Source organism: Drosophila erecta, unplaced genomic scaffold (assembly GCF_003286155.1).
Source record: "Drosophila erecta strain 14021-0224.00,06,07 unplaced genomic scaffold, DereRS2 tig00000000-arrow-pilon, whole genome shotgun sequence".
Taxonomy (NCBI): Eukaryota; Metazoa; Arthropoda; class Insecta; order Diptera; family Drosophilidae; genus Drosophila; species Drosophila erecta.
In genome coordinates this window covers 25017852-25159676 of record NW_020825194.1, presented here as the reverse complement: position 1 = coordinate 25159676, position 141825 = coordinate 25017852, and the positions used below count along the sequence as shown (strand labels likewise).

Here is a 141825-nt window from a genome sequence, read left to right as displayed (position 1 = left end):
TAAGTATATATTCCTCATTTAAATATTCTCGTTTGTTTGCGAACACAAGACGTACTGAAATTTAAATATAACTGTGGATAAAAATTATTTTTTACTTAGAGCTGAACGATGGATATTGGTACTTGCTCGGTTACCGCTCGGAATTTTAAAGGGAACAATACTGATAAGTGTACAAATAATTAACTGATTTGAAAAGGTCTTTGTGTATCGAAACTTACATATTTTGTTGTATGCAAAATAAGTTACCATACAAATTAAAAAAATCGAATTTGTTTGTCATTTGTTTTACCAACAATTAAGCTAAACTTAAGCTGTCTAGGCATTGCCACAACCTGTATGTTGAATTATAACTACATTGATCCTTTAGTACCCTTGGCGATCATACGGAGAAGGACTTGGCTAGTGCTCCTGGTGAAGCATATACATATGTAAAAAGTCGGAAAAGACCCAACTCTTTTAGTCATAAAGACAGATGAGTGGTAAGTACCAGTTCCTTCCTTCATCTCAATAACAGTAAAAAGAGCTAAATAAAATGGTCTTTCCAAAAACTAGGTTAATTTCCAAAAAACGGCACCAGGTAAATTGTAAACGGAAGTTTTTCCAGCTTTAATTCAGAACTCGCATGCTTGTCAGCCAACACTGTAACTGGGAAAGTTTGAAAACTTCCGCACGTGACTTCCGCGACTATTGTCGATCGGGGTGATGATCGCAGTGGCAATTGAAGGGGCTCTTGTCCAACTGGGCTGTCAGCCTGAAGAGTTAACGATTGCAGCGGTAATTGGAGCCAAGTCAGCCCGTCGAGGCGTAGGCGATTAAAAGGCGATTATTTCAGTTTTAGCCCGAGAAATAATGATGCCAGTAGACGGATGGATGGAAGATGCTGGCCAGGTAGGTCTGGTGCTCCAAGAAAAAGCCCCACCTGTCAACGAATTCGACGTAGCTGTTATGTTAATGCGCCAAAACCGTTGACATTTATTGGCAGTTATTTATGGCGGACACTTCGCGCGGACTCTTGGCGGACACCATTTTGGGAGCTGGCCATTTTGGTGGCCAGCACTGCCCGACTATGGAAAATTCTATAATTGTGCAGGTGACAACGCGAGTGGCACGCGCTGCTGACGCTGATTAGAGGCAGTTGCACCTGCAGCTGCACTCGCCGCTGTGCCAGATACTTCATCTCGAGTCACGCTCGATTGCGCTGGCATATGGCCATAAAGATGTTATTAATTATGACAATATTGGAGTACAAGTGTAAGCTCCGAGCTCGGTCCTGAAAAGGAAGCCGCGACACTCCCTCGAGGATTTCCCATTGTGGCGCGACCGAACTCAAACTACATGTCGTGGTAAGCAGTCAGGGAAAATGCAAATTGTGTAAATATAATATAATAATAAATCAATTGGTAAAGTTTCAATCATTGTTAAAGTTTTAAGATATAAAACGAGAAATCGGATCAAAAAAAGTGTGCCCAGTATTTATGCTTATTTGTTACGTTTCAATATGATTTCCTATCTCGGAATCGTAATGATACATTTCGTTAATATTATAGGTTTGAAAAATATACAAAATTGTGATGTTTCCACTTCACTGTACTAACTTCACTGTACTGTTCTTGTATTGGTATTTTGCACCTGTGATATTTGCTTGTGAGATGCTTGACTAATGAGTTTATTAGTGTTTATATGGTCTGATGCAGAGCAGTCGGCAAGGCATATTCAAATGAAATCGACTTTCCTGTTCTGGATCGCTGCGGTCTTCCTAGAAATATCGATATCGAGGCACGTGTCATCTCCTGACTATCTGATGAGGTGCCCATATATGATGGGTGTTCGATTTGTCACAGCGACCAAAATGGGGCATTCAATGCTGGCCTAGTCGGTAATGGGCTTGTGAAAATATTTCACGTCATAGTCGGGAGTCGCTTTGTGTTTTTTCAAGATAAATGCATTACTTTTATTGCACATGTATGCAGAGCCTGATTAACACTTTTCTAATATTGTATCTTAAAAAAAACTCCTCAAATCAGTTCTATTTGTGCCTCGAACATATCTTTATCTTTGTCTGTCATTTAAAAACCTGCCTGAAACTGAGTGATCAAGTGATTACATCTAACCATGTTTAAGGATTAAGCTACATAGGGATAATATTATAACTCGTCTCTGGTGCGGTTGACCAAAGTGTAACGGTGCTTGGATGGCTTGAGGTCCTTAAACTTTGACTCGTGGACGATCGGCGGGTCTTCAGCGAAATCGGTTATGGACTCCGAATTTTCCTTAGCCTCGAGTGCCATGTGGAAATTGATATGCAGTGTACCGTTGAACAGGTCATCAATGAACTTTTTGAGGGCACCTGGCTTGCCAATGTCCTTGAAGTGTGGAAATAGGTACATGTGCGTGAAGGAATCGATTGCGATCACTGGCAAGTCACTCAGGGACTTGCCCAAATGGAATAGTGGGTGCTTAAAGATTTCTCCTTCTGCAGTCAGGAAATTAACCCTCTTCTCGTTTTCCAGCTGGCTTTGAATTGCGTTCTTAAATTCCTGAACGGGACTTACATCGTCTTTGTTGTAAAACAGGATTACAAAAGGTAATCCTTCCTCGGATAGCTCTTCTGCATTATCGAAGGTGAGCTCTCGCACCAGAGGCACACACCTCTTATCGATCCAAAAGGTTAGTTCCTTAAAGCTGGTCATGTTGCCCAAGTACTCACTGTACTGGTACTTGTGATTCGGAATCGAGGGATCGCCGCGGAAGATCAACGCATTTTTTCCTGGCGGGCGGAGGGCCTTAGTCAAGTCCCCAAAGCCCACAAGAAACCTTTAATTTTTAAAATAATTTAATTTGAAAATATGTTAATATAATTGTCATATTAACAGAAGCTGCTTGCTTGAGTTGTTCAGTGGATATAATAAACTCACCTACAATCGTTGCGCATGAGGCTCGCTACCCTGCGATAGTTATCATACTCAACATGATCCTTGGAGATGAAATAACCAATAACTATACCATAGCCAACTTCCACATTTTTGAGTTCATCAATGCTGTGGAACTCTTTGATTGGATCTGATAGCTCCCTCTCCACAAACTGGAAGAAGGCCTCCACAGATCTCTGGCCACGGTATTCCTGCTTGCCAACCAACCCATTTCTGATGATCTTTAGCGTTGGGTACTTAAGTATCTCAAAGTGATCTGCCAATATATCTTCAGTGTCGCAGTTTACTCTTCCCAGAATCACACGGCCGTTTTCAGGGAATTTCTGAAGAACCTTCGCCGCCGCCTCCTCAAAAATGGGCTGCAAAATCTGGCTAAAACGGCACCAATCCGTGTAAAAACTGAGCAGAACCAGCTCATTAGAATCGATTATTTGTTGCAGGTTTTCGTGGGTCACATCCACCACCGAAGAGTTTCCCGCGACGAGAGAAAGTTGGGCTACCAGGATCGCCAGCAAATAGAGGATATCCAAGCTGCCGACCACCTTCATCTTCACAGTACTTACGACATTGGTGAACTTTTTTGAAAACGCCTGATTTCGACACGCAAAGCTCTTAAGTAATATGCATACAAATCAGATTTTCGCACCCAAACACCCAAAGCACTAGAACGCTACAAACGAGTTCCTCGACTATCAGATACCTTTTTCTCAGCGAGTAGAAGTGCACAGGAAATAGAAATCGGCGGAAAAAATATTATAATAAAAATAATCGAAACATTTTGGAAAACTGTGGCCGTGAGTGTGCAAATGAAAATGTTGTTGGCATTTCGATAAAAATAGGCAAAATTATATATCAATTTTGTGGGAAGAATATGTATATTCTTCTTACTATCTTACTACCTAGTAGAAGAATCTAATACAATAGATTTTGTCCTTCGCTTATGTAAAAATAAGATTCAGCATTATATTAATTTGTGGATCCCTTCAGTCTGTGTACTGTGATGGGAAATTCACATAGATTCATAGTTTTTAAACCTCTTTTAAATATATTTTAAAAATTTGCATTCGTTTTTTAATGCCATTTCCTGTAACAAATGAAAAATATAAGGAAATTAATTAATCAAACTAGTAGGCAGATCTACTGAATTACATTGCTTAAGGATTTGATTAGATTAAATGTAATTCTTGGTTTTAAGAGTAAATAGTGTTATTTTACAATTCTATTTTTGTATACGTAAACTGTGAAATTGAGAAAAACTAATTCGATACGATATTTTTTTAAGTATAATGCTGCCTAATTGATTTGTTGTGCAAGCGTTAAAAAATAAATCATAAAGTACCTAGGAAACTAAACTATGCACTTAAGTGTTTTGTAAGAGCATCGGTTTTGCATCCTAAATATTAAAATAGTAATTTCACCAAAATATTTGGTATACAGAAAATCGAGTACATATAAAATGTATATCAGCACTTTTATTATGTTTGGAATATTTGGTGCTACAAGCCCTATTCTGATACCTCCATTCTGTGAGATTATTACCCTTTATTTATATTGATACCAAATAAATACAAAAAATTGCAGGTGACCTTTTAGTAGTGGATGCACCTTTGAGTAGGTATTTCTTGTTAAATAGTTGCCTCGAATATAATTTTTAAAATTGCAGAATGCTATAATGCCACGGATTGTGAATGTAAGTAGAACAAGATACTAAAAGTTCAAGCACTAACCTGAAATGATGTTTAAGCTTATAGGGAGTGCCTACGTCATAAATAAAAATATTAGGAAGTACCAATTTATAAATCGATATAAAGATCTATGATATTTCGAAGAGCTCCCAAATAAAATATGTTTGTCAGATACATTATAGTATAGATAAGAATCTGGGAGACTTGGATGCTAATGGTGCATAATGGTCATGGGACGATGTCTGCAGCTCAAGACGAGTTTTCAGCAGACAATTTGGCAAGCTGTCAACGCCACTCACAGTCGAAGGGGGCGTGGCAGTTTGGGGATTTCAAGGGGGAGGGAGAATCGACAACTCGCAGCTAATGATTGTCTGCAAAAGGACATCAATCAATCCGAAGTTAAAGCGAAACCACCCTAAGGGTAGAACTCTCCCTCGTTTATGTGGTTCCCACATTAAATAAATAAACAAACTTATAAACTCATTCAAATCATATTTAAAAATCATCGCAGAGCAGCAGGAGCGGTAGCAACAGCTGTCCATTCATGAATTATTAGTTCAAGCTTATCAAACGTGACCAAAATCGGAGCGGAAAAGTTAATAATAAAAAAGAGGGCCAGCTGTTGCTGTTGAAGGGCCAAACAAGTGTGAAAAATCAGCAAAACGAAGGCTCGGGAAATATGGCTCCCACCCCAACGAAGACTGGAAAGTCCTGGCAGGACAACTGGCTCACATGTGCTGCGTTATTATCTTTTGAACTGACCACAAGACGTGTCAACTTGCGGTTCCATCTTCTGGCGAAAGTATTTCACATATAAATCATGCTAAGAAAAACCCCCTAGACACGTGAGCTTCCAAACTTTCTTTTCCTGCCAGCAAGCCGCTTATGAATTGTTGAACAATATCTTCTATCAGATGTTGCAGTGCACGAAAAATGTTTTAAGATATCATAATATCTTCTATATTAAGTTAGCTCGTTTTATATATGATTAAAATAGTTAAAAACCGGTAAGAACATCGGGGTTAGTTTCAATGAAAAAACAAACAACAAATACATTTCAACTTATTTATGCCTAAAGACCGTATCTTAAGGAGAATCTAGATCTTTTCCGTCCTGTGTAAGAAATCAGCTTATAGCCAGGACATGTGGGTGGCTTAAACGTCCTCAGTTGTGGTCAATACAGCAGGACTTGCCCTAAGCAGCAGACGTCTTAAAGGCGAGGCCTTAAAGGTTTTGAGCAGGTCGGGCACCGCCCAAGTTCTTGGCCCATGACTGCCACGCCAAGGTGACGTAATTATAGATGTACTGGTAAGTCGCCAGCCTTCGAGCCAAAGTGCAATGGACGCCAGACAAAGCCACCCTTGCATGCAGCGGACGGCCAACAAACAAATTCGCAACGGGAGCCAGTGTAGCTGCGAAATGTTGAATGTTGAATGCTAAATGGAAAATGGTAACTGGCAAGAGGCAAGGAAAACAAAGTCAAGGTACGAGCCTCGCAAAAGGGTTGACACGGCCAAAAACCGGGCATCCAAGTGGGCGTAAACCAGCGCCGTGCGGTTTTCCAGCAATTGATAATGGTATGGGTCAACTGCAGTGCTGAAAACTTTAGACGATAGTCTCATATGGCTGGAAAATAATTACGGCATGTTTAAAACTAAAATTAAAACATTTCTATTGGTTTCAAAAATATATATTAATTACAAATTTATTGATATCGGATTGTAATTTTTTAAATTTAAAGTGCTAAGTGTGCCTATGTCACATTTCACATTAATAATTGTGAAAAATAAAACATCTTTAGCTGGTTGCAAGTAACTAATAAAGTATCATATTACTTTATTATAATATAAATATTATATTTAGAAAACATATATTTTTTTGTATTAATAAGAGGCAAAATTATTAATATTGACGTACGCTTTCATCTTTGTGGAGACCCTAGAAGAAAAACATTTTATGTAATGCTTATTCCAAATGACTTAAAAATAGCTATTATGGTGGCCCTGCTCGAGTGTATCTAAGGGATACCCGTTCGAGTTGGCAAGAGTTGAGTTGTCGCAGCTCGGTATCTTGTAATCTGGCAGCTACAAGACGCTGCGACACATTAGCATAAAATCATGATTAAGATACGAAACTTCTCCTGGCAGTGCGTATCCGTATCTATGCTTTAATGAGCATAAGTATCTTATGGGTAATTAACGCACAGAAGACAAACGTAAATCAAGGTTATCTTACGCTCGGGGTGCAGATTCTGGATCAAATCCAAATCCGTTGCTAAAAAATTGCAGTGCGGACATGAATCCGCTTAAAATGCAATTTGTAGAATTGTAGCACGGACATCCTTTTTATTTCTTTTTTCGGCTAGACACTTCCGTTTGACGCAGTTTCTGGATGGTTGCAGCTAGTGGGAAAGTGTCATTAGCATTGATTAATTCGTCCTGCGATTTACATGGAAAAACAATCAATCAACACGTCCTGCTCGTCCTCCATTAGTCAATCTCGAGATTGAGATTGAGATGCACAGCGCCACTTGAACTGCTAGCGAGTGTCAACCGGGCAAAGCCATTCCAAGCTGTCCATCTGCGCTCTCTTCCGCGGATGCCATCCATCCCATCCAACCCTCCATTTCAGGGACATTAGCAATCGCAATCGCCTGCCGTGGGGCACATCATTAACGGCTTTCTGGGGCGGCTCATCAGCCAGGCCAACATTTTTATGGAGCTGCTCTTGCTAGCTTTGGTTTTAATGAATTACCACGCTCCCACAGCGTGTGAGGCTAAAAGTTTCCACTCAGTTTCAATGAACCAAAGTTAAAGCTTCTTTATAGTTTGGATGGGCGGAAGCAGAAGCGCTTTCTGGTTGTCGGTGTATCTCAAAAAACTTTTAAGAGAGGATAAATTTATCATTATCATAAAACCTGTAGATGTATTAAAGCCCGCCTAAAGATTCTACAATGCGTTTATGTACTTTATAACATTTTTCAAAACTAAATCAGTTGTGGCTAAGCTTTGTATGCTCATGGTAATACCAAATTAAGCACCTCGTCGCATTAAAGTAAACAAAGTTTAAGGATTGCTCTTGATTCATGTTCGCAACGTACAACTTTTTTGACATCTCCACCCCCTAAAATCCCTCTTTCTCTGCCTCAGCAGATCATCGTAGGCATAATTAAGCCACATCAATGTTGTGTTAAGTAGCTGGCCGACTAATGGTAGCAACATTCGCAACAAAAGCCAATTGTTGAGGGGCAGGAACTTGGGAAGAAGTGGGGGTTCTGGACATGTCGGAAAACGGAAGCCCATCCCAAGCATTGGGGCTTTAATTTTTATGCGTGAAAACACAGGCCCACAAAGGCCCATAAAAAATAAAACAAAACAGCAAGCAGCGACTACGAGCGGCACTTAAAATGCGAGACATTCATTTTTCTAGGACTGAAACAGACAGAAGGACGCAGCCTGTGGGGGCGGAAGGTCATGGGGAAATTCAATTAGCCTGAGAACGTCGGGTTGGTTTCACCGTTTGGGCAACGTTTGCTTAGGTAATGTTTCAATTAATTCGGTCCCGGAGCTCAGATGCTTGGTCCATCCTTGCTAATGATGCTTAGAGAGCGGGTGGTCCTTGCAGGGGCGATAACATTAGATGATCTTTAAGGATGCATGGGATTTGAATCAAATCAATTGCCCGCAATTAATAACACCAATTCGGGCCCATTGATCCAGACTGCGACAGCATTTCATTATTTGTTATATATTTCAAAGATATTTATTTGATAAACGCCGCCGACGTCGCCGTCAGACGCCAAAAATCTCATCGCTTTAAGTGGCTCATTCCGCCAGGAGAGTCCTATGGGCAGGGGCATGGGCATGGGTCCTTTGCAGCCACAACCGCAGGCAACAAACCAACACCAAGCTGGAAAAAAACGAGCGGGGCTCCACGGCTACCGGGTAACATATCAAAACGCCGCAAATGGGCAGGAAAAAATAAAATCATATGAGCACAAAGTGCCAAAAAAAAGAAAAAAACCAAAAAAAGGCAAACATGCAACGTCGTCTAAGGGATTTGCCCCATGGCAGGCAACGCCAAAGACAAAGTAGCTGTGGAGCCGGCAGAAAAACCAAAGAACTGAAAAGACCCAGACCCAAAAATGTGCTGAGCCAAGCCACGCTGTGGATATTCGTATATTCGTATATTCGGGAATTTATGCCTCGATTTTTAAATGAAAAAAGTTCGGGAAAAAACCCGAAAAATAAAAGTGAAATAAAGCCAAGGAGGAATCGCATTTGCAGCGACAGAAGTCAGCGGAGGATCGCGAATTCGGTAGCCCGCAAATGTCAACCACACAAATATGAGGACCTCATTTGGGTAACGCCCTGGCGAACTAGGGATACCCTGTGCGTGGTGAAGTCCTTCTGCACGAAGCTTGTCTTAAACGTATGCTCTTATTCAGATGAGATTATAACTATACTCATTATTAAATTATATTGTATTTATTTATTTCTTAGATTAGGGTATCTTAAAACATACATTTTATAATTATTATAAATATTTTTAAAATAAATTTCTCCCCTAGCTGAATAATAAGGAGCAATTAAGCACTAAATCATTTAAAAATTTCTTGCCCTACAAAAACTGGGAATGCGATATTACGAGAGGCACTTGTAACGGAAATCACAGATCCAAATCGTTTTAATGGCTTACTTGAAAGTCGCCAAGTTAAATTCATGAAATCGGTTACATTATTTCTTCAGAACAAACGTGAAAAATGCATGCTTTGAATACCTGGCATTATCTGTAGAAAGCCCAATCAACTCTATCTTGATTTATTTTATTATCTATCTATGTATCTATCTATTTATTTTAAAGGAGAGTGAGCATGTTGTCGACCTCAAGACCATTTTTGGGTAAGCTGCTGGAATTAAAGTCTCTTTTCTACGCTCACTTCCCGAGGAAGGGTATTCCACATTTCCGACCCAAAGCTGCAGTTGGAGCTCACACTAGGCAGCGGTAATCCAATATGTGATTACGAGTGTTCTGACTGTAAGCATCTGTTAAATTGGCTTAATCCCGTCGCAGTGTGCGTGTGAGCCAGCGCCGGAGTTGGCCTTTGCCACTTTGTAACTGTTGTCATTTTTATTGCCCTGGGAATGTTTTTGTCCAGTGGCTCTGCACACGCCCCGCAAAAAGTTATTTTTTCTGTCCCCTTGATTCCATCTCCTTGACTGGGCGACTGGGTGTCCTTTGTGCCCGGATAAACAAAAGTTTTGTCGATGATTTTATTGACCAATTTTTGGTGCGTAAGTTCCGTATTTTGTCGTGTTCCTTCGCTTAGCAATGTTTTTGCATGCCTTCATCGCAGAAGCCCATGACAGACAATCAGGAATCGAATTCGCTTAATTCCGAGTTTCTTTCTTGGATGTTTTTATGGTTTTATTCCTCTGTCTGCGGGGATTTAAAGTTTTATTGTGATTTAAACACTTGTTAATCGTGTGTGCATACATATGTCAGTTCGCTGCCGCCTTGTTTGTATTTGTTTGTTGGGGTCAGACTCGATTCTTGTGAGTTTGGAGACAAAGTTGATATGGTACGGGTATATTATGCCAGCCAGGGAAATGGGAAAGTATACGAGCTTAGACAAATGCTATTAAATTACACATTGCTGCAGTTAAAGGTGCCACTTTAGTGCAAGAAATGAATTTGGTGCTGGCTACATTATGGTATTTAAAATATTATTAAGCTTACTAAATAATGAAGTTCGATATCTGGAAGTAATCCAGCTCGTTCGACCCTCCGATTGACTGATTCTGTCTCTGCGTTTTATCCAATTTGTAGTTGAGTGGTTCTGTATCTAAGTCCAAATCTACATCCGCGTAATTCGTGGCACTAGCATCTGCAATCCATCGTTTCATTGATAAATTGTCCAGTGCGAGGCGATCTGGGCCAGTTTGCTGGACAGGTTCAAGCCACTCAGCTGGCGGAGGCAATCACTTCGCCTCCATCTGCGGGTGACGAGCTCCTGGCCAGCTCGAACTCCAGCTCCAGCTCCAGCTACAGCTCCACTGCCACATCTGCTCGACTTCGGCCCGACGAACGATTGTAATCAAAATACAACAAATTAAGGGGAGAGGAGTGAGGAGCGTGTGCGTGAGAGCGGGCCGGGTACCTTTTTTAAAATATTTATTTATGCAATTATTTTGCAAGTAGCTCAAAATAAATAAATGAAATGAAATAAAATAGCAGACCCGGCTAACCGCGTACCTGGGACGGGTTCCAAGTGCCCGGACACGACTTCAATTGACGAGGCAGTAAATTAAAATTTAAATTTATGCTATTCGCCGGTGGAAACTGCTGCCAGAGCCAACTTGGTGTCCCGAAAACGGAGCGACAGGGCACAATTAGGTGCAGCTCAAGGTGCTTTCAGCCCCAGAAGGCTTTCAGGTGGTGAGTAGACGTGCCCGAATGGCCAGTGTCCGGAGAGGAGGAGGGGATGCGGTATCGGCCATGTCATCACTTCTATTGTCATCATCTCGCGTCATCTTTCTGTCAAAAATGTATTTATTTATTTGTGCATTGCAAATGCCCTCCGAGCCCTGAGTGAATCGTCAGTGCTCACTTGCCAACAGGTGTTGTTTTCAGCCCTCGCGTACGCGTTTTGACCCAATTAGTTGTGGCCGGTTACAAAGTAAGCGCAAAGTTTATGGCTCGTAAATGTCTTCTGTGCCCTGTTATTGCATGAAGCATTTAAAGCGGTCGACACTGCGTCGTATACGTAATGCATTGGACCACATAGCAAGAATGATTTTGAAGCTAATAATTTACTATTTTTGGACCCAGATTTTGAGCTCTCAAAATGCTTTCAGCTATGTTTTCAAATCAAGGTACTTTATTTTGTGCGTGGCGGTGATCATTTACTTTTTGCTAGGCGTAAAAGCTGGTAGAATGACTATTGACTATAGACATGTTTTTTTTCAGTGCAATTTCCTGTTAATGTGTGAACCCGCCACTCGTTTCACACAATCGCAACCGCAAATTACAGGGCGATCTTCGTGCACAATTGGAGATTCCGCAGTTCTACAGTAATTAGTCCAATCATAACTGTGAAGTTGTAAACCCGCCAAAACCAAGAAAGCCAGCGGAAACCACCCAGATCCGCTTGCGATACAAAGACATCCTCGACCGCCAAAAGGGGGCCATAAATGGCAATCAACAGACAATCAATGGGTTAAACCCTTTTTGCTTTATGATCCGAAAACAATTTAAGCTTTTATTTGTTTTTGATGCCACCACAACAAGTAATCAGGAGCCGACAACCTGTCTTCCAAATGGTACCAAATCAAATTGGCCAACAAGAAAACCAGGCTTACCACCGCGCACCGACCTGGAGCACGGAGCCAAGTGCAATGAGCATACATCATGGTCAGAAGTTGCATTTGGACACTGCCCGAGTACGAGTGCAATTGATGGATCACCGAAAACCGACTGCCCGCAATCGTTGCTGCAGCAGTTGCGCTTTCTGTCTCTGCTGCGGCGGCAACTGCAGCAGTTGCAGCAGTTGCAGTAGGAGCAGTGGGAGCAGTGGGACCAGCGCCAAATGAGCTGAGAAGCAGTTGCGTAAAACGAAACCAGCGATAATGATCATGCCAAGCGCAGAACGCGTTAAAGATTTCAACGTCGTCATCTGCGGCAAACAGAAGCGGCTTGCTACAGTGGGCACTCGCTTGAAGCATCCTTCACCAGAAATTACCAAATTGGTTATTGGAGTAAATTCCTAGTCCCATAAGACTTCAGATACGTTGAAAAATTACATTTATTTTAACTAGGTGCTGGCAAAATAAAAACTCAAAGCTATTTTCGGAGAAATCAAACCCTCCGAACCTGAAAGTATCTTAAGTATGTTTTTATATATTTTTGTCAAAATAATAAACATTAAATGGAGGTATTGTTTTGAATATCAGCAGGGCTTGCACTATTACTAGCTTTCACTATAGCTCACATCTGGAGTCTTCTTCAGCTCCTGGCCCATCCGCCGACCGGACGTAGTCGCTGCCAAGTGCGATTGCAAATGCACGGAATTCTCATTGAGCCCCCATCCATGGTGGTGCTCCCCCCAAAGCAGCTGCCCCCTTGTCGCAGTTGGCCCGGCCATTAACGCGGCTTGGCGAGCGGCTACCGTTGCTACCGGTTGCTTCTTGGCCATCTCCCTCTCCAGCGGCCGGCACTTCTTCCTCAGAATACTGATGGAAGGGGTACTTCCATCGCTTCCTCCGCTGATGAGTTTAGTGCCGCTCACTCGTCAATGATTTGTACTTTTTCCCGGTGGCCAAAGCCCTCTGTCCGCCGCCTGACGAAAATCATAATAATCATAATAAAATGCAGCTATATCCATTTTAACACCAAAAATACGAGTATGTCTTGCTCCTCCGCTCCGCCGAGGCCGCTCCATGGAATATTGGCGGTCCGGAGGAGCGGAGGACATTGAAGTATTGCCGTTGCCATGTCAATTTTGGCCCTCCGCACCTAGACAGAGTGGCCTGTCGCATTAAACTCGCTGATTTGTGTTAGGCATCGACGGTAGCCGCTTCTGGGTGGCTCTGGTAATTAAGTGTGCTTAAGGTGCTGAAATTGTGTTTTGTTGGCTAAGGTGCGCTTCCTATTTGGCTTGAGTTGTATGCTCACAATGGCGACCCCTGAATAGCAGTCTAGATGTGAGATAAGTATATAACTCTTTATTGCAAATCTCCAAATATATTTAGTCGTGTTACTCAGTGGAAATAAATGTTAACTTTCTTGCAGTGTAAGCGTGGTAGTTTTGGGCGGCTTTTAGATGTCAGAGTGGGCGTGGCGCCATTTTGACGAACAGGCGGACCAAGAATATAAATCCTTTATAGGGTCGGAAGCACTAAAAGCAAGCGTTCTATACTTCAACGACTCTGGATATCTCTTTTCTCAACGAGTAAATGGAAAGGTAGCGATACTTTGGCATATAAGATACTTGTGCCTACGATCGCTATGCACAATTTCAGATACCTAGCCTAGGCCTATATATATTTATAGTGAACGAAATAAACCGAAAATAACTCGGTTATTGTTATGGTTACTACTACTATACTGAAAATAACTCCAACATTTCCAATATTTGTTTCATAACCTACATGGAGCTCAGTTGACAAAGCAGATAAATAAGCCAACAAACAAACGAATAAACACTTGCCGAATAAACGCCGCCGAACAAAACAAATTTAGTCACATCAATGACTGTCGCTGCAGCAGTAGCGGTTGTGTATCTGCATCTGCATCTGCATCTGCACCGCATCTGAACTTGTGCCTGCATCTGCATATTGATCTGGCAACTTTTCGCTGCCCCGTTGCAGCGATTGATGTTGTCAATCAGAGCAGATTTAAGCGAAGGTTGAGAGTTGCATACGTTTAATCGGGCAGATCGGACTTGCAACAGAAATACGAGCTGGGGTGCAGCGACCACAAGCAAGTCATTGAAGCGCGTAAAACGCGCCAACTCCAGGATGCTGCAACGAACCCAATCCAAATCGTCGGTAATGATGCAAGATGCCCCACGATGCAAGAAGCCATGTGATAGAGATGCGGCGCCGCTGATTGCGATCGCCGAGCGTTTACTGTTTACTGTTCGCTGTTCGCTGTTTGCATTTGTGTTGCAAATTTACAGCTCCATCAGCGGCTGCATCATTAGCCCCACCAAGGTCACGGCAGATCGATGGGGCAATCAGTTCGCGGGGCCAACGGCAAATGGCAACAAATTAGCCAAAGTGATGATGCGTTAAGTGGCAAAGTGGTGAAATCGCCGACGAGGAAATTAGTTTTGGCGGTTTGCGTCGCAAACACACAGGGCGTTAGGACTTTCAAGGGAACGGTACTCGTCACATTGCTGTGACAGCTGCCCACACTCCTGGGCACTTTGACTTTGGCCAATTAAAATCAAATTTCACAATTTCAAAATGCTCCAAATTTTGTGCAACTGATGACAGTTTAATTGCCGTCCTGACAGCTGCTTTCACTTAGGCACGAGTATCATCATCCGAGATCTGGAGCGGCTGATATGGGTGTGCGATAGATGTCCCCGTCGATGAGGTCGCACTTCGCCAATTTTGACATTAATTACTCATCAAATGTGGCCACTTTAAAGGCGCTGCCTTTTTTGAAAGTCATTGCCACTCGGGCTTCCAAAATTGTCGTTAAGGGCGGCTCAATTATACATAATTGCTGAAGCTCGCACAGCAGGGAGAGTATTTATAAGATATTTGTTTTAGAGCTCATATTTGTGCTGAAAGTTCTCAAGTTCTTGACAGTGTAGGGACTGATGTATTTATATAAAGATATGAAGATGTATTTATAGGATATACCTTTTCAGATTATTCCTCCGAGCTTTTGCCATTATGGTGTGCTGGTCAGCGAATTATTATAAGCCCAAATCAAACTAGCCCGGTCAACGATTAGCCTTGGGAACGTCTTCGCGATATCATGTCCAGTCATCCCAATTTATGTGGTATATGCAAATGGGCCAGACAGATAAACACACAGTTGCAGCTATCAACGAGCCGACTCCGTGGACTTGGCCCAAACGCAGTACCGTTAGAAGCGCCTAATTGCCAAAAGGGCAGCTCAATTTGCATGTGATAGCGCCGCGGGCAAAAGCCAGTAGCTCCAATAACTTCAAATTACAAATCATAATGCGGCAGGCAGCGCAGGGAAATTAGAATATGAAAATATTTTTTGTCTGCCGATCGGCGGCTACCGCAATTTGTTGGCGATAATCGAAATTGGCCCCAATCACGAAGGCCCCCAAATTGCCGGCGATCGTCGCGAGTTCGGGAAACTAACTGTTCATCGTCGACTTTGCATAATCGCTGCGAATTGTCTGCTGCGCCGCTCCTGCAGATCCGACCGATTGCATTCAATAGCAATTAACCCTAATTGATTGCGCGATTATCGCCAAATACACACACAGCCGCCGACTGCCCCCCTCAAATTTCACTTTCGGGCCTTCTGCAATTGCGCGACTTCCGAATTGGATTACAGCCAGCCCATAGAACTGGCCCGCTCGCCTATCATTAGCATCAGAAAGCTATCATCATCATTATCCGAGCACGAGCTCCAGCTCCCAGCTACCAGCTCCCAGCTAACACCTTGCACGCGATGAGGCCGGATTCGATGGTGTTAGATACGAGGCGGGCAATAATCATAGGCCAATCAAGGGGCACGGAGGTGTTGCTTTGTGAAGTGCGGCGTAATCAGTGGGCCGCATGCAACAACTACTTTGAGTTCTAGGAAGAGGCACATGGCTGCGTCCTCTTTCACGCAATGTAATTCCACGGCTGATGAAACCATTAAGCAGGCATTACTGCATATTGGGCGAGTTATATATAGGCAATCCAGGAGAGGATTTCAATTATATTCTTTATATTAATCCAAATCATTCTGTTAAATAATTAGAAGCCATTGCAGCATAGGCTCGCATTTCTAGCCGTTTCTTAAGTCTGAACACCAGAATCTGATAATACTTATTTTAAGCTACATAGCTGCTGACGATTTTTGAAGGTAAGCTGATGAGTTCCACTTAAGTGCACTACAGGTGAGTTATCCCCTTTCCGATTGAAGGCTTTCAGCCGGCTGACATAAGTTGACAAACTTTTCCAGCCCAGGCAGCCTGATTCGCTCAATCGAGCGGCAACAAAGTTGGGCTCCAAATAGATATATCAGCAGCTTTAAATATAAATCAATAAGCGAGCAAATGGCAAACGCCGCATGTAAGCACTAAATCAAAGTGTCAATACGGGTAACTGATACACTGGAGCGGAGCGGAGTCGAGTTGGCCAGCGGAAATTGAATTATGCCCCATTGGACTGCCAGACTTCAGGCTGGACATGCATGAATGAGCGTTTGACTGAATGGCTGCTGTTGCCGCAGTTGCTGCTGCTGCTGCTGCTGCTGATGTGGCTGCTGCAAATGCTGCCGCTGAGTGACAGACGGCGGACAAGTGGGGCCCGAATCGGGTGCAACCACTTTCGTTGGCCAACGGACATCGCCGACCGGCAGCGGCGACTGTGTGAATCTGGAGTCGGCCAAATCTAATGTCCACGTCTGAGCGATTTCCTTTGCAAACCCGTTTCGGCGGGCATTAGATACGATACGCATATGCGATACTATGGTTTATGGTCTACAATTAAAATGGTGAGACTGAGTGCGCATACAGGGAAGTGGCTGTGGAGGGGTAGATTTCCCCTTAAGACATCGTGTATCCTATATATTAAGTAATTATTATAGTGTATATAACTAATAGAAATAGGTACAACAGGTTTTCTTGTAGATACACACTTTTAAAGTCACAATATTGGGTAATAAATCTATAAAAATTAAAGTAAAATAGGTACATTGTACTCGAAAAAGAGTAACAATAAAAAAAACTCTTGTTTATATATTTTTCTGGTTACCAAAACGCGGTTCCACTACTTGGCCAAGCCCCCTTGACTACGCCTCTGTGGCCAAGTGCACGACAAACGCATTAAATGAAAATTAGTTGCAATAACATGAAAATTCATAGCTTAATATGAGGCACACACACAAACACACGCGGTAACGAGAAGTAGTTGGCTGACAAAAAACTTTTACTTATACATTCGCCGATTGTGGCAGATTGACATGGGAAAATGGTTATAAAAGGACTGTGCGAAGTGTTGAGTTATGATCTGAGTTTTTGCGCAGTTCGGAACAATAAATAAGCTGATTGATTGTTGGCGCAATTTAATTGAGATGATACGTGGGTCCGACGTGGACAAATCCAATTAACTGACTTCCCATGATTTCCCATGATCCAATGTCGCCATGTGGAATGAAAGCGAAAGTGTCGCTCATTTGAATATCGGCCTGTCTATCCGCTAGACTGACCACTTTCAATTACCTGGCACGTTGGACAAAAGTGTTTTCCGAAACGGAAGTGCAAAGTGTTGCAATTACACAGCCCAAGCGGCTGGAGGGGCATGAAGTTAGCCAAGCAGCAACCGCCGAACAATTCGATTTAATAAATCATAATGCGTTTAGCCCGATCTAAAAAGGTCCAATTAGGGCCAAATAGGGCAAATCCAAGGTCTCTTATTATAACTCAGATGCCAAGCATATTTGCCCGACGATTCCAGACAAATATTTACCAGATACTTGCCCCATAGATTAGCAAAGGCTTGCGCTTGCTAACGGCATTTTGGGGCATCCTGAGGAATCCATCAGGGGATCATCAATTCGCGGTGACGTATTGCGTTTTCGGAGGCCCAGACTGCTGAGCTCTGGAATGTGCGGACCCAGAGCCCAAAAAATACTGCCTAACTAAAGGAACGAAGAGGAGATGTGGAAAAAAGCCAATAAAACATCAACACGAGCAGAATGATAACAACTAAGTAAACGTCTGTCACTCAGTCGACCTGGCCAGAATTTTGATCAGCCGAAAAGCGGAGATCACAGCAGATGCACAGGAAGAAACACTAACATCAAGATCCCAGTAACAGGAAAGATATCAAATGTTGGATTGTATCTTCTGTTTCAGTTGTACAGTTTCAGCAACAGTATCTCAGTTTTTAGCAGTGCAAACAAACACACAGATCACATGGCTCAAGGATCGGGGGTCTTCGCTTGATGCCAACGGCAGCTGATCAAAGGCCCCAAACTTGATTGAAGTCTGAGGGCCACTGACGATTGCAGTGCAAATGATAATTTATTAGATTGCGATCTCTGGCATGGCACAAAAATGTGCCAGACGCGAATAGAAGCTCCGGGCTCCTTTGGCATTTTTATTGAATTAATTTAACTCGTCATTGTCTGCATTTCTAATTAAGCCGAATTAATCATGAGCAGCCGAGCCGGTCGCAGTGCACTAATTATGCGTAGACCAAACTGGGCTAAGCGATCTGGATAGACCTTCCATCCTCCAACTCGAGTTGGTTTTCTGGGCCTCGGCAGCAGCTGCTGGCGGCAGTTTTGAAAGCGTTTTGCCAGCGCGACGCTCGCGATGATGAGGTCCGCGATTATGATCAAACACTTGATACCGCAATCGCAATGGGAACTGGAACTTGCAACATGGTCGAGCTTTGAACCGGGCTCGATCGGGCTTTGATGTCTTCCGACACGCACGACACTCTCGTTGTCATTGCCTACCCTTTGGACCCAGAAGACGGCCTTGATGGGCAGCCCGCCGCGGTATTTGGCCAAAAATGCCCAAACAGTTAGTAATCATTTGGGGCAGACTGCGAGCGGCTTAAGCCGATGGGAAACCAGGAACTTTTTAATACTTGTTTCGGCCATGAACCACAACCTCTTGGACCCAGCGCATCTTCAACCAAAGTTCTTCACTCCAAAAACCATTTTATAGAAATAGTTTAGCTTAGCTGCTTAAATCAGTAGTAATCTAAAGCATTTTTGGCATTAAATAAAAAACTGTTAAATATGCCTCGCTGTTCCCTTATAATCCAATTCAGTTGGCATATTTTATAAAATTTGTCTAATTTTTTATTTCTATCTAATCCAGTCGGTAGTGTTGCAGCAACCGGCTTTTACCGATGGGAAACCAGGAACTTTTTTTAATACTTGTTTCGGCCATGAACCATAACCTCTTGGACCCAGCGCATCTTCAACCAAAGTTCTGTACTCTAAAAACTATTTTATAGAAATAGTTTAGCTTAGCTGCTTAAATCAGTAGTAATCAAAAGCATTTTTGACATTAAATAAACAACTATTAAATATGCCTCGCTGTTGCCTTATAATCCAATTCAGTTGGCATATTTTATAAAATGTGTCTAATGCTGCTCGGAAAATAGTAAATTTTTTATTTCTATCCAATCCAGTCGGTAGTGCTGCAGCAAGCGGCTTTTATATTTGGCTAAGAGGGCCTTCGGCAGACTCATGCCAAGCTTTCTGGCCGTTATGTGTCTGTGTAACCTGCCCCTTTTTAAACCGCTTAATAAAGTCACTTAAGTCGACCTTTTGACTACGTTACAATTGACACCCGGTACAAACACACGCACACACAGGCGGGCGGGGTGTTTGTGTGTTGACAAAAGTTGTTTTGGACCCCGGGGTGCTGCCATTGTTGCTTCTCTTACAAGACGTGTATACACAAAGGGACGGCGAGGGGGTGGACCGAGGGGGCAGCGTGACAGGCTGTCTTTTGTTGCGGTCAACCGGAAAACTGCAAAACATGTCGCCCGGGCCGCTTCCTCCCTTGTCCTTGTCATAACGACGGCGGGCTAAAAAAAGGATCAGAAACAAGTCTGTCAAGTTTTTAGCTTACAAAATACCTGTCGCCGCTGGATGTTCGCCGTGTGTGTGTTTGCAAGCTACTCAAATGTGATAAATACGTGCAACATGAAATTGTGAATCATTAATAAAAATGGGGGTTGCAACCCCCATTCTCACTGGCCTAAGCAAACAGGATAGCTTCGTCCTGGAAGTCCATTCCGTTTGGTGAAAACATTTCGCCGTAGTTGCGGTTGAAGTAATTTGTACAATTTTTCAGCCACATCATGTGTGGCTCCATCTCCGCCCTTCCTGCTTTGTGGCAATCTGCGCATCATCATCAGAAGCATCATCATCATCAGCAGCAGCAGCAGCAGCAGCAGAGGAGTCCTGCGATGTGCTGGCCCACATGATGTCCTTCTTGTTGGTCATTATGGTCATTAAGCCCCTTGCCACTCGCATCTTAATCCCCGGCACACAGACAACCGAGCTGCAAGTCCTTTATGACGAATTGCCGGAATTTTACCTTTAATTTGATCAGATTTTGTGAGTTGGAAAAATGAGTGACGCATTAATCCTACGACTGTCTGGAATATGTAGGTCAACTTTGAGGAGGTGAAGCTGCAAAGCGCATCCTTTAAACTCTGAAAGCTTAAGCGTGCCTGGGAATAATTAAAATGTTAATGCTACTCTACTCCACGCTTAACCTCATTTACAGAAAGTGCCCTCAGTTAATCCTACGTACTTATTTTAATTTATTTTCCGCTGGCCTCAAAAATGTTCCCCTCCCTGCGCCTTATAATTTATGAGGCATATGTTACCAGACAAAAGTTACTATGACACAAGGTGAATGTAATCTGCATAAAAACGACGGGAAATCCAAACAATGCTGTAGAAATGCCACTTCCAGCTTTTACAAGCAAAGGAATTTCACGCTGATTTATTCGCCTTCAAAGGTATGACAAATGTAGGATGGAAATACAAAGAATTCGCATTAAAAGGCTAGATTGTAGATTTACCCACAGAGTTGGACATTAAAGCTGGTGTCCACCGTCGGAGTTCATTGACATTCCGCTCAGATGATTCACAGGGCACTTGACAAATGAATTAGCTCAATTCACTCACAATGCGATACAATGCATGTCTTTCAATGGCAAAGTCAAAGTGTCGGGCTAAAGTCAAAATAACAGTAGACAGAACCCACAAACAGTAGACAAGCAGCGAAGTCACACAAACAATCAAGGACTTCCTGCTCAAACATTGCAAACTTCCGACAGGCCAAGAACATGGAAACATATGCCGGCAGTGTGGGCAGCGACCCCATCATCAATACTCCGATCCGCCAACCCAGCCAGATGCACTAAAAAATATACCATAAGTTATTAGCAATTTTTAAATTGATTATATATTACTCATGCCATTATCCAATCAATATTGCTTGAGATGTATAGCACGTTTGCCTTCTTCTTGAAAATATTAAAAGTTTATTTACTATTTACCGCACCCTTTCATTTCGCTCAGTGCACCTTCTAAGGAGCTGGTGTAGTTGAAATATTTTTGGTGATTTATTTGAAGCGCGTAGTTTGTGGCATGTTCGCTGCCGACAAAAGACGAGCCAGCGCCCATAAACAAATTGCCGACGCATTTTGTCAGCCCTTACGGGGCCAGGATTATGTTAAACAGTTCGCAGGGCCCCAAGAACCCAGGACTGCCAGTCTGTCTGTCGAGACCCTCGACTCCAGTCTTTGGGGGTCTCATTGTCAGCGGAGGACGAGTTGGGCGAGTGATTTAAATGAGCGTCTCTGGAGCGCCACTTAATGTGTCATTGAATTTAAATCAATTTGCCGTTGTGTGGTGTTTCAATTACTTTGAAGGACTCCCAACATTTTGCTGGGGCTCACACTAAAAACAAAATTGGGTGAACTATTAGTGATACTGCATGGAATTTGCAACTATTGAATTGCCAGAGAAAATTGGTTTGGAGTGGCTTCATGGACATCTGTTCAGCCGAGATCGCGCATACGCCCCATGTGTTTGTTGCACGCACAATCCGCTACAAAGACCTGCAGCCGCAGGAATCGTAGACAAGGCAATCCATTCACGTTATTGCCGCCCGTCCCTGGCCAACTTTTGGACGACAGTAGCGCCTCCAGTGAAATAAATCACAGAAATATGTCTTTCATCTCGGCGCCTGCAGTTTGCAGTTGCGAGTTGGCAGTCTTCTGGTTTCTTTGCTTGGTAGCAATCACTGCCGAAGCGCCTAAATGCAGGCCATACATCATCGCACATGCCAGATGGCCGACCACGCCCCGTTCTGACTCTTTGTCGCCTTAATTACTAGCCAGCGCCTCGCAATATTTGTACAGCAGCTGCAGAGAAAGGAATTTCAGATATGGATGTGGGGACATGAAAAGAAACTGCTATTGATTTCAAAAATAAATTTACTGATCCAGTTTTTCAAATAAGCTTTAACTATTTGTCTAATTTTGATGTAATATTATAAACCGAAACCAAGTGAACTTATATCTTGAGCATTTTTTCCTGTGTGCACTGTAAAACTTGCAGTTCGGCTGAGATTCTTGATGAATGAAAGGCGCCCGAGATTTAGAGGGACTTTGAGGGGCCTTGAGGAGGGAATTCTGGGCCCCTATGATTGGTAGCTAGACCATTTGTCAAGGAACTGCATAGAATGCACAACCTGCGGTCACAGCGGAAGCTGTAATGAGTTATTTGAGGCAATTAACTGGCAACGTTTCCCCAGGGTTTCAGATGTCTTCTTTTCCTCCCTATACAACGCCATTTTCTCCCACATAAGTTTGGGATAAACGCTTTCACAGACACAATGTACCTTGACTTGATAAACCACTAAAAATAATTTACGACTTTCTTAGGAATTTAAATTTCAACGCCATTGCCCGCTCTCTCTCTCTCACTCTCTTACCTCTCTTTCTCCCTTAATATCCCCCTCTCTTTTTGGCCACCCCATGCTGGTGCTCAAATACTTTAGATACTTTTTTAACCGCAACGCGAAAATTTATGCGCTGCATATGTGTTTGAGTAGGGCTCACAACAACCTGTTCCGAACGCCTCACCCACTGGATACAAGCTCTACACTGGTAGAAAATACACATAATCCCAGAGCACTTGTTCCAAAATACTTTAGATAGCATAATTGCCCTAGAGCTCCCTATTAAGCCATATGGACACAAATTACATTGATTTAATCCAACTTAGTTTATTTCTAATAAAGTATTTTAGTTGGCTTGGCTCAAAGTTCTGACAGTGCAGTACAAAATACACTGTGAGCCTCTTTATTTCCGCTTAGATAAGTTCACTTCAGCGACACTAAATTATATGCCAAGAATGAGTTCGCTGGTCGCCGTAGACATCTTGTTCATTGTTGTTTGCCTCTTGTTCTGCCACTGCTATAGTAATTTATGCAAAAATATCTTCGTCTGAAAAATACTCTCACTGGTGCATGTACTTTCCGGTGGTCTCCATTACCGGCAGCCTTGGCTGCTTCTCCAGATGGCGGAGATGAGGCCGCCTCCGCCACATCCATATCTGCTGGGAGCAGGGCACGTACACAAAGTAGTTTTGATAAATGTTTAACTTGGCCAAAAGCCAGGGAAAGGGTGCGGCGAGATAATAAAATACACGTATCCGGGTCTTGGCTTTAGGGTATTGGAAGTCTGTTTGTGACGACATTTATAGATCCAAGTGTTGGCACAACTACATGTAAAACTGTAAAATGTTTTAAGCAAATGAAAGCAAAATAATAAGGAATTACACTAAATATTCACCTAATTGAAATTAGTCGCGTTTTAACATATGGCTAAGCCCAATGAAGCCAAGGAAACCACGCTTGGCTAACAAAATAAATGCTCCCAACTTGCTGGCAAAGAGTCCTTGGTATCTCCGCAGGACAAAAACCCCCTTGCAGCCAGTGCAATCCCAGAATGCAATTTCTCACATAAATCGCAGTTCAACCCCCGAAACAAGGCAACACGAACGATTTGTGGCCGGTGGGCGTTGCCCAGAGCGAAAGTTTCGATGACGAGTGTCCTTGCAGCGTCTGCAAATCTGCATAGACGTCACCTCCCTGATGGAGGAGAAGTTTTCGGCTGCGCAAGTCTCTAAAAAGGGGAGCCACGCCCCTCGCAGCGGTGCAACAAAAACAGCAAGTTCAAGTTGAACGGGGTGATTTAATAAACGGACTGGCGAAAAAGCACGGACTCGGAAAATGTGCAATGTAAATAGCAAGCAACAAAGTTGACATTGATATCGTGCGAGGGGAAAAACATAAATGCACGTTTGTGAGCGGGAAAGTTGGCTAAATATAATTATTGCTGAGATACTTTGTAATCACATTATCATTTCATTTTTTCCCCATATCCTTGGGCCCTTTTGGTCGCATTCTGGGAAGTGTCAAAGGCATGTACGCCTGGATCAGTAGACCTTCTGAGAATAGCTTAGCCGGACCAAAAAGGAATTCTAATCCAAGATCCATTCAAGCCAAATTTCGTGACTTTGTAATGATATCATAACCAAGCTGGTCCTTATGCCCTTACAGAGGGTGTGGTTGCTTTTAAAGTGGGGACCGCGCTACTTTTAAAACAAATTACTGAATGTCCTAATCGGTTAATAATATAAATATAAAGCATTAGCGGCGAACTTATCCATCCAAAAAAATCCGTCAACTTAATAGAACTTCTTTCAGCTGAACTTTTGTACATTACATTTCAACTTTAGTCATTGTAAATATATTTAAAGTAGTGCCGAAAGTCTCAGCAACTTTCATAAATCATTAAGGCATGTAGTGTTTGCCTTTAACTGTTGGTAATAGTATTCAACTTATTATTAAATAATAAGTACTTTTGCTAAGCACATGTAATAATCCTTCAATGTTGTATTAACAGGTAGTCTTACCTTGTTTTAAGTCTATTGGTTCACCAATAAAAAGAACTCGAATGTTGTAAATAATATTTATCGAAAACCCCATACATAAATGTATTCCTAAGGATAAATGTTTATGCAAGTTCCAACTTAAATTTTGCAAAGTCTTCGGAATAGACTTGTAGTTTATTTAATTGTGGAGATACATTTTTCATTTGTTTGCCGTCTGTATTTATAGGAATATGCCAACATTACGGTTTTTAAGTAAGTTTATCACTTTTAAGCTGTTTAATGGGCGATAAAATGATTCTATCTTAATTCTATAGATATAGTAAGAAGTCCTGGAAATGGAAGTGACCATAGGGTATCAGCGATCTCGGCCACTGGTTCTCCAGCCAGCCGAGCAGCCCACCTAGACATCGGTGGCCGTTCCGCCGTTGTGACTAATATGGCACCGACGCGGCGATGCCTTGGACTCACAGTACTCCTACTGGCCAGCCAGCACTATAATCAAGCCGTGCACTTTGCAGCTATTAAGCCATAAAATCCGCGGGGAGTGAGGAGCGGGGAGCCCCGGTGTCTCCGCATGCGGCACCGGCTGCAGAGTCTTCATCGGCCTGGCTTTTAATTATTGTTTACATTAAATGGTCATGAGTCCAGCGCGCTGCAGAAGTCGAGGCATTGGGCGTAATTCGCGTTTAAGCCGAGACCACTACCGTGTACTTAAACTGCGATTAGGCCTGGTCAGACTCTCTTCTCGTAATTAACGTGCGGCGGGGGGTCGAGGGCGATCGGTGGGAATTACTGTGAGAACTTCTGCGTTTTGTGGGGCAACAGGTCACAACGCAGATTTGCCAAAAAAAAGAACTTAACGGGGAAAATGGAAATGGAACTTCCTGTGCTCCTTTAATTTGTTTTTAAAAGTGGCAAACTTTTTAATTAGGCACTCAAGTGTGGGGCTCTGTGCCGCATCATCATCCTGTGAAATTTTGCACACGTCATTTCCCGCTCTGCGTGAATTTGCATTTTCCGAGCTCACCAGCTCATTTCAATATCCTTTCGCTTGTTTTCCCTGGGTAAACGATGTGGGGTTGGCTGCCAGCGAACTTTCTAGCTAGACGAACGGAAGTCATTTGTTTAATATGCGCCGACATTATCCTTTATTATGGCGGTTTGCGTTTCTGTGGCTTATGAACTGGCACAGCCTCGGTAAGGAATGAGGTAGTGCTGAGTGGTCGGGGTCGATTGGGTCTGCTGTGCAAATTTAAATTCGGTAATGGTCCTGCCACTTTTTGCCAGAGACTGCTAGGCAAATAAGTGCTTTACTTCCTGGAATTCTAAGGTTCGGAATGCCTACCGATTGAATTACGCTTTATTTATTGAACGCGAAATACGAAATACTCCTGAAAATCATGACTCAACCCCTTAGCCCTTGTGGCTCTGAAACTTGGTACAAAATATCTTCTGTCCTTAAAGGGTCCATATCTGTAAATCGTTTTATTGCTGTGTTATTGCCAATTTCACACCCGGAGGCGAAAGTTTTCCTAACTTGGAAGCAAACTTGGCCCAGTACTGAACAGAAAGAAAACTATTGGAAGTTGGCAAGTTACTCGCCAAAAGAATTGCAGTATATAGGTTGCAAATTATAACTAAATAAATTGTTATTTACCAGGATTTATGACTCTTCCAGTCAAATAATTAAAGAAATTCTCTTGTCTATGAGAAAATATTGTTTTATTTGCCTCGCTGTCTAGCAAATTATATTCGCATTTGTCGCGCTTTTCCAACTCCAAGCACACACTTTAGCATATCTCCAGATTTTCATATGCCTTGGATACACCCATTCCCCAGTTGCCATCCCCGAAATGCTCGAGTCCTGGGCTTCCTTTCGCAGAATCAGGAGCTTTCCTTTTCGACTCGGCGCCCATAAATCATTATTGTCGCTGCGTTTATTTTTGACTTTGACAGGACTACCACTTATGTGTTTATGTTGGCGTTGAGCAGGAGAAACCGAGCAGGAAAATGGGATGGGACTCACAAACAGCATGGGGAATAGTAGTAGACGTCTACCAAATGATTCTCATTCGCAGCAGTAATATTTTTCAAGTTTTTCAAGGGATTGCGATCCCTTTAAATTAGAAACAAGTCTTTTTTATCGCGCAACAATTGAGTTAGTTTCGATTTATCGTACCTAATTGCAGTAGATTTGAGTCCCTAAAACACTTAAAAATGTTATATATTCTAGTTTCATGTGGCGTTTGCTTGCATAGCCCATTTAACTCAGCATTACCTCTCCGGACTCTGCCACTAATTTCTACAATCTCGACCTGGGACAGTTTAATTAATACATTTTATAAATCACAGGCGGGCCATCTTCAGCCACGATAAGGGAGCGGACTTACTTGGAGCCCCAGCCGCATAAAGACACATACAAATTTGCATGCCGGACATCGCCGGACATTTGCTAAATGACCACAACACTTAGGGCGAGATTTATTTGCTCTGGCTGACTGGGGTTTCATTGTAGCCAAGTTGGTGTTTACTTTTGAGCCAGCGCACACAGAAATAGAGATATAATTGAAAGGGGTCTGCGCTCGAATTTTACACACTTCATTTAGCCGCTGGCCATTGCCTCATCCCGGCAACGACCTTCCGGATTGCAAATTGTGGGCGTTGATTAGTTTGCTGGGCTAAAAAATCAGCCCAACTGGGAAGCATAAAGTGTGCCCTGACAAAAGTTATGAGGGGAAAGAGTTATTTGCAATAAATTTAAGTGCTGGCTGGCCCGCTGCAAAAAGCCAGCACTGGAAGTTACAGTTTCTAATTTATGACAAATGCACATGCCCGTCTTGAAGTTTTTGGCCTGGCCAGAAACTGAGCTGAAATCCGAAACTGGACTGGACCGAGCTCAGGTCCCGCCCACCTCCATTTGTGTATCGTCACTCGAGGAAACTTATTGGGCGATGGGTTTTGCGGTTTCGCAATGCGGCAACTCGATTTCCAATTACTAAATTTGCATGCTCGAGTGTTGCGTAAAACGTGGGTTATAGTTTCTAAAATTTTGCGGCCATTTGCTATGATAAATGGCACAGCAAGCGGTGCCTCAGAATGGAATGCCAAGTTAAAATTTGAAACTCAAATCTGCGGAGTAGGAAAGGAACCACTTGAGTTGTCCGACGACATTATTTTGTCTTTATAATTAGTAAAATCTATTAAATCAGTTAGCTGTGGTGACAACCAAATTTTTAAATAATTATAAATATTACTATTTCGGAAATATATATTATTTAATTTGTCCAGTCGTTGAAACGTATTTAAAAGATAGAAAAAGGCGTTTTCGACCTTATAAACCATGAATATTCTTGACCAGGATCACCAATCCGCCTGGTTGCATGGACGGAAACTGTAAGGGTTTCTAGATTCTTTTGCTAGTTTTTCAGAACGTTGCCACGCCCACGGTAGCACACACTTTTACAAAATATATCTTGTGTATATCATTATTTATCTTTATAATTATCTTTATTATTTATCAATACAGCATTATTATTCGAAACATCTGCTATGCACTCGCCATAGCTGAGTAACGGGTATCTGATAGTCGAGGAGCTCGTCCAAAGCGTGCTGCCTTGTTTTTTTCAAAACTTTTAGATAATATTACTTCAGGTCCCTTCCGTCTCTAAAACTCGAAAACTTGAATTATCAGTTACAATCTCAGTCACGCCTCTCGACAAAGTTGGGCACTCTCATCAGTGCCAAGAACTATTTTCAATTACAGGACTAGCTCCTGAAGAAGTGACTTGGGGCAGAAGGAGCTGGCATCCACAATTTAATCACAGCATGTGGTCGGAATATGAAATTTTAGTATCGAAATCGAATAACTCAGCAGCCGAAATGGTAGAAGTCAGCAATTATCTAAAAAGCGAGCAGCGGCGACATCCTGCGAAAGGATAATAGTGCTGAGGCCAGCAATTTGCACGGACCAATTTGGAATGTGTCCCGCTGCTGGCATATTTACACAGAAACATTTCCAAACATGGCAGAAAGAAGAGCAGGCCATAAATCACTCCGCTGGGCACAAAGGCCACATTCCAAAAGGATGTGAATTATATACAAATGATTTGACATGGCCAGCAAATCGGGGGTGGCATAGACAAAATATACATATATTTCAGTAGCCGCGGAGACGATGCCAAAGTTCAAGATAAACGCGCCTGACAGATACGAAAATCTGGGTGCGCCAAGAAGCTTAGAAATCTCTTTTCTTTTAAAATTACTACTGGCAGAGGTCCTTGGCGAAGCTAGGTGTTTATTTCTAAATACCATTTCTAAATTTAATCTGGATAATGCCTAAAGCTGGAACATTTTTTCATTTATATACATTGTCTTTTAAATTGAAGTTAACAATAAAAACACATGTTGTATTGGCAAATGTTATTGATTAGGATTGAAAGGTACCGTGAATATTTTATGAAGAGTTAATAGCTAAAAAAGTCTAAAATTTAAATGCGATTTCTTCTCATTGAGATTGATTTAACCAGCGCTCCAACTTATTTAGCCATATTCGATGCGATTCAGCCTTAATTACCATTAACATTCTGGGCTGGCCAGCATCTGAATTTCCGATTCGGCAAGAAACAAGCTTTCTTTGTGCGCATTTTAATTGCATCGCAGACTCCTGGGTAATGAAATGCTTTTTAAATTATGTCATTAACATTGCAGTCTGTGCCGTCTAGGACTGGTTTATCTCGTTCAAAGCCTGGGCTCTGGATAATTATGGCATATTTTTATTGGCTGGCCATCGAATCGGAATTAGATGCTTGTAAATAGCTCACAACAATTATTTCATTAGGTTCTGCGCCTGCCGGCCAAGTGCAGCCCCAGTTCTGGAGCCCCAGGATGATAAACTGCTGGAATGGAAGGACGTGGCCATACTGGCCCTATTATAAATGACTGGATGTGAACCGCCTGTCATGTTTTATCTTTATTCCCGTGCATTTTCGGCGGCAGGCGGCAGGCGGCGTGTCTGCACATTTTCCGATTCATATTTTTTCGGCAGCCAGCTCGATGACGATAATGGCGCTTGCAGGCCCACTGACGTTTCTAACAAAGTGACTCGCATTAAGGATAATAGAGGCAACTAAAAGCAAGCCACCACAACATGAAACAAAGCAGCCAGATCCGAGCGGAATCGGAGGATGAGCCTGCGATGACTGCCAGCGATTTGCGCATCATTATCCCTGCGAGGAGGGGAGGACTTTCGGCAAAGGTCCCTGGCCCCAAGATGTCCATCATCAGCCAAAAAGAAGAGCTGCAATGCCTTTTGGCCGCATGTCCTGGCACTTCCTGCCTCTGACGGTTTCGTCGTCATCCAGCACGGAAAGAAATGGTACAAACCCCATCTGTTTTACCTTTTGTACGATATTTTCTAGATAAAGAACTAGTTATTTTCGCTATTTTGTGAGTATTTTAGCCGAGCGACAATGGAATTGAAATAATTTTAGAATTCCCCTAGTAAATGGTTTAAAAGCCGTGATTTATGATCCTGATTCTTGCAGTGTGACGTTCATGGAATGATTTATCGTTGCCCAGAGGTCTCAAGTGTAGCACCCCCAAAAGCCCAAGAATGTCCTGCAATTGACAATTGTCCATTGTGTTTAAGGAGAAGACCCCGCCCTCCTCTGGCCACTTTCAACCTCCACTGACTAAACCTGGGCACGCCGAGAAACTAAGAAAATATTTATTAAGCGAATTAAAGTCGCGTCTCACAAATTGCCGGCAAAGCCCCCGATACAAATGACTGGAGATTTCTCATGGCGAAACATTTGATGCAGGTCATTTCGACACCGAAACGCTTGCCCCATGACTCGGCAGCTTCCACTAACGAATTATGCGCTCTAGCGCCTCATGTTCTCCGGCCAAATCTTCTGTCATCATTAGTCAAAGCTTTAAGCCGATTTAATCAATAGCAATTGCCAGCCGAAGTAGGGAAGCTCTCCTGGCTGGAGTGTTAACACAAACCGAGTTGCGTGTCCTGCAGGGCTGGCCCAAAATTATGAAAATTAAATAGAGCCTCACGTGCCACATGCCAGACTTTTCCCCGAGTGGCCAGCTGGTCCTGTCGCTGCAAATTTTGGCCAACATATTGCAGAAATGGAATTCAAAAGGGCGGTCGACACTGCCACTCATTAAACAATTACCGCTTGCTCCTCCTTACATGTTTCATTTTATTCTGCGTTTTTGTTTGCCGCTGCAGTTGCGGTCTTAAATCACACCACTTTTCGATGGGATAATAAGAACACTTTGGATTGGCCATTATGTATTCTCTCAAGACTCCTTTGCACGGACAAGCTGGGTGAAAGTAACTTCGGCAAAGCAGGACATAATGCATTACCGAAAACCATTTAAGTGATACGTTTTTGAAGAATAACCCAACCATAAGCCATTCAATGTATTCTATGTGTGGTGGTGTTGCTACTAAAACGATTTTAAAATTTTGAAATGTTTCTTAAACGTATTTTCCATAATTGTGACTCAGACGATAAAGCAATTATTTTACAAATATGTTTATGATTGTGTAAATTGCACGACTTCGTTGTATTTTGTATGTTCATCAACCTTAACTTTGCCAAGGAAATGAATCTCTATATATACTTTCGGGGTTTTCACTTGCGAACATGAATGTATAAGCGTGTTAATGAGCGTTTAATGTGCCGCAGAAATATAAATTAAAGCGAGTAATAAACATACGCCATTCGACAAATTTCGTTCACTTCCCCAAAGCAGCTGTGTACATATTTGCCAAGTCGAAACAACATTCTTAGCCAGCGACCAAGTGAGTCCACCAAGACGTTATTGCGATCAGTTAACGTCTGAACGCCGATTTATCCGAATATACTTGACGATTCAATTATCTAGCCATGGCTAATCGCAATCTGGTTAAAGTGCTATTATTGGTGGCATTGCTCGGCTTGAGTCTCATGCCACTTTGTCAGGCGCATCCAAAACGTGGTCGCAAGCGAGCCTTTGGTATGTGATTAAGTTGACAGACGGTAATGTAGATTTTCTGAAACATTTGCTAAGTGGCCATAACTGGACTGTATGAAGTCAAGTCAAGCGGAAATCATTGCTGTTACATATTACCTAATACCTATAATATTGCATTTAATTGATTTACATAGATTCCTAAATTTGCCACATTTTTCTATTCAACTCGCCGTAGGAGTGGGTCTCTTGGGTGGAGCTCTGGCTGGCGCTGTCATAGGCAATGTTGTGGCCAAGTCCCGTCAGGCACCCGCTGCAGCTCCTGCTGCTCCGGTAGCCGTAGTGCATCACCACTATCCAGCTGCTCCAGCAGCCCCTGCTCCGGCATCCCAGCCAGCTCCCCAAAAGATGACTGTCATCGAAACCGGCACACCCGCCGCCAACGGATGCTACACGCAAACTATTCGCGAACCCGATTCCAGCAATCCAAAGTCCTACACGGAGACGCAGCACCTGATATGTCCCACGCTGCAGCAGGCCAGCCAGCCTGTACCAGCAATCGCTCCAAGTGTTGCCCAGGTTCCCGTGATGCCGCAGCCCTCGCCAGTTTTCCCAGCTCCAGCTCCAGCTCCTCCTGTTGCTCCAGCTGCCCCTGTGGTTGCTGTTGCTCCAGCTGCTCCCGCTGCTCCAGCTGCTCCAGCTGCTGCTGCTGTTCCTGCTGCTCCCGGCGGCCCTGTAGCGGTTCAGCCTGCTGTCCCCGTGGTCGTCCATCCTGCTGCAGTTCCAGTGGCTGCCCCGGGTCCGGCTCCGATTGCTCCCGCAGTTCAGCACAATCCTGGTCAGCCGCAGGTCATCCTGCTCTCAAAGAAAACCGTGTACTATCCCAAAAAGCGATCATCTGCGCCCACACTCAATATTCCGCAGGTTCTGCTAGCCATGCTGGTAATTTTCTACTCTATCAAGGCTTTTACATTTTAAATCCTAAAATGGTTCTAGAAATTAATAAATTTTAAATCCCAAAACCCTTTTTATTGACGGTCTTTTTTGCACCTAATACAACTTTTTAAATGTTAGGGAAACGATTGTCTTCGTAATAGAGTGGTAATCTATTTAAAAGATTTATATTTCTTAGGCATTAGATCAGGTCATTAGATCATTAAATAACTACGTAGGTATTTTTTGAGTGTTGACAGTAAGAGTGCATCCCAAAATCCTGTATACTATTATATTTAAATTATATCGCATAAATGATATAATATAAATCATAAATACCAAAACGGTATTCCAGAATATTAATAGGAATACAGGAACTTTTGCAATATGATATAACATATGTAGAGTTTTTCATGGACTGCGTTTCAAAAGTATGACCAATATTACAACAATCAAAATACTCAAATTGCAGAACTGTGTTTTCACTCGAAAATCGTTTTTACGCTTTATCTACGTGAAGCGCCATCTACCGAGTGGTAGCAGAACGTACGCTGTACACGTTGTTCATATTTTAACATTTTTTGACGCCATGTAAACTTACGATACTTTAAGCTAGCCGGCAATAATAGGTGGCGCTTCGAGTTTCCAACATGAGACATAGAGTCTATATTTAAATCTATTTAAATCCATTTAGAACTATTTAATCTATTAAAAATACGTAAATATAAAATAAAATACCTATCATAAAATGAACATTGTACCAAAGTAACCATTGCAATTTTCTGACATTTGTGTTACTTTTTATATTCAAAAATGTTTGCTACATCTCGAAATAACTTCACCGAAGGTCCACTTTGCCACTCCACTCCGAGATCCGAGAAAGGCGAGTCCCAACTTGATTCCAGATGTGTTGCGAAGCTGCCCGTGAGTATCTATGGATCATATATATCACGGATCGTCGGGAGACATTTAATCGAGTGCTGCGCCGTATTCGCAGGATTCTGACCCCCTTGAAGATAAATTCTTGGAGATTATAAGCACTCAGGCGCTTTGTGGCACCGTGGATGGGTGGGTAATCGGGTCTGGTTGAAGGTCAGTGACAGAATGCCCAGGGTCTGGATTAACCCATTCTTGAGGCTGTGGTTGACAATAGTGCTATGTGATAGGTACAATCCTTTGGAGGTGACTTCTGCGACCTCGCACGGTGGTCGGGATTGCGGGGAGGGAAGTGCCGGAGCTGGAGCGTCTCATTTTGGATAGCAATTACCTGACCAATCTGTGGCCCTTCAGACAAGTGGAGCGGCGCTTTCCCCGACTTCAGAAACACAAGGATATGGAGAACGTCGATTCATTGCGGGGCTTACAGTTTCTTCCTCTAACGGAGCTGAACCTGCAGAACAATCCTTTGCCCGCCGTTTACGAAAAGGAAGTGCGAGATATTTGGCCAAGTTTACAACTGACTCCTGACCCGGAAATGATGTGATTAGTAGTAAGAGTTTTGCAACATACCGACATTAATAGAAGGATTCTGAGGCTAAACGAAGTCGATTTTATCCGAGCTGTTTCATGTATAATGGAGCTCAAGCAATTCCCCTTGAGTTCAAAGATCTCTGTATGGGTTTAAGATTTTGACTTGCTTATATGTTGTGATTTCGGTGAATTCATCTGTTGCCCTAGCATAAATTGGATCGTTTAACTAGTGTGGATATAAATACATTGCCACATGTTGAATACAAGTTAATCCACGACAAATAAGATTCAAACAGCATTCCCTTTTGACATGTGGGGACTTTTGCAAAAACATTTTAATGGAAAAAGCGCGTACAAATATGAAGAGAGCCCTACGGGGTCTTCGCATTTTCACACACTTGAGCGCCAGTTTCTTAGGCCACTTCAATTACGTAATTTGCCTGTTAACCCAAATGTAATGTCCTCACTCAAAACCAAGAAAAGTTTCCTTTTTCGGCGACTTTTTGGCATAGAACTTTGTACTTGTTACTTTTCACTTTGTGTTTTATCCATGGCCGAAGCGAAAAGCTCAAAAGGTGAAACGCTTGCCACGACCGTTGCCGTGCAGTTGTTGTCGTTATTTTGTTTCCCGAGTGCAAAATGAGTTACAAATTATTAAAAGAGACGTGGACACAACGCCTACGCACTGGCAGCAATTTCCCACGCCGACCGCAGACCGAGATGCACTGAGAGAAAAAGCTTGAATCAAATTCGCATTTCAAAAACTCTGTAACATGAGATTTCTGAGCTTATACAGGATTTTTAACGGATAATGGCACGCAGCTTGTACGTGTGTCAGAAATTGATCAAATTTATCCTACAAATAATAGTTTCTGTGCAAGGCTAAGAGCGAGAATGAGAATGGAAAAAGTAATGGAAACAAGAAGTGGTTGCAGCGGTGCGGTGTTGGCCCAAACGGAAGTTGCTGCTGATGGCCGGGCTTTGGCTTTGGCCAACTTCAAGATGCTGCTCCCAGGGCATGGGCCACTCGCTTTTCACTTTCTTGGCACTTTATTTTAATTTCTGAGGCGTTCCGAAGTTTCCTCTCCGCGTTTTTTCCAACACTTCCACGCTGCCCGTAGTTAGTTGGGACTAAGTAGAAATTACTTCAACTTGCGGCTTGGCCGCTCACTTTTTCAGGTCAGCCAGGGAAGAATCTCTCACTCGCATCCTAATGTAAAATTATATCAAAGGGTTTCAATCGGAAACTATTTTATAATCTAATGTCGTGTTCAAACAATATCTTCGTCAAAGACTCTTACTTATACGCTTTTTGGAAAATGACTTTTCAGTAAACCAGTTAAACAATCAATTTGGAAAGCTTTATTTAAAAGGTACATTAAATGTACTTATATAAGGACAGTTTGCTTTAAGTGAATTTAAGGCACTCTGCCTCCATATTGGTATTGACTCGTTTCTCAATAAGTCTAGTCGCCTCTTTGTATTCCTTGGCATCCTTGAGATCTTCATTGAAGTCTAGAAATTTTTGAATGGTAGCTTGCAGATTCTCAAGCTTGCGTTGAGTTTCATTTTGTAGGCTCTGAATAAAGGAGAGAAATCATAGGTCGAGTTAAGCTAAGTCAAATCTTAAATACAATATTTGTTAAAAAAAAATGAACGAAAATAATTGCATTGCATCATTTTTTAGGCTTTTAATTTAATTACTTACCTGAAAGCCCCACATATTTTGCAAGTGCTCTAATTTCTTGTGGACCACTTCTCCGTTAAGATTACTTTTAAATAGTCGCGTATCTTCATACTTGATCTGCTGCCTATGAAACTTATTGCTCTGATTCAAGGAGATAAATAAATTTAACAACTTCCTAAGGTCTCGTTTACGCGGGTCTTCCATATTAATTTAAGTTATTACAAATATTCTATGTGCTATAATTTTTTTACTGAATGATGTCATAAGCTTGGGTTGCTAGAATGTGGGATTGTTTGCACTTCTAAAAACAGGTAAGTTTTGATATGGAAAAAAAACTCCTAAGAAATCTATAAAATTTGAATTGGCTCGTGTGGAAAGACGTTTTCTGAAAAATAAATTTTTAGCTTAACAACAAAATGACACAAACAAATATTGTTGTTATGCAGGCAGTCATATGCTAAATGGTGTAATAGGTATATGATGCCTACAAAAATGAGGAAAATAATTGTAGCTTACCTTTGAAATACAAGAATGGCACTCAACATTCCACAACGTTACTACTCGTATTCAACAAACTTTGCTTTTATGTGGAATGTATTGATTTAAAGCTTTCTCCTCGCATTCTTTGAAAGCCCCATAAAAACGGCGAAATCGGGAAATAGCTGAATGCAGAGTGTGGAGTGTGGAGTGCGGAGTGCATAAATACAATTTATGTACGCAAGTTTTATATTTTCCCCTTCCGTTCCTTGTTCCTTTTCCCGATCATCCGTTCCTGGTTTTGGGGACGACAACTGGGGGCGTGGCGCGAGCCATAAAGCTAACAAATTGCTGACACAACATATGAATGACAATATATCAGTGGCGGAACCAGCCAGCTGAGTGGCTGCTGCTGAATAACGTATGATTTACGAATAGAAAACTCAATGTAAATGATGCTCACTAAAACGTAACCCCTGAATAAACAATCGCTTTTAAATGCCCAGCTCACCTTTGGCGAAATTAGTTTGCGTACTTTAGGCACTTCAGTATTCATCAACCACTTAGCACCGCCACCTTTATAAGCATAAATTATCTCTTCATTTTGAAGAGCTCACTCAATTGAGATGCAACAGAAAACGCCAGGCGGGCAAACTTAAAGCTTAAATAAACACAAGCAGGAAAATACATTCATATACGCAAGAGAATTGGGTCAAGCGGAAAAAATCATTTCCGTTTTAGCCAACCGAAAAGGGTGCCCAAAACAGATGGCACAAAATTATGCACCTTTTTATTGAGTTTTTTGGCCACCGCAACCATTCAGAAGATATATGTTCTTCTTGCTTTAAGGAACATTTTCCCAGGATCAGGGAAAGCATCTTGGCCAAAACCGCTTCGACGACCCAGCAAGCTTTTCAATTAATCAAATTGACACTTGTAACTTCGACAGATCGTGGCCATCTTAATATTTCTGGCAATGAAATGGTATTTGTCATTTGACAGCCGTTCCTCGTGTAGGCACATTTCCAAGGAATGGGAACTCGGTGTTATATACGGCGTTATATACCTTCCAAGTTGGTAAGAAGGCTGGGTCAAGCACATATAGCGCTTTCGATTGGCCCTTTTGGCCGCCGGACTTCTGACAGACAAATGTTGTTCAATATGCGACGTTTGGCTTTGTGGCCTACGGAAACAAAAAACAGGAAGTGCCTGTGGCATTGTGGGTGTGATATTTTGGTTCGGCGATTGTTCCATGTGTGTTGGGCTGCAGTTGACAGGTGGGTTTCCCCTCCTTGCGGAGCTCCAGTAGGTTCTTCATTACCTGAAGCTATTACATCGGTAACTAAGAAAAAGACTTCAAGATCTGCTACCTGTACACCTACATGTAATTGGATGTTCTCCTTAATCATCCTTATATTACTTTTAAGTTATTGTCAGGTTTTATTTAAAAGCGTATTCTATTAGATTAATAGAAATAGTATCAAAAAAACAAAATCTGAGACCAGCAACTATAATAGCAATCGACTGGCCATCTGGCCAAATAATAATCAAGAACGATTACACTGATTGTCAGGAGCACTCTTAAGAGCCGTAAAAGTTTGTGGATACTAAGCCCACTAACAAATTTGTAATTGATGGCAAGGAACTTGTGTGGAGCTTGCAAGCAAAATAAATGCAGCTTAGCATAGAAAGTAACCAGCTATTTAAGCAGCAACGATATTCACACACTAAATTGATAAGCATTCCACTGATTTTCGATTGAATGGGAACTGGGCCTACGATTCAATTTGTTCAGCTTTAATCTGCTCCTCATTCATCAGAAGTTGGAAAAATCAAACGAATTTGCTTTCCTACTCACACAAAAGTACAAAAGTTCGGATGAGAAGTGCAAACACTGCCATAATCAGCCTTCAGGCATTAAGTACTAAAGCGTATACGTAATACGCCAGTCGATTTGAGCTTATAGCTCGGATTGCCAAGGAAATGATGGCCTGCTTCGTGGGAGGAAGTAAGGTAAACAATTTACACCTAGCTCTTAAAATAGACACTGTCGATGTGGAAATACATGGAATTGCGCATTAATGACGAAACACAAAAAAGTTGCTGCCTTTTGAAGATCGAAAACAATTTAAATGAGGCCTTAACTAATTACTTCGAACAGATTTCACAAGACAGGGAAAACATCACCTTTTTTATACCTTTGCATGTGACACTCGCCCGTCTGTCCGCCTAGCAACTGAAAATGAGTGCCATAAGCTTACACCCATGTGTGTGTGCCGCCGGAAGTCCTTGGAAAAAAGGCAGCAAAGCATTAAACCGTTAGCTAGATTGAGCCCAGCAGCTGCTGGCGACACCTTGCAACAGTTGCCTGAGGAAAAAACCGCACTGGTAATGCCATCATCCGCCTCTGCGCAGAAAGAAAATTCGGAAAATCGTGTCTGGCGACGATAAGTGGAAGTGAATATAGGAAATGTATAATGGTTCATCCTCTGACTCATCTTTTGCATGTAAAGATAGAGAAAACCAAATATTTGACACATAAAATTAAATCAAGGCTCCCAAAAAATGCTACGAAGATAATGCGTGAAATCAAAGCGGTTGATTCCCGTTGCAAAGGCTGCAAAGGAAGCCTTGCAAAGGAACCCCGCCTTGAAGCAGCCCGCTTTGTCGCTCAGTGCATGGTTCGCGTCACCGCTTTGCATACATATGCATTGTGGTTAAGCAATTTGCAGCAAACGAAATGAAAGTGCTAAGCGCATTGGCCGTCAGTTTTGCCTTACCTTCCCGTGCCGCTGTGTGAGTGCGGCAGGTGCGATACGGTAAAGCTGTCATGCAGCTGGATCTGTGCCTGTGTGCGTGCGACCCATGGCACGTATTTTTTCTGCAACTCGAGCTCTGCGGCTTGCGCTAAATTTCATAATTTTTGCGAGCGTCTGGTGCCGCCGGTGCCGGTGCTTGTCTGGTGTCTCCCAGTCACGTGTCATTCGTATCGCGCCGTAAACAAACCCAGCTTGCGTTTCCCGCGGCTCTCCGCCCACTCCGTTGGCATGGAGCGTCGCTTGTTATCCCGACAGTCCCGATCCCGATCCCAATCCCGCTCCCTTCCCGCTCCCAATCCCACTCCCTTCCCTCTCCAGCTCCCGCCGCCTCATTCGATTTATTTTTATGGGGCTGCCTGTGCACTTCTGCACTGGGGATACTTTTTGCGGAGCTCGGCTCAACCCCCTCACTTGTTCACTGAAAATACTTTCTCATGCGTAAAATGCTTCACAAGCGGAGCAGACGCAGACGTTGGCGCATTGAAATGAGGGTGGAGTTGGATACACGTCTGCCCCGCAAAGGTTATCAACTTTAGGCATTACATGGGCTCCGAAAAATACTGGCTCCACTTTTTCTAGGATTCTCTTCATTAAAGATAATTGGACAACATTGCATTTTAATATACAATAATTTCGATGAAATTTAGCCAAAAACGAGACAGAATGCTATAGTCGAGTTCCCCGACCATCAGATACCCATTACTCAGCTAGTGGAGGTGCAAACGAGAAATTCGGTAGAAATTGGGGAAAAGGTAATAAAAGGAAAAACTTTAAAATATTTCAAAAGTGTGGGCGTGTGAGTTTTGTGCGGCTTGTGGGCGTGGCGTCTATGTATCTGGAAGCTGCATGCTTAATCTCAACATTCTAGCTTTTCTAGTTCCTGAGATCGAGGCGTTCATACGGACAGATGGACATGGCCAGATCGACTCGGCTATTGATCCTGATCAAGAATATATATACTTTATATGGTCGGAAACGCCTCCCTCTACCCGTTACTTACTTGCCCCCGAATCTAGTATACCCTTTTACATTACGAGTAACGGGAATAACTATTTAATATTTAATATTTTATATTTGGTAGATACTAACTGAAATATGGTTGTCGTGAAATTTGGAGGTGGTCAGGTCAAGGCGGCTAATAAATATATAACAAAACTTAAAGCTAGGCAGCTCGCATCCCAACCTTAGAGATGCCCAAAACCAATTATTTACACTTGAGTTAATTGGGTATAACGGCCAGGAAAGGCTCATTCAATTAAATATGCAATCGAAATACAGCGCAAGAATTGAAAACAAAGACCAATGGCCGGGCCAATATAAATTGGGTAAATATTCAGCGAAAAAACTGCAAACACAATCGAAACTTTACCGCAGCTGAAATATTTAAATGGCCGAAAGAAGGCGAAAAAACATGCATAATATAAACAAGATAAAGTTGCATCCGCCAGTTATGAACAATAATTAAAAGGATCCCTTGGTCGGCGCCCATAACGAATCGACTGTGAGTATGGCCTCTTTGGGTAATCACTCCCCTTGGATGGGTAATTACGGTCGGAATTCATTAACCCATCACCCGGTGGTTCCCGATAAGGCTGCTGAACTGTTGTTCACAGCTCCGAAAAGAATTTAATTCAGTGGACTTATCATTTTGCACAGCAGAAGTGCAAGTAAAAGACCGATTGAACTGCTTCACTTACCAAGCTAGAAATTCGTCGTCTTAAACGGAAAGGTTGAACATCAAACACTTGTTTGGAAAAACCTAGAGATGTATGATTGTTTCAAGAACAACACTCTCGGAACACGCGTGTCTCAAAGTATCTCAGAGGTGGAGAGATGAAAATGGCTAATGTGTCGACCACAAAATACCTGGATCTCTTAAATCCAATCAGACCCTCGTCTACCTCATTAAAAAGGCACAATTTTGCTGTCAGCTTATTTCGTACAGCAACTTTATTTGTTTCTGCAACTTGGATACATTCCTTTTCAAATATGATACCCGGTAAAAAAGCTGTACACTCGAATAGGGCATTTCGAAGGAAGCCGCTGGAAGCCAGTTAAAGAATTTTCAAATGCTGGGCCAACAAAGAGAAATGGAAAGCCGTTGAATATGCAGCAGGAACCGACCCATTCGGACCAAAAAAGGCCAGAAGCTGGCCCAGAGCGCAGAGGCTGGCTAACAAATGTTCGGATGGACAATGTGCTGGGCGGGCCAAGAGTTTATCGCTGCCCAGTCTTATGTTAACACTGGCCACAACAAGACCAAGGCCTCTACCAATGGCTGTAGCAATGGCAATGGCGAAGAGGCAGCAGCTGCTCGACTCTGTTTCGGGAACTTTTTGCTTAGCTCCAAATGTGCCACAAATACGGGGCAGGAGCCAACTCCCTCGCCACGCCTGATAAGTAAATGAATGTTGCATACTTTGGGGCGCGGGCGCAGCTTCCAGGATTTTCAATCATCAAGTAGAGAGAGCCAGCCATGAGGGTGTTATTAATGTTGCGTTATCAGCAGGCCGTCCCTTCTATGCCGTAAAATTCATCGTTCTTGCCATGCACTCTGAAAATACTACCACAGTTTGCAGAAAGCGTTTTACAAACAAATTATGCGCACTTTTATAGGTGGAAGGGTATAAAACTCGGCAATGATGAAGAGGTGCTTTTAGCGCTAAGACTACTTTACTCACAATTAATCAGGGAATATAGTATATGTACTCCAGTATCGATATGCGTGTGACTTTCCCAGGAATTTGCTGTCCTTTTTGCCAGTGCCTCCACCGCAAAATGCACAGCCGGAGCAGCAAGAGCCAACAAGCAACAACCGGCGACCGACAACCAACACGCAGCAGCTGGAGCAGCTGGAGCGGCTGGAGGAGCTGGAGGAGGTTCGACCATGAGAATGCAGATTCCCGCTGCTGCTCCATGTTGGCTGCATAAAAACGCAGGAATTAGCATAATTTCAGGCACTCGGGCTGCGATGGCGCAACACTTGCGACCGCAGATAAGGCGCAAAATGAACGCAGGACGTCTTTTGTGCATGTGTTTGTGGGTGCGAGTTTGTGGCAGCTGGGTGTGTGCGTGTGTAAGTGCGGCATCCACATACACGCGTGTGGGGCGCGCTGTTCATCGCTTGTTATTTCGGGAGAGTTGTGCAATAGCTGCGGCATATGTGGACACCAGACCAGCAGACGAAGATATTAGATGCTCTACCAACAGAAATCGTTCGGTGGCAATTCAAAAAATAGGCACACCTTTGATTCATATTAAATATAAGCGCTTCAACCTATTTAAATTACAGTGTATTTAAATTCCGACTAGTTAAGCTTTGTTTTCGTCACAAAGTTACCCTGCCAGGCCGGCAAACCCTCCTATTGTACCAGCGAACACACTGCGGCATACGATTTCCATAAATGCACAACATCGCGATTTTCTTGGCCAAGGATCTTGGCAAAAAAAGTGGCCTGCGGCTGAGTGCGATTTTCGAAAGGGTTTTCCAGTGGGAACAGTTTAGGAGCAAGTTGCCTCGTTAAGAATGAAAAGTTTCCATTGGCTTAAATGTTTATTACCGATAGTTGGAGCACAAAAATCCCCAAAGCTAGTGCAAGTGCAGCATCTCGTTGAAGGCCAGCCGCAAGGTCTCTTTGAGTCCCATGCCACACAGCACGTGGTAAATGGGCCTCATGTTTCCGGGGCTTAGATCGAATTTCACGGAGCATGATCTCGGATTGTGGAGATGGCGGTGCCTCTGCCCTAGGTAATGCTGGAAATACAGTTGAGCCCGTCCCCAGTGGCGTTGATCTGTGAACAACCTGCTTTCGTGGAGCTCCCCACAGTCCACATCTATCTCATCATTACATGTGGGAAACTCAAACCAGTTCTCTATCATCGGCCAGCGGATATCGCTGCGCAGTTCCCGTCTCATCCCGAAGTCCGACGGCAACAGGTAACCAAGTCTGGACGCAGGTCCTCCAAAGCTCCTTATTCTGTTGCAGAACGCCAGGGTGCGTTGCAGACTCATTTTTCTCAGAAATTTGCTTCGCCTGGACGTTGATGCTCGGGGCCGTTGATCTGCCGCCGTGGGATTTGGCTGGTTTGGGTTGTTGTGACGCGGTCTTCGCACGTGCGGACCATCCCCAATCATGGCGGTTTCCACGACGCGGGACGGACTGGCCCTGCTCCACATTCTGGGAGCACTTGTTGTGGTTTCTTGGCTCATAATCGCAGGCACTTCTGACAATCGAGGTCCGATGGAAACCGATAATTTTGGGAGGACAATTCAACTGTCCACTAAGCTGGCCAACTGAGATTTCCGAACTATTTCCCAACTTTATGTTTACTTTACCACACAATCCGAACTCTACACGTACGTATGAGCAATTAAGCTTAATTCAGTGATCAGTATTCAGTGTATTTGGTATATTGAACGCAATATCAAAACCGCACAGACTTAACTTCAAAGTAAGCATGACTGGCTACGAACATTGCTGCGGGAATTGAGCCAGAATTCCCTGGGCTGCGGCATATGCGAGTTCTAGGATTACTTGCTCATACTGAAGTACACAAAGCACTGATTAAGCGTTTCGGCTGCCATTCTGGCAGGCAGCTCTAATTCGACCCTTCCGGAACTTGATTATGCTGCTCGTCTGCTACTCGAATAACAGGATGAGCAATACATTTGCATGCCGCCTAAATGCTGAGAGCTCGTTCACTTGGTCCCTTACATATCCGGGAATTCCCTGAACTGCGTCAGCGGGAGAGCCAGTGCCTCGCAAGTGCACACTTGGAATGGCTGCCTTCATAATTCAGCGTCGAAAGTGGAAGAGTGGACTGGCGAAATGAATGATGAAATCAGTTCCCCAGATATTCTGCTGGCATCCTATTGCTGCATACAATAAACAATTTGCCTGCTGACTTCCAGCATGAATAGAGCTGTCAGCAGTCCGCAGTCGCGCTGAGCAGCCATTAATAATGGACTGGGCCCAGCTACACGGGGCGTATGGTTAATATTGCTCGGAAAATCTGTGATTGGCCTCGGCCGCGCCGCTTTTGGCACCGTTTACTTCAAGGTGCTTGACACTAATTAAATCCCCTAGTTGGCCAATTTAAGTGCGAGGACAGGATTACTTTTACTTCGCAACTGCATCGTCTCAGTTACCTGAGCATGTTGGCCTAAACCCACTGCTCCTTTATGCCCATGGCAATGCAACTTTTGCCGACCTGCCCAGCTTATAAAGCAAAGGCAGTGTGTGAAAACTTGTAAGGGATTTACAATTACATAGGTTCCCTCCTAAGTCCACGATGAATTTGATAGTTTGACGTTTTCATAGTTCCCCTTTATTTGTCAATAAGTTTTAATGAAATCACTTTGAAGGCCTTAATTTGGTTGCTTTTCCAGGCACTCACAGCTAAAACGGACAGCAGCGCTGAAGGCCGTTTCGTTTTTCCATAGGGCCGCAGCAGGGACCGCAGGGACCGCAGGGTCCGCAAGGACCACAACGAGGTCCACAGGGGCCGCAGCAGGGACCGCAAGGTCCACAACAGGGTCCGCAGCAAGGTCCACAGGATCCACAGGGTCCGCAGCAAGGTCCGCCCGGTGCACAACCCATGGTTTTCAAATAATATTAGACAACTAAAATAAAAGCTATAATACCAAAATTGCTCTTATAGAAATTTACGTACAATGTGCTGAGACTGGCCGGCTTGAAAAAGTGATAAAATTTAGATGTTATTAGGTTGAGGGAAATATGAACACTGATATTTCCTCATATGGAAATCGCATGGGAAAGCAGAACACAGATTCACAGCCATCTAGATTCGAAATGAATAAATGCCAAATTTATTTAAATATTTTTTACAAAACTATGAATTTTAATTTTAGTTCACTACAAGGATTACCAACTTAAAATAGGTAAATTTAGCAAACTTTTAAAGAACATGATTAGGAAAACGTGGTGCCGTTGCAGACACTACTACATTTTCTCGACATTCTAGCAAGCAGTATATTTGACAGGATCGAATGGACCAACACAGGCTAGCAGAACGTCCATCGGGTAATTACCCAGAATTAATAATTCGCCAGAAAATTGAATTGTGTGGAAGTAGACCTAAACACAATCATGCTCAATATCAAAACATTTAGCTCCTATGTCACTATGACTATGTGGCGGACAGACTCGACTAATGCTCCTGATCAAGAAAATATACACTTTACATGGTAAAACTGTCCCAACTACGAGTAACAGGCATGAGCACCGCCCTTGATACCATGATATACTTTTTCCCAGCTAAGATTAAGATACTCTGCAGGTGCTACGGTTTTATCTCAATATATTAGTTGTGGCTTGTAACTGCTGGGTGTTAGCTTAACCATGGTGTGGTCGAGGAATGATGTGACAAAGCGATTCGGCTGCAAGTGGGGCGCACTTAGCACCAACAACCTCCGCAGCAACTTCCAAATGGTCCGCAGCAAGGTCCACAGGGTCCACAGGGTCCACAGCAGGGTCCACACGGACCGCAACATGGTCCACAAGGTCGACAGCAGGGTCCACAGGGGGAGCAGCAATAGCCGCAGGGTCCGCAGCACGATCCACAAGGTCCACAGCACATGATTAATTCGAGTAGTCTAGAATTAAGAAATAAAGAGGTATACTATTTTTAAGCTTACAGTAAACTTCTTACCAACGATTTTTAGTAGCCAAAAACACCTATTTGGGACAAAACAACAAATTTTGATGCGAGCAGGACGACGGTCGAGATGAGAATAATATATTTCCGGAACTTACATGGTTAGGTGAGTCTGACAGGTCAAAGAAAGATTTCCATAGCCTCCTTTCTATTCGAATTATATTATGTACAATGGGTCAGATTGTTGAAATAACTGTGACCCACTGTGGATTCGGGAGGTCAAAAATATAAATAAAATTACGTGTTAGACAAATGTCCGTTTGCAGACATATACTAATATTATAACTGTTTCTTGTCTGAGGTTCATAGTAACCGTTTTTATAGCCGTTAATAATAACTATAACTATAACTATATATATAACTATATAGATAACTCGGCTTGTAGGCGTTAGAGTGGCGGGACAACATTTTTTTTAGTTTAACGATGGAAATTAAAAAGCCAATAATACAAATGAAAAATTTCACCACATTTTCAATACTGCGGGTGTGGATATTTATTAGACCAATACAAATCTGGAAAAATAGAGTGGGCGTGGGTCGACATGAGTCAACAAACTTGCGTAGCGTCTATGTCTCTGGAATCTGCATACTTAATCTCAACTATAAGCAAAACTATAAAAACTATAAAGTTGATATTGGGCATGCATATTCCAGATATATAAACGTAGGCAAGTGTGTTAAATATTGTTGCCACGTCCACTTCAACGCCCACAAAACGCCAAAAACTGTCGACCTCACTTTTGAAAAAATGCTTAATTTGTTTCATTTTTTTATTTTTGTACTCATTTTCTACTGAAATTCGAGAAAATTATAAAATTTCTCGTCCACTAGTTGAGTAAAAGGTATCTGATAGTCGGGTAACTCCACTATAGTATTCTTTGTTATTATTTTGTTTGCCATTTTATCTATGAATATGCAAAGAAAATTGTAAAATTTTTCGTTTACTCTCATTAGCTGAATAATGGGTATCTGATAATCGAGGAATATAGCGTTTTATCTTGGTAATATGAGCTACAACCGACCAATCCTGCATAATTTAAAACACAAAAAACTATTTTTAAATGCACTTATTTTATTGTATTGGCCAACACGCGTTCAGTCCTAAGTTACACTTTGTGGTTTACAAGGCGCTATTCAGCACCCGCAATATGGCCTACAGGGCCCGCAGCAAGGTCCACAGGGGCCGCATGGTCCACAACCCCCGCAGCAAGGACCGCAAGGACCGCAAGGACCGCAAGGCCCACAACAAGGTCCACAAGGAGCACAGCAGGAACCGCAAGGACCACAGGGTCCACAAGGTCCGCAAGGACCGCCGCAAGGGCTACAGGGTCCGCAGAATCCAAGGGGTCCGCAACACATGATGGTTCCGTAATGTTCTAAGAAGAGTCTTGTGAAAATATCGATGTTTGGGTTCTAACGAGAAACTTACTTTGAACCGAACAAAGAAATAACCTAGGACGACCAAAAAATTTTGATGATTACAGGTCGAGAATAAAAACAAGAGTGATGAAAACTTGACTCACATGTTGGTATATGAATTTGACAACTGCCGAAAATATCCGCAGCTAACTAGATTAGGGGTTTTGGTTTCTAGAGGTTGAGGTTTCTAGAAAAATTGGAAATTGTGTTGGATCATATTAGCCTTGAAATTCGCATGACTGCTGTCAAATGAAGCTGCGACTGATGTGGCTCACTTTCGTCAGTTCTCCGTTCCATCTTCAATAGTAAGCACCTAAATTTCCGGTGGTTTTTAGGTTCCTTTCGATTCCGGTTGTGAAAGATCTCTTAAAAAACAAAATCATGTACATGTATGTCAACCCGAATTACGTTTTGGTTGGGGTATGTATATATCGGTCTCGTAAGCCCGGGACTTCTTTTAATATCTTTTTCTAGGGCCCCTGCTGTGGTCCCTGCGGCGGATGCGGTCCTTGTGGTGGATGCGGCCCCTGTTGTGGTGGGTGTGGCCCCTGCTGTGGTCCTTGCGGAGGATGTGGACCTTGCTGCGGCGGCACCAGCAGTTTTTGCGGTTGCGGTCCTTGCTGCTAAGTCAGTTGACCCGGAAGCCTGTCGGAATACTTAAGGCTGCTATGTAAATCTGGAAAAATAAACTGTGTGGGAGACGACAAATCACTTATTTCTTTTACATCTGAAATTATCATTCTCGAGGTTTATGAAATGTCGATCAGGATGGTTATGTTTGGTATATTATTTTTAGAAGATGCAGTTCCTTTGAGCGAAAGAAGACAATTTTAGCAACTGTTCCTCATTGATCAAAAAATATTGTTTTCTCACACCTAGCCAAATAAAATGTTTGCTGAAAACCTTCAAAAACTACTTAGGTAAATCGGTTAACTTCAACGCTTTTCATAAACACTACTATCACTATTGCTTAAAAATGGAAACGTTAAATATTTGATTACATCGTTGTTGGCAACTAAAGAAAGGGAGTTATTGGAAAAAATCAACTTCACTCCTCCATAAATTGTTATTGGCTGAGGCGGTATTGGCAAAAGACCCAGATTGTTGTAGCTTATGTTTAATTCCAAGTCATCAAATATATAGAGACATTGGCATTGAAAAGTTAAACATTTACTCTGTAACCTAAAATGAATTATTTTATACTAAATTCACAAAGATTAGCTTAATCTCAAATGCAGTTTCCCTTCAAAAATAAAAACATAAATCCCAAGGTGCTAATTTTCAGCTGCTTTACTTACATTGATAATAGTTTCATATGTTATATCTTTTATACATTCGGTTATTTCATTGAGGTAAACGTTTCCTTAAATAATTATTTTAATAAATCTAGGTTCATTTTAATTGTCAATTAAAGAATTTAGTTGCCTGGAAGCGTGTTAATGTCTTTACACCAAGTTGTCGAAGATACTCCGCTACACGAATTTTGTAACTTGTATCAGACACAATTAATTCATTCAAATGTAAACGTGTTTCTTTGCTGATCGGCCTAAGATGGAATTTTCCATTAAACCTCTATCAATTCATTGGTGACAATAAAATCACGGTCTTCTCCATTTTATGTCTTTGCCATGACTGTATTATTGCAGATGCCATCATAAAATGTTTCACAATAGTCGTATGGAATTGTTTGGAAAAGCTTTATTTGCTTTGATTCACATATACAAATATTTAGATTTATTAAAATTAAATTAAATAATTTGTTGTATGCTTTCATTTGGCGAACGATGCGAACGCAAAGGAATTCGGATTTACCTAATACATATAGTAAACTTGCAATAAAGTTTATTTATTGCAATAAAGTGAAATTATTATGGGTCGCATTATAGGAAAATCGCATTATTATTATTATTCCTTTTGGAAAAGTGAACGAAATTACCAGCTATTATGTAAGTCTTTTAATGTAACAAGCGAAATAATACTATAAAATCTAAAATATTTTAAAAGTATGTATTTCATAAATATTAACATGCACTTATACCCTTTTATTTTTTCGAAATTAAACCATTATTTATAGCCTGGAATCGAATACGTTTACAGCTTTTCAACTTTCACGAACAAATAAAATGTGTTGAGATCATTTTGTAATTTTTTGCAGGTACTGCAATTTAAATAATGCATCAAATGAATTAAATTGTCCGTCAAATGAAGACTAAAGCATTTTCCGGAGTCTTTCAGTGGTGGATGTGAAGGCATTGGAGGTAAATGGAGAAATTTCTTTAGAATCTGCAATAAAAATCGAGTCATGTTAACAAAGGAGTGAAATGAAGCGCAGTCAAAAAGCCAACCAACTAAGATGGCGACCGATTGTAAGCTTCTTGTGACAAAAAGTGAATTAAATCCGATAGGGCAATAGTTCAAAGAAATATGTTCGTTGAAAATTGAACTGTTAACTCTCCAGTCAACCAATGTATATATACATACGGAAGTCTTGTGTGTGTCATTGATATCGTTCGATCTGACAATATAGGAAACAATCAGGCACACATAATGGCAATAAAAGCGGTAATGATGTGGCACGCGGACGAGAAAATGTAGCGGGTATTAGTGCTGAAATAAGCTGATACTTGTTGTTTAACAAGTTTTTTTAGCATTAATTCTTTCAATTAAAAAAAAAATCCTTAGTTTTACAAAAAGCGGTTCAACATTCCCTACATCTTGTATTTCTAGTTCCCATCTGGCTTTAGTCCCGACCACTTGCCACGAATATTAGAAACACACCGCATTAAATCCGGCAGCTTAATTTTCACCTGCAAGGATGTGACTTGAGCACAAATCACGTTGCAAAGAGAAGAGGTTTTGTGGGCCTGGGGTGGAAATTCAGGGGTCTAAATAAATCATAATGGAGGTATGTCATCTAATTAAATATATCCGTGTGTAAGTCTGTAGTTTAATTTCAGGAAATGTGGAAAACTAAATACGAAACATGGCATACCATGCGGTTGCCAACAGTGGCTGCTAAAAGTATTTATTGATGTTAATCCTAAATGAAGTACAAACTCAACGTTTCAAATGAGCGTGGGTCGTCAAGGAAACCTTTTTTAAAGCAGAATGTAGTCGTATCTACCAGGAGCACTGTGTACACCAACAAGTAAGCACAAACGGCAGACGTGCTCCGTTAGGGGTGAATACACACAGAGACTCGGCTTCCGGCAGAATATTTCAGTTGAAAATTTTTAATGAGCTCGAAATTGTCGCAGTAGATTTTGCACACACCATGAAAAATCTGAGAAAAAATAAAATCTGAGAAAGGAAAATAACTTACAATCAAATAAGTGGGATGAGGTATTTGAACCCGTCACTCCCTATATGACGACACATTATGAACAATGGCTCTTAGCCTTTCTAACGAATTACATAAAAAGATCCGAATTGCAGTAATAAATTTTTCATTTTATGCTACCATCGACGATGGGTTAATGCCATAAAATCGCTATACGGATAAGTAACATTAACAGAATACGTTATATACATGGCTAAGAGCCTAGTTTATAAAAAAATTGAACTCAGAGGGAGCAGGGATTAAGTCATGGTAAAAACAAAACCAAAACTAGCCTGCAGTCTGCCTGAATGTAGGCATTTTGGTTAAAATTTCCTTTCACAGATTTCCTTTCAACTTCTGCTTGAAGTTGATAACGGCAAACGATAAGATGCGATCAACCTTGCTTAGAACCAATCGTATGTTTTCTTTGGTTGACTAAGCAGGAATGAGAAAATTGTCAATAGGGAACTTGTTTTAATAAACAGCCTTTAAGAATTGAGAATTAGGACAGTGTTCTTCGGTGTGACATTTGTACATATAGCTCAGACTCTAAGAAAGCCCACACGTAATAGGATGGCTATAACGAACACTTTCCGTTTCCTATTTCCTACGCTTGAAGAACGACCAATCAGACCCTTCCTGCACAACGCAAAGTGGATCGCTTTCGACCAAGAATCAAGCTCAACCAACCGTTAGATAATTAAAAAAGAAACGGAAATTAATTTGTCAAAACAACTTAGCTGGTATGGCCTGGCCGAGAAAATTGCTAATTAAAATTATTGACAGATTCAAAGCGAAACGAAGGGAAAATGAAAATGTGTTCCGACACTGAGATGGCTGTGAATGAGTCCTCTTTAAGTCCCGCTCTGCGTTTAAAAGCAGTTGCAATGTGCCTACAATATATACCATATGTGCCTCCAACTCTGTTGGGCCACACGTTGCGTATACGCAACGTATGCGGGAATGAAAATTTTTAAAAACTGCCCGCTATGCGGCTCACTCCTCTCAGCAGTATTCGTGTTATCCTAGCTCCCATCGGCTGTAGGAGTTTTGGATCTATGACAGCAATTGCACTGTCCAAACTGAAAACTCGACTCAAAGGCCCCGTCGCCGAGCGTGCGAGTGTTATTTCGCTGAGCTAAAATCCACAATGGCTCGGTTATGAGCTGAGTTTCCTGTGCCCTTGGCTGCTTCATCAACATGCAATTGGATTTTCCCCTTTCTATATTCCGATTCCTGCAATATCGCGTTGTTTCGCCGCTTTGATGCCGCGCATTGTTTCAATGAGCCCGCGGGCAAGGGACGGCTATCTATTGTCAACGCTGCGTATGCGGTATGCGGTATGCGTTTTTACTCAGCGACACCCCATTGATTTTTTCAAACTTTCTTTTGTGTTGGGCCAGTTTAATTGACTGTAGGAAATCGAATGGGTTTTTACTAATGCAAAATTTAAAAGTCAATTATGCAACGCAAGGGGTGGTAAAGTAATATTTATTTTGGGCAGTGCCAAGATTTTCAGACTATCCCTGTACATTAGAGCGCGTGTGAAGTATTGTTTTTATATCTTATATAATCTGGCCGTATCCAGCAGTACGTTCGTACACCTCGGAAACTAAAGAAGCTTAACAGCTTTTCAGGGATTCAATCGACATGGCATACAAATTTAGAAATTTCTGCCCCGCCCTTTTCCTCGCTGAGCAACGGGTATCAGATAGTCGAGAAGAGCAAATATAGCGCTAACTTTTGTTTTTATAGTTTCTTGGGTCGGCAGTAGTTATATAGTACTTCTATAGTTATAGTTTACTTCTACCCGTCGCCAGCGAATTGAGTCGAAGAAAAATATTTCATATTAAATTAAAAATCTGTGTGCTCATATTTAGCACAGCGAATATTTATGTATCTAATCCTAAATAGTTATATTTAGTATTATTGGGGTAAGTTTGACTGTACATTTGGACGGTTTTTCTGCCAACACTGGGCTGGTGGAACTACATCATTTGCCAATTACGCACTCTGCCCTGCTTCTTTCAGAATCAATAGAGTCGGTAGGAAAAAAGTGCAAAAAATGGCAGCTCGACGTCAGCTTAACACCTTGAGGTTAAACCCAAAAGTACAAAACCATCAGAGGCAGCAGGAAAAACGCATGGCAACATGTGCAATTTAACCTTAGACACGCACACCGGACGGATGGCTTTGAACAAAAGATACAAAAGGGATCGGGAACGAGAATGGGAATGGGACTGGGAATGGGACTGGGAATAAAGGGCCGATTCAGGTGGGGAAACAAAAACCGGTTGGGCCAAAGGTAAGCAAGGAAAGAATGAAACAATTTAGCCAGCACTTAACCGTTTAAACCCCAACTGAACCGAGTGCACACGTTTGACCCAGGAGCGACACAACGAGGACATGTGGGAATTGCACACGGCTGCAGCTCAAGATTCCATTGGGGGTGTTGTAAGAACAAACAGAAAACGAGAACAGGAACAGGAACAGGAACAGTTGCGAAGCCCCCCGAAAAAAATTAAAACCACGCAGGACTTAAATTTATAACCAGCGATGCTGTGGCAGAAAAAGGCGTTAAGAGGAATTCGGTTTTCGGGGGCGGCAGGACCAACGTGGCATTGTGGGCGTGTCCAACAAGCACGAAAATGAAAGCCGCAGTGAAATGCATTTTGGAAGTTGCCTTGACGGCAGACGAAAAAAAACTAGAAATGAAGCGCACTCATTAAAGGAATCTAAATAATAAATCCCGTTTAAATCTGCCAACGACGTTAATTCTACATTACCTGTTTAATAAATCATAAAGTTATGGTTTTTTTGTTATCCTATGGTTTTTTAATATGTATATGTGATATAATATACAGCAAATACCAAACATATTAAATTTAAGATCATATATACTGAAGGTACCGCCGTTATATTTCTTTCTGTGTGCTGCGGGAAAAAAGTTTGCCTGGTTTTGTGTGATGGCGACGATTTGAAGCCGTGACCCCGCGCAGTATGCAATGCAATTTTTTGTTACGGGTTTGAGCTCCTTCGTCCTTCGTCCTTGCATTCGTCCAACCCTCCGCTGTGCCGGTTTGATATACAAACTGTAAAATGGCAGTTCACCTTAACTGGAAACTCAACTGAACTAAACTCAAACCAGCTGAACTGTTTTTGCCGCTTTCGACGACAACATCACATACAAAAACTTGTCACATGTGCAACGCAACATATCCGCTCCGCCCGCCCGCACTTTCGCCCCACATCCTCAGTGTCCCTCTTTTTGTATGCTTTTAGTCGAATTTCAAATGTTGCTTATTCTGCTGGACATCTAAAGTTGGACGTGCAGGCATGCAATCCCCTCCCCATTTTCCCTTCGGAAAAGTAACTTAAAAGGGCAACTGCTGCTTCTGCCCGACTATTATTAAACTGATAAATTTGCAAGTTCCGCATGTGTCGTATCAGTGGTATTCAACACCCCTACGGAATAGAGTGCCACCAGCTTACATCGCGGATCTTACCCGTAAAGCATCATCTGCTCACGTTAAGTATACGCAGCAGTTACCGCACTCGGTTATTACATACGAGTATTGCGAAGCCGCGGATATATCCACTTATCCATTGCCTTAGGCAACTATTTTTTACTCTATCCCAAAAATCACTAGGCGTAATAAAAAACTATAGTTTAATATTTACTTACATTGTAATGTCCGGTACTGAAAATGTTCGTCTAGAAAGCTTTAACACATGCTCTATTAATCAATATCTGATAATTAAATAAATAAGTAAGATTCTGTTGTTCCATATTTTCTTAAAAGGAGACTACTTAATAAGCGCAGTGGGCTTAGAAAGTTGCACTTTCGTGCTATCGACACAAACATATTATTTTTAGTTTTTTTGTACTTTTTTTTTTTGAGTTAAGCTAACAAAATGCACGTGATTTGCTTATTTAAGGACCTCCAACTGAAGCGAGCGTGAGAAAAGGGAGGAGAGAAAGGGGAAGGACACACAGGTGTGTGACAACCCGATTTGTTTCGCTGGTTAGTGAGCTTTTGTTCTGCAGATTACATAACTCGCTGGGATTTTATGGCAGCTGTTGAAAATTATAGCTCTGGCATGTCGGAATATTGAAGCGTACGAGGTGAATTTTCATTGCATTAATTTACGCAGAGATTTAATACTGGTAAAAACGAAGTTTGAATATTATCGAGAGCGTTTTGAATAGTTCGAATAGTTCATTCCGTAATACGTCTATATATGTAATTGACTATTTCTTGATGCCATCTTAACCCAAGTTCCAGGCTCACCCTTCCTAAATTAAAGTCAAGCGCATGGGCATTAATAACTAAGCGACCTATAAAAATACTTGGTCTTAGTTCAAAAAGTGTACGCAACAGCGATTCAATAAATATCGCATTGCCACCAAAACGATTTGAAGCGTAGTTATCCATTCGAGAGCGAGAAGGATTCGCAATCGACGCAAGCTCAATTCCTTGACAACTGTCAGTTGAGCCAAAACTAAAAGCCAGATAAAATTACTGAGCCCCGGTCCAAGTACAAAGTACGAACTACAAATGCGAAACTGCAAACTAGAATTCGATATCAAAAGCTTTAATTTCCCCATCCACATCCGACTAGCATGGCCTGTTGGCTACTTATTGGCACAGAGAAATTCTTAACTCTACGACATTGCCCGAACTGTTTTTGCCAGTTGTTGTGGCATGTTTCATGTTGGTCAAAACGAACGAGGCCAATAGACAGCCAGACAGGGACAACAATGTCTGTGGACCATTCGCAACTCACAGCCACCTCCACACTGATGGGAGTTTACGTGTTAGCCGGGGTTTTTGTGCGCTGGCTGGTTTTCCTTATCGGAAACAAGCTTATTCCGTTCAATGAACTGAAAAATATTGTTTACCTCTGTATTTCCGGCAAGTTGCTCAAATTGCGTATGCGATTTGGACCTTTTCTTCAATCGCCCCTCGCTGCTGCACTTTGATTTATTTTCCTCGCAAGACTATAATTGTCATTAAAGAAAACACATAGTTGCCGTGCAGACTGGAAAAATCCATTGATGTGCAGACTGGTAAACTAGGATCTAGATATTCGCAATCTGCGGGATACATTTTCGAAGTATTTAATGCGGCAGGGGACCGATTCTGCAAGTCTTAAGTCCTTGGACACTCTAACATTTGTATGCCATTTGGCGCGGACACGGAAAGGGTTAAACCGAAACTAGGAAAAAGTTTGTCCCCTTTTAAACAGGACATTTGACATATTTCAGCAAAAAAGTTCTGCTGCCGCCGCATTTTCAACCCTTGTCAATTAGGCTGACGCGGCGTATGCGTAATGCGTGTGTGCTTGTCTCTTTGTGCCTTGGTCACTGCAATATACGGAAAAAATTGGGACCGAAGCAAAAAGTTTGGCGTTTCAGCTTAAACTTTGCTCCGCAAACGAAAAATGCGTGTTGCGGAAGTCCTTTGTCAAAATCTGAGACAATTTGCCAAATGCACGAGTCCCCAAAACAATATATCTGCATGCCTAATGGAATTTAAGGTAAATTAAGGTTGAGTAATAAAAAGGAAGTGGTTACCTTTGTTTTCCGGTTTTATTAAAAAGTTTTTTGTAACATACTCTAATTAAACGGGGAATAATCATTTTAATTAGTCTCTTGATAACCCATTGACTTCGAAAAGCGTTACTCATGTGCTTAGACCAAAAATATCACCCAACTGAAGGCAATCTGAATGGAAATCTTTATCGAAATGAACATTTTTTGTATATTGTTAACGTATGTGGCATGAGTAAAGGCAATCAACACTTGTCATGAAATGGCACCATTTCCGCAACCTAAGTACCCTGTGTGTTCATACACATTTCGGGCGCTTTGTTTTTGCTGAACAGCTTTATCTGAAACGATAATTTTATTGGACATTAAAAACATTTACGTGCCACGACATCAACGCCAGTCACATGATATTAAAAAGCCATGCCAAGAAATATGACATAAGGCATAAAACCAAGGCATGAAACGGACTACAAATTCTGGGGTGCGTGTGTCAGTAATGACGGAAAAAGAAAGGTGGCGAGAAAAAGTTGGTCAACGTGGGACAAGTATCGCATATCAGGCCCATCCTTCATAAGCTTCCCAAGGATACTCGCCCCTTAACTTTGCTTTGTGCCAAACATGACGTAAAACGTAGATGATATAAAAAGCTATAATGTTCTGCTACTTCCACGATAAACAATAACAAGTATTTCTGTCTAAGCACAGACAGCGTCGAAAGAAGGCTAAGTAATAACTCAGCCAAGGGCGTGCCTCATGCAAGGACCCCTGGCAGGACATATAAGGACTTCTTGACTCGGCCAATTGCTGCACGGGGCTCTAAGGATGCGAAAGCCGATGTTGGCAGGCTACGTGACATTGTGTCGAGTTCTCCTCTGAAAAGACAGGGGCTGACCGGCCAGCTTGCCAGGCTTTTACTACAAACTAAGGAACGATCAATTTGTATTTATATGCGAAAGAATACTTACCTAAAAAAGGTGATAAGTAAGTCCGTTAAAGTAGGGTTAATAAATATAATCCCGCATCACTGAATTCGCTACGATTATTGTGCTTGCTATTGAAGTTTAGTATTGGCCAATCTTATTATAATAATTAATGCGGATTTAATTTAATGCCATAGAGGATAGTATGTTGCTATATGCTACGTTTCAAAATGTTCAAGCACGATGTGGTCGAGTGCAAATTGTAATAAAACCTAACGATTATTGGTTTTCGTAACGATATTTTTATTGCTGTTAATTTTTCCCCAATGCCACCATTTGTTTATGGTCTATTCGTATTCTTATTCACTCGATGAAGAATTTGAATATTTGTGGCAACCCCTTTTTTTCAACAAGTGGAGTTTCCATACAAAGGCGCCTTGGCATTGTGGAAAAAGTTTGAGAGTGGCAAGTCATCCGTGACTAGATGCAGACGGCACGTAACGAAACAAAATAAAGTATACGCACTGTGGCCTGGGACAGCAATGAAAAATATGATGAAGATAATAATGATGATGATGTTGGGAATGGGATTGGGAATGGTGACGACAGTCGATGGCTGCTCAGGCGTGCAATTTATTTCAGTTGGGCAAACAACCGAAAGAGCAAAAACTGTCAATAGAATTTCATACATACATACATATGCGAATCCAGGCGAATTGCTTTGATAAATTTTTAAGTTTGGGGAAATATAAATATATAAACCAATTAAAGACAACTTCGGCGACATTCAAAAATGAAATTCCATTTTTATATTAATTTCACACGAGGATTCCGGTCAGTTTATTGGCTTTATATAGCCATTATCGCCATTGCCATATTTTGCAGAAAAAAACACAGAGATACAGTTGGAGATGATGTTGCATGGTAATGGAAATGAACAAACAGATTTATGTTGCTGCCATGTGTTTGGCTGGCTGCGGTTGTTTATTTATGCGATAGTCGCGGCATTATTGAAATATAATAGATTCCTGCCGCAGGTGCGACAATGGGCCTCTCACTATTGTTTATCCCCCCGCCGACCGCACTTACAAGTTGTTGGGCCCACAAAACAGGCGTCCAATAACTTAACACGCCCATTCCCACCGCAAAACACCGCATCTGCCGAGGGGCATCCACATCCACACCAAGGGACAGTTCCGTTCCGATCCGGCATCATTTCGCCTGTGTGGTTATTGACAAATGTATTTCCAATTGGTTGCCAGTGCCCTTTCTGTCTGATCCACCTGATACGCAGCCCTTATTAGAACCTTATTTCATGCGATTCTGTCCAGTGTTTTATTGGGCCGCAATAATATCCGCTCGGCTTTTGGCCTTTTTTCGCATTTCGGGCGAACTCAAACACTTCATTGAGCTCGGGCGACATGTGCGTATTGTTTAGCCCACATTTTACTTTGTAGGTGCACATAAATGTGTAATGCAGCCGGTACAAATGGTACAAATTCAGGTAGTGGCTTGTTCAGCTTGAGATTTTTCGATTTCAATGACAGTATATTCCGAAAACTTTGCAATGTCAGAGCGAAATTGCTTTTATTCCATTTGTCGCTAACAAGTTTGTTCAATTTTTGATTTCGCCGGCAATAAAAACAATCAAATATTCACAATAAATGCTGAGTTATAGTTCCAAAGTTTAATATATCAAATGCTGGGCTTCGCGCGGAGCATGCAAATCTCCGTGCAATAGCGGCTGCCAACGGCGCGTATACGTAACGAACATGTTTGTATGGACGGCAAGCTACGAGAGCTAGTTACGGAATTGAACTCTTTTATTTTCCACATTTTTATTGCACATGTTTTGTCTCCCTTTGTTTGCTCGCCGTGTGTCCTATTGGCGCTGAAAAAATTGCAAAAATAAAACCAGTCCCAATATTGAAAGCAGCGCGATGAGAGGCAAATAGAAAAATGTGCCGCAGCTAAAATGCAAATAAAATTGTATTAAATTTTAATGAAATGTGTGAGGATTTATTTACCTTTTGTTTGTGCAATGTAACTGATAGTAAATGCGTATTTAAATTAGTTGATAACGAACATAAATCAGCTACGCTGCATGTAAATTTAAAGGCTCTGCAACTCGAATTTTCGTTGGAATATTCGCTCTGCGACAATTTGGCCACCCGCCGAGATGCAATCTTTTCAAAATTGGTCCATAGGTGTGGAGAAAAACCCTCAGCAATTAAATCGTACCAGCAGACGCATATTTTTGGGGTGTCAATCACCAAGTCGGAGCCATAATTAAACGTCAACCGGCTATGCAGCCGATGCATGTGCTGAAGAGCATTCCTATTGACCAAAAATTTGCATAACAATTCAATTTGAAATTCACTTTCTTGCCCCATAAACTCCAGAGGCACTATTAGTGAGTAAATGCGTAAGCAACAATTTGGGGTTAAATAACTGGCCAAGGAGCTGGTCATGATTTAAAGTCCTTTTGCAGCCAGTGCAAGTGGCCATAAATCAACCGAGAGCTTCTTTTTCTGGGGGCGGCTCTCTTCCGAGCGGCTTAAAGGAGGCGAAGTGAGACTCCAAGGACCATGACTGCCGGATAGTTCCTTCTGGCCGACAATAACTTAATTGCAAAGTCATGTTTGCATTGTGGCCAGGATGGGGAAGTGGCACCAGGGAAAGCAGGCTCCTACCTGCTTCAGTTGTTGTTATCCTCATTGCGGTTAACAAAGACCAACACAGACTCACGATGAACAAGCCCGTAAACAGAACATGCCCGGATATGGGTCAGTGGATTACTCCTCCACTTCAGGTGATACTCCAGATTTATGATTAGGGCTCCAACTCATGTGTCCGCTGAGAAAGTGCGTATTATTAAATCTGATCAATGTGATGGGGTCTCCCGTCATATTATCACTGTCTACTTGAAGTCCGCTGCTGTAAGGATATAAATGTGCTATTGTCATGCACTTTGAATAATTATTCCAACACACTTTTTGAATAATAAAATCACAATAAAATCACATGCAATATAATGCACTGCTGCTGAGGGACTCAATATAATTTACTAGATTTTAAAACATATAACATCGATATAGTTTGAAAGTCTACAAGTCATTCAAATCCATTAAAGCCCTTTAACGGAAAAGGATCTCAATAATTTTTCGGTGGACTGCAGGACGCTATGAAAGCCTCAAACCAGAATGGGTACCAGCATGCTATTAGCAGCACGTTTAAACCAAATGCATGCGAGACCTAAAGCAGAGTGCGAATAAATATAAAATAAAATAAACATTTGGCCAACATTTCCACGGCGTTGTTGCTGCACATGCTGGCCGTCAGGCCATAAACTTTAAAACTGAGCCAGCACAAAAACGAAGTAGCAGCGTACCAGGCAAGTTTTAGTTTTATTGTCATTTCAATGTATTTCCGCACTTTTAACCGCAGTCGGATTCGGATTTGGGTTTGGATTTGGATTTGGAGTCGGAGTCGGAGTCGCTCTCACAATGCTCTGACCCGGGCATAAAAAAGGGGAAAGCAAAAAGAATTATATCAAGCAGTTTCGAAGCCATAAAAAACTGCATTTGGCAGCCGTTGCCAAAACCTATATATATGTACATGTATGTCTGTATATAGAGTCAGCTCAGCCCGATTCTCGATTTCTGCTCTCCACATTTTCATCTCTGTGCAATTTCTAATTTTTCTTTTTCCTGCCGAATGGACATTCCTAACATTTGCTGCACAGATTTGCGTGCCAGCGACATATTTAAAATGTTGAAAATTATTTATAATTAAAAGTTGGAGGCCAAAACTTTTTGCTGTCCCCACCAGTGCGGGGCGAGTCTGGTCCGCTGCAGAACATAGCCATAGTCATAACCTTTTGACCCGCTCTGCTGCAATTTGCTCGCGGCGGCGGGTAGAATTTTTTAATAAAAATACCTAAGGAGTGGCCGAGCGACCCTCGGGCGTCCGGCTCAGTCAGTCGGACAGGAATGATTGTTATTTACGCAATGGCAGTAATAATTCGCATTTTTACACCGCACACGTCTTGTGGAAAATGGAATACTTCTTGCATTCTAAAATTCCAAATCTGAATCTGAATCTGAATCGGAGGCGTTTTTCACTCTGGCCAAAAATCTCTTTTAACTTATTGGGGAAATTCTGGCACTTTGAGATGTCTTCCGGGCAAGCTCATGCATTTAATTTCCATGCAATTGACTGCCCCAGCCGAGTGAAAAGTGGCTTATGCTGAGCATTCTACGTAGCACTCCACACCCCTTTGGCTGTCCAATAAAAGTCAATAAGCATCTCGGAGATATGTGCATTTTTCAATTACGTATTTGTATGCACTGCCAGCATCCACAACAGCATCAACAAAGAGCACAAATTCAAATGACATGGGGACCCAGGACTACGTACAAGGACGAAAAGTCCGCCGGGTGGAAAACAGGGAGACGAAAAGTAGCAGCTATCGCTACACGAAAACCATGTCTTTCATTATGTACGACAAACTGGCTGACACGGGCGGCTAATAACGACCACGATGCACACAACAGTCGCTTGGAGACAGGACCAACTGGCCAACTGACTACCCCTACAACTGACAGTCCGACCGACCGACCGACTGACTGACTGACTGTCTGTGGCCCAACTATCACACAACAATAAAGAACTCCAACTTACTGACTGACCCGATGCTAATGGCCAGGCCAATGCAAATTGGCAGTCCACGAAACTAAAAGCAAAAAAGTTAAACCTAATCGTTGTGGGTCAATAAGCTGGTATTGCACAAAAAAGGAGCACGATGTTTCTAGAGCACTGATTTTTGTAGAACATGCTTGCTTATAACCTTGCAGTTTGTGAACCAATTCCATCACTATATAAAAATATATCATAATCCTTGATAATCTTTCCAATAACTCAGATAACGCTGTACATGCATACATGTATTTGTTTTCGGTGTAGTCCTGTAGTCCTGATGCTGCTTTTGCTTACAGCGAAATCGAATTAGTATTAGACGAAAACAAAATTAAGAAATAAAACGCGCTCGTTGGCCCTGACACAACTGCAAGTTCCCCTTCCACCTACACTTCCGCTTCCTGCAGGACTTCCATTACCATTACCACTTGCACTGGCTGCTCCTTCAGTGCGCCTCCGTACACATGACTGGCCAGCAAAACTTTAACTAAGAACCCAGCTGCCGTAAGCCGGTCTGGAACTCCACTGCGCCCGCTGCAAAGGCCAAGTCAATGGACTCGACCAAATCCAGCGTCCACTCCTCAATTCCTCGATTCTTTCGGGTCTATTTTTGCGCGCGCTTAGTGAAGCGTGCACCTTTGGTTTGGGCCAAAGTATTTATTAAGTGCGGAATCTGGGTCGCATCAGAAAGTCGATTGCAGAAGTCCGGATCCGGGTGACAGGCGGCGCTGTCAATGCAATAAACTTGTCCTGTGGATATCCGTGTCGTTGAATTTATAAACCGTATGCAGGAAGCTGCATATTTTATTTATTAATATGAATTACTAGCAAAAATAAGGCATAAATCATGCGGCACACGGAAGAGGAAAGCCTTTGTGCCATGAACATGTCAGCGTGCGTTTTATTTGCCTTATTGCATTATAATTAAAACAAGCTATAGCTCTTTAATCAAATTTATATTTTAATTAAATCTATACCAGCCCTATTAAGTATAATTTTTAAGCGTCGCTCTGCTTCCCGCTTGCCCATGTATTCAGTGTATTCTTCGGTAATATAAATTCGGAACAGCATAAGGAAATACACATCAGTCAAGATTTCTGAGCATCTTTGCATCTACTTACCTAGCGTCAACAACTTTTGGCCATACAAACAACAGGAGTTCCGCGAACTGGCGTTCCTACCCACGGAAATTTGGCAACATTACACTGCTCCTGCCGCCGCCTAATCGTCCTCGTTGGTCCTTGCATGTAGCTGGGATTCATGGCTATTACTCGCTTATTGTGTTATTGTTGTTTTAAATGCGTTATTGTGGGCCGGGGGAGCGACCAGGCGAATTAATAACCAGCGCCATTGAAAGGCCATGTCATCAAATGAGCCACGACAAAGCCCAACCTCCTTGCCTCGGCGTTCTCCTATTTGTACTCCGCCTGGTGCGGATGACGATGATTGTTTATTTGTGCACAATGACGTTGAAACATCATTAAATGGCCAAAAGTCACGCATTTACAGTTACGACTGACAAAAGCCGACCTGCACGAGTCATTTGCTGCTCCCACTGTCGTTGCCTCTGTTTCAGCCAAGTGGTGACGTTCTGGCCATTTTATAACATTTCCCCCTAGAGTTTGTCAAGGAATAACATCACGCCAATTTTGTATTTCATTTTTTAAGCACAAAAAATCCACGCAAATACATTTAACGTAGTCAGCAAACACATATATTTACTTTATTTGCAAAAATTATTTTGGTCTATTGAAACTTTAAGGCATCTCTTCTACACTACATTTCGTCTAAACAGCGATTTTATTGACGACCCTGGCAATTGCAGATTACATTCCCGCTCCCTTGGCCACGATGTCCTGGAAAATGTAACTGTCGAGTGTTGAAAGTTTAGCCGTCATTACGTGTCAGTAAACCATGATCAGGCCTCAGCTCATTATCGTCATCAGCCTCTGCGGATGACAACTGGCCCAGTTGATTGCCCCGGGTCCAGTGGCCAAAGCTCAGTAGTCGGTGACCAGTGACTGTGGGGCAGTGAGCACACGGAGCACAGAGATATGGTGTTATTTTTAACATTAATGTTTAACATAAAATCCTTATCTTTTAATTGGGGTATTCCTTGAGTAACGTTGAACATTCTTGAGAGAGATTGGTGACTTGCGTTTCATAACTGGCACTGAAACCTCGCATGTTTAGTTTCTTACTGTGCAGCTCTCGAGTTCCCTGTGTTGGCAGTGTTGTTCTGCCAACAAAGCTGGGACTCAATCCTGATGGTCTACTCCGCCCAAAAGCTAACAATCAACACATCCGTTTCCGTGGAGCATTCAAATTCACAGGCGAACAAAGCGAGGCAGCTGGAGAAAGGCCAACTGGATGGAGTACAACTGGGCCAAGTTGTTGACCAATTGGCTGCACATAGATTGAACATTTCGCCTGCACGTGGGCAGATTAAGTAGTTTTGGTGGAAGACTATCGGTTAAATTTGAGTGCGCGTGAGTGCCGGATTTTAAACAAAATAAACAATAAGCTTTTAATGCGCTGCGTACTTTACGGTAGTCAAGGAAACGAGAGGCAAACCAAATTTGTTTATGCTAACTGCATTCAGTAATCAGAACTTGTCATATAACTAAACGAATATACTTGCAGCATTTAGGGGCAACATTTAGCCGCTTTTATTTAATTAAAATATAAAACGAGTTGTCCGGGAAAACGGTAATTAATTGAATTGGCCGCATCCTTCAACAGGCCAAATATTTTGGAATGTAGCGCACATTTTTGATGGCCAATTTTAATTGTTTTGGATCTCCTTTCCCGGCAACTTCCCAGTCCGGCAGCGTTTGTGCCTCCATTGACAGTTGGCTGTGGAAATGACAAGGCCGAAACAAACTTGCAACGAGAGGAGCAGTCGGCACAATTGGCCAACAGGTAACAGAAAACAACAACTGCTGGCGGAGGTCGAGGACGAGGATGAGGAAGAGGATGCGGGCTAAGAGGGGAAGTTACCGCAGCGGCGGTTGCTTTCCGTTTCACTAACTCTCGCACTGCGCTTTTGTTGTTTGGCTCCCTTGGCCAATTGGCTTTTGTTGTTGTAATCCTATTAAAAGGCCAGCAATCTAGCTTTTGTTGGCACCGCCGGCTGCTGATTTTCCAGCCTGTCAGCCGGCATTGTTTGCTGTTTCATTTCGATTCGATTCGGCGAAACAAAGACTTAAAGTGCTCATTCACCTGATTTTACTGGTTTTAGTGCCGACGCTTGGCCCTTTATGTTCAAATCGCATGTTTATTTAAACCAGGCCCAAACGCCCGGCTTTGTTTTGCACCCGCCACTGGAATTGTTCGGCCTAAATGGGCCTGAGCCTCACAGTCCTTGCATGGCACACTTTCACTCGGAGTACTTAGCCTTAAATAAGTTTACTGATTGATGGGGAGCTCAAGTTTAAAATATCTGCTGACTTGGCCGTGTGCGAGGCTTGGAAATAAACAATAGAGAATGCTATGGTCGAGTTCCCCGACTACCAGATACCCGTTACCCAGCTAGTGGATGTATGAACGAGAAATTTCATAACTTTCTGGAATATCGCTAAAAATTGCTAACAATAATAAAAAATTAACAAAAATTTAATTTTTTATCATAAGTAATATCGCGTAATAGGTTTGGGAGGCTTGTGTTTGATAGAGTGGGCGTGGCAAAGCGATACAAATTCACAAGACTAATAGAAAAAATATAAATACATTTTTCAAAAGTGTGCTCGTGGCAGTTTTGGGCGTTAGAGTGGGCGTAACATCATTTAATAAACTTTTATAGCTTCTATAGTTCCTAAGATATCGACGTTCATACGGACGGACAGACAGACGAACGGACAGACGGACATGGCCAGATCGATTCGGCTATTGATCCGAATCAAGAATTTATACTTTATATGGTAGGAACCGCTTCCTTTTGCCTGTTACATGGTTTTTTAACGAATCTAGTATACCCTTTCAGTCTACGAGTAACGGGTATTAAAATCTACTTGTGGGAATACGAAGATCAATAATCTGAATCCATTTTGAAAAAATAATAATAAAAATAAAGTAATAAACGCATATAAGCCATATTGATTAAAAATATATTGTAATGTTTTGCGTAATGAAGCATTTGAGTTAGAAACTTTAGGATCAGCATTGGCTAAACAAGAATAAAATCGATTATTTCAAATGATGATTACATGCCAAAATCATATTATATTTAATCTGTCTCAAGCAAATGGAGTTTTATTTTAAATCCAATTAGCCAGAAATGATTTGATCCCAATGCTGACTGTGGAATTCAATGGAAACTCCTCAAGCGAAGCTTGCTAGACCTCCAGACATCCTCAGAACATTTTTCTTTGTAAGGAAACCAACACTCCTTCAATACCATTCACCTTGCTGGCTGCACATAAAAATTTCAAGTATTTTATGTGGAAGGCAATAAATTCGAGCATAGCTCACACAACGTTACTTCCGCTATTTATTGCCCTTTGCAGCAACAGTTCCCATATGCTGGCCTCCGATTAGCCGATATCTCAGGAGTTGCCTCCAATATCGCTCCAATCCCGCCTTATTTATTGAAATTTTCGCTACTTTATGTCGCGCAGCTTCTGGCTAAGATTTCAGCCATTTCGATTGTGTCCTTGAGAGCTTCTTACATTGGCCAAGGCCGAGTCCTTGACCCCGGAGGTGGGTGGAATCGCCCCATTTGGGTGCAGGCACATCCAGACAAATTGTCGTAAAAATCAGCCGTAATCGTCAACATCAACCCAGTCGATTGGGCGTAGATTCCCAGGCAGCCGGAATGGGGGCACTGGCTCCGAAAAATTGCACTCACTTGGCCTAATAGAGAAACCGCAGTAAATTCTGGTACCATTCATTGTGCAAATGGCACCACGTCTGTATTACCCTGATCGATTTTTCTGTGGCTTAGGAAAATCACGTTTCTGTTTTCCCCCAAAACACATACTTACAAATTTGGCTTAAACTCTTTAAACCATAAATAGTCGTAGGGGCTTCCTCATTTGCCATCGGCTACAAAGGGAGGCCCACCCTCGTCTAATGGGTTGTTGTTATCTATTGCCGAATTTCTTGCACGTCCTCAGGTGAAGTGCGATGTTTTAGCCAGTTTGCAGGGAACACTATGCATGAAGAGACAGAATGGAAAATGGGTAATCTATAAATTGGGCAGCAAGTTAAACCAGAATTGAATATTACTTAGTACTTAAAGGCACAACTTTCTACTACTTACAATATATGTAATAGTATAATAAAACTGCATATATTGATGTGTATTTAAGCTCTAGTAATTCGATCTCAAAAAATTCTGGTATTTGAAGATTTACTCACCAAATTTCCGCTTTGCAGTGCAGTGTAATTGAAATGGTGCGCCGTTCGCGACACGAATTCAATTGGAAAAGTAAACAAATCAGAAAATGGTAACAGCGCGACATTAGCGCAGTCCCATCGCCAAAAGGTGTCCAAATGGCATGAAACTATGTCGACGGCTTGGTTCCTGTCGATGATGTCGGGCCTCCTGGCTCCCGGCTCCTGCCTCCTGGTCGCTCCAAGCTGCTTTCGAGTCCTGCGAGTGCTGCTGCGGCCGAGTCCTGCCGGAAGCCAAACGCAAAACATTTCTAATTTCAGCTCTGATGTTGATGAATGGCGATGGACAAGAGCAGGTGGCAACGGCAGCGGAAGCGGCCAAAACGCGACAACAAGCCACCCATCCGCACAATCACACAATCACCCAATGACCCAATGAACCCCCACAAGAGCACCTATCCAGCCACGCAAGTGAATGGGACGCAGGAGCGAAGGCGACTCCGACGGGTGGCCAAATGTCAATTGTCGGGGCCAAATCCTGCCGATGGGACTTCAAATGGGACTGGTGTTGAGAGTGGGGCAGTGGCAGTGGATATGGCGAATGGAAAGACCATTTGTTCAGGAGGCCTCGCGGTGACGTGTCGCAGCGTTTTTAGCTTAAGGAGTGCACGGTTACAAATAAGTGCCTGCATTTCAAATCGAAGCCCCCTTAAATGTGATCAATTGAAATGAAACGTTTGAGAAATTATTGTCACTCAATATATATTACTGCGCTTGTAAATCGATAAAGTAAACTAGTTAAAATTACCCCTTTCAAGAGAAGAAAAATAACAAAGCGTTGGAACTCGCAGTTTTTCAACGTGTATGCCTGGCAGCAAATGTTGCTCGGATGTCTTGAAATGTTCGCATGGCTTTGGCACGCATTGTTGGTTGGCTATGTTATGGAATTTGGCTGGATTCGGACTGGAGCTGGGATTCGTTTTCGGATTCGGACTCAGGCTCCAATGCGCTGGCGGCAGCGAGTGCTCCGCTTTTGTGGCCCCCGGTCTCCTGTGGATACTCGCACTCGTATCGCAGATAGACTCGGGTTTGTCGGCAGCAATTACCGATGATCTGGAGTGTTTTTTATCGTCACGGCTGTTATGACAACGGTTGGCACGTATTCCCACGTCCAACTCATCGCATTCAATTTGCTTGATTTCATTTCCGTTTCGCCTTGGCTCGGCCTTCGTTCGAGTTCCTTTTTCTGGGGCCAAGGAGGTTGGGGAGGTTGGGGAGGTTGGGGAGGTCGGGAGTCCCAAAACTGGTCATTCGATGGTCGGGCCAAACTATTTCCATTTTGATTGGGCGCCCTGCTGCCAGCGGACTTTGATTTCTCTCGATGCCGCTGCAATTGCAGCTTAAGTGTGCAATTTGATTTGATTTTTGCCCATTTTTTGACAGGTCCTCGAGCTGCTGGGCTTCAGTGCGCTCTGCTCGAAAACCGAAAATGTAGCACCAAATTGACATTTTGTTTAATATTCTCGAGTGTGTTTTGCCCTGTGTTTTCTGCCCGCCGGGGCAGCTCGTTGTCGTTGCAGGCAGGATGTGTGTGGTGGTGCCGATTGCGATTGTGTTTGTGTTTGTGCAGGGCCAGGATATGAATTGCCGGGCTATTGGCGGAGAATTGCACTGGAAGTGGGCCACGTGCTCGGCCTGGCGGTGCATTCGGCCCTCTGCCTGCACAATTTAAGGATAAATGCTGGCGAAAAAGGATGTTATCGTGTTAAATACGGTGCATGTCACGGCATTAACTTTAAGGCCAATGCTTGTGTAGATTTTGAGCTTATCAATCATATTTAGCCCAGTACTGTCAATTAAATGGCGGTGTAGCACATTTTGAGTCACGACACACGTATATCATCTCCATTTTTCTATCAAACACATAATGGTTATTTAGAGGGACCCAAATTATTGAATTTAAGGAAGCCATTGCGAATTTCGTCTTAGGCCCAGCAGATCGAAACCGTATAAATGGAAAGCAACATTAAGAGAAATGGCAGCTGAATTCCTGGTCGACCCCAAGCCTCAACTATTTCATTTCATTTAATTTGATTTATTTCCGGTGTCTTTATTCTGTTTTGCTGTTTGCCAGTGTGTTGTGCGGCTTCATTTTGGGCTAAGAGGAATGCAGCTTAGTGGCCATCCACTTTCGGTAGCAGTTCATCTTCAAATCCAAATTCAGTCCTTGAAACGCCACGTCCTTGTGCCATAAAGTCTACTCTGAATAGAGGCGAAAAAAGTGCGAATAATATCCAAAAGATTAAAGCCATAAATTTGGGGCATAAGAAAGGGACACAGATTTTTCGAAAAGAAGAAAAGGAAATATAAGTGGGACTTGTAATTAAGTTTAATTACTTATAGTTTAACCTAGCCAGAAAGCAAACCATATATGATATAGTTTTAAGATCCGGTATGTTCAAAATTATATACTACCTTCGAATAATTATACTACATGTGATGGAAAGAAGTCTTTTTAGATAGTTTCTTGCAGATTGCTTTTAAACTGAGAGGAAACGGACTTGGATACATTCCGATGTGGATACTGATAAAAAATATATCTATATTTACATGGATGTATCCCTTCCGATGTGGATATTGATCAAAAATATATCTATATTCGGGTGATATATACCCTTTGCCTTAGCCTTGATGAGGCTTTTTTAAAAGTTAAAAAATGGTTCAAAATTTAAGAGTGAAAAGTATTTAACGTACATTAAATACTGTTATACATTTGCATATGTATCGTTGATATGCGCTGTTGGCACAGTGTCTTCCCTTTTTATATCAACAGCAAATAAATTAACCTTAAATCGCACGCAAAACTGCCTCCACAGCGAAAAACTTTCAATGCTTTCTTTGTGGGTTCCTTCGGAATTATTGGGGATAAAATCAATGCCATCAAGCCGACTCACAGGCACACCCACACATTAACAACTGACTTTTGGGCCGCTTAATATCATCACGCATACGCCAGGTATGCACACACGAACAGTTCCGCCAGCTCTGCAATCTTTTGAAAAGGTTTCGGTTAAAATATTTTACATATTTTTAACGCACAAAGTATGTTGAATGCAGAGCCTGGAGGCAGTGAGTTCTTCAAGGATGCTGTGTAGTTGAGGAGGTGGCTCTGGAAGTTAAAGGAGTGGTGAATCCGACGCCATTGGATAATTCGCGGGAAAATGGCGACGCGGCTGTGCGCCTGATATTTTACAATTTCATTATGGCTCCCTTTAGTTTATTGATTTTGTATTTCATGAAATATGCATAAGCTTTTGGCATTCAGTTCACATGTGTATGTGCCTTTACTCATTGTGAATAATTCAGTTCCGTAAGGTATCAAATTGGATTGGGTCTCATTAACCGTGTTTTGAACAGCCTAAAAGTTTGCTGTTAAAACCAATTAACCACGTGGGCAATCGGAACTGTACCCGAAATCTACTCTCATTTATTTTTCAAAAATATAAGATGATTAGGTGAGGCACGGGTGTTACAATTGGAGTGGCAAAAATGGTGTGGGAATAGCTATTTAATAAGAAGATAATATAGAAGAAGAAACATAATGAAAATAATAATCTTCCGGGTAACAGTTTTGGGTGGTTTGTGCGCGGTTAGCAAACTTTTGAAACAAGTTTTCACCAATTATGCGTAACTAGAAGCATACTTAATATAAATCTGCTATTTGGTTGGACATACGAACGCATCTCGTACAAATAACTGGTATAATGAAACTAAAAATCATGTTTATTAGGGCTGTCTATATTACAGCAGGCTTTCCATTCAACTGCAAACCAAAACTGAGTACACACGTGTTCTGATTCACTCGTTATTTTTGTTGAACTTCGCGATGTCAATTGTGCGGCAAACGCTTCTTATGGGGGACGATGAAAAGGAAGGGAATAAGTCGTACAGGAATGTATTTTCCACCCGCTATACCACCACCATGGGGATTGCATTTGGGAGACAAACCACTAAGTTTGATATTCCAATTCACGATCATCGAGCCATGCTGGACAGCAATGTAAAACGTCACGAAGACGACGCGCGTTTTGTTGAAGAGTTTGATGACAATGAGGACGCTAGGTTTTTCAAGTATAAGCCGCTGTTTGACGATTTAGATATTTGTCCCAAGGATCCCAGCTATTCCAAATTTAAGTGTCCCATGTAAGACCCAATTAACTTACGTTGATATGTTAACTGAGTTAAAAACTTCAGGGAAATTGACTGCAAGGAGCGATTGAAGAAAGATACAGTCAGATATAATAACCAGCTTATGAATGAAATCTCAAAACTGATTGATTACCAAAAGAACGCTCTGGAAGCCGCGTATTTCGTTAAGTAAGGGTTTTTTGTTTAAAGTTACGCATATTTTAAAATATGTTCGAAACAGGGTGATGTCATACACTACTCTGTGGCCACCTTATCATAGTAATCTGGAAATAGCCAACACAAGCCGCACTTTTTACCGACTGTCAAAGAAGGAACAGACCCGGTACAACTTTATTATGTCCCATGATTTCTCCTAAAAACTTTTAAGAAGATTTATTTATCAAATGAAACATTCTGGAGAAATTACGAATGAATACCGATATATATCGATAAAGGCTAAATTATTTATGACAATTATGCGTAGCCGAACTGAAAGATAAAATAAATAACAAGTTTCGCAGTCAAAGATTTGCAGCTCGAGTCATTTATTGCAATGCAAAATGTCACAAAGTTCGCCCAGACTACAACGAGAACGGAAACGGAATATTTTTGCAATTTTAATTTATAGAATAGTTGGTAGTTTGTTTTGCGCACTCCAGAAGCGAGGAGCAGGCCAAAACAGAAACATAAATCGAGCGACAGAAATATTCCGAGTGTTCTTAGGTACATTCGATCTGCATAAGCAGTTTCCGCTTCCCGGCGACTCATTTACATTGCCAGTGTTGGGCACTTGGATGTTATGCAAGCCAGGAGTGACTTTTTGGATGGCAGCTCCAGGTTGAGCTGCAGCCCAGGTCCGCACTCGCTTCCGCATCCGGATCTGCCGTGTCCGAGGCTTCATCAACGCAGCCGCGCTGTGGTCGGTCTGTCATTTACATTAAATATTAACCCAAAATGCTGATAACCCGCACACATTACAAAACGCGCCGAAAAGGGAAGCGGAACTAACGGAAGTGGCTGCGAAAAAGTACAAAATGAATTCTTTTTCGGCAGAGTTCTTTTTTCCAAAGCGCTGGCAGAGCAGCGAAGAAAGCCCGAAATTTTGCACTTCACTGAATTATTCATGAATGCAATTTTTAGCCACAAATAAAAAATAAGCCAACTCAGACGACTGAGGGGCGCTCCTGGGGGCGTGGCAGCGCGGAACTGCAGCTGCGCCCTGTTGTGCTGCTGTCTACTCAGACGTCGTTGCAATATTTAGTGGAAATTAAAAAACATATAACAAAAGAGTAAGTAGTTGCGCCTGAACTCCCGCGTGAATTATGAATGCTGGTGTCGCGCATATTTTCCCGCTCTGTCGTGTTTAATTTTGTGGAAAAATCGCATTTTTCTGGAATTCTCTAATTTTGATTTCATATCTTTGGAGTACTAATCATTCTTATTAACATAAATAAGAAATGCCCAGCCTTGGCCCAGTTCGATGCCGCTGCGAAAATATATCAATTGCATGGCGCAAAGTATTTCGCCATCGAAACTTTAGTTCGGCAACTTTCACATCGAGCACTTAGATGGGACTTGGCAAACTTTTCGATTTTGCGGCAACTTCAAAATTTGAATTTCAAATCGCTCTGCCCAATGAGACCAACTTGTACTCCCTGGAACAGGCTAACAAATGACTCTGCCGCAGCAAATGCACCACGGATGACTTTCGGAGCCGAAACTTTGCAGGTGTTAAATACATCTGCATTGGCAGCTCCGCAAAAACAGAGAAATCATGCACAGCATAAGTACGTTAAGTTCTGTGGCATCAAACAACCGAGAAGAGCCATTAAAATAATCGCTGCAATAACCGCATTTGGTTGCCTTTGTCTTTCACCTTTTCAGTTTCGGCTTCGGTAGGCGGGTGGCTCGTGGAAATTTGCATGCATAAGTTATGCGAAGTTTGGCTGTGGGACGAGCAGCAAACGTAACATATTGACACAGTAAACTGCTTAGATTGTCAAAGTTCGAGGGCAGCTTTGGGCCCCCACTCGCATTTTCCCCATTTTCCCCGTTTCCCCTGTTTTCCGCATTTTCCACATTTAAGGTGCATTCAAGTTTTCGAGAGTGCCCGCAAACAGTTGGCCAAATCCTAAAGGGATTGCGTTGCACATTTCTGTTCTTGGCCCGCCTGCTCCGCGCGTATTTGGGTGCCAAGCATATGCCTTGAAGTCCTGGCCCAGCCAGCAGCACATGTGAGGAGTGGGCTATGAGGTCCTGTTTCGCTGGCAGAGAGCCTTTCAGTTCCTGTACTTTTGAATGTTTGGCTCCGCGGTTTGTTTTTACTTTCATGCCATGCCACGCCAAGCGGGATATAGTGTCTTTGAGAACGCCGCAGAGAGTGGCAAAGTTTCTCTGGAAAAAGCGACAATTTTCCAACCTTCTGATGTGGTTCGTTTTTCGCATTCACCGGAGAGGAGAGGCTCATGCGCACAGACGCGGGAGAAAAGCCCACTGAGACTCAGTTGGGTTAATAGTGGGACTTTCCCAGTCGGGATGTGGTCTTGGTACTCTGATGCCAACAGGGGAAATAGTGGTAGCTGCTAGCTTGGATGTGTTGGCAGAAAAGTATTACTAAACAAATAAATAGCTTGAAGGTGCAACAATTAGTGACAGTGAAAAATAGTACAAAACAGATAGAAGCAGAGCCTTTCAGTTTATTAAATTAATATACATACATATTAAATTTATTATTTTCTGTGAAGAACTTCGATCAGAGCGGCATAGGTACAAATATAATATGTTAAATTGCCATACTTCGAAGGTAAGATAACCCCGAAAAAGTGTGTTCTAAATTAGCTTTGTGATTTTCGCTTTTCGAAAATCCAAGAAATCCCTATATTTTTTTTGCCCCCACAAAGTCGGTGAATTTTCCACCCCTGAAGGACTGAATCCCGCCGTAACAAGTGCCGTGCCCCAAAAACATCCCCCCGACCAGCGGCAAGTGAGAGCCCTCAGCTAACCTCTCTTGGCGTAGGTCGTAAACAGCTGCAGCTGATGTGGTCGCCAGGATGTTGGTCCTTCGGCTGCAGCATCAGCAACAGCGGCAACAGCAGCAGCAGCAGCAACTCCTGCTCCATCAGGGCTGTCCAGTTTAACGAGCGTCCTGACCAACTGCAGCTTATGTGTTCAGGTTACTTTTCCATGCATCCACACACACAGCGGAGTGGAGGCAAAGATTTATATTTTGTCACACTTAGTTGAAACGACTTTGGCTGCCACTCGTTCTGTGGTCCATTGCAGGTGGCCGCGAGTGGGAGGAGGGTTCTCCTGGATTTCCTTCATTGGTTCCATCGCCCTGCCATCATCATCGTCAAGTATATCGTTGTGCTCGCCGCCGAGGGACTGTAGTCAGCAGCATTTACTTGCGGGTATTAATTTTCTTGCCATTACAGACTCGGTGTGGCACCGTGATGCTGAGCTGGGATCTGAAATTGTCTAGTAATAAATTATTTAAATATTACGCACAGTTTCTCTTTAGGACATCGAGTCCCAATTATATAGATTCCCGCTCCAAAAACATAACAAATTTTACAGCCGCAAGTTTGCTAAAGATATAAACATTAAAATATGAAATATTCAGAGCTGCTGGGTAATTTAATGTTTATTTCGAGATATTTCGGAAAGTTCATGATCACATTGCGCTGAAGTTGAAGTGCACTCCACAATCTCGTGAGTCACTGGAGCATCGCTGGCGCATTTGGACGGAGCAGAAGGCAATGTAATGTGCATTTCGCCTTGGGCACCTTGCACCTGAGTGACCTTAAGCTGCGCCCGTCGCGTCGTGTGGCACTGGTAATGATGGTTTTGGCCAACGCGAATGCGGCTGGTACAGGGCGCACTCTCAAAGTACATTGATACGCGTTCACTCTGCCACTTTTTATTTGCAGCTGCCACTTTTCACGTGCCCCTTTGCCGGCGCACACTTATTTTTTGTGGGTGGAACAGGCAGCACATGACTCAATTATGTTGGATTGACATTTCGCAAAGGTTTTTCATCAATCAAGTGTGCTTTTTCCGATGCTGCTACTGCTGCTTGTTTTGTTGTTTTGGTGCAGCGCGGCGGATACGTAATGGCTAACAGCAATTGCTAACATTGCGCCAGCAATTTATCGTTTCGGGTGCTGGATTGTGCGGGGTGTGTCTGAACAACCTGAGGAAATAATTTCAGCTTTCCATTTTGTTAAATTTATTTACTCTTCGTTGTGGGTTTAATTTCGATTGCATCTGTGGGCCAGGCAATATATGTATACGTGAAATGGAGAAAGCCAAGTGATGTATGGCTAACATTAATGTACCTATTCGGTGTGGGTCTGCACAGGGCTCCCAGGAAACGAGCTGATTGATTTTATTTGCAACATTTGTGAAAATAGCAAGAAAGAGAGTTCAAAAACTTGCACTTGAATTTCTGCCCACGTTGCCTATCAAATTGACAGCAAACAAAGTAATTCAAATGCACATATGGGCTGCTATTTCAAAATAAGAAGACTGTTCTATCTATAATTTTATAACCCGACAAACATTTTGTATTAAAAGGCAGTTTAAGTTTCAGAACGTTTGTTTTTCCGAAATACTTTAATCTTGACCCAGACGGGTTGTTAAATTGATCACGTAAGCCATTAAATTTTCATATTTCCTGCAAATATTTGTTCGCCAAATCCGCGTAACCCTTTCCGGGGAAAACTTTGCACTGACTTCCCCTTTTCCCCACCAGTCATCTGATCCCCAACCGTACATCTTTTCTTGGCCCCAGCAAGCCAATATATTGTAACCTAAACAAACAGAAGAGGGAAACAAACGGAAGGCAAATGCAATCACCTGTAACACAAAACTGAGTACACAAACAAAACAAAAGGTGAGGGAAATATTTATGCCAGACTTTGATGTTGCCAATTGGGCAGGGCAATCGTGGCGAAAGTGGGAAACGAAGGCTAAATGGTGTAAGCGTTTCTTTTAATGCCTTGATTATGCAACAATTGAGCAGAAATATGTAAAAATTAAATGGCAACTCAAGCGGTTTTGGTATCTGCCCTTAGAAAACTTTTCCTCCCCTTTCATTGGCAAATTTTGCTTTTTGTGTTGCTTATTTATGCGTTTTTCTATTTCACTTCACTTGCTTTGGAGGGTACGTGTATAAGGAGTCAGGCAAAGTTTATTGTAGCTGCCTTCGAAATGAAAACTCCGAAGAATTCTGGCAAAGGGAGTGTGATATTGCCGGTGCCGCCCCCCCAAAATGGTCGGCTAAATTTGTTGGCCCATATTTTTTTATCCTGCGATTTCTCCTTTTGTTGCCTTGCACAGAAAAAAATAGCGGAAATTATTCTACTGAAGGTTTGGTATAAGTTTAACACCAGTTTACGCTCTATTCAGATACATTTGAAATTGATTTTGTAAATGCCCAACAAATTTACTTAAAAGACTTATAGCTTGACATAGAATCTAATTGTGATTTAAAGTGCTTGGGAAGGGAATAATTGGCTTATGTATTCTAGCCGTGACATTTGCCAGGAGATTTGTAATTTGAAATGGAAGTTTCTCGCCGTGCTTCTTTTCTTATCCTGTTCTAGCCAGGACATTCACTTGCAGCGGAATCGTCTGAATGGGGGAGAGTACATTTTCCGCACAATATGCAAATAATGCTGACAACAATGACGGAAGTTGGACGACAGGGGATGGGTTATAGACCATTAGCATGGACTGCACTGATATACGAAATGCGGAAGATATTCAGCGAAAATATTGGCCATTGTGCGGTAGTTTTGTGCCGGAGTAATCAGATACGCTCGCGAAATGTGAAGTAAACGTGGACACATAATGCGACCAGCGTAAACGGCTACAATTATGTTATTTAGTTTTCGCATTTCTTTTTAAGTCGAGTGATGCATGTCTTTTGTGTACTTAGGTGGGAGTTTCTTTGCCATATTCAGATGCCTAAGTCTTCCGATTAGAGTGGCTTGTCTCTGGCAGCTTTCTAAAAACAGCTGCAGTGGAGACAAAGGAATCCCATCTTGGTTCTGAGCTATCAACGCTGAATAAGTGTGTCCAACTTAATCGCTTTTCAATTACTTTAACTTAACCACTTAATTTATTCATCGTATTACAGGTGTCCAAACTGGCAGCTCGCCCAATCAGCGTGCAAAATCCCAGCGAGTCCATTTGGCTAAAAACAGGTGAAGAAAAGCATTTTTCAGATCCCCTGCTGGCAGAATCTGTCACACTAAGAGAAACGGATATTTGATATATTACAGCGATGTAGCTCATTATATAAATAATCGGATAATCGATTCAATTGGCAAGGGTTTCCGCAAATATTTATAAAAAAAACTTGTTTTTTTAAAGCTATTTTTCATATTTAGCTATGTTTTTTTAGTATAAGCATATTAATTAATTTATAAAAACATTGATAAACTATCAAGTTGCCCTGACCCAAATTAGAATTCCATTTAGAACTACATTTTACATGGTTTTTATGACAAATTGTGTGATTTGGAATTCAGTTTTTTCTAACCAAATTGTAGAAAGAAGCCGAATAAGGGCTGGCCTATATTTAAACAGATGTTTAAAAGCGACCTCTTTTAAATTCCACTTAAGTGCGATATTTGGCCAGGTGTAACACGCTGGAACCCACCACTTAGCCGTCGACACTCCGCCATTGTGTGCGCCAGAGACTCATCGCTCGCCTCGGCGCCATTAATCCAGGTGAAATGAAAGGTGAGCGATTTTTCCGAAATCCAATTTGTTATAAAAAGGGACAGGAAGCTGAGAGAAAGAGCGAGGAGTCCTGCGGACGGAGGACGTGAGCCCATCCCGTTCTTGATGCCGTTTTCGGTGTGTAACATAGCGGGAAAAAGCGTTTTAAGCGTTTAAACAGCTTCTTGCTCCTCGACCTCTGAGCCGTCAATCGCGTTGACGTTAAGTGCAGTTTCATTCCATTTATTTGTCGAGCTTATCGCAGGCGAGCTTCTAATGTGTCAGTCCTGGGAAAGATCCATTGATTCTGCATAACTCATTGCCAATTATGCAGATGCAGTTCCCCGTCGCTCGTCAGTTTCAGTTTTCCAGCTGGAAAATCAATAAGCCCCCTGCGGGGCGACCGCTCATCAACAAAGGTCGTTAGTTTGATAAACCCTTGGGGCCTCCCATTTTGCACCCAAGAAGAAAGTTGCCAAAGTGTCTCGAGTGCTTTAAACTTCTTCAACCTTCTGGCCGGGCCAAGACGGCGATGATGTTCAGTGCCATTTCCGCGTTTCCTGGTCGACTGGCTCTCAAGTGGCCAAGTTGCCCCGGCTCCGAGCCGCATTAGGCCAGGAGCAGGTGGAAGTTGCCACCTTGTTGAGTCGAGTGTGCGGTTTGTGCGCGCCAAAAAAGGGCAAAGATGGGCAGGAATGAACTGCACTCGAAAAAATTCACGCCTTAGGTAATACACTTGTCCCTAAGAATACTACTATACTTACTTCACCAATTCCCTTGTATTCCCTTTTGTATATATAATATGTATCTAAGACGAAATTGAATGAAGTCTTCTAATTTAGCAAGCTAACTTTGGAAGAATAACTTGGTGACCTAGTTAAAATTATAGCAAGAATATCTTGAAAATAATCTCTTCATCTATTTGTTGTGAAAATAATTATTTTGGTTCTTTTCGGCCCGAATCCAATTTCAAGTGTGAGGCAGAGGCCTGCAGCCACATTTCAAGTACGACCTCTTCGAACGTTCTTCGATAACCTTAATGGCCATTGAGTGTGGCCCTGAACCGCCCGACCGCGCCCCCATTTTCCAGCCGCGAAACCGTTAAATGATTATGAAAATTGTTGGCAGCCAGTGACCTCAGGGGGAGTGGGAAAATTGAATGGTCTGCAGTCGAGCTTTGGCAGCTGCCGCAGGTCACGCCCAAACAGTTTTCAAGTGTTTTACTTTACGGGGAATTTAAGAACTGCCCGGGAGGAAGCATTTGAAAAGGCGCAATGAAAAAGTGCGGAATTATGGCTGCATCATTCAATTGCATTTAGCCACCGTGCCATTTGCATATTCATAACAATTAATCATGAGGTAATTTAATGATTAAATTATTTATTGATACGCTAACGTATCACAAATCATTGGTCGAAAAAATCTGATTGAATGTCTCTTTTTTATTGTGTTTCTATTAATAATTATGTTAATGCAGGGCATTAAAATCAAACTGAGTGCACTTCACGCTGCTTTAAATGTTAAAGCTCATATAGCAGTGTAACTTTCTGTAATGCCGGAGGAAAAAGTGGTTAAGAGTTATAGAATATATAAGCATAAACAATTTATATTTACCACTAAATATAAAAAATAAAATGTCCATAAATATATGCTCAATAATTTAAAATTTATTGGCTTACAAGTTAACTTGAACTCTAACTCTGTGGCTTGACTGTGGGACAGTAAAAAAATTACGATTATAAATTCATAATTAACTTGAAATTGGTTGTGAGCCCTTAGTAAACTTAATCAAGTACTTAAATTAAGCGGGTTAAAATCGATATATTTTTGCTGACGAACGCACACTTGAACACAGGAATATGCAATCAATTTTTATAGCCAACTTTTCCATTAACTTTCATTTCGAATCTATACACGAAAAAAGAAGCAATTTAAAATTCGTCATTGCTTTGGCTCTTCCTGTTGTTGTTCGTTACCAACAGTCATCAATTATGGCCAGCAAGGGATAACCGGGGATAGGCCGACCCGCCTTCGGGTTACGTGCCACGCCCACGCCCTTTTAACCCTCCGCTGGCCCGCTGAAAAAGTGTCACAGGCGGAAGCGTCCAACTAACTAAACTATGCAAATTGGTTATTTTATGGCCGAAACCCTTTTGTTGTTGGTAGTAGGGTAACACGACAACGCGGCAGACAATGCAGCAACAAAAAAGGCGACGGCGCAATAGAATAGTATGGAGTGCACTGGAAAAAAGTTGTACAAAGTCAATGATTATTCCGTGAATATTAATGTTTAGTTCCGTAAAACCTGTAATAAATTTGGAAATTAATGTGTGCATTTATCAAATTGAACTAGTAAATGTATGTATTTGGAGAATTTTGTCAAAGACCGCTTTTTTTTGAGTGTACAGTAATAAGAAAAAAGGGAGCAGGGACATCGCCAACTAATGGCACAATTTCGCCAACTAGCTGGATGCGAGTGCGGATGCGGATATGTGAGGATTCAATGAAATGGAAACTAACAAAATCAAATTGATGGAAAAGGCAGAGCACGGATCGGGCTTTAAAGGACACTGTGATGAAAAGAAATCGGCGCAAATCAAACTGAGCAGCGCAGCAGGAAAATTGGGCCGGCAAAAAGGGAGCAGAACAAAAAAGGTTAGCGGAAGCGCAGCGACAAAAGGGCGGCACCGGAGCTCATCCTCCGCCCATCCCCGCCGGAGGACAACAAAAGATGCTGGGAAAGCCGAAGGAGTTACGACATGGAACAATGCCTCCGCCTCGGCCTTGGACAGGAGCTGAGCGGTGGGAGCTGGCGGGGCATAACTCGTGGCCAGCTTCCGTTCAATTTGAAGCCTGTTTGCTGCCCCAGTAGAAGAAAGCCCAAGCGAAAAACAAAAGCGGAAACGAACAGTTGGCGGCCGATTGGAACAATTGCAGCGGAGGCATCAGCCATCAGCGGAGGTGGAAAAGAAAATTTAAGAAAATAATAAAACGCATAATCAAACTCATCCGAACACGGCACACCCTTTTATTTTACTACAACGATTCAATAACGCCAAACCTTTTTTGTGTGACAAGCAATTTGTATAATTTGGTTGCGTGCAATTTAAAATGATTTTACGTGAATATTGGCCATTCTTTAGCTAACAATTGTCTACAAGGTACAGTTGGCCGCCGCCATACTTGAGCCTGAAATGAACATACCCTCTTGAGCAGTGTATAAGAAAGCGAATCAAGACGCAGCGGTGGCAAAAATTAAACAAACATGGGCGACTGCGGAACCGGCAAAAAAGGAGCTCGGAAAGGGGGAAACTACTTGGCCAACCATTGTTTGAAGTTATTATTGGTGCAGTCAATCGAGTCGGAGTCCGGCAGCGGACCCAATCATCGAACCGACTTGTTATTGCCTTTTCTCCAAGGATATCGCCCGACTGCTGCCTCTCGCTTCTTTATGTAATATTTTGCCTCCTCGATTTTTGTTTGTCTTTCCTTTTGCAGTTGGCATGTGAGCGTATAATTTGTAAAAATTATTTGCCCTGCTGTCGTCCTGGCCACTGCTCCTGCTCCTGCTCCTGCTCCTGATGTCTCTCCGTCCAGCCCTCGCAGCCGGAAGGGCAACAAAAAATATTTTTTTCATCAGTGCATCCGGAGTCGGGACCAAGGAATGGGGCGGGAAGCGTTGCGGTCGCCGCCTCCAGCAAAAAGGGTTTAAATTTTAAATTAAGCTCCTTTATTGCCGGGTCCGAGTGGCTGGCGATGCCTCTTGCGGTGATTGTCCAGCCCTGTAATTGCGTCAAGTGACCCGAAGACCTGGGTTTAATTGGAGCAAAGATGATTTGCAGATCGATGCCTCGAGTGGACCATCGAGCTGGAGATATGTCAGCATAGCACAGCGATTGGTCACTTACTTGGATTGGAACTTGCTGCAGTGGAGAAATGATGAATAAATATTTGTATACTGGGACGAACTGCGTATCACCAAGATTGTAATAGTTAACCATGTAAACTTTTGCTACTCTTGCATGAAAGATATTACATACCTAAATGATAAAGTCTACCATGTTAAAATAAAATCAGTTAATTGCTATGAACCCACATCCAAGTAACTAAACATAGGCGGTTTCAGTATTTTCTTTACTAGCGCCCAGTGAGAGGCAGTCTTTCCTTCCAAGAAATCATATGGCTATCGGGGAAAACGCTGGTCAAATAATTTGGGGGTTTTTAAACTAACTGATGCGACCAGAAGGACCAAGGCGACCAAGGCTGGTCCGCAGCCAATTCATTACGGCACCAGCAGTGACAACATGCTCCCGGCCATTAAGCCAAATCGAACAGACCCGGGACGCACAAAAAGAGCATCCGGACGTCCGACAAGGGGAATCGGGAATGAGAATCGGTAATGGCGTGAACTGAGAGGGACGCCGATTTTAATGCAGCCCACGGACGAGGACGACAGCCCGGAAAATGGGAGTTGGCGGCTAAGCCCGCTAAAGGCCGCAGGAGTGGCCGTAATGAGAGCTGGCACAACGATGACCCTGACCAGCCAAAGGGACTAGCACTGATGAGGCGACAGCCAAAAATCATCAGCGCCCGTTCTTGGTCGAAGACAGCCACTAAGCCGTCTGCATTGAGGACCCGTAATTGGAAATGATGCTCAAGTCCCACTCGAGTGACGAACGAGGCATTAATGCTGGCAAATGCAGCGGCTATTGTTTTACACAGAGAGTAATCATGGGTAATGTCTTCTATATATGGTATACCTCTACGTGCTGTGCTCTCAAGCTGAAATTAAAAGACTATAATTATTTACGGTGCAATCATTAACGTCTTGCCGCTAAGTTAAATGAAGTTGACTACACTTTACCGGGACCAAGAGACTCGGCCAGAAAGCGTAGCTCTGCATTTTCCTGCCCTGAAATGGCATTTCATCTTTTTAATTGAATTTTAATTTGTTTAGAATGCGCTTAGAGTGGACTGCGACTGAATCCGGATCCACTGTCCGCTGTCCACTGTCCGCAGTGGAGTAGTCCGCAGTCTGGAGTGCGGACACGCCCTCACTTAATTTAGCATGCAACCCATCCGGACCCGGACCCGAACCCGGACTTCGCCCGCCTGCACTACATAGTTGTTGTCTGGCAGCTTTTCACAAATCGATTAAATTTAATTTGTTTTCCTTGCCGGCTTTCCGCTGCCAGTCATTCTCGTCCCAGCCTTTCTTTCCTCTTTGGCGGAGCTTAGTTTCTAGCAGTAATTTCATAATGAGTTGACTTTATGCGGCCCAGTCCCAGCTGCAAGGAGAATTTTCGCCCATTGCTGTTGGCAAATAAAACCGTTGGCGCTAACATTAAACGGCTATGAGTGTGGAAACTAACAATGGATGAAACTCTCATTCGGGAAAAAATATGCGAAAAACTCAGGCATAATCTATTAAATCCTTTTCTGATCATAAAAATAATGTTTAATAGTATTGATAAAACATCCTAGAAGAAACTTGGTTAGCCTGAACAGTCTTGTGCATATTACATAAAATTAGTTTTTTCTGCGAAACGCAAGTATAGGCTCATTGAAAATAAATGTGGAAACATTATATATAAAAACCTAAAGAAATTAAAAAATGTACTCAAATTATATTCATTATACCCACCGCCCCAGGCCAAAAAGTATGAGTCGCATATTGTTGTCGTCATTTCGAGGGACTTATAACGAGCTTCGTCCCATGGCTGAAGGGGATTTTCCTCTTCCTTTTTCGTTGGCTGCTTTTATTTGGCCCATGGACAAGTTTTCCCGTTCGCCAGAATACTTACCTACAATTAAAATCCCCCGCAGTTGAAACGTAAAAATAATCATCAACAAAAGTAATACCGGCAACGAAGAATTTATAATTTTTCTTTAAAGAATCACATTTAATAATAATAATAACACCCCCGTTTCGGGAGCCAAATTAATTAAAATGTTTTGTTGTTTATTCTGTGCTTCTTCTTCGCGTTGCTTTGTAATGAGTAAGAGCATTAAAATAATTGAAAAAATTAAGTACATGCTTGGAAGCTGTTTTATTTGGACTATTTCAAAAAAGATGCAACATAATTATTTCGGTCAAAAATAACAGCTTTCAACAGGCTGTAAAAGATTTTTTTTAACGCTCTACGTGGCTATTACTGATAATAAACAAACAATATATGCAGTTTACCTATCCAAATGTTTTTTGTAATATTTTATAAATTTTATATATTGATTTAAAACTGATTACGGACAGACGAACATTGCCAGTTCGACTCGGCTCTTGATCCTGATCAATAATATACATATATACTTTATATGGTCGGAAACGTTTCCTTCTGCCTGTAACAAACTTTTTACAAACATTAAATTTAAAAAATGTCTACATTTTAATGCAAATTTTTTTTAGAGTATTGCGCCAGAAACATTAAGAGATATGCCACTTAAAAATCCGATTAAGATCAGTTGAGTTATGGATTTTAGAACTTCAGCTTTTTTTTTAATTTCTACAAGGTCACACATCAGAAAAATTACAAAAACATTAAATTTAATAAAATGTTATAAATTTAAATGCAGATTTTTAGAGAATTGCGCTGGAAACATTTAGAGGTATAAAATAAGTTGAGTTATGGAGTTTAGATCTTCAGCCTTGGAACATTTCATAATTTTTTGAAACTCTACAATATCGAAACATCAAAAAAATTAAAAAAAAAATTAATTTAATGCAGCATTTTTGAGAAGTTTTTCTTTCTGTTAAATCCCCTTTTAACGAATCTAGTATACCCTTTTACTCTACGAATAACGGGTATGAATACACCTGCAGCTTGTTTACAGAGATTGTAGAATGGTAAGAGCACACATAATATTTTCATGTGAAGTATTTTAATAAATTTTGCCACTTGAATCTGGAAAAACATATTTATAAATGCAAAACTTGTAGCTGTTGGGAGATGTCAGAAGCAAGAGCAGTGGAAAGCATAAGCACCAAAGAATAACAAGAAATTTTAAACGTTCAGCTTGCAACAGGGCGTATGCGCACTTTTTCTTTGTCATTCCCTGCATGTGTGAGGACAGAATTTCCGAGCTGTAAAGATTTTTTAGCAAGCAACTCGCGTATTCGATGAAAATCTTGCGATAAAATGCCAGAGAATTTCCCCTGTTCGCAATGAATACATTTGAATGGCCTTGTTCTTCCTGCCGCTGTTTCAGTTTTCTGCTGCTCATTTGCATGTGGCCTTGCGCAAAATGTTTTTGTCATTACCGTTGAAAGTCAGCTAAGCAGGGAGCACAAAAGGATGCCAAAGACAAAAGGGGAAGCTGCACTCGCATCCGTATCCGCGAGTCGCATTCGGGGATGCATCCGCGAGCATCCGCGAGCATCCGCAAAAATGTCAACAAATTGAATGTAATTCCTTTTAATTTCGGAGCAGTCTTAAAGTCCTTGCAGGACTCTATCTCGCCTCCATTTCGGCCATCTTATCTCCTCCCTCTCCCCGTTTGGCACGTGGCAAGCTGTCGTGAAGCAAATTGCCCGAATGAAGTTGCCTGCGAGTTGTATGCCGCGTGCCATGAAATTAAGTTGCAAGCTGCAGGATTTGCTTTCAAGTTTCGCAACATTTTCTGTGCCACACTTTCCCACACAGCCGCCCTGCCCCTCCAACTCCACACAGGACCCTTCTCCGAGGACACATGCTAAGGTCCTTGGCTCCGTTTTCGTGGATGCTAACACGCGTTTTTGTCGTTTCTCGTAGCTTCTTGGCTGCAGTCGGATAATGTCACGCTAATGCCACCAGCTTTGTCCTGCTTAATGTTGCGTCTAGTTATTGGATTTTTGGTATATGCCAGCAGGAGCCCACTTTTTGCTAGGTGCACCTAAATCGGGCCACTGCGGTGTCGATGGAGCTGATCGATGTGGCGACTGGCTGGGGACAATGGCTACTAGTTTTAGTGGGAAACTCCATTTACTCTTTCCATAAAAATGCACTGATTATCTGCCACTCCTCCATAAATGTTGAATTGAACTTCTATTTAATAAAGCTTTCGTAACGCTGGGTGCAGCTGTAGGTTGCAAAAAAAAGGGGTAAATCACTCGTGTTAGCTTAGCGATGATCAAACACAATGAAGGTAGATTTTGTGTCAGCAATATGATAAACTGGTTCGCTCCGACTTGTATACTACGTGCAATAGAAAGTAGACTGTGCATAGAAATGGGCAGAAGGATACTGATCAATAATATTGCAACCTTCTTACTGAAAACACTATGTAAGGCTTTAACATAATAGAATCACCTGGTATGGAAATTTGAACTTCTAGCACTTTTCTCCTACGGCTTCCTTTAACATAAATCCATATTTTAACAGAAACTTATTTCGGAGAACGCACTTTCAACTAAAACTGGTTTTAGCGGTGTGTCTAATATCACAAAAATATATTTATACCTTTTATTAAACCCGTTTGTACTCGTAGTTACTCTAAGAGAAGGAACCGTTGCCGACCATATAAAGTATTTATATATTCCTGATCAGGATCAAAAAACCAAGTGAACCAAGGTTGGTCATTCGCAACTTTGCACAATTCTGACACTATTTTCATTTTCAAACCCATTAGGCCTACAATTTCCTGCAGTATTACGCAACACTACTCCAATTATAATATTTTAATAAATATTCTGGTACCCTTTAAAAGTGCGCCATTCTTCGCAAGTTAATTGTTTGATTACCATTAATTATTTCGTGCCGCACTTGCACAATAGTCGCATTCCCTTAAAAGTAAACGTTATTATGCATCCTCACAATAATTTTCTTGTCAGCCGCACAATTTGCATGAGTCCAGGGCACACCGATATGATTAATGTGAATAAATTATGCACATGCAGGGGAAAATGAAAACCTATAAAAACGCCAAAGGCCCGCACAAAGCAAACACAAGTCCCCAAAGAAGTCGGTGCTAAAGTGGCCATATAAAATGATTAAGTTGCAAGTGAAAGTTATTTCTTGGCCTTTAATAATTTTAACAGCATTTTTACGCGTGCTGCAAATTGAAAGCATAAATACCAATTTCCTTGAGCTGGCAGCCTTCGAGGACTTTTTGCGTTCGCAGCACTTGAGCCAGGTCCTGGTGGTCCCGGGCGATGATGCTGACGGCGACTGGAAAATTGAATGCCACCAGAAATTGTTGGCCAACTATCGTGTGCAATTTTACCGGCCAGAAATGTCGGTGAATTTCGAGGATCTTATGTTCTACGGGGCTCCGCGCACGGCGGTCCTGGTGCTGAATTTCGAGCATGTCCTTGTGAGGCGTCAGGTGTTCGGGGTGGCCTCCGAAGCCGGATACTTTAACAACTCGCTGGCGTGGTTTATTCTCGGTTCTGGCCGCGAATCTCTGCCAGCTGAGCAGCTGATTGACCAGCTCTTAAGTGGCTACGAAATGGGCATCGATGCGGACGTCACAGTGGCCTTGAGGGGAGCAGACAAGTAAGGCAGAGCTATACTTTAAGCAGGATGTGTGTGCGTTAAAATAATGTTCATATTTTTGGAAAGTTAGCAAGTTGTTCTAAGTACACACTTTTGACGTGAGTAATATTATCCACAGTAATACTTTCAGCGCGTCCTTGCTTCTCTATGACGTATACAGAATCGGTCGGCGGGCTTTCACACCATTGATAATTGAAAAGAAGGGATCATGGTCTCATTCAGGTGGTTGGCAATTGTTTGAAAATTTTAAAACCACCTGGGTGATTCGGCGGCGCAACTTTCTCAATGTCACTTTAATAGGCAGTACTGTGGTGGGTGGCAATATGCCCTTGTCTCGAACACAGAACACCCCTTCCACTTACCACTTTCATCCAAATCTCCCAGTTGACAGAGAAGCCTCCTGGACTCGGTGACATGGAGTACCTGGCCGACGATAAGCAGTTCCAGCAATTGGACCCTATGCAGCGGAAGACCTATCAGTTGTTCCAACTCGTTGAGCGCATGTTCAATCTCAGGTGTGTCCGTGGATCTAGCTCTAATTAACCGGGGTTCACTTAACGAAAAGAGTTTGGTTTGAACTGAAAAAGTGATTACCTTATGCAGTTTATTTGACTATTTATTATATTCTACGAGTATATAGAATAGTATATATATCAGTTTTATCAATACTAACGAATTCACATTGTGAAATCTTAAAAGCTTAAGTGATTATCATTTTTATTTAGTTAATGACATCTTTTTATACAAAAGTAGGACTTGAACCGTAATACCAAATATACAATACGTTGATACAACTTGGAATGATTATGATCAGTATACGTTGATACAACTTGGAATGATTATGATCAGAATATCCCCCCTTTTTCCAGTGCAGCTTGGCCATCAGCCTAACGGACAAGTGGGGCGAGCTGCTGGAGAACGGCAGTTGGTCAGGTGTGATGGGTCAGGTGACGAGTCGCGCGGCGGACTTGGCCGTGTGTCCCATCCGCTTTGTGCTGGACAGACAACCCTACGTGCAGTACTCGGCGGTCCTGCACACCCAGAAGTGAGTAAATCACACTGAACTTGACTTGCTCAGCCGCCCAGCGATTTCTCCTCCGCAGCATCCACTTTCTCTTTCGGCACCCACGTCGCAGCCACATCAGGAACATATTCTTCGAGCCGTTGAGCAACCAGGTGTGGTGGTGTGTCTTGGTTTTGGTCACTGGAAGCACTGTTCTTTTACTGTGCCACATGAAGCAGGAGAGAGAGCTCTCGCTCATGGAGAACCGGTGGTCCTTCGTCTGGTTCACCATGCTGGAGACCTATCTGCAACAGGGTCCTGCCACCGAGATCTTTCGCCTCTTTTCCACTCGACTGCTGATCAGCCTCAGTTGTATTTTCAGCTTCATGCTGATGCAGTTCTACGGCGCCTTTATAGTGGGCTCTCTGCTTTCCGAAGGTGCGAGGAGCATTGTCAACCTGCAGGCCCTGTACGACAGCAATCTTGCCATTGGGATGGAAAACATATCCTACAACTTTCCGATATTCACAAACACAAGCAATCAGCTGGTAAGGGATGTGTACGGGAAGAAAATATGCAGGTCCGGGGAGCACAATATCCTGAGCTTGCAGCAGGGAGCTGAGCGGATAATCCAAGGACGCTTCGCATTCCACACAGCCATCGATCGCATGTACAGGTTGCTCCTGGAACTGCGAATGGATGAGGCGGAGTTCTGCGACCTGCAGGAGGTCATGTTCAACCTGCCGTACGACTCGGGATCCGTGATGCCCAAGGGTTCTCCCTGGAGAGAGCACCTGGCCCATGCACTGCTCCACCTTCGGGCTACTGGCCTTTTACAGTACAACGACAAGAAGTGGATGGTGCGACGACCGGATTGCAGCCTGTTCAAGACCTCGCTGGCAGAGGTTGACCTGGAGCACTTTGCCCCGGCACTTTTTGCCCTGGTGCTCGCCATGCTGGCCAGTGCGCTGGTCTTTCTGCTGGAACTCCTGCTGCACTGGCTACCGGACTTTCGAAGGAGGTTGGGAACCATGTCCACTTAAGTAATCATCTTGCCCTTACCAGCCCAGCTCCAGCTGCCCCGTCACGACTTTCGGCTACAAATTTGCGTCGCTTTTAATGTTTGCTGCATTTTTAATAATAGTAAAAAATTTGTAATAATGTCAGCTATTCCCAGCGCGGGGCAGAAATTAAAAATTCCATTAAACTGCAAACACTTGCATGTACTCCACTGGACTCCGCCCTGCGCCCTTCCGCTCGTTTTGTCCAGTTCCTTGGCTGGGGTCGTGGTGTTCATTTAGACTTAATTATGAAGCTGGCCGGAGGCGGTGTCACTTGTTTTCTATTAACTGACAAGCTTTTAAGGGGGCAACTGTTAGTTTCCTGACAAAGAATCCATTTAGCGCGCAAGAGGTAGCGATTCCGACAACTCGCGGGGGCTAAGGGTATGGGTGATTTTACAATTTATGGAATTGCTTTTTTAACCTTCAGTATCAGTCAATGTCCGATCCGTGTAGCCTTTTAAAATGGCCAGCGGATTGTCACACTAAAGCGCCATCTAATTGTGTAATCACACTTCGTGCAATTGGATGGGTGGTCAGTGTCCTGCATTGAGTGCGCGTATCCTGCCTGCATGTCCTGCATAACCTTCAATTAAGTTGTCATAATGTCTGACAGACACAGCTGCGGAAAAAGGGCGCTTCGAATGGCACTCGGTGGGTCGATATAATCACATTTATATGACAGTTCAAAATGAGATTGTGCAATGGGTCGGCACGGCTGCAAATCCGCACGAGTGCGGAGAAAGTTGGACATTCAACTTGCTTAAATCTGTTATTTACAAGAAGAACCAGCAGGAAAATCACAAAGCTCTGGCTACCGCAGCTAATTACCACAATTAAATTGCAATTTAGCACATGCATGTGCTGATATTCTGAGATGGTTTTTCCATGCAATTGCCACTAGTGTTTTACCAAGCGATTGTAGGCAGACCTGAAATTTGCATTATTTATACAGGACAGCAAAATTAAACGCAACAGAAAATATGTATTATACATACAAAATAATGCGAAATCGAACTGGTCAAATTGCTTGCATGTTGTTTACATTTTGAAGTCACAGATATTACAACTTGAAAATGTTAACTAGATACTCGTTTGGAGATAAACCAAGTGAAGAAGGATTTTACACATTTTCTGCGGCCTAGATACTCCGGAAAGCCCAAGGTATTGAATTAATTTCTAAGTTAATATAAGGTGGATTTAATTTCCATTCAAATTTCTATTTCGAAAATAGCCTTTGATGGCTGTCAAATATTTCAAGCCATATAGCAAAGGTGCATTATATCTGACTGTCTTCCAGGGACATCGATGCTCCTTCCGATACGCACACACGCTCACATTCACGTCAAATTATGCAAATTTACAACATGATTAAGCCCGTTTAGCTGGACTCCCGTCCAACGAGTATATATATATAGTCCTATAGGCTGATGTCGTCGACGCTCTCGTGTTTGTTTTGCAATTCAAATGAATTTGCAGAGGTTGGGTTAGGAACTGGGCCCAAACCGAAGATACGGCTGTGAGTGATGCCAGCTTGCCACCTTAAAAAGGTTCGGGGGAAATGTATATTATATAGCAAGAAAGCCACATTAAATATAGTGAATTCTTGCATATTTCCCTTAGGAAGGAAAAATCACCAGGAATTTTGGGGTAAATACGATTGTGGCAGCACTGACTGAGTATAGCTGCCCGGAAATTTCGGATTGTTTGTTTCAATGTTTAGTTGTGCGCTGTCTGGGCCACCTCCTCTGCTCTCGACGTATAAATTCGTACAAATTGTTCGATGGCCGTTCGCTCTGTTCCTTCGGCCAAAGTATCAATTGTTTGGCATTGGTCTTTATTTATGCATGGTTGTTGGCATAGTTGTCGGCATTGTTGGTCTGGCCTATCCGATGTCTGCGTGGTGGTCGGTGTGTTTTATTGCTTATGGTTATGGTGGGGATATGCCGACCGTGCTCTGAATGAATTTATATTGTTTTTGAAGTGTTTAAATGTTTGTCCGTGTTTGCCGCAGGACGCTGGCACACTGGGCGTATGCGTAATGCAAATTTATGCAGGCCTAATGCTATGGCAAGTGCCCTCGAATGGAAATTTCGTCGCCTCAGCGACGGAAGATTGAAGCTTATGCAAATCGGCTTTAATCGAGATATGACTGAAGAGCTAATTAAATAAGACAAAGCCAACTTTAATTTCCAGCTAATAGACTGACGGAATTAATTTAAGTTTGGGCTTACTTCGGCCGCTTCCAATCTTTTGGAGCTTCTGTTGCTTTTATATTTGCATAGGAGTCTATTTAGGGGACTTGTTTATTTTTATTTCTTTATGGCAGCCGCGTTCAATCTTGGCCCTGGCCAAGAAGCGTAACCAAAAGCTGAATAGGGAGCCGCAACAACTTTTGCAAATCAATATTAATTGCTCAGATTCACTCGGCCATAAACTTATTTAAAAAGCAAAGCTGCAGAGTTGCTGGAAAAGCGTGCAAAACGAAAACAACAATCTGTTATATTTTCACTATTTATGCTTGTGGTTTCCACCGCCCCTCTGGCAGTATACCTCCCTCCTTCCACTTTTTTGACCGATTGTCGAGTGGAGAAAAACTTTTGCAACTTTTGCGCTGCATTTCTGAGGCTTCCTTTCGTCCTTTCCGCCGCAGTCCTGCAGACGGGCTAATACCTCTGCGCACCGCTCCTCTCTGGCGTCATGTGCTTATTATAAAATAATTAAGTCCTTTAGGAAATTATAGTTCTTGTTGCCGTTACAGTTGCCTCCCTTTCTGTTGTCGTATTTCCCCAGCCCAAGCAATCCGTGCCGGATTTTATTTCGCCCTCAGTTTCTTTCATTGTATAGTGATTTCCGAGCTCTTTCCTCCCGGTTTTCTTTACTGTTTGTCCTTTTAGTAAGTGCAGAAAGTACGCACGAAAACATTTCAGCTAGCTGTCGCTTAGGAATATTGACTTAAATCTATTAATCCATTGAACTCTGTTCTATGGATACTCGTACACCAGTCGCAGCTTAAAATTAGTATTTGAATGTTAAATCTGAAGATATAAAGAACTTTATAGCCAAAAACATTTCGTTCATAAGAAAGTCTGGCATTGCGACTTTTAAAGAACTTGTAGTACGCAGTTGTGTGCAATTTTTGCTGTCTATTTAAATGAAGAACCAGCTTGTATCTTTGGCATTGCTTGATTGCTCTTGCGAGTGTCTGCCATGAATAACCTGGGATGGATTCCCAAAGGTTGAAAATTCAACATAAATTGCTTCCAAGTCCAGCGACTCCCACTCGCTCCATCGTTTCCAGGCCTTGTGAAAAAGTATACACGTTTTGTCTCTTTTCTCTTGTGGGCTGCCACTGGCGTATGAGTAATTTATTGTGTATCTAATTAATTATTGCTGCCTACGTATTTTTCCACACCGAGACAAATGTGGCGAGTGTGCGACTGTTTATATCTGTATCTGTATCTGTATCTGAATCTGGCTTGTGTGTGCATGGGGCGTCTGGGTCGGCATCGTTAGCATTGACTTAATTGCCAAGCCACAGAATGACTCTTTTAGGACTCCGGAAAGTGAGCCTAGAAAAGCCAGGCAGATACCAGTGGTATCTTGAACCCACATGCGGGCCGGACATCATGATCTATGTGTGGGACATGGCACTTTGCATTGGAATTTATGTATCGTCTGGCTCTCGCTCTTTAAAAGTGCAACTCCCCGCCCATCCGCAGTGGGCCATCCATTTCAACATGCCACGGAGTATGACAAGTGTCGGTCAACTATAAACAGGAAGGAGCGCCAGCCACTAGGACACTCGACGAGCCCATGGACAAGCAGGATGTCAGGACACTGGCAGGACTTCAATGGCCCTCTGGCGATGTCATAAAAGCCGCTTGAGTGCGATGTTCTCGCGGAGCCTGTCGATGGTCTCATGGTGCACAGATACGCGTTCAACGCGGGGATATCCTGGCCCCTCTAAACCTTTCCGAAAATCCCAAAATGCAGCACACTCATATCCATATGAACAACGTATTTAAATGGTGCAGAACGTGTGATCTAAGTAGCTCTTTTATACTTTCGGTACATTGAGTCATCTGTTCGCATTTTGTGGCAATTGATTGACGAATATAATTTTCAGAAACTTTTATTTTTATGTTTAAGCTAAGCTTAATGACTAAATAGATAACTGCTGGAATCAGTACATTTACTATTACGTCCAAGTAAGCGAGCTGCTGTATTGACCAGCTAAATAGTATGGAAATTAATTATCCCATAAGTTGCAAATCCTTTTGGCTCGAAAAGTTTCATGAAAATCATGCAACCCAATCAATTATCGTCTGGGCGACAAATGCGCAGCCAAAAGTTGGCCAACGAATCGTTTATCAAATTTAAATTTATTTCCAATCTGGCTAAAACGCAGTTCCGAAAATTCATCATGGACGCCAGTGTAAAGTTCCGCAGATGTGTCAATGTATCTGCGCTAAATGTGTCCGTATGTGCGTATCTGCATAATTTTGATGGCTCGTTTTTGGGGGTTCGAAGAGGTTTGGGTTTTTTGGACCACTGTCGGTCTGTTTTTTGACCAGGCAGTGCATAAATTTGCATCTCAATGCGGTGGTGCTGCCTCGCATGTTGTTGTTTGTGCTACCGTGCGACGAGTTTTGGCAAAGTCCTTGTTTGTGGCTAATGATTTGCCATTTTAATTAGGCAATGTCCTGTCACAAGCAGGCGGCTAGTGGATACGGTTATTAGTTAAGAGACAGTCTCTGGTTTGACAAGTCCACTGAGAGAATAAGTAACTACAAGCTCAGCATCTAATTAGAATACTGGTAATGCTTCTTTTATCTTTCTTAGTTATCGAATAGGATACATATTCGTTATCAGATATTGATAAATGTAAAGAAATAAATTGGTATGTAAAATCTACAAGGGCTTCGGTTTTTGGCCTAATTTGAATTCAATTGTTGGGGGCCAAAAGCTTGTCAAGTTGAAGTGCATGCGAAATGTTCTTCCACGGTTGGCCTTTTAATGAGGCTGCCCGCAATCAGTTTAAACTATGAGTGCCATGGCAGAAGTATGTAACCGACTGTAATAAGCTTGGAATTTTAATTATGTTAAAACAGTAAAGAATTTCATGACGCCGTCACCCAGCATCCGCATCCATTAATTTGAGTCGCATGTGCATCCGCTGGAACATTTTGTGCACTTGTGTAGGAGCCACAAACTAATTCGCAACCATCACTTTTTTTCGCACACATTTAAACCAGCAAACTTTTATATCCGCTCTACGTCTACACAAATAAACAAGCTGTAACTAAATAATTGCCAAAGACTGTGCAAACGTCAATAAACAAGCACCACACACAGGCGCTCACATGGCGTGTTTCCGTTTCCGCTTTTGCATGGCACGTGCGTGTCTGCGGCTTTTGGCCATGATTTCTGTGTGCGAGTGTGTGTGTGGTGGCCATGCCTGTTGACAAATTTGTGGTCAAGCGAAGTCAACAAAGTCGTTTTAAATCCAAGTACTGGGTGCTTAAAAAATTATGACTTTAATCCTTGCCATTATGAAGAGCTAAAAGTTAATGAAGCGACGATTACAAGCATTCGAAAATAAATAAATAATAATTAAAGCACTAATTTTACCAACGCAGTACGTGCTCAGTATTTTGTATTCGGCTAAAAAAGACAGAACAATTGGTATAATCATTATATTATGAAAAAGCTGGTTTCCTTTAACCTACTATTATGAATTTTATTTACAGCAGCGTGCTTAGAAAAGCCACCAATTACGGTGAGCGTACAATATAAAAATGGGATAATTAGGTAGTTTCCTATTTGTCAATGGCCAAATGGTCTGCATAATTAAATTATTTAGTTTGGCAGAACTTTCTTCACTTTTCGAGCAAATTTAACTTTTTGGTTGACCAATTTCGTGCTTGCCAGTGACGTGCAACTTTATAATATAATACAATTTGCTATTATCAAATTACCCTACTCCAGAATGTATTCCGTGGCAATCAGCTCCTACCTCAGTGACACCACTTAAGCCAGGCAAGAGAATTGCATGCTATTCATTTTGCGGCTCCATAGTTTGGCCAGAGTCTACACCTCACTCCATTAGGCTTTTCCATTACATTTTTAATTAATTAATGGGCCTCCGCCTCCATGTGCGGCTCCACCACTGTTTATGGCTTAAGAAGATCAAGCGAGGAACGTATGATATTAAAAAATAACCGGGTCGTGTTTGTGCCTGTAATTAAAAGTGCCGCCTACTTGGAAGCTGGTCCTGGTTAAATACGTATGCTCAGGAGCTGGAAAGGAAACCGAGTCAACAACTTTCTATTTTGTCATTGAAACGGGCTGCTCGCTTCGCTGCCAAAGTTCAGAGCTTCAGTCCGACCATCTTGTAAGTGACACACTCTGCATACACATAAGCAACTGGAAATAATTTTTCAATTCGCAAATGCAACTTTTAACACACACAAAAAGCAGAGCAAACTTTAAGTTTGCAATTGCTGCAGCCGGAGCCGGAGCCGTTCCCCGGTGGAAAGCGGTAAACCAGCAAAGGATGAGTTCTGGGACTCGGGAGGAGACCCAGACCCGTCCAGCTGCAATCGTCGTGTTCCCGTGCACTTCTTGGGGTTTCTGTGCCATTTCTTGCTGTGTTTCTTTTAGCCACGGCCCCAGCTCCAGAAGGAAATTACAAACCAAAGTAAACGCCAGCAGCAGCCAAGGAAGTTGTTGACGCAGGACGAGCGCCGGCGCTGAGTGTCAGTGTCATATCCTGTGCCAAAAGTGCACACAGAACTTCGGCCCGGGAATCCAGACTCTGGATCCAGTAGCTGGATGTCCACAGAGAGAATGTGCTGGCACTCGTTTCATTTCAATTCAGTGAGCATTGCGCATCTATAGGCTTGACCAAAAATTAAAACTAAAAAGGCTTACAAATTATTATATAGCAAATAACGAATCCCCGATTCGGCAGTCGCCTTGAGTACCCTTTGGGATCATATAATATACATACCCCACTTTACTTTATTTTCTCAGTGCAGCAGCAAGGGCCAGAGATGCTGCACATTACAAATGAATAATTTATGCGCGCGCTCTCTCAACGCCAGATGGATGAGGGATACGGATGTGGATGAAGCCGCTGGCTGGGGGATCCAGATGGGGGGCAGGACTGCCCGTAGACCCAGTCACGGAGGACTGCGGCAACGTCCAATCCTGGTCAATGCCAAATGAGTTGTGGCAGCGCCTCGCTGGTGCCATAAAGGGGAAAAAGGGAGCTGGGGAACTGGAACTGAGGGATCGGGCATGGAATTGGGATGGGAAGCTGTTGCTTCCAAAAACTTCGCCCCAGAAGGGCAAATTACATGGCGCTGGTGTGAAAATTATCTTCCTGGCAAGCGCCGGCAAGGAAGACGGAAGAAAGCGCAAACTCAAAAGTTATTAGAGCAAATTTTTGCCTTTTGCCTAAGTAATGGCCAAGTGCATATCTCTCAGCACATATTGAGTTATGACTTAATTGGATAAGAGCCCGGTTTGCGCAACTTTGCACACCCATCCCGCTATCCACTGTCCGTCCTCAGTGCTCCTCTGGAGCTGCTAAGTTGGGCGGAAAGTTGAGAAAACATTATTTCTTATTCGCCTTGAGACTCGGATTGCGGTAATGGATCTCGTAAGCCTCTGATTATTAGTTTCGGTGAGCACAAAATAATTTCCTCAGACTATCTAGCGTATTATCAATATGAGGTCTTATCCGTAAATTCCGGATTGAATGCTTCCCACTGGGCAGAATGAACATCCCATCTTATGAATTATTCGTATTGACGTCACTTGTGATAACAAACATCTGTGAGGAGCTTACCATTTGGTTCCAGCAGCAGATAAGTTCTGGCCTATGTATCAGATAGAAGCTTTTAGTTTCTATTCTGCCCCAAGATCAATTGATATTATTGCATACTCTTAGGCGTGCGATGAAACCCGGACAATTTGACAAGCCGCAGTCAACGACTACTAGTGCTACTAATAAGAACAAGGCAGTTCTAGGAGAGGAACTTAGAAATGCCGTCAACGCGCCCTCAGATAATGATACTCTACAAGTATCCGATTTTGCCGCCACAGCAGCTTCATTGGCATCTGCTTTTTCGAGCGTCAATGGGTCCACATCAGGAACCGCCTCGCGCTACCAAAGCCCTGCTTCAGGTGAAGCCTCGCAGCGCTTTCAAACAATAAAGCGCAAGTCATGCGCCTCCCCAAAGACTGATGGGAAAAAAGCTAACCTCGGCAAGAACGGTGATAACGTTCCCATACCTCAATCGAACTATAGTGGCAGCTCAAACCGTTTCGAATTGCTAGCGCTTCACCCAGATGACATGGAAGTTGAGAACGCCAACGACGTGCTATGTGAGAGGCCTAGTACAAGTCATCAAGCTGCCATTGCTGCGGCGAAGCGGGCCGCTAACTCTCCTGGCACCTCAGGTTCTCCCAACAAGACGCAGCCCAAACCACCGCCCATAGTGATGGAAGGTATTGAAAACGTCTCTCTGCTCATGCAAGAACTCAGGAAAATAATTGACATAAATAAAGTTGAAGCTAGGGCTTCACTTGGCGGTATGATGAGACTCTATGCAAATGACGCTACCACTTTTCGTAGCATTGTCAGTTGGCTTGAGCAGGAAAAATATGAATTCCATTGCTACCAACTGAAGGAAGATAGGCCGTTTAAAGTCTGCATTAAAGGCTTACACCACAGCACGCTTCATAGCCAGATTAAGGAGGATCTGGAAAAATTCGGACACAAGGTGCTTGACGTCCATCTGCCCCAGAGGCGCAGTGAGCCAGGCACCCCTGTAGCCAAGCCGGTAAATATGTTCTTCGTGAATATTGCCGCCGCGGCCAATAATAAGGAGATCCTGCTAGTCAAGGCACTTTGCCATATGCGGGTTATCGTTGAGCCCCTCCGAAAGCGCAATGCTGTTGTGCAATGCCATCGATGCCAACAGTTTGGCCATACGGCTAAATACTGTCGTAAAGCGCATATTTGCGTCAAATGTGCTGGCGAGCACGCTGCCAGCAACTGTACTAGGCCGCGCAGTGAACCGTGCACGTGCTACAATTGCGGACAACAGCACCCTGCAAGCTATTCAGGGTGCCCCAAATACCAGGCGTTCCTGCAACGATCTCGGCCCAAGCGTGGAGTTGGAGCTCGGCCTACTGTGAATAGCCAAACCGAGACAAATGATCAAACTAGGAGCAGACCAAGAGTAGCCACTCGTCAAGGTGTCTCCTATGCAGATGCAGCTAGGGGAGGCGTGCATGTCTCTCAACATGAACAGCAGAACAACCCAAACATAAACCAACGAACCAACAGCCGCAACCGCTCGACATCGAGATCTCGAGTTGCAGCTCAACGAGACAACAACCGCAACCGTTCAGCATCGAGATCCCGAAATACGGCATATCACTCATCTCTTGAAAATAACATTGAAAACATGATGCGAACCCTCAATGGAAATATCGATTCACTCCGCTCGTTACAGGATAAACAGACGGAGATGATGATGATGATGCTCAAACAGCAGCAACAGCAGACACAGCAGCAGGGGCAAATTCTTAATTTGCTTGCTGCCCTCCAAGCGCAACGATCAACAATATGATGCCGCTGCGCATTCTAATGTGGAACGCCGATGGCGTTTCCACGAAGCTGCCAGAGCTTGAGTGCTTTGCGCGACAAAATAAGATCGATGTCATACTAATTAGTGAGACTCACTGCCGAGGAAACTTTGTGCCAAAAATATATGGTTTTGATGCATATCCAGCTAATGATCCAAGTGTTGGCAATGCTAGAGGAGGAGCTGCGATCTTTATAAAATCTAGCTTGGTGCATTATCCTCTGAGCCCTGTTACCAGCGAAAAAGTACAAATAGCGTCTGCAGGAATAAACACAGCGCTTGGTGTGATCGACTTTGGTGCGATTTACTGTCCTCCTCGTTTCACATGGACAACAAATGAATTTGCTGACATACTACCGCTAAATCATCGAAAATTTATAATTGCAGGAGACTGGAATGCATCTCACTGGCTCTGGGGCTCAGGAAGATGCAATCAAAGAGGTCGCGCTCTCGCGGATCTTATTCTTAGTACGGAAGTCAACACGCTGGCTACAGGCAGTCCTACTCGGTATCCGTACGGTAGGAGAGGAACTCCAAGCTGCATTGATTTTGCAGTAACGAAAGGCGTTCTCGATATTCATGCTTCCATAACATCGGCTCCTGATCTCAGCTCTGATCACCTGCCTCTTATCATAACGCTGGATGTCACAGCATTGACATATCCTACAGCAGATCGATTGATAACCAGACACACCAACTTAGAAATGTTCTGCGGTCTTCTAGAGCAATCTCTGTATCTTGATATAGAAATCAACTCAGAAGAAGATATTGAGGACGCAATCAACCTATTTGCTGTAAAGGTGAAATCGGCAGCCATAACAGCTACACGAACGTTGACACAGAGACCCGTAGCAGCAGGTATACCCCTCACACGGGAAATTCTTATTTTAATTGCTGAAAAGAGACGACTTCGGACAAGATGGATGAGGTCCCGCCACCCTCTAGACAAATTAGAGTGGAACAGAGCTCAACATATTCTCCGTAAGAAACTGGTGGACCATAAAGCTGCATGGTTCGACGAGAGGCTTACCAACACTGGTACTGGAAGCGAAGCGAGGCATTCTCTATGGAAAGCGACGCGTAGTATAAAAAGGAGGTGCCCCAGGAAGGCACCACTAGCTAATGAGAACGGAACATGGTGTCGTTCTGACAAGGAACAAGCGGAAGTGTTTGCTAGGCACTTAGCTGAACGGTTCAAGCCCTTTAACCTTGCCAGCCAACAGGAAAAACAAGAAACGCAGGAAGTCCTCGAGCAAGCGCTGCAAATGGATGCACCGATTCTCCCGTTCGACCAATGTGAGATATCAGCGATCATAAACCGCCAATCCTCTAAAAGAGCACCAGGCCACGACATCATCTGCAACGCTACTCTGAAGGCGCTGCCTACTCACGCGATCTCTTACATAACGTTGATCTTCAACGCTATGTTGAGGTTGCATTACTTCCCTGCCCAGTGGAAATTTGGCTTAGTGAGTATGATCCACAAGCCCGGAAAGCCAGAGAGTGACCCAGCATCCTACCGGCCAATCAGTCTCCTCCCATCAATCTCGAAGATCTTTGAGAGACTTATCTCTGCCCGAATTGCTGGGATAATGTCATCCAGAAGAGCCATCCCTGATCACCAATTTGGATTTCGTGCAGGTCACAGTTCAATAGAACAACTGCACCGCATCGTTGACCAAATATTGCAAGCCTACGATGAGAAAGAATACTGCAATGCGCTCTTTTTGGACATTAAGGAAGCATTCGACCGAGTCTGGCATATTGGCCTATTGGCCAAAATAAAAATGACACTACCAGCACCGTATTACTTGCTAATGCGGTCCTACTTGGCGAATAGGCAGTTCGCAGTACGTTTCCACTCCGCAACCTCAGGGATACATGAGGTCAGTGCAGGAGTGCCTCAAGGAAGTGTACTGGGTCCATTATTGTACTGTCTGTATACCAACGATATGCCGCAGCCAAATGCTAGTATGGACGCCAACCCTGACAGGATGACTCTAGCCACTTTCGCCGATGACGTCTGTGTTACTTACAGATCATCCTGCGAATATGAAGCAGCAGACGGCCTACAAGAGTACGCTGACAGGTACGAGAAATGGGCAAGAAGATGGAATATTGGCATAAATGGTCAAAAGTCAGCTAACGTGTGCTTCTCACTAAGGAGGAAAACACCACCTGCTGTTCAACTAGGTGAGGAGATGGTACAGCAGTGTAGTACGGCCAAATATCTTGGCATAACATTAGATCGCCGGCTCACATTTGCTCCCCACATAGCAGCCATCAAAACAAGGGTGAGAGCAGCTGTGACAAAGCACTGGTGGCTCCTAAGAAGCAACAGTAAACTCTCCACCCGAAATAAGCTCACCCTATACAAGCAGGTCATTGCTCCCATCTGGCAATATGGTTGCCAAATCTGGGGGATAGCAAGAGATAGCCAAATCAAAAAAATTCAGGTGGCCCAGAACAAAATAGCGAGACAAATTACAGGCTGTGAGTGGTACATTCGAAATAGCGTGCTACATAGGGACCTAAAACTAGTTACGGTACTACAACAAATCAACTTCCACTCCAGTCGGTACAACTCAAGACTGATGAACCACAGGAATCGTCTCGCTAATGATCTCACCATTACTCGACCGAGGCAGAGGATCAAAAGACGTCAACCAAGAGACTTAGTGCTAAGATAACAATAGCTTAATAGCTAAACATTAATTATAAAACAACATGAGAGTATTAGACCAAACTAGAAAAAGCTATATTAAATATTCCCTATAGCCGGAGCGCCAATTGGCAGAAACAATAGAAAATAAGGTAATAAAAGGGTTCATAGCTATCCTGTATATCTTAATAAACTACAATAAAAAAAAAAAAAAAAAAAAAAAACTTGTGATAAGGTGCCAGGAACGGCAATTTCGCCGATTAGAGGCAAAAAATATATATGTGATATTAATTTACTTACATATTACATATGTATATTCATTTTTAACGGGGTTACCCAGCTTTAAGTGCGTTTGATAAAACGTGAACGCTTAGTCTATCCAACTTTCAATTGAAGAGAATCCCCCAACATGAAATGCAAGATCATACGGATGGATGTGAACTAAAAGTGTACAAATCCCTGCTGGAAGCCCAATCAAAGGGACTTTAATGCAAATGCGCTGCCATTTCGCTTTCCAGTTGATTCCGTTGACACACAAAAAAAGCGGAAAAACACAGAGTGGGGATAGACAGAGCCCCAGCAATATAAAAACAACGACGAACCGGCAGCGCGATTTGTGCTCATTTGTCAATGCACGGTGATGCTACATAGGTGCCACTCGCCTCAAGTCAATCCGCATAACGTATACGCCGCTACGGCCACGCCGAATGCAGTTTTTAGCTTTCCCTGTAGTTGATTTTGTTTGCGGGGATGTGTGGGTTGCTTGGCGTTCTGGTTGAAGCCCACACGGAGCACAGAACACGAAACAGACAGCAGTTCCAACCTCATTCCCAGTCTCCACCCATTTGAACATCAAACTCCCCGCAGTGAGCCCGCTTTCCATTGGGATTTTAATTTATAATTCAACACTCGAACATGTCACCAAAGAGTTTCATCAATATCCACTCTAAAAGCAGTTCCACCACGCCGTAAACCGATTAAGCTATTCGGTGATTGTGAGATCTCTCAAACGTAAACCATGGACCTGAACAAAAATTTAAAACTTCAGAGAAACTGAAGTGACCTGGAGTCGCAAACGCTTTTAAGCTCATGGTTAAAAAATTATTTCAAACGTATCTTAGCTTTTTTTGTCGCAGCTGGGGGTAAATGAGATAACAAATAAATTTTATTTTTAAAAGAGATGAATGTCCAGTCCAGTTGATTGTGATTTATAATACATACGTGTGCTTTTGAACTTATCAGTATATTTAAGCAGTGGGATTACAAATAATCGCAAACTCAGCCTACATACTTTTTTTCTTAAAATAGTAATTAATTATTAATACTTATATACGCATATTAAGTACATTCGTACCCCTGGGATTCCATTTGAAATATTTTTAATTTGAATTTGAATTTATCAAGGCTGACATTAAAATCACATTATAAAATAATAAACTCATAAAATAATATATTTTATATTTGATTTATATTCTGTTTATAATTTATCTTTTTTCCCCGCAAGCATTAGAGCCCAATTTATAAATAAAATAAAAAGACCCTACTAATTAACTATTAAGATGGGGTATATAAAAGTCGCCAATAACTTATTTAGGTTCGGTACTATACAAGGAAAATAAACTGATTACTCTGCCTGCTTTCACTTTTTACATAACACATAACAATTAAAGAGAGATTGTGAGGCAATAAGTATATACGATCCAATTTCTTATTCTCGACCTCATTTAGTTCTTGAACTCCACCAGCAATGATTAACCGAGATTTTTTGCTGTCCATCATATGCTGGCTATTTACCTTCCTTCAAATAGGTTTGTTTTTCTTAAATATCGCATTAGGATTATTAATTTTGTAATGCGAAACTAAATCAATTTTATTTTAAAGCACAATCTGGCTTCACATGCCGCGATGGCCAAGTGATACCTAGCTTCAGTAGATGTGATGCTCATAAGGATTGTAACGATGGCAGCGATGAGAGCTTCGTTGAGTGCTTCAAGGAGATCTGCCAGGAGTACAAGTGCTCATATGGTGGCTGCTACCAGGAAACCCAGCGTTGTGATGGCAAATTGGACTGTTGGGACGGAACAGACGAAACCCCAAGCCTTTGCAACAAAAATCAAACTCAAATGACTGCTGAAGAAAAGGTTTCAACGCCTAAATGCCCGTAAGTTTGATATTCCGGTTCAATATACGCAATATATATTTGTTCAGCATGTTGACACATTTCAATAGAGAAAGTGATTTCAGTGCGGGTAATAAGTATTAATATTTTTCTCAGCTGAGTGATTGGTGTAAGCCTTTAATGATTGCAAAAAATGTTTTAAATTCTCTTTCTTGTCAGAGAAAATAGCTTGAAATGTCAATCAACATCGGATTGCGTGGATTACAAGTACATTTGCGATGGCATCAAGGACTGCCAGGATGGCAGCGATGAAACCATTGCCAATTGCCTAATTTCCGAGTGCCCCAACAATACATTCCGCTGTGCCTATGGAGGATGCTTGGCGATAAATAAGGCATGCGATGGGGAAATTGATTGCTGGGACAAGTCGGATGAGGAGTACGCCATATGCGCAAACAATTTTAGAAAACTTGCGCCTGCAACACTAACTGAAGCCCGAAATGGAACAAATCGCACCACACCAATGGTTTCAACCAATTTATTCGATGTCATCCGAATGGTTGTTCAACAGTCGACGGGCTGCAGAATACCGGGAAACCTGAAACACCTTCAGGTAAAAACCCTCTTTAATGTCCTGCCCTATAGGGTGGGTTCAGAAATAGCAGACTTCACTGTAGTGCGATTGAGTTGCTCCAACAGCACACTGCTGTTAGGTAGTGATCTTAATCTCTGCCGCAATGGAAAGTGGCAAGGACCATGGCCGGATTGCGTTTCGCGGTGCCGCAGAGGGATTTTTACCCGGAATCCTTCAATTCGATCTGCCTGTCATTACAACGGAGATACTAGGGATTGCACAGACAATTCAAGCAAGTTGTTCATTGGAACCTTGGCCAACGTAACCTGCGCTACAGGTTACAAGTCGAAGGGAAAGACTTCTTGGCAAACTCGCACCTGCGTGGAACTTCCAAGGGCTACCGCTCCGGTTTGGATTCTTGGGAAGAAGCAAAATCGCCTCCAATGCGTTCCGGAGTGTGGCATAATAGTGCCTGGCGTAAAGGACACTCCTTGGACCGTGAGTCTATTCACAAATGCCTTGACCACGTCCAAGTTCTCCTTCAGATGCCTGGGAAAAATAATTAGTGCTTTCTCGGTTCTTGTCGAGAAACAATGCATTGATACAGTCGATGTGATGCGATATGCCATTATCAGTGGAGAGTACTTGGTGGCTTTTAATGACTTTGATGAGAGCCCCTATAAGGTGCACTTCTTAGAGAGTATATATAAAGGGTAAGACTTAATTTTTATATATTCTTGTACGTTTATAACCTCTCTTTTACAGCTCACAAAATGCCCTTGTCAGCACAGTTGATCCTTTTATATTTTCCACCCTGCTGCGCCCAATTTGCCTGCCTCCTATTCCTGAGTGGTATGCCCAGTCATCGAGCACAACTGCCTATACAACCTCAAATGGCATCAAAATTACCTATCTCATTAGCATCGAAGATGACATACGCGAGAAAATAAAACTTATACGCGAGTCCAACAGCCAAAGAGGAAATTAAAATAGCACTAAACATTTAAGATTTCGCCTTAGCCTGATCCTTCAAAATGTCAGACATACACAAATTGGTCAACATAAAATACACCTCTTTTTATACTTGTTGTTTTTACTTTTTTCCTCTTTGATTGGGACCCGAAGCCCCTAACCAACTGATATATCGCAATGCCCAGCCAAATGAGCTTAACGGATGCTCACCTGGCTCCAAGTGCCGGAGTGCAGCCGCACCTGCAGCCATGGGAGGCACATGCGTGGTCCCCGGAGCGTCTGGGCTCCATGTATTCCGACTGGGCGATGCACTTCTTCAGCCAGCAGCGGTACGCCAACGGACTGCGCTACTTCAACAACGCCCTGGACCTGAATCCGTTCAATGCAAGAGCTCTGATGCGCCGAAGTCAGCTGAAGAGATCCATGGGCCTTGCCACCGAGGCTCTGAAGGATTGCTCACAGGCAGAGGGTTAGTCGTACATTTGGAAGTGGGATGGTTTAAGCTCTCCTTTTTTGTACTCAGATCTGCTGATGAGCCGAAAGCCAGCAGTAACCAATCCCAATGTCAGTCTGGAAGTCTGCGATGCTCTGTACGAGTCCAATCGGCTGGAGGACTCCAAAATAAATCTGCACTGCCATCTCAAGCGGTTCAGCTCCGCCCAAAGAGGTCCTGTTGTCGACCGTCTTAATGTGGTAAGTGCACTGTACAAAGCATCCCAAAATGGCGTTAAGTGGACCTCCTTTTCAGTTAAATGAGAACTTTCGAGACACATTATCGGATGATACCACTATGTCTGTACAGCGGCTTATCAATCGCATGATGGGTAGTTTGGCTAAGGAATCCAAGGAGATGAAGGATACTTGCGACGTGATTAGCATAATGGAAAAGGAGGTAATTTCACTCTGACTATACTCACTTGAATACCTAAAAACGCATCCAAAATTTAGGAAGCCCACTTGTCGCCACTGGAAATAGCTAGGCGAAAAAGGCACTTTAAGATATATAACCAGCTGTATCTGAGCAAGTGCTGGGTGGATGTGGCCTTCCTGAAGAGACTACGCGATGATCCCAATGTGCAGCCCAAACATTGCAAAAAGTCATCCGAGTTCTTGGGCAAGCTGATGGCTAGCAATTACAAAGCGGAGCGCACTCTTACGGTTGGACCTGAATTATAATAGATAATAACGTAGCAGTGACTAATGTAATTTTTAGAAAATGCTGCACACCCGAAGTCCCATGTACGCCTTGCATCAACAGAAATATCCCAACGAGGCGTTTTATAATAAGCATCGGGAGGAAAATCTATATCGCATTCAGTACCAGACGAGGCGGAATATGTTCAAGATACTGCGCAGTATTCGACTGCTAATTCGTGTTGGAGAACTAAATGTGAGGCTTAAAATTCAAGGTTTTCATTTAACTGTGTTGTGAACTCGATTAATTCGTAGAAACTAACTACATTTATTGAGGAGGTCATGGGCGACTACGTCACCATTAAGACGAACCGCGTAATGCCGTGGAAATTTGAATTCACTAATGAGGTCTACAACTACCTAGGTCTAGCCCGCATTAATGAGTACAAAATCCCCAGCAATATGACTGTCTTGCAGGGAAGACAACGTCTTCTGACACTTTTCAGACTACCGCTCAATAATAATCTGGACATGAAAAAATCGAAGACAAAACGATCGAGTACTCTGAGTATAACAAGATCGAGTGCCACCGATCCCAAGGCTGAGCATTTTAAGTATGTTTTTTCAGAAATATGTACATGTACATTTACCGAAAAATGTCTTATTTCAGGAAACAAGTGGTCCGGCTGGAGAACCGAATGCGGTTTGCCGAGTATCACATCGAACGCGCCTATCTGCTGCATGAGTTGGCCCAAGAGCATCTGAATTTTAACTCATTTGATGGAGCTTGCTCCATGGCACGAATTGCCCTGGAGGGTAAGTTAAGTGTAAGCAAAGGCCGCAAAATATAACAATAGATTCCACAGAGGCCATCAAGTGCAAGAGTATAATTTGGAGCTTCCTGAGTCTCATGGTTATATGCAAGGCCCACGCGATTCTGGGCAAGATCGAGCGGGAAAAGGAAATTCTGGCCGAGGCCTTCGAGCTGGCCAAGAAAATGAAGAACCTGGACCTGTGCCTATTCATAGATATCTGCATTAAGGTAAATGCGGAGGAGATGGAAATGAAGCGCATGGTTACCTCAGATTTGACTGCTAGGAGACAAAAGTTTGGCTCAAAGATGTTCCAAAGCAACGATCAGGTGAATGAGGATCGCAACCAAATTACCTAGACAGCAGTTCTATAATACTGCAATGGAACCAATGTTTTGTGTGCTTTGTTTGCAGGAAACACGATGTTATTTACCAACATGAATAAACTACTTATTTAAAATTAGCAAATAAGTTAATCCCTAGAGAAGCTAGTGGGAATCTTCGTAGAAATTCCGCTTGCATAGGGCGAAAACTTTAAAGTGCGACTTCCCCGTGTTTTTCCGGCCAGCCAAAAGTTTATCTCAATGAAAAACCCCAAGCACATTAACGGCTGTCGGTGTTGGGCATTCAATCACTGCAAAGTGCAGCTGCAACTTGCTCGTACATATAAATAGTTTATGTTTCTTTCCGCTTCTTGTTGCCACTGGTCGGAGGCGGCAACCTTTTCAGTGTAAACTTTGCACACTTTGGATTTGGAGAGCGCCGGATCTAAGCCAGACTCCCCGAAAAACTCAAACCCACCCACCTCACCTTCTTCAGCTGCCCTCGGTTTCCACCTGGTGGCTGGAAGTTCCGTGCAACATCGCACAAAAGACGCAAATAAATGAAGCCATTTGTTGTGTTGTTAGCTGATTTTCGATGCAAAGGATGGCCGGAGGTGGCAAACTTTCGCACCACCTGCCCGGCGAAACTGCTCGCAATTCCCATTAGTCGCTTGTCATTTAAATTTTTTCGCCTTGTCCGTAACCTCGGGTGTATGAAGAGATTTTTTAAACCCGGCACGCCAATGACATCCCACTACGTTTCTTTGACTTTGGAGCGTGTGTTTCCGGGTTCCATCCTAAAAATTATGTTCCTGCTGCGGATGTGGCTCATTTGGCAGCGGAAATGAGCTGTCGTCCTTTGGTCAGTTGTGAAATTAACAACATACCTCCTCTTCTCTTCTTCTGATTTTATGTTTCATTAATTAGGTGAAACGTTCCTTCTATTCAGCCGAACCTGACAAATGCTGAGTACAATATTATCTCTATTAGGCACCGATGCGTACTTTTTCCAAGTAAAAATCCATACTAAAATAACTAACTTACATGCAACACTTACACTTGTGTGTATTTTAGATTTTAAAACTATAAAGCTATAGCAATTGCCGATTGCCAATTGGCAATTCTTGAACTCAGATCAACTATATTCCTTTAAGTTTTCGTCTACCAATTGCAGAAGGATGTACCTTTTGTCCCTAGGCATAGACTTGCCTTCCTACCTAGGGCTTGATTTAACTGCTTTAAAGCCGGCTTCCAGCAACCACAAAATGCAGCTGCAACGGAGGAGGTCTTCCTTGGTCTCTGTATTGTGCTTTGTGTGTTTTATGATGCAAAATTACACAAAGCCAAATAAGAACAAAGAATGCGAAAGCGGGCAACAAAGAAAAGCAAAGCAAAATAAAACAAAGCCAAACAAAACAGCCCGACAGCAGCCAACTAAAACTGCATCTCAACTTTGTAGACACACCGGAGGCTGCTGCAGTTGCTGCTGCTGTTGCTGCTGCAAATGTTGCTGCTGTTTCTCTTCCTGTTGCTGCCGCTGCTGCTGCTGCTGTAATTGCTGCCGAGACATGCCATAAAAAGGCGAAAGAAATTGCCAGCAAGCAATTAAAAGCGCAGCAAGGCAAATAAATGGCCACGCCCGACGATCGACGCCCACTTTTCCGTAATGGACTTAAGCTAAACGGAGTCGTCGCTTCGGTTTTTTATGTAGTTACCAACTTGACGTACTAGCTGACTAATTAGTCATAAAATTACACGACCCAGGACGAGCGGGCCGCACAAAAGCCGGGCAAACACAGAAGCAGGAGGTCCTGCCTCCCAAGTGTCCTGCCAGCCAAGTCAAAGTGCACTGGGTGCCCGGAAACCGTTGGCGCTGACGGAAATGCGTGCCCACCCCTCCGCACACACACATTCGCAAGCACACTCGCCTCCTATCACACATACAGTGGCGGTGCAATCAATAGCCCACATTGTAGGCGGGGCATTCAAAAAGAACATGTTCATAGTAGTTGTAAGTGAATTTGGTTTCTGGTGAAAAAGCTAAAAAGAAGTGTAGTTTTTAGTTTGCTTGAATAAGCCGCCTTCGACTGAAGCATCATTTAAATGGAAATGCTAAGCTCCTGACCTCCGCTGTACATGGCAATCGGAGGGAACTAGGACCTAAGGCTTGGGGCGTTAGGTCTGCCACTAATTGCTGATTTCCCGGCTGCTGGCAGTGGAAACGGACTCGAAAACTAGCGATGGACACGTGAACAGAATGGCGAGCCAGGCTCGATTGCGATGGTTCACTTGGGCGGAGGGAAAGTCGAGAATGGAAAGTGGAAAATGGAAAAGGGGGCCTTTTCTCGCACAAACACAGGCGTAGCAACCAGTGCAGGGAAACCAAAGCGAGGCCGCACATTTGCCACATCACTTATTAGCTTTATTGCTTTTAACAATTTCAACTTCCACTTCCTGCAACGGCAGGGAGCTAAAACGTGTGCTGATTAGTGCCACCCAGCACCACCACACACAACTCACACACGTATCCTTGTCTGCCCGAGGCAGCGCCATAAATTCCTGAGCTGCAGGCAAAACTGCAGCCAAAGTCAAAGGCAAAGCGGAGTGGGAGTTGGGCGCTACACGGAAACCTTTTATAATTGGGAGCTCCTCAGATGGGTTTGGCAGTCAAGGCTATTGGGAAAATGCAACATTTGACTCAGAAAGTAAAAGCATAGAAATGCCAAAGACCGCCACAGATACATATGTATATTTAAATAAGTGGTCATTTGTGGCGTGCAATTTTTCTCGGTGTGAGAGCTGGGACTCGTGGGGGCAGACACATGCAACATTTAACATTACAGACAATTTATAAGGACATTCATGGCACACGGCGGTGGCGATGGCGATGGCGATGGCGACGGCGCTGGCGATGGCGATGCGAGGAGGCCAGGCCCATAACTTGGCACTCGGCACAATGCGAACAGTTCGTCCTGCCCTCATCCGGGCGGAGCATGTGTCCTGCTTTAGTTTCTCCTTTCCCCCTCGCCTGCCCCGCTCGCATTGTATTTGAAATTCAACATTTAAGCCACTTATGGCCCAACTTGAACTGGCATTTCAAAGGCTGCATCGCAGCAGCTAAAGCAAAAGCAGCAGGACAATGCCGCCTGGAGAGATTTATGGCTGGCTAAAAGCGTGAGAGCGGATCTGGTGGCAATGATAAATGCCGCCACGAAATCGTTTAAAATAAGGCAATAATATTTAGCATCTAATAAATGGATTACGACCGGCACCGTGCACAGCCAATAACTCTAGTCCGCATATTGTAAGAGTGAACAAATTAGAATAAATAAATCAATCCAGAAGGGAAAGAAGTGCAATTGTGAAGTGAATTGAAAATAGGTTTGTTTAAAAGCGATAAGTTATATCCAGATCCACCCGACGCAACATTTCGACAAAATACCAGCTTGGTGGAAAAGTTCGAAGCCAGCCAATCCATTCTGATATCCCCTCGTTCGAAGCGAAACTAGCTCAATCTGTCAAACCGCCGGCACTTAAGTCCGCCTGCCTGGGAACTTTTACGGCTGCAGCTGTATCTACACATTGTGGGTTAATGCATCGAACATCGAAGACAGGGCTGTCATTTGAGCCCGGCATCAACACCGAACGGGTCCCAGCATCCACAGCCATTCGATTTCGGCCAAGTCACCGGGGGACCTTAAAAGGAGGGCAGGCTGGCATGCAAATTAGATTCGGGCGAGGTAGCAACGGGGCCAATCCCGTGTCCGGCCAAGCGACAAGGATAAGTAAGCCACCGCCCGATGCACTTCAGGACTCGCCGGCCACGGAGAGGTCATTGTCTGGGCACAAAAATCCTGCTGCACAATCTGCGGAAAATTAGATTCCACTCCCCCAACTTCCCCCAACTTCCAAATGCCGTGATGCATATGTGCATGGAAATTGCCGGCAGGACGTGTTCTGGGGCTTGGCAACTGTATTTATGACACGTGACCAAATGAAATTATTTGCGCCGGGCCATCTTAAATCGCAATTGTGGCAACTCGGCCGGATATTCGGGTATATTTTTGTGCCCGCCGCCTCGACACGAAAAAGGTGGACAGCTCGCACAGAGAGCTGCCCAGGATTAAGTAAAATAAGTAAAATCCTTACATATGCAAACTCACTCCTCCTCCTACGACGGCGGCACAGTCAGCAGAGGAATGCGCCTGCCTCTGACAGCTCAGTTCAGCCTGCCTCGACTCGCCAGAGTCTAGATAATAAAGTCGGCTGACAGCAAGGATGTCATATTCGCATATAGGAATTTTCTTGGACGACGGACCTATCCAGAGTGAAAGAAAAAAGCAGACATGGCATTGTTCAATTAGTGGCAATTCATTAAGTGGGTAGCGCGTGGGATACGTTAACATTAATTTCAGATACATAGATCCGTCCTGTAAGAACTATTTGTGCATGAGCAGAAATATCTGAACTGGAAGTTACTTTCCTCTCCTTCACGTTTCTTCTCTATCTGCTAGCCACGTGCGATCAAGATTGTCCCACTGTGCATCGTCTATATCCTGCAGCGCTCCTTTGTGACGTGAAACAAAAGCGAGGAACCTTCGCAGGCAGTGCAGCAGTAATAAACCCTGCCCAGCCCACCAAAAACGCCCGTCCTCAAGTTTGATTTCTTTAAGAGCAAAAGTAAATCAAACGAGTTCACATGCCGCTGACAGATAGCATTGAATGCACTGCAAGGACCAAGCTGACAAGTAAATGTAAAATAAAATGAAATAAAACGATGGGGAAGGGCAGCCCCCGAAACGAAGACAATTCAATGCGTGACTTGACTGAGCAACTGATGGATGTACTTGAAGTCGTCAACTTCATTTTAATCAGCGCCTGACAGGGAGCAACTATTAAGGCGAAATGTAATAGTGTCCCCGTTGCCCCACCAACAGCCACTACCTTTGGCCAAAACCGGGCCAGGAATTTGATAAGCCCCGGGTGATAAGACAGACGTCGGCAGACGTTCAGCTCGGGTTCAGTTCAAAATGGCGTCACAAAATACATTTTGAAACGAGCAGCGAAAACGTGAGTTGATTAGCAATAACCCGCCGGCTCCATCTCTATTCGAGTATGTGTGTGGGTGTCCTTGGAGCCATTTTGTTTCATAGCGGAGACAAGTTTAATGGGCACCTCTTAAAAGGCTTCCAGGATCCGAATATGGCCCGCCACATTAGTGCCCAAGTCTGGAGGATACTAAAAAATTGTGTGCATCAAGATATATGGCTAGCACGTGGCAGCCATATGTCAGAGTCGCCTTTATTAATATTTTATGCGTTGTTTATAAAACAACAGAATCGAAATGTTTTTACTTGCGAGCTTCCAATGGGCATTATATACGCGTATTGACGTAATGGCTCACCCAGTTTTTCCCCTTTATTCCTTTTTTCTTTCGTTGAAATGCGTTTTGCAATTGTCAACTATAGTTGACTATGCTCACCATATAGTCTTATTACAAAAGCTTATATTGTTAGCTGCTTTAATTTGCCACAGGCTGTCATTGTAGCACTGTGGACGTTTTAATGCGTTTTCCGATTGCAATATTTTCATTTATTTCCATCGCTTAACTGTCACGGCTTACGCCTATTTGGTTTTCGATGGCATAATGAAAGCCATTTAGCTGCAAAAACCCTTTTTTTACCTTTAGAACACAAAAAATTCTTGAAATTACCACATTATGCAACCCAGATACCAGCAACAGAAAAACATTAAAAAGGAAGCTATCAACTCAAAGATTGTAATATATTTTGCTGATTTATTTGCTGGTATTAATCAATTACTCGCATTAAATTGAAATCCTTTAAGGCGTAAATTATCAACTAAAATAACTTGTGCAGCATGGTAAATGGATTTAATATTTTCTTCCAACCAGACTTTTTTAGACAATACAATTATATAGCCGCAACTGAAACAAATTCCAACCAATAAACCAAAAAAGACAAACCCCAAATCCAGACATTGACAAAGCTCTCTAAGAAATTGGCCGAAGCCCTGGGAGCAAAGAAATATGACAAGCCAACTGAAACACAATCGAAAGAAAAGGAAATTAAAAACATAAATAAAAGGAACCTCACACGCAAGGGTTAAGGCCCAGTTGACCCATTCTCGAGCAACAACAAGTGAGAATTATGAGCCAAGTATTCGGATCTGTGGCCAAGGAGTTGTGTATTGTAATGCATTTGCTCAGCTGCCCCCAAAAAAAGCACCGAATTAAACGCTCACAAACAAGGCGGGAAAATGCAACAGAAATTCAACACTTTTTCAATTGGGTTGGGGAGATTTTTTTACTGCTGGCGTTTTGGCTATTAAAAAACTTACAAGTCTTAACGTGGCTTCTCAAAACTAAAGTCGCTAGAAAATGTTAAATGGAATATATCTTATATTTCTAGGAATTAATATCCAATGGAAATCAGTGATCAATTTTATTGTTATTACTTCTTAATGTTATTTTAAATTAAACCCATAATTTTAACACAAAATATTTGTTAAATTGATAGGTTATTATTCCTGTTAAGCTGACTGAAACATGTGTTAAAGAAATGAATCAAGTTCAAAACTTAAAAGATATAAAAACGGTTAGGAAATATAGCCATTTTTTAGGCAGCACTGGTTTTGGACTACGTTTGCGACTTCGGTGCCGGGTGAGTGTACGGGTATGAGAACTGGTCCGGGTTCGGGTTCGGGTTGGGGTCTCCTATTGCGATTCCAACTCCGGTCGCCGTTGTCGCTTAACATAGATAAATTGCGTTAGAAAAAGAGGCGGCGGTGTCCAGGGTCCATTCGTATAATTCACTTTTGTCAGACTCATAAAAATTGTTGAGTGACATTTGTTTGTGTTTCCCGTTTGCTGTTCTTGTAGTTGTTTGTTGCTCTGTTTCCACTGATTTTGTGTCATTGCAGCCATCTTTTTCTTTTCCACTAGACTACCCACACACAGATACTAACCCACACAACCCAACCCTTACCTACCAACCAACAGCAGAGTCTCGAAAAAAGCACACACTGTATTTTGCCTTTTGGCTTTTAGCATTTTTCTTGCCTTTTTGCAGAGCTCTCGTGTTTCTGTCTCCACATAAAAGAAAATTAGTGAGTTTTGTTGCAAAAATATAAAACATTCCCCCCGCTCTGCCCTTCCCTGGGCCATCCTTTTCGACATTCTTTTTGAGTTTTTTGTCTTTGCTTTTGACATTTCTGCTGTAGGTACATAATAACAAAGGTTTCCGTTTTCAAATGGTCCCACACAAAGCGATGAAAAAGCTTAAAACTGTTTTTGTTTCGCATTGTTTTGTGTTTGATTTGAATAAAAATGCCTGCAATTAAATAGTTTGGGCCTTTGATGCAATTGGAGTCCTTGTTCGGAGGAATCTCGTGTGTTCCGTGCAATTGACGCCTTTCGTCCGGTGATGACTGCTATTGAAAGGTATTTTCTGGGACACTTTAAGCGGTGCTCAGACTCTTAGAAAATTGCCACTCAAATAGTCTATTCCTGATGCTCAAGCAGGCTATTGTTGGATAATGAATATAGAAACCAGGTAACAAGAAATTGGCATAATATTTATCTTTCTTCCATATAAGATACCGTAAATGTATGAATATTTTTTGGATATTTGATAAATAAATAAATAGAAAGTCTAGTAATGATGTAAATGTTTTATAGGGCATTGAAAAGTGCAGAAGAATCTGGGATTTCGCCCAATCAGGGAGTACTTTGTCCGTTCCACTGAGTGCAGTTTGCCTTTCATATGCGAGTGTTTTTTGAGTCAGCACTCCAAGTTTGTTCGCCGGCATATTGAACTTTGCACCGCCCGCAGCCACCGACCATTGCTTCTCTAACGAACCACAAAACGTCCACAGGTCCGTCACAAATCACGGCCAACACGTGCCATCCAGTCCGGAGTGCAGGGTCTGGAGTCTGGAGTCGAAAGTCCAAAGAGTCGATGGTCCGGCGTCCTGGGCACCTTCGCTTATTAACAATCCTCGGAGATATTCCCCATCGCCGGCGCTGGCTTTTCCTTTCCCATTCACATTTCCCCGGCATCCGTGTTTGCCATTTCCCGTTGCCGTTACCATTTTTACATTAATGAAGTGCTCGTGTGGGCAAGTTGTTACATTTTGCTTCGGTCTGGCGTTGATTACATGAGAAATTCATGTTCAAATTCAAATTTAAAACTTTGCCAACCGACGGGGAAAACTTTGTTCAACCAGGTAACCGATAAAAAAGGACCTGAGAAAGAGACGGCAGTCCAAGTTTTTTCAACAAAAATTTTCAGCTCGACTTATGTTGAAGTCGTGCCATTGCACTTGCCCAGGGTTTTCCTTGATTTGTTGACGGTGGCGGTGGTCGCGGTTGAGGGATGTAGTTGGGGTGGTGATGGGGGTATGTATCTCGGATATATATCTGTCTGACCACCGTTTTGTCGCTGGCCACTGCAGTGGAAATATTTCGAATTTCGCTCGTACACTTTCCAATGTGCATTCAAATATTATCAATTTCTGCAGCTAACGATTTTTCTTGCCATGGCTAACTGATTGAATTGTTAGAACGTTTTACGTGTGCGGCATTCGAAATGCGCAACTATGCCACGCCCCCGCCCCCGCAACCCCACCCCTCGACCTTCAACCAACGCCTGCCACTCAGGCTGAACTTCGGCTGCGGGAAAATCAATTTTCGTTGTAATAAATTGTCGAAATTCTGGTATAAATTGCAACCGTTTGCCCGACACTTTCGCAACACGCTTTTCCTCTCTTATCTCTTAATTTCGGCAGCTTTTTCCTCTTGGCGGTCAGTAAAAATTATGACAACAACTTGTAATATGTGCAAAAAAAGCATAAGCGAATTAACTTTTTATTTGGTGCCCTAATATCCATAATTCATCGCAGATAAATCACTTAAGCATGCAAATGATTCATTTAACATTTCCATTAGTGTGTTTAGCTATTTAGTAATTGGTAAAATCGATTACAAATGTATATGACACTTAAATTACGTCTTTCTTCTGGGTAAGTGAAAATATTTAAGCTAAAGGCCCATGAATATTTAGTTTACCTATTGAAGAATGGTAGTCGAAATTGTTTTCTTATGTTATTTCATCAAATTGAATAAGTACTACAATTTAGAATTTTGTACACAAGTATCAGCTCAACACTTACAATTTCTTCAGAATTGTATTCAATTCTTTCAGATTGAGAAAAAGAAACGGAAAAAATAGGCTGAAAATTTCAAAAAAGGATGAAAAAACAGGACAGATTTTGATTCATACGTTTGATTCATACGTTGCCATTGTGCCAATGCGTTTAAGACAATTTATTTAAGACAATTTTTACTACTCACTTTAAAGACCTCGCTATTTCACTAACTTATATAATTATGACAAAATAATAGTTTATTATTTAATTACTTACAGCTCGAGATTAATTTAGTAGCACTTTGTATACGAATAAACATAAAAACATATATCCCTTTCAGTGTAGGGTAATCAATTTCTTTACAATAATTTTATATTGTATTTTAAATATTTTTTATGAAGAAATATTTTAAAATAAATATTATAACATTTCAAACGCTTGTATGAATAACATTTGCCCGGTTATTTGTTCAAAAGGGATGCCAATTTGATCTTGCAAGTAATCACACTTAAGAACATACATACTTACATGCATGCATCCATCCATCCATCCATCCATCCATCCATCCATCGATACATACATACATGTATACATACATGCATACATACATGCACATACATACATACATACATACATACATACATACATACATACATACATACATACATACATACATACATACATACATACATACATACATACATACATACATACATACATACATACATAAATACATACATACATACATACATACATACATACATACATACATACATACATACATACATACATACATACATACATACATACATACATACATACATACATACATACATACATACATACATACATACATACATACATACACATATACATACATAGACGCATACATGCATACATACACCAGTACATACACTACACATACACTACATTCACTGCTCGACCGGTAAGAGAGATGACTTGAACTATTTTGCGACTCTAAATTAGAGACATGCCTTATAGTCCTCACGAGAACCAGTTGGGAATTATAGGGCTACAAGAAAATATTTTCCCTAAGCAAATCTTAAGAGCGGCAATAACAATGTGTTCCGACAGTAAGTTAAACATTCTTCAGGCTTTAATTAAGACAATTTTTACTACTTTGTGCAAGTAACACATACACTACATGCATACATGCATACATAAATACATACATACATACATACATACATACATACATACATACATACATACATGCTTACATACATGCATACATGCATACATAAACATGGAAATATTTTATGTTTAACATTTATTATTTCAAGTCGACTCGAAGGTCATATAAATATACGACCCCATTACAATTGTAATGTCCTCCCCGTGGTGTTTTAATGAATAATAAAAATATTTATATGTAAACGGTAGCTAATTCGAGCGGCGATTTTAACTAAAGAATATTAAAACAACTTCTTTAAAAAAAATAATAGTCACGGCATCAATTTTTAAATAATATTGAGCCCATATTACAACGAAATTGACAAAAACATTAATCAAATTCGTTTCTAAGATCAAAATTGATTTCGGACCGAAAATCGTCTTTTAGCTCAACTTTTTTGTTTACTGTTTTCACTCACACAAGCAAGTGAATTATATTTTTCGATTTTTATGCTCTCAATTTTATGCGAGCGGGAAGAGAGCAATTACCAATGTATGGCCGTTACGCATCTTATTATTCTGGTGTCTTTGGTACTACCCACCAAATTTCCTAAGAATAATCAGGAGGCGCAATTACTGTAGGTTTCGTTTCCGACTAATGAGTATTTGCGACCCTCACACATTTCACATTTAGATTGTGCAAAATGAACGGCAGTTTCGTTATATTGCAGCGCTGTATTGTATTCATCGACATCGCTCATACGCCATGGAGACCAACGACGTCAATTGGCTGTCTGTGTGGCTGCTCGCAGGCTTCTCTGCTAATTGTTCCAAAATGACAATGCAAATTTGTACAAATTCTCTACGTCCCTCACACACACACACACACACAAACACCGACAGCGACAGCGACACGTAAAACGTTTTGCAAAATAACCGAAAAATTTGTGTTAAATAAGCGAATAAAAGCAATGAAAGTTTTGCCACTTGCCTGCGTCCGGTTCGCTCATTCGTGCTGCGTGTCCATCCGTCTGTCGTCGGTCACTTCCTGTTTTATTTTGCCAACTCATCATCATCGTGGCCAGAATGGCTAGCATTAGGTTTAAAGACGGCCTGTTCAGGAGGCAAGTTTTTGCGTTTTCAGCACTTAATTCGGTTTTTCATTCGCATGCAGCAGTTTCGCTTTCGATTTCAATCCATGGGCCTGATTACTCGTCAGTTACGCTGATTGCTTCACGTGAAAGGGACATTAGCATTTCTGATTCAATTTCGAGCACCATGTTTGCCCTCCATCTATTTTCAATATCATATGCCCGGGAATCCATTATAGTTGACAGCCTTGCTAAGACAAATTCATACCATGTCAACATCAAAAGTTGTTTCTCAATTTTTCGCCATTGTTTCCAGACCCCGCGGCGGAAAAGAATTTGTTTAACAAGCACTTATTTAGATTATATTTGTTGATTTCCACTCATGGAGCACTTAATGCGAACACGATTTCGGTATTCCGTATCTCGGATTCCGTATCGCCCAGCTCGATTTCAGCTTTGGGTTTCCCGATCCATGCCACACCACCCTGTCCATGTTTGCCACTCAACTATGATTGATAATTCTGATGATTCATGCGTGTAATTCAGCTAGGGGCCTTCTCCTTTCTTTTCTCGTTTCTCTGGCGGTCAGAGACATTATGTTGTGACATTTATCAGCAACTCATGTGGGTCATGATGTTTTTTATTGCCTTTTGCGGTGTTGCAGGACCGCCTTGCAGAAAATACTCTTTAAACTTTTATTTCGTGCATTTTATTTAAACATTTTCCATAACTGTGCTTCTGTGATAAATATTGTGATTATGTTTCACTTTCACTTCTAGAGAATGAAGAGACAAGTTTAGTTTTAATTTGCAACGTTTTACGTCCATTTCAAGTACGCATAAAGTTCATTCTAAATTTGCAGCCATTTTGGCCGCCATTTGAAGTAAACAACCACAGCCCATTAAAGCACTGCTAATTAAAATTCAGCACGTTCCCACTGGAACCCAGTTGAGTCAAGTTAAGTTGAGAGTCATAAGCCAAGCCATAAAGCAGCCAAACGAACGACCGCACAGAAGCCATCAAAAATATTGTAACACACTTTGCCTATTAATTGCGATCCCTGCCGCCACTCCCCTTACAGCCTTTAAGTTCCAGTTTTCCACCTTTTCCCGCCAGCACAGCAGCACCAGTCGATTTCCCAGCCAGGACCCACAGCGCTTATCCTAATGAAATTTTGCAACATTGTCGGTGGGAATTGGCGTGGCCAGTGGCCCTGGAATTGGGTTCTTTCGACATCGGCTTAAATAATGAAGCGAAAACTATAAACTCATTTGAGTGTTGGGAATCGGAATGGCTACGTGTTCGAAGCTGGAAAGTTTCTAAAACTCCCAGATGCTAAAAGGTAATGCTGGGACGTCTCAAAAGTTGAATCCTTCTGTAATTCATCAGAAAAGTTTTTATATACGTTCCCCAAAGTTCGTGTGAGTGGCCTTAGTTGGCCAATAACAGCATACCTAATTAGTTAGCCGTCGATTATAAATTTGAATGGTACAATATGTTGTTCACTCTTAGTTCGAATGACTCGTTTCCATTGTAGAAAAAAGACTTTCGTGGGGTTTTTACTGCACAGAACTGTCATTCGCCCAAATTGTAGGATGTTTGAGCCCTGATCCCGACCTCAAAATCAGCCTGAGGCCTCAATTGCCCGCATGTTGCCATGGCAGTGGAAATAAATTGCCAGCGCGCTGTACGCGGAATAAACCGAAACCATGTAGGCAAACGGAGCCCCAATAGATACAAAGTGATACATAAAGTTCAAAAACTTCATATCCCTCTGAGCGTTGAAACCGAGGAAACTCGCGACATCCAACCCTTTTGCTTTTTTAACTGACACACGAACGAGCTGGTTGAAACAATCAACATCTGCACTAAGCAAAAGGTTGGAACATATTTATGGTAATTAAAATTGATTTGAAAAGTTTAGATTGACTCTGTGGTCGCACACTCGCTTCAAAATGTACAATGTTTCAGAGAATACGGACTTTGATTCCTGGAGTATTTGGGCAGCAGATCATTCTGGCACCGCATTCGCACAATTCTTCGCAAAATAATAGTGCTTACAGTTGTATATATTTCCTCGCACTTATATGGAAAGTATCTCAAAGTGCCTATACTGGGATAGCAATAAAATATGTACATAAAAATGCGATAGCTCAATCTGGTATCTCACAAGATACTTTAAAACATTAAAACTGAACAAGTAAAATCTGCATTAATCGGCTTGCTAAAGACAATTTAGTAGTAGGCCCTTGGGATGTTCTCCAATTTTGCAATGGCATTTTCGATGCTATTACCTGGACCGCAAATGTGCTTACCAACTGCCTGCATGTGTGACAAAACTTTCTAATTAAAGTTGCTGCAGCCCCGCACAGAAAAGTTGACAAGTTCTCACGTGTGTTTGTATTTGCAAAGGCGAGGACAAAGTTTTCGGTGTCGGCTTTTAGGCGCACTGCGTAATATATTTTACTTTGGCTTGTGCTGTTGTTTTTGCCCTCGCTGCGGTCTCGAATATGCAGGGAATTTAAGTCTGATTTTAATTAGCTATCCGGGCAATTAAACAAGCCCAGAAGCTTGATAAAAAACGGCAGTGTAGGCTGTGTGTAAATGTAAAGAAAGTTTCCAAAGAATAACATATCGTGCCATGTTAATTAAACACAAAACATGTTTTCTAAATCCTACTTACTTACTTCTAACATTAACGATCGATCACTTAAATGTTATATCATATTAACTAATAGGTATCTAGGTATCTTTATTATAACTAGATAAAGTATTAGAAAATAAGATCTTTACAATATTAAACGATAGCAAGTTACATTAATTCACTAAACGTATTACGGAGACATTTCGTACGTACAAGTTATTGTAAGTTTCAAGTCGAAACATTCCCTCTGAGCCCATTCAAGTTTAGGCCAACTCAGACCTTAAAAGAGTTACTGACTGGCCCGCACTCAAATCGAATAAAAATACAACTTGCGAACTGGGCGAGCAATGGTAAATGAAAGTAGAAGACAACGACTTCCCGCTGGTTTGCTCTGCAGTTTGCAATATTTTTGAGTTTCCCATTCAAATTGAATTAAATAATATGCACTCGACTCGCAAACAGAACTTTCCCCGAAAACTTAACTTTCGCTGAGCTCAACGGGGGTGAAAAGCGGGGGATGGAAACGGAAAAAGGGTTAGCAAAACAAGGCAAAGAATCCGAGAAGGTTGGCTGCAACTTTCATAATTCATTTCTGCCTGAGTGTAACAATTTTTGCACTTTATGACTTTCGAGTGCGCGCTGTGCGAGTGCCTTGAGTTTGACTTGGGGCCCGCAAATCATGCAACTGCAACAGCAACACCAGTTCTCAGCGGGAAGTTCAACTTGCAAACATTCTGGGTGCATCCTGCTCTTCTGGGGCAAAAGGAACCTTCTAGCCTCATTTTTGTGCTAATTACAGGGGCAGGACGCGGCTGCAGACGGTGCATTCCACTTGGCAACAGCTGAAAACAAACTTGCGGCCAAGAACAACAAACAGGCAACCAGAAAACGACAATAACTGTAGAGGGCAGACAAAAAAATTAAATAAAAAAAGAGAGAACGCTAAAGTTGGGCTTATCGACTATAATATACCCTCTACTCAGCTAGTGCTGCTGCGAGGTAGAAATATAAAAATTTTTTTAAAATGTCTACAATTTTTAATGGCAAGAAAAATAATAAAAAAAAACTTCCTTCTACATTTACATACTGTTCAACCCATCTAGTATTCCCCTTTTACGAGAATCGGGCATAACAAGGTGTTGATGGTCTAAAACCGCGACTATGACATACCTGGTAATGAACGAAAATTATTTTTTTATGTATAATGTGTAGAACTGCCTAAAAACTAGAAAAACATTTTTATTTATTTTATTTTTTTATTATTAATAAAGTACCAACGTAATATGAAATATCTGGAGATGTGCCGTATAATGTAGATACCGTTCGAATAATGGGTATAGCTGCAAGAAGGAACGCGAAAATGAAAAGGCAAACAAAAGACCAACGACAGGCCAAAAGGCAAGGCCAAAAGCCTGTCCAGGAAGTTGTAAACGGCAAAACGGCATTGGGCCACGAGTCCAGCTTGCTCACGTTCCCTATGAAACTCCATCTCAAGCCGGTGCAGAAAGTCTGAAAGGGCTTTAAGGCAAAACAAAGCTAACAGCAAGTTCGTGGGCAAGAGCAAACAGATTGGCAGGCGAAACGACCTCGGGCCAGGCTAAAAGTGCTAGTACATGTTCTACCGAAAACAGGTAGGAAGTCCGGCTAAAATGCTCGCCACTTGTTTACCTGGAAGTGCCGGTAAAAATAAAACAGGGAGTATGAAGATTTAGGTTGGCAAAATAAAAGCTTGCACTCAAACCAAAAAATCGGCAAAGCTTGCATCGTTTTAAATAATTAAGAAATGTACAATATATTTCATTTTCATGAGAACATAATGGCTTTACTGCTAGAGGGAATTTTACTCTTTACATCTTGTATATTCTTAAGCAATATATGAATTTTGTAGTTCCTCATAAATTTTGTATGCACTTTAAGTAAACTTGAACTTGAAAGTGCAGACAGTTTTCAGCTCCAGAAAGTGTTGACAGTGTAAATTTCCCTAACTGAAAGTTATCCAAAGGCACACAAAACCCGAACGGTTCATTAATTATGCGAGCCGCAAATTTACCGCTTGAATTGATTTACGCCACCTTCATTTGACTCGTTTTAGAGGATGTTACTTCATTTTAGTACGATTGGGGTAATATGTTTCATGCGATATTCAAACCAATTTTGCGTTGCTTCGATTTAAAGGAATACCTTTACAAGATTGGAGCTCGATTGCGATGGCACATCTTCCGTCCACAAACATTGTTTATGTCACGCATTGACACTCGTCGTCCTTCTCGATGGAGCAACCGAATTTTTCGATTTATATGCATATACAAAGACAATTGAATGCGCGTGAGTGCCCAAAGGACTCCGCTCCTGCAGACGGAGTTCGGCAATCGGCGCTCGAAGTTTCCCTTATCGCAGGCCCACCCCACGTAAATATAAATAAATACATACAAATAAATAACAGAGAGGATATGGAAGCCAGGAATGGAGTGGGTCATGGAACACAATCGAGAACAATAACAATGCCGCATAAAAAGGAGCCACGCCAATCGGCTGGTTAAGTGAAAACACTTGAACAATTCAGCCGGGCCCAGTTGGGGCCGAATAAATAATTCGCTTTTGATGAATTTAAGGCACGGGAATTCTCAATGAAATGGCGATTCAATAATTGATGTAAAGTGTACTGTGCTGTTAAAAATTACGGATATTTTACTTAAAACTTAAGAATTCAGGCAGCAAAGCTTTTCCAATTGTTTTTAACAGAAATGTTTGATTTAGTTGATGATTTCAAAACAATCAAAAGCGACGTTATTTGAATTTAAACAATATAACTATGTTTTTAAAATTATTAAACATATTTGTTACGCATAACAAATCATATTACAATTAATAAATCAATAAATATTTATTATAATAATAAATGGGTTTATCTTCACCGAACCCAAATGCAAATCAAAAGTAAGTCTTCACAGCTGTTAAATCTAGTTTGGCCTCTTGAAACCTGATTAGTTAATCACGTTAAAGTAAAACCATTTAACTTTATAACCAAAAAATCTGATTAATTACGACTTTAATTCCTGGCGATCCAAAAAACGTTTGACGAAAAGCACTACACTGTTTGATGAAGCGGTAAACATCTTTTAAAAATGAATCCACTTAGGCCAAATACCTCAGGCAGCTCAAAGTTTAAACTATTTGCTAACGCTTATCAGAAAATACCACACGAATCTTAACACTGGACTGCTGGGCAATTAATCTCGTGGAACAAACCGAACCAAACCAAACCGAACACAACCAAAACCGAGAAATCCGGTTGCCTCTAATGCGGCTCATAATTTATGAGCCTTCGCACGCACACAAAAAGTCTCGACGTTAGGAATCAACGCTCACATAATTTGCATAAATTGGAGATGTATTAACCGAAATTGAGGTAATAAAGCCAACAGACGACGGAGGGCCCTATCAAATTCTGGGCTTTGATGACGGAGATGCTGATCTGCTATCGAGGCACTTGTAATTGGCACTAATTTGCTTTCACTCCATTAAAGAATCCCCCCACGATTTAAATGCAAATGAGGGCGTACCGCTGGGTAGCGAAATAACAGGTTGCCTCTGCGAATACTATTCATATCAATTAATGGAAATAAAATCAATCTCCCAGCATGGGCATACACCCCCTTGTATGAGGAAGTGACGCAAGCCACCTTCGGCTTTTATCACAATTTATGCAAACCGCTGACAAAAATGTTAATAATTACGTTCGCTCTCCCAGAAATCAAGTTAAGAACCCTCAGATGTGTGATGACCAGATTCAAAACATGAGATACGATATCATGTATCTACAAGATGCGACCGTGAACCCGAAAGAGTTCACAGCTTAATCAGCTGTTTCGGCATCTTATGCTGCTGCATTCTACCGAACTTCAGATTGAAAACGTCGAAGAAACCACTTAATTGGCCAAGAGCAAGCTTCGCTCTCGCGCTCTTCTGCCATCCCAAGAAAAATAAAAATAAATTAAAACCCCCGGTTTTAATCCGGTTGTTAAACCTTACACTGTGCAACATGATCGTGTAACTTCTGGGCCGTTTCAATTTCAAAATGGATCGGTTTCAGCGACTATAAAAATGCTGCGCATGCTCAGCGGCGCTTTTAGTTCGTTCGAAAATTTCAAAGTGTTCGGTACGGGACACAAGTTTTCCGCCTTAAATAAACAAAAGGATTCCTAGCAAATATGTTTCTGAAATACGTAAGTGAACGAGTCGTGTGCATAACTGTGAATTTAAAATTGTTCAAAATGTTGTTGCTGTTGAAATGCTGTTCCAAGCTGGTCTTTCCTGAAATAGACTAAAAAATGCAAGAAATTGTTCTAATAAGCCATTTGCGTAAGCATCATTAGCGAAATTCCAGTTTAATGCATTAAACATCAGAAATTGGTCATGAAATTAAATTAACTTAACTAAATACTTTGGTAAAAATAAAAATGTTTAATATTTATATAAGTTATGATAAAATAGAAAAAAAAACTGTATTTTTTTAGTCACAACAGTTAATGTCTTAATTGCCCGAGGTGTGAACATGCGAGCCATAACTACAAGTCGACGTATACTTTATTTATTTCTCTTCAAACTAAAAATTTGCATAGATTTCAAGCTCAATTAGTATCTTTATCTGCGGTATGTTAATCAGAACTGGAGAGGGTATAATGACCTTTAGCACAAGGGAAGGAAAATTTTATTTAGAATCTAAATGCGAATAGAAATGACTATAAATTAATCCAGTTTTGGCATGTGCCTAACAATGCAAGGCTTTTGCAGATTCGAAGGTCAAGTCAAATCAGGTTGGAATAATTTTGGAGCTCCCACACTTTAGAGTTAACTAACAAAATGCTTGAAATTGGAACACATTGGAATGGTTGTGACCATTTCAAACAATGGAGCCATAACTTTGGAGATATATTCACCAAAATTAGTAAACAAATACATCTTACTCTTTTCGAAAACTTTCGCTTCAACTTAGTAACAGTTATGTTATGTTAGGTTAATTTACTAGCACGCCTTTTCTTAACCAAATAAAATAAATACATAAAATATACTTTTTATTACTTAGTCCAATGCAGTACCGAATAGCACCATGTTGCCCAGAGTGCACATGAAGATTACCTTTAGTAACTACCTGTCCCGTTGAATTGCAGTTCCTCCTTGCCTCTGCCGTGCTGATCGGTTTGAGTGGAGCTGACGTCTCGGAAGTCAAGGCGGGTGAAGTGGAACTGCCATTCAATGACTTGCTACCGCCCCTTAATGATGAACCGAGCACCACGACGACGACCACGACGACGACCACAACGGAGGCGCCAGCCACTACGCTGGCCACAAAGCCAACCAAGAAATCGTACTACCAGAAGCCAGCCCAGCTGGCCAAGGAGGATAAGTTGAAGAGCAGTGCCATCAAGCAGGATGCTCCACAGCTCCCCTTAGATCTACTGCCACCTTTCGAAGACGAGGTCAAGCCGGCGGAGGACGCGCCGCAGCCAGTGGTGAACACTACGCCAAAACCCGTGGTTAGGATCTCTCAGCCGGCTGTGTTCAAGGTCACTCCTCCGGCAGCTCCCAAGGTCACCGCGCCGTCTGCTCCACGTCCGCAGTACTCGGTGCAGCCCGCCCCAGCATACCGCCCACAATACTCCGTTCATCCTGCTCCCCAAGCGGTTCACCCTCAGCCCACCCATGCTCCTGGTTTCGGAGGCGGGTTCCAGTCCCGATTCTCAAACTACTTCCTCACCAGCACCCTGCGCCCTAGACGCGGCCCCCTGCCCACTATCACCCCTTTTCCGCGCTTCGTCAGGCTGTAGGAATCCATTTAACTAGATTAGATAAGCACCATTCAAAGCCGACTCAAAATATAAATAAATAAGATATGACACACACTGGATAGTCAGTGGAAACTAGCGGTATTATTTACAAGCGACTGTTGAAGCATGAACTCTCAACAACTTATTCGAAGATTTCAAATGTTGGCGGATTAATAATTTATGAATGAACAAAAGTGGCCATTTCGAATCAGCTGTTGCCACTTTGTCATTTCTGGTTGTCTGTTTTAAATGAACACCTTCGTAGAGGGAAAAGTGGGAGGGGCTAAAAATGTTTCCTAGAATAATAGTTACCATTAAGTAAATTCATGCAAATTTCTTAGTGACAACTTGATAATTTGTTAACTTTGCCCAGCTTCATCCTCGAGTTTTGAACTGTAATACATATATTTAAAATAAACGTTAATGCAATATGAAAAGAAAAACTAAAATAAGTTTTCGAAAAGGTATATTTCTATTAAATTAAACTCTCGGTGTTATGAATGATAAGATTTATCTGTTTTAAGCCAGTTAGCTTTGAAATAAAATAATTTGAAGAATAAAGTTGAAACTTCTAAAACACAGTGTCTAGTGTCTACCGCAGCAGCGGAATTCACATTCATTAACAGCATTTAATTAATTGCTTGGCGCCAAAACTGAAACTGAGAGCCGCTGTCAGCTGCCAAATAGCTGCAAACGGCTTAGCCCCCGGCTAATATGCTATACACATGCAAATCCAAGCCCAAACCCAAGCTCAAACCGAACTCGGCCCCAAATTTCAAGCGTGAGCCCGAACCCATCGCTTGACATTCGCTCAACCTGATAAATGCTAATTACTTGGCGTTGATTGTGTCGGGCTGTCAGAAATCCGAAGCACTCACATGGCCATTTGAGCACGGAGAGAACGAATATTACAATATGTTGTAATTAGCTAATTTCATATAGTTCAGTAGTTTTAATTACTTAGAAAGTTAAGTTTCTTTCTGCTTTCCATCGATGTTTCAGGTACAATCAATAGGTTAAGTCGGTTCTTTAGACCGATAAAAAACTTATTTTTTTAATTAATATAATTAATATATTATCATTATTTTGTTATCAAGAAGTACTTGATTCTGAAGTATTACCTAGCATCCAAGGCAGCTAACGTGAGTTGGTTTCTCCAAGTGCTGTGCAGCTGAAGTCGTGTACATAGCTGTGCCGATCTAATCAAATCATTGCCATACCGATTAGCCATATTTATGGCTCCCGTTTGTCACTGGAAATGTTGTTACGGCCGTTGTCCATTTGGCCGCGTTAATTACACAGCTGATTGACATTATGCATCGCCATTGGATGATTGTGTCCGGTGGCGAACTGCATGCAACAGCTTATTTAAATGGCTGTCGGCTATCTGCCCTCAGGCACAAATGAAGCAAACATTGGCAATGATTAATGGAATTAAAATAAATTTAATAAGCTATTAAAACGATTCTGATAAATGTGTGCTTATTTGGGAATGAAATCCCTCGTGATGAATATTCCTGCCCTGTTTACCCAATTTTCATATTAAATGATTTTCGATAGCCAAATGTGGCGCACTCATTTTTATAGTGTAATCAGAGGCATAGCTTGCAGTATATGAAGAGCACTTTAATGGATTTGCGGAATGTAACCTAAAATGTTTTTACCTTGAAATAAGTTTTCAACTCGAACAAAATGTCTAACGCAAAGCATGTCATAAATTGCTATATTATTTACAAATGACTTAGTTTTAGATATGCTGTAATTGTAATGCAAAACTTTTCAATTACAATTTTCAGCTGAGCCTAGGCCATATTAGCACAGCAACAACAACACTGTTCGCCTTAGTTTCATGAAAATTGATAAAACGCTTTTCGATTGCCATGGAAACTTTGTAAGCCGATTCGCTCAATACTGGCTATGTCATAGCTGCTGTAGCCCAAGCTAATTCCAAAGCCCCAATGTCAGGCCGTGACAAAATCATAGAGATTTAATGCGCCCCAACTAATTACCCACCCCGCAGCTCTTCCCGCGGGAAATGCCACGAGCTGCCAAGCCATTTAAATGGCAGTAGTTAATGTGGCAAGGCTACGTTTCTTGTATTTCAGACCAGGCTTTTGAATGCCCCATGGGCGTCAGATTTGGTACCGCTAATCGGCCCAAGTTATTGGAAATTATAGGAGATTTCAAAATAAATATGCAGTCTAAGGTTGTTTGTTAGCCAGTCCCACGAGATAATATGATAATTGTGGATGCAATTAGATTTCCTTCTGATTAGCAGCTGAAATTTGAAAGTAATAAAAGCTAAGACCCTCGGAAATTATATTTCCAGCAGCGGATCTCAGCGACTGGTTATATTTCCACGTACGTCGACAAAGGGTATTGGCACGGATCGCTCTCATTAAAAAAGTTTTCCATGCGATGCGTGGAAAGCCATTAGATGGCCATGGCATTGGAGGGGGCTTTTCACTCCTTCACACCCTCGGGTGTGCGGATCCAGCAGCAGCATTAAAAATCGCTTTTACAAATGGTGCCATAAGCTCTTAGGCAAACTTTTAATGTGCACACATACTCGTACACAAAGATGGGCTCATAGTTGGAATCGCACGAGGAGAAAGATTTATGTGGCCAATGCGGCGTATGAGCGTTGTGAAGTATTTTCAACTTTAACACGAACTGGCCTGAACTGGCCTACCGTACCCCGTACCCCGCACCCCGGAGCCGAAAATAAATATATATTAAAAGTGTCTAGACTGCGCCACATTAGGCAGCACAATAAACAGTTCACACAATAAAAATAATGAAAGAACGGTTGCACGGCCACTAAATGGAAATGTTTCATGGTCAATAAGATCGGAATGATATGGCAACAAATATATATTCCGCTCGATGCCAAAAGCTAGTCCGAGAGCTCGTTTTCAACAATCATTTTTTACGCCACTTTAATTAAATTTTCCCACTTGCTGCGCAGTATGTTAATTTCATTTCCCCACCAAAAGACGATTTTCACTTTCCGCAGCTGTCGCCCGAACGAATTAATGGCCTTAAGTGGATGGTCGAAGGGACAATAACTTTCCGCCGCAATACTGATGTAAATGTTTTCGCGAATTTCAAATTGATTGTAAATATTAAAGTTCCCCGAATCCTTCGACTTAAATGCAATTTTCCGCCAACTTTTCTCATTTGCCCAGTGCATACAATAATAATTTTAATATGACCATGCAGCCGCCGCATCCGAAGGGAAGGATACGGCGACCTGCCAACCACCCACATATATCCCTTTAATTATGCTGTGCCAACAGAGGGATGGGAAAGGGGAGGACTTCATCTCCAATTTACATAAGAGTGGCGAATGACGAGTGCCGAGTGGCGAGTGGCAGCAACCGACCGATTGTAGTATTGATTGCCGACTTGCCAACGTTGCTGGCCATTAGCGCACATGGTCGCCAGTGCTGTGAAACTGTCTACTTTCGGGTTGGGACTATGCTTCTCTTGTGTTTTGCAGGATTATTTACTTGTTGCAAGGCGTGATGAAAATGCATGACATAATTTGAGTTGTAACAATATTCAGCGGTACCTGTTTCACTCGCAAAAGATACTCACTTTTTTTGAACGATTTCACCAGTTGCCGAAATAGATATTTCCCAACACTTGCAGTCCTACATAAAGCCATAGAAGCTTCATCCAACCGTTAATGGCTCGCTTCAGCTACAATAACGGAAATGGGTTTTAATGCGAAAATAATTGCATGTCATTGACGTTGACAACAGCAACAGGACGCAGGCAAACAGACAATGCGAGAATATTGATATAATATCATTAAATTCCATTTCATATGTGCTCTCTGATGAATGACAGACAGTTCAAGTTGCTACTCTTCATCTCCTACCGCTGCTAAATTGAATCAAAGTGAATGCAAAACCTTGACTCACATCCATCCCGCCGATGGGCGGTGTTGGGAATTTTATTTGATTCATAATTTTCTGGCCTTAATTGAAAAGTGAAATTCGCATGCCCCTTCAAATGATTTTTCTTCTCAAGGTTTCGTATTTTGCTTATTGCTTTTGAAAGATGGCATTGAGCTCTTCGTTTGTGGTTGTAGCTCGAGCTATAAAACCTTTAAGTGAAGTTTTCATTCATTACTAAATTTATTATAAATATTTTGAAATATGCAGTTTTAATTTTTTCAAATAATTTACAGTGTCAAGTATGCATAAAATCATGGTGTCTTTGGAAATTCCCTTCTTTACATCCTTTAAGGATAAAAACAAATCATATTTTACTTCTTGCCCACTTTTTGTCAAGATAAAACTGGATCTGAATAATGAATACCGAACATCCGTCAATCATGAACCTTGATTCCAGTTTGTAAGGCCACTGTAGACAAACAAATTGAGGCGAATGACAAAATAGATTATCTTCCCAAAATCGTGAAAATGAAAATGGCAGAAAACAGCACCAGCACGTTTTTTGCAGATGGAACGAGTTGAGTCTGGACCCTAAAATAAAGACACAAACGAACAAGCAAATACAGCAATTGACCTGAGGGTGGAACTTGGGAACAGGAATATTTGACATTAAAATAAATAATTCATTTATTCGACGACAAACAGTGTAAATTCCCAAAGTCTGGATTCTGCCGGGGCCCTCATAGAAATTATTAATAATTTATTTTAGTACATTTCAAGGATTTCGCACGCCGGCCACACGTTTTGGCAATTTCCGGGTAACAAAACCGGAAAAATACTTCAAAACGCAATAAATTTCCAAAGAAGCTGGAGCTGAGTTCTGGCCGTCCCGTCTGACTGTTTGTGTCAAGGGTCGACATCTGGGGCGGAATGGGGTCAAATGTGAGTGCTTGACAAACTGTTGCCGGGACCAAATCAATGACAAAAAATTACACACGAATGCCTTGAGGCGGTCCTGAAAGATTTGCAAACGCAACAGTCGCACACTTTCCCTCCGAGGGACGGGAAATTAATTTCTTTACGAAGTTTGCGCCTGGTTAAGTTGTCGGGGAAATGGCAATTTATTTAATGCCATGACCTTAACTTTTGATTTCAGTTCGGTTTTCATTTAATTTTCACTTATAGCTTGGCAACTTTTGCCCAAAAGCCAATTAAAGTAAATTGATTTAGTAATGGAACTTTGTTTGCAGCCTAACTGTACAGCACAGGTACTCTTGGTGCTACCAAATTTCAAGTTATCATGCTAAAAAATTACAAATGACCAATTTTAGTCACTGGAATTATTTTAAAATGTTATAAGTTAAGAGTTAAATTAAAGAAGTACTGGAGTACATACCTTTTCTGCAGTCTCTTAAGGTTCGTTGGGCACAATTGGGCATATTAGGCACGAAACCGAAGAAAAATAAGAAGTATTTAGCCAAACCAACAAAGCTACCTCCGCGCACCTCACTCACTGAACACTCAGCGAAACCAGAGCAAATGAGTGGCATTTTGTATAAATTATTTTCCGCGTGGCAGACAGACAGACTACAAAACACAAAAACAAGAAGAATAACTGCCTCGGAGCAGTCCTAAATCAAAACACCAAAGCTTCTCAATGCCACGTGCTTAGAGGTCAAAAACTGAGGGGAACTCTATGGGGGCAGAAGGACCTCTGGCCCTTGGTTTGGGCCCAAAATGTGGGTCTGGACGCGTGCGACGGACGGGCTTAGCTGAAAAAGACCATTAACAAAGTAAACAGCTGCAGAAGAGCCTCCAGTCTGCGGAGTTTGAAGAGGGGTTCCGAAATTCAGTCGAGTCAGCCATATATTGTGCGGCAAGTAAAGCAGAAATTAAAGAATTCTCTTTGTTTTGACACCTCATTCTGGGAAAGCCTCTGGGCCGCGCTGATAAAATCGGTTGCTTAGCATAATTTTAGGCAGTTTTAAAAAGCCGCTATAAAATTACCACCCCCATGACACTAAAGCTTGCCAGATGCCACTTGTACCGAAATTATTTCTTGGACAGTTTATTTTTGGGTCAGTAAAGTATCTGTATCTGTACTTCATCGCCAAATCTAAAACAGTTGGAAGCACTACTTATCGCATCTTGACAAGTAATTGCTAATGACGACCTACATTTGAATTTTCTAGGGTGGAGTTGGCCTAGATTTGAATCCAGAAGACAAACAACTTTGATAGCCGCAATCAGAACGAGTCCTTGAAATCAGTGGGCATTGTTAAAGATGCGGTCACAAGAAAAAATGCTTCAATTTCATGCCCAGGAATATTACAAAAATTAATTTAGCAAATAGAATGTAAGACAGTATAGTAAATTCCTTTTTCCTTTCTGGGTTTTAAGACTGTGGGAGCTACTCTGAAATTCTGAACGTCTTTTACTATCTGTCAGAAATGCAGTTTCCGAAAATTGGTTGTATTTTTGGCCACTAACTTAAAACAAATAGGAATGTCAAGCTATTCCGAGCAGAGCACGAATAAAACCAGGGCATAATCGATGGCTCAGTGCCGCCACAAGACATCCGTCAATGGCGGTGGCGAGGAAACGCTCCGCCAAACCCGAAACGGCACATATCGGTTATTGAAATTGTCTCGCAGGTGTCATTAACGTTGGCAGCACTTTACGGCCAGCAGCTTTGGCTTGGGCCCTGGCAATAGCAAAGGCAGTGAGGGGCAGGAGGAGCCGGAGCAGCAGCAGGTGCTTCCATTTGTGGTCGGACATAAACGATACGGAGGCCGCAGGCTCCTCCTGCCCAACCCAGTATGGAACCCTTCCTCTTCCTCGTCCCTCGGCTACTGTGTCCACTGTTTGGCGTTGTCATTAATTTCGATTTATGGTCATTAAGCTGAGGCATCGGCGTCGGCTCCTTTCTATTTAATGTGGAAAATATTTAATGAGTGGCAATAATTTATGCACCTTTTTTGCAGCGAGTGATTGGAGAAAAGTAAATTATCCCGCCTGTCGATTTGCGTTTATGGTATTAATTAATGCCTGCCAGGGGTTATGTCCTGTCATATCTGCGCCACATCAGCTTTAATTTCACACTTAAATTTTGACACTTTTTTGCGTGCTCGGCGGCGCCCCGAAAACTTTTGTTTCCCTCGCCCCGAGAAGGGAAAAGGGAAAATTATGAAAGAGTCGCAGCATATTTCCTTGCATACTTTTTGCACAAATAACAAACCATAAATAATGTCATACGCTCGCCCAAATGCCAGCCAATGTTGGCCTCGCCCCCCAAAGCATCCCATCTATATATTTCTTGCCGCTCGCCTTCGGTTTGCTTTTAGGCCAAAGTTTTTGAACTACTTGCACGTCGCTTTTTGTGCGACGCTTTCGGTATTTTTTGTCATTTTTGTTCTTGTTTTTCCCCAGCCGTCCGCTTCCTTTTGGCAACCCTGCTGTTTTGTGTCTTGGCCATTTCTGAGCCGCCTTGGCCGGGTATCTTCATCTGCTTAAGGCCGCCACGCCCTCTATCGCCATTCTATCCAGCCTCCCGCTGCCTGCCGCTGCTTTATGTGGCCGCCGTCGCGAGACTAAAACTTCAATAGGGCAAAAATGATAAATGGCGCTGCTGGAAATTTTTTCGGGTTTGGTACGCGCGTAATGTGCGAAAATAAAAATGATCAAATAATTTGGCTCTTGAGCGAAGGAAACGCAACACAAGACACAAGACAGTAAAGGGAGAACAAAATTTAACATGGCTAACATACATTTGTAATAAAGCTATCCCCTTTTACTAGAAAAAAAGGGAGAAAGAAAAGGGCTAGAAAGAGTTGGCAGCATCAAATGACTGAAGTTTTCTATTAAAGCAACTCATATGATTATAAAAATGCAACTAATTAAAACTGATGAGAAGAAACTGGTCAGAAGCACAATGAAGGGAATTTTAATTAACGCAAAAACATGTACATATGTATAACGCATGTACCCGCTGAGATATCGCAAATGGGAAACTATTTTAGGAACTCTTTTTAGTGGCCTAATTACGTTATTTTTATCCCTTAAGAACCAAACAAAACGTTTGAATGCTTCGACTGTTTTCCAGGCTTTGGAGGGTTCTCGTTCGGTGCTCGAACTGCAACAGCTCCCAAATTTCGCCGAACCTCCACATCCGACATGCGAAAAGCCAAATGCGTACGTTTTCCCTCTGTGTTTACACAATTCAACCGCAAAATCCTTTTGTTTGCCAAATATGCTCGGCGCTCTGTGCCCCCGTGCATGTGGATGTGCATTGCGCTAGTGTGTGTGAGGCATTGTTCGCCTTGCGAGTGTGTAGGTGCCTTGTTCTAGTCTTAGCGATAATGATGTTTATTTAATGCATTTCAGGTGCAAGGTGCTATTTGCCGTTTGACGTTTTGCGCGCCATCGTACGTCGGATTTCTGCTGAGCATCAACCTTAACTCTGCCTTAAAGGAGATGAGAAGCTGAGTTACCTTTGTACCAAAATCATGCCGAAGTTTATACTCTTACTTTAATATAATTTCGATCTTAAGCGCACCATTAAACGTACCTTGTTATTCACGTACTCTATGCTATACATGCATTTTTAAATTATTACTAATTTACTATTATTTAGACATCGGTGTAACTATACCTTCAGGTCTTTAAATGTAAATAGATCTGAGTAAAAGCGAATTTGTACCTAGTTTCTCAGTGAAGTAAGTTCATCTCTGACCTTTAAGAGCTTCTCCACTGGCACTAATGCCCTGCTTGGGCATTGGCTTATTGGGTTGAAGTGGGCGAAAAGGGGCGGTGGTGAAGTGGGAGTGGCAGGGATAGTGGCGCTCATTATGCCGGTCGTGGCTCCATTCCATGCGCCCGAGCAGCTGCGACGTGCAAGCGATAAGCGAGAGCGTTAGCTCAATGTCATACGCTGCGTATACGTAATGGCTCGGGCAGCCAGTTCCCCCAACAAAGCGCCGGGAAACATTGGAGCTTAAAATGCAACACACGTTTTTGTGGCACTGCATTTATCGTACCCACCCCAATGGCAGCACTTTACCCATAAATAATGCGCATAATCACATTTAAATAAGTAATTTAATTTGTGATTTTCACATATCGTTAAGTTCTTAAGCTCTATAATGAAAGCGACACGAGGGGGGAGTGATACGCTAATTATGGTTTATCGTTGAATACAATGTTTGAGTGGAAACGAGAACGGGGGTTTACTTCTCCCGTTAATTGCCAAAAATCATGGCCAATCATGGATGCTATTCAGAGAACCTGAAGTATTAGCTACGCTTGTGGAATTGGCCATGGCAACGCAAATAGTTTATATTTATACTGGACGCACGCGTGCTATAAATAGCTACCGGCAAATGGGTTTATTTACCGCGAGCATAACTGACGTCATGACTGGTTTTCTTTCTTATAATTTCGGTACTCCCCACTTCCAGTTTCGGACGTGGGTTTTTCAACTGTTTCCGTAGTGTAGCGGTTATCACGTGTGCTTCACACGCACAAGGTCCCCGGTTCGAACCCGGGCGGGAACAAGTCGTTAATTATTTTGTCAATATATTATTAATATTATTAAATAATAATTTTAATTTGCTTTCACTGTCACTGTCACTGGCTTCCTTATGCGGCTTGGTAAATATAATATAAAATATAAGTATTGAAACAAATACAAACAGCAAACAAATAAGCCAGGTTATATAGAGTAGTATTTAAATACCATTGCAGTATTTATACCCGTTACTCGAAGGGTATATTACGTATAGTAGACCCACGCATGTGGGCGTTATTGTGGGCGTGTCAATTTTTCAAAACAAACTTTTCCTACGCCTCTAGCATCCGCTTGCTCAAACTGAACTCTCCAGCTTTTATAGTTTCCTAGCTCCCAACGTTCATACGGACGGACAGACAGACGGACATGGGTAGATCGAATAGGATATCACGAATATATATATCTTCTAGCTGATAAATACTTTCTATCGAATCTAGTGTACCCTTTTACCCCACGAGCCACGGGTGTCACAATTTCCCATAGTGTCACACTGCAAGTGATTCATTTTTAACAGTGGATTAATACTAGATTTTTTATATCACTCGTGACAACTGTGCGTTCAGAAGTTTCCGTAGTGTAGCGGTTATCACGTGTGCTTCACACGCACAAGGTCCCCGGTTCGAACCCGGGCGGGAACAATAGCCATATTTTGAAATATTTTACCAACAAAATTGTTGTTATTCTTTTCTTTTACCTAATTAATTAGTATATATTATGTAAGAAATAAGTATGGTACAATTGTTTATCCGTAAAAAATGAAGCAGCGTTGAAATATGGTTTTCTTCTGGGCTTCTCACGTATGAATGGATCCCTTCACCTCTTGGCACTTGCGTTTTTAATTCGCCTGGCTGTTTTAGTCGCCAAACATTCAGTTTCAGTGTTTTGCATATTTCGGGCACGTTCTGCATTGCGTTTGTGTAATGCCAAGTCATAATTTCCTTATATTACTGTCCTTGGCCCCTTTTGCCATTTTTTGTTGCCCTGGCAGTGCAACATTTGCTTTGTGCAACATTTTAATTACGCATTCAGTTGGCGCAGACTCGCAAGAATTATGGCACAGAGGGGGTTAAATGGGGGGCTGGGTGGCTGGGTGGCAAGAGGGAGTGGCAGGATGCGTTCTGACGCCGGCAGGAGTCAGCTGTTGTAGCCACGCCCCCGTCCCCACTTTGCTTAACATTTCGCGCTATTTATGCATAATTTAACCATTTTACTTTATTATTTGGGCCCCGCGTCTTGTTCTTGCTCTTGTAGAAAATAAATGGCAGCAAATATGCAAAAATAATGTACAGGGCCAAAACAGTGTTGCAATGCCGTAACTTTAGAGCCGTGGAGTGGGAAAAAAGGGGTTCAGCCAACAGCTTGAGTAAATGTTTGATCGGGCTGGCCTAGCCAAAAGTTTTATGGCACCCGAACTGCGCATAAAATCTTGGCAATTCCCAAATTCATCATAAAACGTAGTTAGGCCTGTCCCACGGGTCGTGGTTGGTTTCCTTGAAACATTTTAAGTTTAATGGCAATTAACCCCTGCGCTACAAAATTAAAATCATGAGCCCGGCTTAACCCGCGTATGTGGCTGCACATAAATCTTGCCTCCAAGTCGAAGAAGGGTTGCCACTGAGCAGTGTAGGAGCGGAGCAGTGGAGTCCTGGACTCCCGGAGTCCTGGAGTCCAAAGGAAGGCAGACATGACACGTATTTATAGCGCGCCAACGACCTCACTCGAGCCACATTGCTAATACGCCATGTTGGCTGCTGCTCAGTTTTCTGCCGCGCCATTGTTTTATATGTGCATGTGCGCAGACCCACACACACTCGCGCAATTCAAGTTGAAGCTGGCCTTGCATCCTTCAGAAGACTGAAAGAAAAGCTTTGTTTCAAACTTTAAAAACAAAATGTATCTTTCTCTTTTATCTGAAAACATACCGTTCTGTATCCCACTTAACAACTGTCACAAGTTGGCTCTTACAGTACTGTATTTCGAATTAAATGGTCGCCTGTTGAAGCATTTTTTATGAGCAGTAAACAAAATGTAATTCGTTCCCTTTGATTTCTATATTTTATAATCACTGTGCATATTCCTCTGTGCACATCGCCAACACTCTGCATTTGTATTAGCTGATTGTGTGGGGCGGTGCAGCTGAAACAGAGGCAATCGCCGCGTACAAGCTCGTAAATTGAATAAAAGTTCAAATGTTAGCAATTAATAAGCCGAAAAAGTTAATTCCAAGTTTTCACTTCCGCCGGCAAGTTGCACCCACAAGGAACTGCGGTTTGGCAGGAGCTACGAAATTACTTGGCAAACCCAGGCTATATTGGATTTTTGCATTATTTGGTAACCTATTCGGAATTCAAAGAAATTCAGCTGAAACTCCCACCTGATTCCGAAGCAGGTAAAAGGTTCGCATGGCTTCTTGCTAAAACACAGTTTTTATCTCAATACTGCTCTCAGATTCTATGCCTCAATCGTACGTACAAGTATAAGCTCTCGCCAATGCCATTTATAGAGCCATTCCCCGGCCGAGAGGCAATTCGTTTTGTTAAAATAGTCTGTATCTCGCTGGCTTTTACCGCTTCCTTTTAGCCCTCTGCCGAGATTGCGGCACACGCTAATTGCTCGAAACGCTTGCAACCTCTTACCATTACAGCCTCCCCAAAAAGCCCGCTCCAAAACAGCCGCCTGGTTCACCATCCATTTTGCCCTAATGCGTTGCCATTGTAATGAAGTCGGGCCACATTTTGAAATCGCTGCTCTGGGGGACCTGAACACAATGCCGGGCCCTCGTTGTTGTTTTATTTCTGCGCAATAGGTATTGCACATTTGCTGCAGCTAACACTTGTTGGGTGTGCTTCAACCTATTTTCAGCTCTAACTGCTGTTTTTGCCATTTAATTGCTGTTCAAATGTCAAAAGCTGTGACCCCTTCGGTTATGTTGTAGTTATTGTTCCTTAGCTCAAATGCGGAATCATTTTTTCGAAGCATGCAGTGCTGCCAGCTGTCAGTTAAAAAAGGACAGTTCTGTCACAAAAACAATGAAAAGATGGCAACAATTTCAAAAAAGCACAAAACTCCGGAAAGAACTTTATCTTAATAATATGTCAGTTGGTGGAAGATAAATAAAATATGTTTTATTGATACCAATCCGTCATGATCCATGTCGTCGCAAGCAGAATCTTTAAATATAATATAATTATTGTGAAGGTACTAAAAAAGTTCCTTATTCTGAAAATAATGAAACATTGGACCATTTCAAAGATTACTAGTTTTAAACATTGTTGAAGCTCTGCGAATTGGACATTTTCTGTACATTAACTATAAATGATTTCCCAAATTAGTCTGGCATTATTTTAATGCAATACAATCTAATACATATCCTGTTTCCAAGCTCGAAAGTTTTCAGCTGAACTATGCACTGTGTGAAAAGTCAAAAAAAGACAGATTTCTGAAAAGGGGGTGTTTGCTCGTTCAAAAAAGGACGGATTCATCTGAAAAAATGTTAAAAAACCCCAGCACTGAAATACACGGAAAAGACCAAAGTAGTTTAAAGTGAAAAATTTCAGAACAAACTATCATTAGAAAATATGTTTAAATTCATTTGAATTTTATTTGTTTGTCTAACCTCTAAGCGTAAATAAATATACATGGGCATTTCATATTTGGAGACCAAAAAACCAGAGAAATGCTCACGCTGGCTATTGCGCAATATACACATACATTTTTTAGCAAAAGTGAACCGGCTGTTATAAAAAAGAATTTTCTCTTTACACCTGTTTCACCATAATCTTGATAGCTCCGCAAATTGTTTGCAGCAAACTTTGAATTGTTTTTGTTGCACACCGATGATTTGTTTGGCCAACACAAACACACCCTAAATGGCGCACGCAGACCAGTTTGTTAATGTTTTTTATAATGATTTTCACTTTGCATCCGCGCTTTTTAATTATTTAAACCGAAAACGCTGCGTATGCGCGCTATTAAATAAATGACAGCTATTTGCAGAAAGTTCGAAAATTATTACGCCCGTGGAGAGACAATTTCCTACAGTTTTTTTCTGGGCTCGCTTTTAATTCCTCCGACACCAGTGGCTCGACTCCTGTTGATATTTGTTTGTGTTGCAGGGTCTGGAAAGCAGGCGAGGGAAAAACTAATTTCTATCACAGAGCAGAACAGATTACGCAACAAAAAACGGCCAGTTCAGGGAGACCAGGGAAAAAGAATTCTGTCTTTGTTCCGGCGAGGCAGAAGAAAAATCAGGAGACGGCTGACAGCCGAGCCCCCAAAAAGCGTATGCAGTGCATGCGTGTGGCATAAATCAAAGCTAGACAATTTTGGCTTGGGAAAACATGAGCGGCGAAAAATAAGAAAAACAACCAAAGGGGAGGAAATCAAAAGTAAGTGACAAGCAGACAGGCAGACGCACAGAAACACATGTGCACCGCAAACAAACAGGATGTCTGGGGCATGGGGCATTGAAATTGTGTAGGGGGTTTCGGGCTGGGGGTTTTGGCTTGACAAGTTGCTCTTTGAATATTTAGAACGCTCCTTGGCTCGGACCGTTTAAGTACTTTAATTGTTTCTTGCCAAGTTGTTAACAACACGGAATTGCCACGAAGGGAGCCAGCCAGTGCTGCTAGCCAACAAATGGGACAATTCCGGGTGAAGTTTTAAAGAGGCCCATAAATAAATCTGCTCCATAAAAATATTTTCATCTTGCTGATGACGGTAGATTTT

The 141825-nt window shown here is 42.2% G+C and overlaps 14 protein-coding genes, 2 long non-coding RNA genes and 2 other non-coding genes across 19 annotated transcripts; 13 read left to right on the top strand and 5 right to left on the bottom strand.

Annotated features, from left to right (window-relative positions):
• Positions 1-1456: 1456 nt before the first annotated feature.
• Positions 1457-3506, bottom strand: LOC6552669 (endoplasmic reticulum resident protein 44). Its single transcript, XM_001979141.3, has 2 exons — positions 2916-3506; positions 1457-2814 (listed from the first exon to the last, which is right to left on the bottom strand). The coding sequence occupies exons 1-2, from the start codon at positions 3476-3478 to the stop codon at positions 2145-2147; spliced, it is 1233 nt and encodes a 410-aa protein (XP_001979177.1). The 5' UTR covers positions 3479-3506; the 3' UTR covers positions 1457-2144.
• A 772-nt stretch (positions 3507-4278) lies between these two features.
• On the top strand, positions 4279-4789 carry LOC26526206. The gene is made up of 4 exons (XR_001448315.2): positions 4279-4456; positions 4512-4541; positions 4594-4620; positions 4675-4789. It is a non-coding gene; the product is annotated as an uncharacterized LOC26526206 (long non-coding RNA).
• Positions 4790-11852: 7063 nt separating this feature from the next.
• On the top strand, positions 11853-12173 carry LOC113563756. Its single transcript, XM_026976117.1, has one exon. It carries the CDS (start codon positions 11853-11855, stop codon positions 12171-12173), a length of 321 nt encoding a protein of 106 aa, XP_026831918.1.
• A 19365-nt stretch (positions 12174-31538) lies between these two features.
• LOC6552670 (predicted GPI-anchored protein 58) lies at positions 31539-32719 on the top strand. The gene is made up of 2 exons (XM_001979142.3): positions 31539-31786; positions 31980-32719. The coding sequence occupies exons 1-2, from the start codon at positions 31678-31680 to the stop codon at positions 32717-32719; spliced, it is 849 nt and encodes a 282-aa protein (XP_001979178.1). The 5' UTR covers positions 31539-31677.
• A 1031-nt stretch (positions 32720-33750) lies between these two features.
• LOC6553286 lies at positions 33751-34298 on the top strand. Its single transcript, XM_026976114.1, is given in 2 exon segments — positions 33751-33873; positions 33875-34298. Coding segments are annotated over 2 exon segments (519 nt in total). The 5' UTR covers positions 33751-33778.
• Positions 34299-35483: 1185 nt separating this feature from the next.
• Positions 35484-36132, bottom strand: LOC26526269. Its single transcript, XM_015154978.2, has 2 exons — positions 35853-36132; positions 35484-35723 (listed from the first exon to the last, which is right to left on the bottom strand). The coding sequence occupies exons 1-2, from the start codon at positions 36033-36035 to the stop codon at positions 35553-35555; spliced, it is 354 nt and encodes a 117-aa protein (XP_015010464.1). The 5' UTR covers positions 36036-36132; the 3' UTR covers positions 35484-35552.
• A 6535-nt stretch (positions 36133-42667) lies between these two features.
• Positions 42668-43427, bottom strand: LOC6553288. The gene has a single exon (XM_001979145.3). The coding sequence runs from the start codon at positions 43335-43337 to the stop codon at positions 42717-42719; it is 621 nt and encodes a 206-aa protein (XP_001979181.1). The 5' UTR covers positions 43338-43427; the 3' UTR covers positions 42668-42716.
• Positions 43428-44432: 1005 nt separating this feature from the next.
• Positions 44433-44893, bottom strand: LOC26526667 (male-specific sperm protein Mst84Dd). The gene is made up of 2 exons (XM_026980526.1): positions 44801-44893; positions 44433-44750 (listed from the first exon to the last, which is right to left on the bottom strand). The coding sequence occupies exon 2, from the start codon at positions 44725-44727 to the stop codon at positions 44527-44529; it is 201 nt and encodes a 66-aa protein (XP_026836327.1). The 5' UTR covers positions 44728-44750; positions 44801-44893; the 3' UTR covers positions 44433-44526.
• Positions 44894-45431: 538 nt separating this feature from the next.
• LOC26526544 lies at positions 45432-47521 on the bottom strand. The gene is made up of 3 exons (XM_026976113.1): positions 47500-47521; positions 45804-45898; positions 45432-45743 (listed from the first exon to the last, which is right to left on the bottom strand). The coding sequence occupies exons 1-3, from the start codon at positions 47519-47521 to the stop codon at positions 45444-45446; spliced, it is 417 nt and encodes a 138-aa protein (XP_026831914.1). The 3' UTR covers positions 45432-45443.
• Positions 47488-47935, top strand: LOC6553290 (male-specific sperm protein Mst84Da). Its single transcript, XM_001979147.3, has 2 exons — positions 47488-47644; positions 47699-47935. Exons 1-2 carry the CDS (start codon positions 47606-47608, stop codon positions 47849-47851), a joined length of 192 nt encoding a protein of 63 aa, XP_001979183.1. The 5' UTR covers positions 47488-47605; the 3' UTR covers positions 47852-47935.
• A 22950-nt stretch (positions 47936-70885) lies between these two features.
• Positions 70886-71750, top strand: LOC6553291. Its single transcript, XM_001979148.3, has 3 exons — positions 70886-71252; positions 71304-71426; positions 71479-71750. Exons 1-3 carry the CDS (start codon positions 70936-70938, stop codon positions 71612-71614), a joined length of 576 nt encoding a protein of 191 aa, XP_001979184.1. The 5' UTR covers positions 70886-70935; the 3' UTR covers positions 71615-71750.
• Positions 71751-77883: 6133 nt separating this feature from the next.
• LOC113564856 lies at positions 77884-80495 on the top strand. Its single transcript, XR_003408354.1, has 2 exons — positions 77884-77987; positions 80433-80495. It is a non-coding gene; the product is annotated as an uncharacterized LOC113564856 (long non-coding RNA).
• Positions 80496-86900: 6405 nt separating this feature from the next.
• Positions 86901-89641, top strand: LOC6553292 (ionotropic receptor 75a). 2 transcript variants are annotated; one of them, XM_001979149.3, is made up of 5 exons: positions 86901-87436; positions 87567-87747; positions 87821-87951; positions 88311-88481; positions 88540-89641. In XM_001979149.3, exons 1-5 carry the CDS (start codon positions 86928-86930, stop codon positions 89480-89482), a joined length of 1935 nt encoding a protein of 644 aa, XP_001979185.2. In that variant the 5' UTR covers positions 86901-86927; the 3' UTR covers positions 89483-89641. The 2 variants fall into 2 exon arrangements, with proteins under 2 accessions (XP_001979185.2, XP_026836139.1); XM_026980338.1 differs by having other exon boundaries at positions 87555-87747.
• A 6985-nt stretch (positions 89642-96626) lies between these two features.
• On the top strand, positions 96627-105508 carry LOC6553293 (modular serine protease). Its single transcript, XM_026976110.1, has 4 exons — positions 96627-96873; positions 103709-103988; positions 104166-105233; positions 105286-105508. The coding sequence occupies exons 1-4, from the start codon at positions 96627-96629 to the stop codon at positions 105506-105508; spliced, it is 1818 nt and encodes a 605-aa protein (XP_026831911.1).
• Positions 105156-107901, top strand: LOC6553294. Its single transcript, XM_001979151.3, has 9 exons — positions 105156-105233; positions 105286-105961; positions 106016-106185; positions 106241-106384; positions 106441-106650; positions 106706-106882; positions 106942-107240; positions 107297-107442; positions 107493-107901. Exons 2-9 carry the CDS (start codon positions 105670-105672, stop codon positions 107795-107797), a joined length of 1743 nt encoding a protein of 580 aa, XP_001979187.1. The 5' UTR covers positions 105156-105233; positions 105286-105669; the 3' UTR covers positions 107798-107901.
• Positions 107902-125923: 18022 nt separating this feature from the next.
• Positions 125924-128056, top strand: LOC6553295 (lysine-rich arabinogalactan protein 19). Its single transcript, XM_001979152.3, has 2 exons — positions 125924-126024; positions 126970-128056. Exons 1-2 carry the CDS (start codon positions 126010-126012, stop codon positions 127624-127626), a joined length of 672 nt encoding a protein of 223 aa, XP_001979188.1. The 5' UTR covers positions 125924-126009; the 3' UTR covers positions 127627-128056.
• An 8954-nt stretch (positions 128057-137010) lies between these two features.
• On the top strand, positions 137011-137083 carry Trnav-cac. The gene has a single exon. It is a non-coding gene; the product is annotated as a tRNA-Val (tRNA).
• Positions 137084-137662: 579 nt separating this feature from the next.
• On the top strand, positions 137663-137735 carry Trnav-cac. Its single transcript has one exon. It is a non-coding gene; the product is annotated as a tRNA-Val (tRNA).
• Positions 137736-141825: the final 4090 nt, after the last annotated feature.

What these genes read in the sequence shown, in the direction of transcription:
- LOC6553288 (XM_001979145.3), bottom strand. Translation starts at nt 43,337, where the DNA reads ATGAGCCAAGAAACCACAACAAGTGCTCCCAGAATGTGGAGCAGGGCC.
- LOC26526544 (XM_026976113.1), bottom strand. Translation starts at nt 47,521, where the DNA reads ATGGAACGGAGAACTGACGAAA. An exon ending in GGAACGGAGAACTGACGAAA is followed by an intron (nt 45,899 to 47,499) that starts GTGAGCCACATC and finishes TAACCATGTAAG; the next exon opens with TTCCGGAAATATATTATTCT. An exon ending in GTTTTTGGCTACTAAAAATC is followed by an intron (nt 45,744 to 45,803) that starts GTTGGTAAGAAG and finishes TCTTAATTCTAG; the next exon opens with ACTACTCGAATTAATCATGT.
- LOC6553293 (XM_026976110.1), top strand. Translation starts at nt 96,627, where the DNA reads ATGTGGATGAAGCCGCTGGCTGGGGGATCCAGATGGGGGGCAGGACTG. An exon ending in GTTTCAACGCCTAAATGCCC is followed by an intron (nt 103,989 to 104,165) that starts GTAAGTTTGATA and finishes CTTTCTTGTCAG; the next exon opens with AGAAAATAGCTTGAAATGTC. An exon ending in TTAGAGAGTATATATAAAGG is followed by an intron (nt 105,234 to 105,285) that starts GTAAGACTTAAT and finishes TCTCTTTTACAG; the next exon opens with CTCACAAAATGCCCTTGTCA.
- LOC6552670 (XM_001979142.3), top strand. Translation starts at nt 31,678, where the DNA reads ATGGCTAATCGCAATCTGGTTAAAGTGCTATTATTGGTGGCATTGCTC. An exon ending in TGGTCGCAAGCGAGCCTTTG is followed by an intron (nt 31,787 to 31,979) that starts GTATGTGATTAA and finishes AACTCGCCGTAG; the next exon opens with GAGTGGGTCTCTTGGGTGGA.
- LOC6552669 (XM_001979141.3), bottom strand. Translation starts at nt 3,478, where the DNA reads ATGAAGGTGGTCGGCAGCTTGGATATCCTCTATTTGCTGGCGATCCTG. An exon ending in CTCATGCGCAACGATTGTAG is followed by an intron (nt 2,815 to 2,915) that starts GTGAGTTTATTA and finishes TAAAAATTAAAG; the next exon opens with GTTTCTTGTGGGCTTTGGGG.
- LOC26526269 (XM_015154978.2), bottom strand. Translation starts at nt 36,035, where the DNA reads ATGGAAGACCCGCGTAAACGAGACCTTAGGAAGTTGTTAAATTTATTT. An exon ending in AAAATATGTGGGGCTTTCAG is followed by an intron (nt 35,724 to 35,852) that starts GTAAGTAATTAA and finishes TCCTTTATTCAG; the next exon opens with AGCCTACAAAATGAAACTCA.
- LOC26526667 (XM_026980526.1), bottom strand. Translation starts at nt 44,727, where the DNA reads ATGGGTTGTGCACCGGGCGGACCTTGCTGCGGACCCTGTGGATCCTGT.
- LOC113563756 (XM_026976117.1), top strand. Translation starts at nt 11,853, where the DNA reads ATGATCCGAAAACAATTTAAGCTTTTATTTGTTTTTGATGCCACCACA.
- LOC6553294 (XM_001979151.3), top strand. Translation starts at nt 105,670, where the DNA reads ATGCCCAGCCAAATGAGCTTAACGGATGCTCACCTGGCTCCAAGTGCC. An exon ending in GGATTGCTCACAGGCAGAGG is followed by an intron (nt 105,962 to 106,015) that starts GTTAGTCGTACA and finishes TTTTGTACTCAG; the next exon opens with ATCTGCTGATGAGCCGAAAG. An exon ending in TTGTCGACCGTCTTAATGTG is followed by an intron (nt 106,186 to 106,240) that starts GTAAGTGCACTG and finishes CCTCCTTTTCAG; the next exon opens with TTAAATGAGAACTTTCGAGA.
- LOC6553290 (XM_001979147.3), top strand. Translation starts at nt 47,606, where the DNA reads ATGTACATGTATGTCAACCCGAATTACGTTTTGGTTGGG. An exon ending in CGAATTACGTTTTGGTTGGG is followed by an intron (nt 47,645 to 47,698) that starts GTATGTATATAT and finishes ATCTTTTTCTAG; the next exon opens with GGCCCCTGCTGTGGTCCCTG.
- LOC6553292 (XM_026980338.1), top strand. Translation starts at nt 86,928, where the DNA reads ATGATTAAGTTGCAAGTGAAAGTTATTTCTTGGCCTTTAATAATTTTA. An exon ending in GCCTTGAGGGGAGCAGACAA is followed by an intron (nt 87,437 to 87,554) that starts GTAAGGCAGAGC and finishes TATTATCCACAG; the next exon opens with TAATACTTTCAGCGCGTCCT. An exon ending in GAGCGCATGTTCAATCTCAG is followed by an intron (nt 87,952 to 88,310) that starts GTGTGTCCGTGG and finishes TTTCCAGTGCAG; the next exon opens with CTTGGCCATCAGCCTAACGG.
- LOC6553291 (XM_001979148.3), top strand. Translation starts at nt 70,936, where the DNA reads ATGTCAATTGTGCGGCAAACGCTTCTTATGGGGGACGATGAAAAGGAA. An exon ending in TCCAAATTTAAGTGTCCCAT is followed by an intron (nt 71,253 to 71,303) that starts GTAAGACCCAAT and finishes TAAAAACTTCAG; the next exon opens with GGAAATTGACTGCAAGGAGC. An exon ending in GAAGCCGCGTATTTCGTTAA is followed by an intron (nt 71,427 to 71,478) that starts GTAAGGGTTTTT and finishes TGTTCGAAACAG; the next exon opens with GGTGATGTCATACACTACTC.